Consider the following 144,179-nt stretch of genomic DNA (forward strand, 5'->3'; position numbering starts at 1 on the left):
ATTTTTGAAGAAAGATTATTGATTTGCAAACTTTTCTAACAGGACAAAGAAAAACATGTTTTTTTTTTCTTCTAAATTTTCGGTATTTTTTTCGTTTATATAGCAAAAAATAAAAAACCCAGTGGTGATTAAATACCACCAAAAGAAAGTTCTATCTGTCTAGAAAAAGTATAAATATGTTTATTTGGGTACAGTGTTGCATGACTGAGAAATTGGCATTCAATGTGTGACAGCACTAAAAGCTGAAACTTGGGGAGGAAGGGGGAGAAGGTGTTCGGCATTGAGGTTGTTAACCGCTTGCCGCCCGCCCGTTTGACGGAGGGACAGTGCGGTTCTCTTTCTGGGAGGATGTCATATGATGGCGATCGTGGCCGTGTTGTGTTGCTAGGACACGCCGCAACCCCCTTCTCTGTAACGAGCTGCAGCTCTTTAACCATGTCCAGTCACAGCCAGTCACATGTAAATACGGAAGTGCCGTGAATCGGCTCTCCTCGCCTCACACTGACAGAGTCAGTGACTCGCAGAGAAGACCTGGGCAGGTAATCAGTGCCTATCAGTGCTACTAATCAGTGCCTATCAGTGCCACCAATCAGTGCCCATCAGTGCCACCAATCAGTGCCCATAAGTGTCACCAATCAGTGCCCATAAGTGCCACCAATCAGTGCCCATAAGTGCCACCAAGCAGTGTCCATAAGTGATTCCAGTCTGTGCCTCCCATCAGTGCTGCCCATCAGTGCCCACCAGTGCTTCCCATCAGTGCCCAGCGCTGCCAACTATCAGTGCCCACCAGTGCCACCTATCAGTGCTCACCAGTGCCTCATATCAGTGTCACCTATCAGTGCCCATAAGTGCAGCATATAAGTGCCTCCTCATCAGTGCCACCTAATCAGTGCCCATAAGTGCTGCCTCATCAGTGCCCATCAGTGCAGCGTCATCAGCACACATCAGTGAAGGAGAAAAATTACTTATTTACAAAATTTACTGACAGAAAATAATAAAACCTTTTTTTATTTTCAAAATTTTCAGTTATTTTTTTTTTTTGTAAAAAATAAAAATCCCAGCAGTGATTAAGTACCACCAAAAGAAAGTTCTATTTGTGTGAAGTAAAGGTTAAAAAAAAATTAGTTTGGGTACAATGTTGCATGACCGCTCAATTGTCACTCAAAGTACGACATCGCTGAAAGCTAAAAAATGGCCTGGGCAGGAAGGGGGTGAAAGTCCCCAATATTGAGGTGGTTAAAGAGACAATGTTACCTTGTCCTTGCAATGCAAAGTGAATGTGTCTCTACAAAGTCTCTGTTACCCCCTGATCCCCTTACCTTTAACCTGCCTGCACCCCTTGATGCTCCTTCCTCCATACCTCCCAACTTTGGAACTTCAGAATGAGGTACAATTGAGGGAGTAAATGAGCAGCAGCGTGCATTGCGGCAAAATGTGGGTGTGGCCAAAGTCTTAATGGTGGGAGGGGCTTAAGGGTTGTGGCTAAGCAAAACTCAGCCTTCTCACCAATGCCCCCCAGCTCTCACTAATTTCCCCCTCTTCTCTTACTAATCCCCTCTCCCCTCTTACACCAATTCTTCCTCCAGGCTTACTAATTTCCCCCCCCAGCCCTCTCCAATTCTCCCTCCCCTCTCTTACTAATCCCCCCTCCCCTCTTACTAATGCCCCCCTGGCTCTCTCACAAGTCCCCCCTCTGCTCTTACTAATGACCCCCAACTCTCTCACAAATGCAGATCAATATTTATTCCTGTGCTTTTTTAAGCACAGTGCTGCTGACAGCTCCCAGTGCAGTTACTGTAGCATGGAGCCGAGGAGTTTCACAGCACTTCACTGGCTCCATGCTACAGTCCCGACAGGCGGGGAAAGACACCTCTGGCAACCCCAATTGTGAAGGCAGCAATGTGGGCAGTTGTGGCACCAGGACCCAGGGCACCCACCAGCAAATGTGGGCCATATCCCCCCCTGGGTGCCTTGCTAACACACAGAAGCATGTGAGTGCTTCTCTGTGTGACAAGGAGTTCAGTTCCTCTTACCTTTCCACAAGCCGCTGACAGGCAGGAATGTGGCTGCTGAGAGGAGAGCATTGGGGCCGCTGATAGGCAGGATCGGGGCTGCTGAGAGGAGAGGAACGGGGTCGCTGACAGGAGGATCGGGAGCCAGGGGCGGAGCTGAGAGGTGGCCTGCAAATTATGTCATCGGTTGCTAGGACGCCGGCGGTCCTAACAACTGATGACTGCATTGAGGAGGGGGAGCAGAGATTTCCGGCCAGATCGTCTCCCAGGAATCCTCACTTGGTGCTGTGTGTGATAGCACCCATTGAGGATACCACTACGGAGTGGAGCCCGGGGCTGGAACAAGTTCCAGCTCTGGATTCCGGTACTCCAGCCCAGATCCGCGGACCCCGGGACTTGCTTCAAATGGCGGGAAGGTCCCGCGGAATCCGGGACTGTTGGGAGGTATGTAAAGCTTCCTCCATTGCTGCTGTCACCACTTCTGGGTATGGAGGGAGCATACAATCTGCATTCCTGTGACAGTGCCCGGGCCTGTCAAAGCGCCCAGGTAAAGTGAGCATACAGGAACTGGGAGGCCCTATGCAGAGGCACTGTATCTTTATACTGCATGGGCAAGATGATAGTGTCTCTTTACCATGGCCCTAATGTTTTACCTTCGCTCTCACCCTAAAACCTTACCTTAAAGTAATAATAAAGTCTCTTTGTTTAAAAAAAACACATTATACTCATCTGCTTTGTGCAGTGGTTTTGCACAGAACAGCCCAGATCCTCCTCTTCTCGGGTCCCACTCCAGGCCCCTCCCTGCTGCCAAGCGCCCCCAGAGCAACCAGCTTGCGTTCCCGAGCAACGTCTCTGCGTGCCCATTCACACACAGAGCCGCTGCTCGGCCCCGCCCCCTCTCTCTCCTGATTATCTCAGTGGCTGCGATCGACAGCAGCAGGAGCCAATGACTGTCTCAGCCAATGAGGAGGCAGAGTCCCCTGAGAGCCGAGGAACTTGTGCCCATCGCTGAATCAAGATGGGGTTTAGGTGAGTTTTGGGAGGGCTGGGGGGGGGATTCTGCACAGAGTTTTTTTTACCTTCATGCATAGAAGGAACCACTTTGGAGCCACTTTAATCTTTAACAGAACCCTTAACACTAAACCTTAATCCTAAAATGGAACTTAACACTAACCCCTAAGTTGGCCAAACATTATCCAATTTTCGTGTTCAATTTCCTTTAGATTTACTTTCAGATTTCCCTTCAACTATGTAGTGCAAGGGCCTGCTGATTGCATATAAATGGAAACTCTTAAGGTTTGATCTCATATTATATGGTTTTGGTAAATCTAAGGAAAAGTGTACAAGAAAATTGTATAATGTATGGCATGACCTTTAAACACTTCTTAACCAATCCTTATCATTTTTCCTAACACCGAAATGAATTCTGAAAGAACTGTGCTCACCTTGTCAGGCACCTAAAGAATCAGTACCAAAAGCCACCAGTCCTACTTCAAGATTTAAGTGCTGAAAACGAATCTGCAAAAACCTTGTTCATGCATAATTTATAATTATATATGTAGAAGGGATAGCTTTATCTGATAATTACATACATATGTTCTGCTTCTAGTTTCTGCCTTGCAGACCATCGTACCTCAGCATTAATTACAAGACAAGGTCTGTCTTGCTAAAAATTAATAGACTCTTTCTTGTCTACAGTAATATAAAATACCTAAAATGCTTCCGGTAGCCAGTGACCATTTGATCTTTGCCTAGGCTTTAATATTAGGTTACATATTGATTTAGTCATGATAACACAATACTCACAGATCTGCCAAGTATAAGTTGGGCCACACTTCATCCACGTGATGAGGAAAAGGATGTTTACTATCCAAGAGTCTCTGCAGCTCTGGGATTGTAGGACACGCATCTGCTTTAAAATCCTCTTCCTTAGGCAGTGCTGTCTCTTCTTCCCCTGCCATAGTATTACATGCAGATGACACTCTGTGTGACAGCAATACTGTGATTGCATGTGACAGGTGACAAGTCTGGTGCGTTAAAGATACACACTGCTCAGTACATGATCAAGCTATTTTTTTTAAGCTCTATTAATAAAATAATATGGGCATGTCAAGCCAGGTATTATAAAATTATACCTCCCAACTTTTGAGACACAATTTTAAAGGGGTAAAATTTGGCACATGTAGCACACTCTGGCAAAAAGTGGGTGTGGCTAGTGAACATTGAGCATGGAGCATGACCATATGGGTGTGGCTTAAACATATTACTGCAGCAGCTTTTATAATGACATCATCTGCTCGCCTTTCCGCTTCGACCAATCAGGGGAAGCTTTGTAATCATTCAGAAAATGCAAGGCTTCTCCTGAATAGTGGAGTAGCATTGAGGCAGTTTAGTTCCAGTAGTAGACAGGAAGTTGCCCACACTGCTGCGGAACACAGCATTGCATATTTTGTGTAGCTGATGCTACTAGAGTATAATGCAGCTCACACAGCACCCACATCACTTAGTAATGGAAATAGTAAGGATCTCCCTCTATAACCTCACTTCCCCACCAGTACAGACCCCCTCCCTCCCCACCAGTACAGAAACTCCTCCAGTACAGGCCCCTTGTTCCCTTCCAATACAGATTAAAGTGACCAGATTTTCAAAATTAAATCCGGGAACACTCTACTGACCATGCCCACTTTTAATGGGGGTAGGGCAGGGGCAAAGTAGGGGAAGATCTAATAGCAGCAGGGGTCAAAAGGAAGCAAGCAGAGATCAGGAGTAAGTATCTCACAGAGCAAATAGGTTACAGCAAATAGGGGTCAGGAGTAAGTACCCCACATTGTGCATAGATCACAAATGTGTAAAGTGCAGAATGCCGGGTGAGGAGTAGGTAACATACAATTTGTAAAAGTCAATGGTAAGTAATGCACAGAGTGTAGGTGTCAGGATTAAGTACTTCACAGAGTACAGAGGTAGAGGTCACATGTCTGTAATGCACAGAGTGCAGGGGTCACGAGTAAGTAATTCACCGAGTACAGGATCCAGCAGTATATAATGCAGAGGGTGCAGAGATCAGGGGTAAGTAATGCACAGAGTGTAGGGGTACAAAAAAGGGGACCACTGCACCCACTTATAGCTGGCCAGTACAGTAAGCAGCATTGGAGGGCACATAAGATACAAACAAAGCCAAGGATAAATCCAAGGAAAAAAACAAGCTTACTTACCAATCAGCCCACAGACAACTGACTCAACCTGTCTAACAGTATGCGTTAAAAACAGGGCTTTAGTCTGCACGCATTTGCAAATTCATGCGTAAGCTACAGAGCCTTGCCAAGACACCCCTGTATCTGTAGTCCCTATAACTAACTAATGAGTGACCCCACAGTGGAGGCACATGCATTCTTATGGATAGGTGGAGTGTAGGGGTCAGGAGTAAATAACGCACAAGATGCAAAAGTCAGGAGTAAGTAACACACAGAGAGCAGACGTCAGGAGTAAGTAATGAGTGCAAAGGTGTAATGTAAGTTAAGAGCAAATTCCTTCTGAAGCAAAAGTTTTCCCCTCCTTCCAATACAATCCCCCCACCCATAACAAACCAATTGTCAGGTCACCTGGGACCAGGTGACAGATGCACTCTGTAGGAGTCAGAAGTGCACCGCTAAGGTAGTGTACCCTAGGACTGACTGCTGTGGATTGAACCCTGGAAGGTTCAAGAAGCAGGTTTACAGGATAACTAACATGGATCCCAGTGGGAGCTAGAGCATAGATTCCCCAGGGCGCGGAGTCTAAGAGCCAGCGGGTGTTCACCAGAGCCTCTAGTGGTGAGGATGGACTGCGCTGCAAGAGGAAGGAGGCAGCAGGCTGGAACGACAGGGAAGTAAGGGGTAAGCCAAAGGTCAGGGCGACTAGCAGACAAGGATAAACATAACACGCCAAAGGTCAGGGTAACAAGCAGACAGGGAGAGTTGAGAACAGGCCAAAGTCGGTAACAGGAATCAGACGTAGGAAACACAGCAAGTACACACAGAGGCTAACACACAATGGTTGATCAGCACTGCTGGCTTGCAGTGCACAGGTTAATATAGGGTTCCCTGATAGGGCCTGGGGTGGGGCCATGCTTAGAGGAGAGGTTATAAAACCAGTCAGGTGAGAGGCAGCTGGTCTTTAGAGATGAACACATGGAGACAGGTAAGCTGACAGAGAAAACTCTATTGCATAACCATGACACTAATCTTCCCATGGTGTTGGAATATTGTATTTACCTGTTGAACACATTACACATTATATCTCCCAGCATCATATAAAATTTTGCGCCTTTATTTGAAAAGAAATTACTTCATCACATGTCTTCCTGTGTATGGATAGCTCACCAACATCACCTGGGGGGGCGCTGACTATAGTGACATACAAAAGAATAGTTTATGCAATGAAGCAGGTTGGCCAGTATGGGCTTGTAGTATCCATAGCGATGGGGCTACAAGACACAAGAACAGGCCCCAGCTATACCGCAGATGGGCCGGCTTGACCCCACCCCCGTATTTATGTGTCACTAATTAGGGGAGGGGCCAAGTATCCCTGTGACAGATAAATGGGGTCTTCGTAGCTCAGGCCCCATTTCTGGTGACAGGATGCATCACTCCCTGCCCCTCCAAATGATGTAAGCAAGCCATCCCTTACAGAAAAGCATTCAAAGCTGTTATGGGGATGGCAATGTAAACGTTGAGTAGATTACATGGCCAGGGACTCGATTTATTATCTGGGGATACATCCTGGGACACTTTAGCTCCAGGGATAGCCTCCTGGAAACAGGGACTGTCCCTGGAAATGGTCAGGGGACATCTGGTCTGCCTAGTATAGTGCTACCCCTGAAGGAACCACTTAGTAATTTTGGGGTCTCTGTTCTGCACCTCGACTCCAAGAACAACCTGAGCCTCTCTGACACACCTAGTTGAATAAAAATCATTACAAGCAAGCATAAAGACACAAGTATAAATACCTTTGACCTGGCTGCGGGTTGCTACCAGAAAATTTACACACACACGCGTTTAGTGGTAAATTCACTTTATCTATTGATATGGGTTGGAATGAATGGCAGTTAGAGCATAAATGAACACACAGCTGGTAAATTTTAACACAGTCTGCTAGAGTAAATAGTAGAGTAATAACTAAGCCAGCCCTCGAAAATTCCACTCGCTTGCTCACATTTTGCGAGTGGAATTTAGTGCAGGGCAACTGAGGAGCAGGGGTGGACCAGGCTGACAGTTTCCTGGCTGATCGCTTCTGACAGAACCAGTGTGGACATCAGAGCGGTCCAGAGGGGGGGTTCCCTGCCCCCCCCCCACCGCTCTGTTGTCCTGTAAAAAAAGTCTGCACCGCTTCTGCCAGGAGCTATCAGCCAGGAAACTGTCAGCCGGAGGACACAGATCGGCAGGGCCGGACTGCCTTGGGGCCGCTTTGAGCTGAGGCTGCAGCGCTCCCCTCCCTCCCTCTCTCCTTCTCCTCTTGTGTATCACGGAGCAGAGTCTGTGTTCAGCAACAAAGTCCCGCCCCCCTAGACCGGCTTGTGTGATAGTAGATGGAACACAGATTGAATCAGTGTTCCGCCTATCACACGAGCCGGTTTAGGGGGGCAGGACCTTGTCACAGCTCTGCCGAACACAGACCCAGCTCCGTGACACACAGCGGGAGATGCCCGCTGTGTGTGTGTGATCTATCATCTATGGTGGATCTGTATTGATGATGGGCACAGTAAGCTGCATTGATGGGCAGTGAGAATGCAGTTATGGGAACAGTGAGGCTACAATCATGGGCACAGTGAGGTTACAATAATGGGCACAGTGAGGCTACAATCATGGGCACAGTGAGGCTACAATCATGGGCACAGTGAGCTGCATTCATGGGCACAGTGAGCTGCATTCATGGACACAGTAAGGCTGCATTCATGGGCACCGTAAGGCTGCAATAATGGGCACAGTGAGGCTGCAATAATGGGCACAGTGAGGCTGCAATAATGGGCACAGTGAGGCTGCATTCATGGGCACCATAAAGCTGCATTTGATGGGCACAGTGAGGAAGCACTGATGAGCACTAATGAGGCGGTACTAATATGCTTTATGTTAATATTGTTAAAGTTGTTAATATTTATTTTTGGAACTTCATTCTGCATAAAACATTTAACAGTGTCATTTCATGAGATAATTTATGAGGGTGTGTTTAGGGGCAGACTTAGGGGCAGGGGAAGGATTGGGTGGGGCAACTGGTGGCGAGTAACTCTTAAGGCCTGGCTAGTGGCTCATAACTTGAAATTTTGAGCCCTGACTAAGCCAAAGTGCCTAAGATCAGTTTCTATACCACTAACTTAAGTCAATACGTGAATTAGCAAATCAGCAATAAACAATGTAAATAAATGTTAAATGCAATATATGTGATAATATTACTATGCTGTTTTTTTGTGCAATCTAGGGGATAGGTTAGGGTATAGAGTAGCATCCCCTGAGAAGTACCTCTTAACCTAAGCAAAATGGGCAAAGTCTCTGGGTAGCAACTGTTAAGGGGCAGTCTTTAGTTCTGACTTTTCATCTAGCTAAATTTTGGGCTATCACGTACCTGGTAGCAGAACCTGATAGGATGAGGAAGGCCTCTCTTATAACCTCTGACTCGGGGCCCCTGATAGTGTAGACAGGAGGCGCAGGAGTGCAGAGTCGCACAAGTGCCAGAAAGTCCTGCTAGCAGCAGAGCAGATGTCCTTGCTGGGCAGGTGCAGTCGTCAGATGGCTTCAGCAGGTAGACAGGTAGACAGGCAGCTGGTGATGGTGACAGCAGGCAGGGTAGCAGGGTCAGGCAGGCTGGGTCATACACAGACTTGAAGAATCGGGTACAGTTCATAGACAGGAACATAGTCAGGAAACAAGACAGGTCTGGAACCGATCAGTGGAACTTGAGCCAAAGGAGCAGACAAAAGAATGGTTACTGGACAAGCCGAGGTCAGTACAGGTGGAGTTCAGGGAATGGTCAAGACAAGACGGGTTGATAACTGGAAGCAGGATACAGGTTCACAGGATGCCAGATACACAGGAGGCTGAAGACAAGGCAGCATTGAATCTGAGCACTGGCTGGGTTTAAATAGTCTGTTTGGCACCAGCGTCTGTCACAGTTGCACGCAAGCCTTGGCACGCACAGGGATGCGGGACGGCTTGTGTTGCGAGTTCGCACATGCGCATATTTATTAGCCAATGCCCAATTCTTACGAGTATGAAAGGGAATCAGTTTTAGCTTGTGCCCAAGAGTTCTTCCAGAGGGATTATACTGTTTACTGGCATGTGCATCCTGACAGGGGCCCAGTAACTGTTGGTGAGCTTACATATAGTCAGCAAAGCCTGCAGACACTACTATAGCTATAAGGTAGCTGCTTAGGTAGTTCCTAAGGGCTCAGTTTCTAGTGGTGGTGTCAAGTAATGGCAGCAAGACCCTCTCACTAGATGCAGCGGGACGGCAGCCGTGGTCCCTCTGATTAGGCATCTGCCTGCTCTTGGTCGTCTATGGTGACTTCGGTAGGCAGTGCAGCAAGGTCTGTATCCTGGCAGTGGCTCAGCTCACATCCCTGCTCTGTACTGTCTGGCCTCCCTACAGTCAGCAAGGGGCTTCCAATGGCACAGTCAGTCTCTCTTTTTGGGATAGCACCTCTCCCAGGCTCTCCCCTCACTACACTGGCTGTCCTAAAAATATTGCCCAGGCAAACTTTGGCCTCTCTCCTCCTCTTTTAACAGGCTCCCTGGGAGTTCTAGTTTGCCCTCGTTAGTTTACAATGAACAGCACTCTCTAGGGGATTACATGTCCCATCATCCTCCTTTCTCCAGTGAGGAGCCGACAGAGCACTCGGCTACACAAGTACACAAACCCCCCCCCCTCCAGTATAGACCCCCTCGCACCCCACCAGCACAGACCCCCTATCCCCCATACAGACATTTTTCCTCCAGTACAGACCCCACCCCCACCCCACCAGTACAGACCACCTTTCCCCCCATCAGTACAAAGCCTGTCTCCAGTACAAACCCCTCTCACTTCCCACTGGTAAAGACCTCTCTCCCTCCTCACCAGTACAAAGCCTGTCTCCAGTACAGACTTCCTCCCTCCCTTCCAATATGGACCCCCTCCTTCCCCAGTATAGACTTCCTTCCTCCCACACAACCGCGTCATTCATAGATAGAGATATGTGAATAAACTAACTACAGGTCCCGACTGCCACAGCAGCAGACAGCTTGTAGTGCTCAATGGACTACAAGCTGCAAGTCAATGGACTACAAATATGCTTAGCCTCTAAAATACCCCCTAAAACTATCCGTGCAGAGATATAACACTTGTGTGCCAGGATCTTATTGCACCAAGACTTTTGGTGTTTCTGTCAATGTACGTATGTGTAAATGAAAGATGGATGAAATGTAGAGAGTAAAAGAAATAAAAGATAAAGGGTTGGCCTAGCGTCAGAGACTATAAATGTTTTCCGGCTATGTGCATGTATGTCGAGTGGTTTGTAAGAGTAACACTTGCAGATATTTATTTCCTCTCATAGTACCCTCTTGACATTACTTGACATTAGATTACATAAGTTATGTGCTCTTTCCTATTAATAAGATTGTAAACAAGTCCCATTTGTATCTGCCAGGTGGCAACCTTATACAAGACCTTAGAGTGACTCTGCTGATTTTTTAAAAAGACTGTCACTTTGCTTATTAAGATAACTTTCACTCACCGTAGCAAGATGTACTTCCCCAGGCTACCTTGCTGCCTTCCCGCTCATTAGTATCCCTCACACTTTTGTTGTAAGACCCCTTTCACATTGCCAGCGTTTTTCAGGTGCTACAGCGCTAAAAATAGCGACTGTATAGCGCCTGAAAAAAGCGGCTCCATTCACACTGGAGCGGTGCGCTGGCAGGGCGTCACAAAAAGTCCTGCCAGCAGCTTCTTTGAAGCGGTGAAGGAGCGGTGAACTCCCCACTCCTCTACCACTGCTTCCCTTAATGGGGCAGCGCTGCGTTACTGCCGGCAAAACGCAGCTTCGGCTGCGTTTTGCGGGCGGATTTAACCCCTTTTCATAGGATGCATTAAGGTGAAAAAACATGAGGGTTTACAACCCCTTTAAGTGATAACAAACAGAATGTTCCTTTATTGAAACAAAGCCATGTACAAATTCATTAGTATGGACAATATCAAGAATTGCATAACACAGGAACAGTTCTGGAGAACTCAAAGTTCAAAACCAGTAAACAAATAACCACAAGGCTAAAGGCATAACCCAGAGGAAAAACGATGCCCAAACCAAGGCCTGTCCAAAGCAAGAGAAAGGTATTGCAGCCATACCAGCTCCCTATACAAAGGTTCAAGGAGAAAAGATCTCCTCCTAGGCTGTCCATGGCTGCCACACCTTGTTGAACTTCTTAGAGCAATTCCTATTGATGTAGGTCACTTTGCACATAGGAAGGACAGCATTAATAGGTTTTTCGTATGAACCTATGGAGGGAGGGGAATGGGCATTCCAATAAAGAATGATTTCCCGCTTAGCATAATAGAAGAGATAGGCTAGCAACATGGTGCATCTAGGCCTCTGCTCCTTATCTTGAATTCCCAACAGAGCCAGTTCCAGGAGAGACTGGGAGAGTCAGCTGAAGGCAACAGTTACTGAGTTCCACTACCTCCTCCCAAAACCGAGCTATCGCCGGACAGCTCCAGAACTTATGGATATACGTGCCTACACCGTTACCACATCTGGGGCATTCCTGTGACCTTTGGGGGTAGATTCTGTGCAGTCCCTGGGGGGTATAATAAACCCTGTGTAAGAACTTAACCTGTATCAACTTATCTCATGAGTAAATCAACAACCTGGTTATATCTTCAAGGCAGTCCACCCTATCTAGGTTGGAAGGTCGGCTTTCCACATGTCCCAGAGCCTACCTACCTTAGGGGAGTCCACACTCAGCAAAGCTAGATAGAGAGCAGACAACGGTTTAGATAACGATTTCTGAGCTAGCAGTTCTTCTATGGGATCTAGAGCAAGGCTTGGGGAGGCCAGGAACTGGGCTCTAGCTGCATGATGCAGTTGTAAGTATCGTAAATACATCCAACCAGGTAATTTAAATTTGGCCTTGATGTCAGGGAAGGGAAGCAGGACTCCTGCAGAGAATACATCTCTGACAGTTTTGACATACTGGGCCCAAACCCGAGGGACAGGTAGAGAGTGAAACTGTCGGAGGTTAGGATTTCCCCACAGTGGGCAAAAAGGGGACCACCTATTGTGGTGCATAAGTCTGGGCCTAGCCACTGCCTAGATCCTGAGTGTCATTCTAGTAGGATTCAGGAGATCAGAGTAGACTCTTTGCAGCTTTACTGCTCAGGCCTCATGCCTAGGTACTCCAGATCATCTAACACACAGTTCCAGTGCTTGTGCACAAAATGCTGTACATCTGTCAGCTTGGCTTCTTTTCCTGCAGCTCCCAGCTGCTACATCTCTCACAGGCTCAGGTCTTTTTCTGTCCTGACCTGGACAGTACAGTGCAACGTGTACCTCTCACTGCTCCCTTCACACACTGATCCCTTTGGGAGGGTGGGGCACTGACCTCTACTTCTGATTCTAACATAAAGCCAGCACACACCTATTAATGTCCTCGTTTCCTTCAAAATCTGACCCAGACTGCCTTTTTAACCACTTCCCTACCTGCCCATTGTCATATGACATCCTCGGCTTCCCGGCAGTATAGGGTGCATGCGCGCTGGCCACGTCACTGAGGAGCTGTTGCTATTGCCCGGCGGCCGCAATGTCCGCCGAGCACTCGAGATCGCTCGTTCCAGAGCAGGCACATGGATCTGTGTGTGTAAACACACAGATCCACGTTCTGTCAGGGGAGAGGAGACAGATTGTGTATTCCTAGTATATAGGAACACCGATCGGTAGTCAGTCCCATCCCCCCACAGTTAGAATCACTCTCTAGGTAACACATTAACCCCTTGATTGCCCCCTGGTGTTAACTCCTTCCCTGCCAGTGACATCTATACAGTAATCAGTGCATTTTTATAGCACTGATCGCTGTATATATGTGAATGGTCCCTAAATAGTGTTAAAAGTGTCCAATATGTCCGCCACAATGCAATGTCATAGTCATGATAAGAATTGCAGATCGCCGCAATTACTAGTAAGAAAAATAATAATAATAAAAATGCCATAAATCTATCCTCTATTTTGTAGGTGCTATAACTTTTGCGCAAATCAATCAATATACACTTATTGCGTATATTGACCAAAAATATGTAGAAGAATGCATATTGGCCTAAACTGAGAAAAAAATGTGTTGTTTTTTTTTTAAATTGGGATATTTATTATAGCAAAAAGTAAAAAATATTGTGTATTTTTCAAACTTGTTGCTCTTCTTTTGTTTATAGCGCAAAAAATAAAAACTGCAGAGGTGATCAAATACCACCAAAAGAAAGCTCTATTTGTGGGGAAAATATGATTTGGGTACAGTGTTGCATGACCGCGCAATTGTCATTCAAAATGTTACAACGCTGAAAGCTGAAAATTGGCCTGGGCAGGAAGGGAGTGAAAATGCCCTGTATTGAAGTGGTTAAACAGTGCCACGGGCAAAATCCAGTTGCAGGAGCCCCTGAGGTTGATTGTTCTTGTCATAGACCTGAAGACAAGATCTGCGATGATGGGGAGGCCCTCTAGCCATTGTCAGACCAGCCTGGAATGCAATATGTAAACCTCAACTCTGCACTAATAAACCTACAATTGTGTGAAAAGAAATCTTCTAATCCTAATGTAAATCAATATTTTACTTCTGCTGTATAAAACATACCCCAAAGAACCTCAGCCTGGAATGCAGCTTCTCATATGCAGATAGCATGGTGGGGCAGAAGAGACAGGGTTAAAGTGGATGTAAACCCCCCCCAATTTTTTTTTTTTTTTTATATCATACTGTAGAGTATAAGATTTCCTATCATTTGAGCCCAGTCTTGCCACACAGAGTTAATCCATCCCTGAGCAATCCTCTTTTATTGTTCAGTGAGATAAATCTTGACAAACTGAGAAAAACTTTGTCAAATCCTCCCCCTTGCTGTGAATGACAGGTGATTTACATATCTCGTGCACTAGCCTAAGACACAGGCAATATTTTTTAATTCCCTCCCCCACTCCTTTCTTCAGTAGCTCTGCAAGGATTGGCTGTTCCACACCTCAGCATGATTTGGCATGCTGAAGTCATGTGGTTACTTTCCTGTCTTTTCACTGGATGTTAGAGATCGCAGCAGAAGTTCAGTGTAAGAAATACACAGGAGAAAATGGATATTGATAAGGGGAGTGTAGAGGTGGGCGGGGAGTCAACTGACATCACGACTCCACCCACCGAGCTCCAGACAACAGACCCACCCACAGATTATGCAGTTTTTCGGGTCTCATAACAGACAGAGGGGAGACATTTGACAGGTAAAGATACATGCAGGAGGCATGTATATCCCATAGTTGCCAACAGTCCAGATTTTCCCGGGACAATCCCGATTTTGGGACCCTCTTCCCGATTGGAGGCTGTCCCGAATCGGGATTTTTCCATAAGGAAAATCGGGAATGTTGTTTTTTTTAATTTTTGGAGCAGCTGGCTCCAGCAAAATGGCGGCTGACGCCGCCGCTCGATCTTCCCCCTAGTGTTCAGTCAGTGGAGAGAGGAAGGGGGCTCGATCCGTGCAGCCAATGAATCGGCTTCTTTAGCTACATGGCCCCTCCCCTCTCCACTGAAGACACGGCGCCGCCATGTCTTGCCGAAAAGTTCCCCAGCTCGGCTATTTCCGCCGGGTCTGCGCAGTACAGGGGGTCCTTACTTGCCGAGGGGAACTTTCTCTGCAGAACACCGGCCGCTCCTGGATGAGGGGAGGGTCTGCACTGAGGGGGGCTGCACTGAGGGGGGGCTGCACTAATTGAGGGGGGTCTGCACTAATAGAGGGGGGGGGCTGCACTGAGGGGGGGTCTGCACTAATAGAGGGGGAGCTACAATGAGGGGGTCTGCACTAATAGAGGGGGGCTGCACTGAGGGGGGCTGCACTAATAGAGGGGGGGCTGCACTGAGGAGGGCTGCACTAATTGAGGGGGGTCTGCACTAATAGAGGGGGGTCTGCACTAATAGAGGGGGGGCTGCACTGAGGGGGGGCTGCACTAATTGAGGGGGGTCTGCACTAATAGAGGGGGGTCTGCACTAATAGAGGGGGGCTGCACTGAGGGGGGTCTGCACTAATAGAAGGGGGGCTGCACTGAGTGGGGTCTGCACTAATAGAGGGGGGCTGCACTGGGGGGGGCTGCACTAATAGAGGGGGGCTGCACTGAGGGGGGTCTGCACTAATAGAGGGGGGGCTGCACTGAGGGGGGGTCTGCACTAATAGAGGGGGTCTGCACTGATGGAGGGGGTCTGCACTGAGGGGGCCTGCACTAATGGAGGGGGTCTGCACTGAGGGGGTCTGCACTGATGGAGGGGGGTCTGCACTGAGGGGGTCTATACTGACTCTACTGGGGGCACCTGATGCGAGGACAGACTCTGCCGGGGGCACCTGATGCAAGGACAGACTCTGCCGGGGGCACCTGATGCAAGGACAGACTCTGCTGGTGGCAGTGGCGCATTTCGGCCGCTAGCGGGGCGCTTTTACCCCCGCTAGCGGCCAAGAAAGGGTTACAACCGCCCGCAATGCGCCGCAATGCGCCGCAATAGCGGCGTTTTGCCGGCGGTATCCCAGCGCTGCCCCATTGATTTCAATGGGGAGCAGCGGTGGAGGAGCGGTAAACACACCGCTCCTTCACCGCTCGAAAGAAGCTGCTGGCAGGACTTTTTTTTTCCGTCCTGCCAGCGCAGTGCTCCGGTGTGAAAGCCCTCGGGCTTTCACACTGGAGACAATGCTGCAGCTGTTTGAGGGCGGATTGCAGGCGCTATTTTTAACGCTATAGCGCCTGCAAAACGCCCTCGGTGTGAAAGGGGTCTAACTGTTTTTTGAAAATGTTAGGCTACTTTCACACTGAGGTGCTTTACAGGCGCTACAGCACTAAAAATAGCGCCTGTAAAGAGCCTCTCCTGTCTCTCCAGTGTGAAAGCCCGAGTGCTTTCACACTGGAGTGGTGCGCTTGCAGGACGGTAAAAAAAGTCCAGCAAGCAGCATATTTGCAGCTCTGTAAGAGCTTCTAAAGCACCCCTGCCCATTGAAATCAATGGGGCAGAGCCGCCAAACCATTTTTAACCCTTTTTCGGCCGCTAGTGGTGGTTAAAAGCGCCCTGCTAGCGGCGCTTTACCGCCGACGCCCGCCCGCCCAAGTGTGAAAGTGGCCCTAAATTGTCTGGTTTAGGCTCACACTAGCCCACACTGTGTGTTCCGGATGCACATCTGTTCCCGCATCCACAACCACCCACAGCCAGATCACGCTGCTCTTAGGAGATGTGTGGGGCTGCCATTCATTCAACATGCATGCGGGCGTGTTTTTTTAAAGGGGTTGTAAACCCTCATGTTAATCCTATGCATTAAGATGAAAAAACACCTGGCAGTGACCGGCCCCCCAGCCCCCCATTTTACTTACCTGAGCCCCATATTTCTGTCGGCGGAGACGCGCGCTCCCTCTCTCCACGGGGTCTCGGCTCTTGATTGGATAGATTGAAAACAGCGTAGCCATTGGCTCCCGCTGCTGTCAATCAAATCCAATGACGCGAGCATCGGGGGGGGGGGGGGGGGGGGCGGCCCCGAGTCCGGCATTTGTGTCTATGGACACAAATAAAAGTGGTCCCGGCAGCGGATTCGCCACGGGATCACTTTTAGAGGTGGCAGGAAAGGTGCCCCCTTCCGCTGCTTCCCAGTCAGCCCTATAGGTAAGCCCAGAGCCGATTCGATCCTCTGTGTGGTTGGGCAGGAAGCTCAGTGAGGGCAAGATGGCCCCCACTCGGCTCTATGGCCTTGGAGGAACGGAGCGGCGTCCGACATCACTTCCGCATTCCGGCCTTAACGGGATGATTTTTTTCATCTCTTAAAGGCAAATCGACTTTTTTTCTTTTAAGTGTAAACGTGAGAGCAATAATTCTAGCACTAGACCTCCTCTGTAACTCTAAACAGGTAACCTGCAAAACAATGTAAAGCGTCAACTATGGAGATTTTTAAGTACTGTAGTTTGTCGCCATTCCAAGAGCGCGCACAATTTTAAAGTATGACATGTTAGGTATCTATTTACTCAGCGCAACTTAAAGTGGAACCTCAGTCATTTTTTTCATCTTTCCATCTATTAAATCTTCTGCCCTTGTTGTTTTAACGTTGGCTAGTAAAACATTTTTTTTCTGCCTGTAAATACCTTATACAGCCCACTTCCTGCTTCTTGTCTGGTGATAAGCCTAGGCCAGGGGTAGGTAACCTTGGCCCTCCAGCTGTTTTAAAACGACAAGTCCCATGAGACATTGCAAGACCCTGACAATCACAGTCAGGACTCCTAGAGGTAGAGGCATAGCGCCCAACTGTCCCTGATTTGGAGGGACTGTCCCTGATTTGGAGCAATGTGCCTCTGTCCCTCTTTCCTCCTCATTTGTCCCTCAGTTTGGTCTGATCCATATAGTTGTATAGAAAATGCACTTGTGTTTCCCCAGTGCTAAACCTTTCATCCAAATTCTAAATTGCTGCATTTGTCAATTTTTTAAAGCCAATATAAAGAAATAGTAGTGGTAAAAAAAAGTTCTTATGGATTGAAATACTTTTTTTTTGGTTTATTCTTCTTTAAGGGGGTGTGCCAGGGGGCATGTCGTTTGCCTACATACGTTTGGAAGTAGGTGTCCCTCATTCCCATCTCAAAATGTTGGGGGGTATAGTAGAGGCATGATGGGATTGGTAGTTTCACCACAGCTGGAGTGCCGAGGTTGCCTACTTCTGCCTTAGGCTTATGACATTGTGCACAGCTCTCTCTCACGTGAGAAGAGAAGGGGGGGGATGAGTCATAAGCAGGCCAATGAGAGCTGCAGAGCTGGAGGCGTGTTTGTGTAAATCCAGGAAGTGAACAGACAGCAGCTTCAGCTGCCCACAGTTAAAATGGTTGCAGCCAGACTCAGTGGAGGGAGATTTCTGCAGCAAATTTACAAGTACAGAATCACAGTATATATAAAATAATATGCAAAGTGGTTGGAAGAATGCTCCAGAATGGCAAAGACGTTTTTATTACTAATTATGTGAGCAGCCTGCAGTTCCTCTTTAGGAGGTTAATATACAAGTGATTCCTTAGATTTGACTGTGGAACTAGTAATAAAACTTTAGTTCTTCCTCTCAGAAGGAGGTTTGGCTACCTCTACTCAGAACGAGGTTTGGCTTCCTCTACTCAGAACGAGGTTTGACTTCCTCTACTCAGAACGAGGCTTGGCTTCCTCTACTCAGAACGAGGCTTGGCTTCCTCTACTCAGAACGAGGCTTGGCTTCCTCGACTCAAAACGAGGCTTGGCTTCCTCGACTCAAAACGAGGCTTGGCTTCCTCGCCTCAAAACGAGGCTTGGCTTCCTCGCCTCAAAACGAGGCTTGGCTTCCTCGCCTCAAAACGAGGCTTGGTTTCCTCTACTCAAAACGAGGCTTGGCTTCCTCTACTCAGAACGAGGCTTGACTATCTCTACTCAGACTGAGGCTTGGCTTTACCTACTCAGACCGAGGCTTGGCTGCTGTGGAGGAAGAGGCTGCGAAGTGTATCAAGCATGAAAATGAAATAGTCGATGAGTGTGTTTATTGTGTTCTTCCTTGTATAGAGCAGGAGAGGCAGTGTGTATTGCAGAGTATGAAAGCAGTGGCTGCTCTTTCCAGCACATGGTGGGCTGTGTATTCTATAGATGTCTGGGGGTGTATAGCTGCTTTCTCTGCACTGGTTCCGCTCAGAGCAATGATGAACTTTGTATGGAGGAGTTCAGTGTCCATATTCCCATAGATGAATGTTCTGGATGGCTCTCCCTGTGACTAGCAGATGTAAGTGGCAGCATTTCCTATAGATGGAGATATCTTCAAAGCTGACCTCCAGGCAGACGGCTGAGTACAAAGGTAAGTACATGAATGTGAATTGGGTTCTTGTGTTTTTATTCTGTTTTGTGACCCGGACACCACTGCCAGACAGCACAGCCAGGCACCGCAGTCCCCGAGAGCTGAATAGACAAGGGGGGAGTTCGAAGGGGGGGGGGTGTAGACTGCCTTTAGAATTCTAGTACAGCACTGACAGGTTGTTGGTTCTATGTATCTGAATCTGTCAGTGCCCACGCTGAGGTTGGCATAGCCATAGCGGGCACTCCCTCCCTGCTTACTGCACCCATCACACTCACAAGCACATAGTTAAGGACTCTGGTTCCCCATCAGGTCTGGGCACTGTGATTATGAGAAGTTTAGTGGCCGCTGTCATTTCCAGCATGAATAAAGCTTGGATTTCTACCTTAACCAGCAGTGATCTGGACCTGGAATAATCATCAGTAGTGGGAACGTCTTTGTATACAGCAAAAGCTAGAAAAAAGTTTTATACCCCCCCCCCCCCCCCTGGAGTTCCACTTTAATGTTCTGTATTCAGCTTAAAGGAATTTTTTTAGGGTAAACACAGTGACTATGAAGGCTGCATTTACCAGTCTTAGATTTCATGCTTTGTAGGATTTGAAAGATAAGCTTCATAAAGCCCACTTCCCCTGAACACATTTTCTACCTATGACATGTTTGATAAGCAGTGTTTATGTTCTCAGTTATATTTGCATACCTTCTACCCTCACTTATCACGTTTCTACCTTTTTGCTGTGTCATTCTGGCCCCTCCTGCTTTTTAAAATGTTATTCGTTGTCATAGGCCAGGGGTCGGCAACCCTCCGATTGCGATCTACAGGTCGACTGTGGGCAGGTGACCAGCGGACCTCAGGGAAGAGCAGCTTGAAACACTACTCCAAAACCACCTGAACAATCCTGCAGGGAAACTGCCAAAGCTGCAATCACAGGTGGTGGAGGCGTTCCTACCTGTGATTAGCTGTTGTCTTTGAGAGCTTTTCGGCATGATAGTTCAGGTGACTTTAGACTAGTGTCTGAGGTGGCCTGAGCGGTTACCTGCCTTGTGTTTTTGCTGTAGTGTGGCAGGTGGGCACCAGTGGCTATCATACAGTGTACCATCACTGCCCACCCCCCTTCCCGCTGCACTGATCTTCTGTGGCTTTTCCTCCTTTCCCCTCCCACTGGCTTCTAGTGCTGCAGGGGAGCCACAGGGGCCGTTAAATAGAATCCCCCCCCCCCCCCCCCCCAGCTGCTCCGACCCTGCCCTCCCACCAATTCCCCCCACGCCCTCTCCCTGTGGTTCTGCTGGCCAGTGTTCTGTCAGAATAGAGAACCCGTCAGATTAGGTAATGGAAGTGATGTTCCGTCATTCGCACACGTGTTCCAACGCTACCAGGTTTGCTAATCTGACAGAACACCTGCAGTCAGAAGAAGGCAGCAGCGGACATCTTACAACATTGGATGTTTAATTTTGAAAGCCTAAAGGTTTAGCGCTGAGCAGTGTGGGGTGAACCAACATGGCCTCCGCCACCTTCCTACTGCTGGCGTCCAGCTTCTTTCAAAATGTAACATCAAAACAGCATCACAGATTGTCAACATACTATATTTATTTATATACGCTCACTTTATTGCTAAAATTGATCTGAAATTCAAGACGTAGCTGGGTGTAGTAAGATGTCCGCTGCCTTCTTCTGACTGCAGGTGTTCTGTCAGATTAGCAAACCTGGTAGCGGTGGAACGCATGTGTGGCTGACGCAACGTCACCTTTGTTACATTATTTGACAGGTTCGCTAATCTGGATCACCGGCTTCCTTTCCTCTCCCTTCTGCTGGCTGCAGTTTATATTGTGCCTTAAAAAAATGAATGTAGTAGATTTAGTAGATGTAGTAGTCATTCTGGCTTATATCATAAGATACAGGGTAAAAAAACAAGTTCATGTGATATGGGCCATACTCAGAAAATTTGGCTCAAATAAGAACTGCATTATAGCGTGTGAATGTGTGTGTGACGTCACATCTCAGCCACAGCACAGAGAGCAGCTGTAAGTGTGCCGCCACCAGTTCACGGCCTAATTCAGCATTGCATGTGATCCATTTCTGTTTAGTGCATTTTATAGTTTATAGATTTGTGCTATTAAAACAGGGCTTGACAAATTTGCTTTGCAACTAGGAGCCATTTTGTGCATGGCGATATGTAACGTAACGTGGATCGCAATCAACATTTTCATGCATAGGCATCCCAACATGAGTGTTTAAAGTGGACTTCCACCGTATCCTTTCCCACTTCCTCGAGCCTCAGCTGCGGCTATTGACGTCACCGCTGGGGCTCTCTCCTCCTCCCTCCTCATCTCCCTGTCGCCAGGCCAGTAGAAGAGAAGAGTGGAGCCTTGCACATGCGCAGTAGGATTCCCAGCGTGAAGCCGAAAGGCTACAATACCGGGTACCCTCTTCCGCAATACCCGGCAGCACCCGACGGCTGATGGAAACATCAGCTGCGGTGCCAACATCACTGGACTCCAGGACAGGTAAGTGTCCTATTATTAAAAGCCAGCAGCTGCAGTATGTGTAGCTGCTGGTTTTTATTTTTTTTGGGCGGACCTCCTCTTTAAGTTTGTATGTGCGTTTTTGTGTGGGAGCCTCAAAATTTGTTTGGGGGGGATTTTTTGTGTTTGGGTGTAACTTAAATTTTTTCCAATTAAAAGAAAAGTCTTTTTTTTTTTTTTACTTTTTTACATTTTTATTTTATCACATAGGGGACAAAAAGTGACAGGTTCTCTTTAATGAGACATGCAGGGTCTAAAAGAGGGGAGGGGAGCGGACATGTGTTTGCTCTCCTTCTTCCTCTCTACCCTGTGGTGCCCACTATGCCAGTCCTGGGCAAACAGAGCCCGGGATACATAGGGGGCGCACGCGCGCGCGGGGGGGGGGGGGGGGTACTTTACCTGCATGTGTTGAAGCAATCGGCTGAGTGCTTCGAATGGACAAGTAAGCAGGGCTAAGTGTAGAGAAAAACGACCTGCCCGGCACCCAGAATTGCATGTCTCAGGTGTTGGGCAATACAATTTGTGCATTCCTGCAACAGTGAATTGGCTGACAAAAGCCCAGGCACCAGGACGCAATTTGTAGTCGCCATGGTGACCTGGCGCCTGGGATTTGTTGAGCCCTGCATTAAAAGATTTCCCTGTGGGCAATGTGCCTTTGTGTAATTATTTAGTTTATCAAAACTTAGAGTGGAGGTACAGTTATTTACCCCCTACATATCATCTGACACATCAAGTGAATTTCTTTACTTTGATTTCTTGTTTTCATTTTTTTTTTTTAAATATTTAGAGATCTGTTCCTATACCCCAGATAAGAACCCTTGCTCTAAGTCATGGGTGCTCAAACCCTGGCCCTTTAGTTGTTGCGGAACTACAAGTCCCATGAGGCATTGCAAGGCTGACAGTTACAAGCATGACTCCCAAAAGGCAGAGACACGATGGGACTTGTAGTTCTGCAACAGCTGGAGGGCCACAGGTTGAGCACCCATGCTCTAAATGGTAAAAGCTGATGTGGTTCATTTCTCGACAGCCTAACACTCCATCTCAAGTTCTTCCACCCAAACAACTCCTCCCTAGCTGCGCCGACTCTAGGTATTTAGGAATATGGGGAGATAGTGTCACCTCTGAGGAGAGCTGTAGTGTCAGTGAACCCACATCCCTAATAGAATAAAGAAAAAATTACTCAAACATGAGTGTGTATCCTCTAGTGGGACTTTGATTTGGGTCACTGACAGGTAGGTAAGTATTAATATATTGAGAAGAGAAGTAGAAATTAAAAAATAAGATATTTATTATAGAAAAAAGATAAAAACATAATAACTATGACATAACATAATGAGCATTAAAATGGATGCATATACATGGAGATCAGAAGAAATAACATTGACCAATTCTATTGTATAATAACAGATAGAAAAAAAACAGACGTTTCGAGGTTATAAAGGGATCAACCTCTTCTTCAGGGGTAATAAGTTTTGGTCACAACAATAATTTATATCTACGCTATTTAGGAAGGCCTACCCCTCCCAATCAGGTTGGGGATTGGTCAGGGCTCCCTGAAACACCCCAGACAGCTCCATCTCTCTTCCCCCAGCTTCCTTCTAGAAGCAGAAGGGAGGTAACTGAAAAATGAAACTAGCTGTGAGTCGCCAGCCTACTCTAAGCCACTCCCAGCCCAGAGATCAAAACCAACAGGCCTGCCTAAATGTACCCGTTCTACAAAGAAATCTCACTTTAGCACCTACACTAATTAGAGGGTGCTACAGCTACATAAGCCAAAACTGCACTCAGTTTGATTTGAACCTCATTTTATGCTGTGCACATATAAACATTTCTTCTTATGTTTACCATACATACAGTGTAAATTGTACATTGCAGCACTGCTGACGCCTTGTGAATTTAGGGCCCACAAGTAAATGACAGTGTGCAGAACCAGAACAGTAAAAGGCCACTCTGTGCCACTATCTCTGCTCGTTACACACCATTGAGGCACCCAAAATAGAGAGGTTTATCTGTCGCCCTTAATGTGTCATTTATGCCATAGCGGCTGAATGAACTTAGCCTTCAGTCATTGAAGGTTATTCTTCACCACCGCCGCAAGAGTGGCTCATTGAGAGCTGATATGTAAACATCAATAGTGTGAAATTATATAATATATATATATATATATATATATATATATATATATATATATATATATAAATATACATCTCAGCTCATGCCGTCATAATTCAGGTGTATCTCCATATGAGTTCAGATGCAGTACAGACAACTCTTTCCATCCTTGTATGGCTGTGTTCATAAAATCTGTGTTTACAAGTCCTCTCCGGTGATCAGTAACACACCCCAGCCTTCTGCCCAATAGGAAATTGTACCAGTTAGCTCCTTTGCCCCACCAGTCTATATTCCCTTCACCTGTGATTGGTAACATTGTAACACCGTCACAAATATTTACTTGGTGTGACCTTGTATCCTGTACATATGTCATCCAGGAAGGGTGAAGGGTCTACTGGTTCAATATTATCATATACTCTACCTCTGGAATACTTTAGCATTACTCTAGGTGGGTAGCTGTGGCTCTCACCTATATGAGTCCTTCAGGAAATCCTATTTGCTGCATTTTTTCTGTAACCAATGTTTTCTATTCAAGTGGGTCTGTTGTTTTTACCCTCAATGGACAAAGCACAGGCTCCCGTGAGGACAGTTGTCTTTCATAGGAGACATCCAAGTTTGCAGATCTGTTGTTGGTTTTCAGTGCCAACACTCTGCTTTTTACTTTGAAAAAAAAACAGAAATATCCCATAGTTTGTAAACACTAACTTTTGAACAAACCAATCAATATACACTTATTGGGATTTTTTTTTTTACCAAAAATATGTAGCAGAATACATATCGGCCTAAACTGATGAATACATTTTATCTTTTTTTCAGTTTTTCGAAAGTGTTGGTCTTTATTTGTTTATAGCACAAAAAATAAAAAAACACAGCGGTGATCAAATACCTCCTATTTGTGGGAAAAAAAAGGACATCAATTTTATTTGGGTACAGCGCCGCACAACCGCGCAATGGTCAGGCTCGGTTCACATTGGTGCGATGCGGGAACACTGCGAATCCACTGATGTTTCCTGCATCGCTCCCGACTCGAAGGCAGTTCACACTGCCCTATGCGAACTGCTGGGAGGGTCAATATAATGTTAATGACACCCCCCATTTCAGTTCGCCTATCACAGTGCGAACTGATACTTCGGACAGGAATCGGATCACATGGGTGTGATCTGAATCTGGTGCGGACCAAAAAAAGGGTCCTGCATGACTTTGGTCCGAATGTGATGAGAATTCAGCCATACTATCTGTATGGCTGAAATTGCATCGCACAGGCATCGCATGTGATTTGCAGTGCGGTGCGAATGACATGCGATCTCGCACAGCGCACTAATGTGAACCGGCAAGTTTAAGTAATGCAAAAAATGGCCTAGTCATGAAGGGGGTGGGTGGGGGGTAAATCTTCTGGAGGGCAAGTGGTTAAAGTATAACTGAAGGCAAAGGGTTTTATTTGTTTCAGATAGAATGAAGAGGGATGACACTTATGAGGTTTTTATTTCTACCTCTGCCCCCCTTAGGGAGATTCCCCCTCTCTATTTGTCCTGTTTACCATTAATATTGAAAGTGAAAGTAAAAGAAAATCTGACATTTTGAGTTGAGTTGTCTCCAGAAAAGTAATAGAGGGTAAATCTTCCAATAGGGACACTAGTTCTGGGGACCTGAGGGGCTCCAAGAAATTCCCTTAATCTGCAGTGATTTCCTCTCACTTCCTGTTTTTGACTATGGGACGGGAAGTGAAGGGAAATCTCCCCAATGGGACACAGATGGTCAAAGAAAACTGTCAGGGGTTATAACCCTCCCATCCAAATTGAAAAAAATATTATGCCTGTAGTTCTACTTTAATGTCTGGCTAATTTAATCCTTTAATCCTTTTCTAATTGTTTCAATGAGTCCTGAGTCACTGACCTGAGTAAATAATGCCGTTGTTATGATCAGAAGGAGATCAGTAGTGGCCGTCCCCTTTTTTTGCTCATAGTACAGATTTTATGTCTCATACCTAATGTGGTTTGTAATATTGTGCTTCTAAAACGAACGCTCTGCCCTTCTGAGTTGTCCTATTTTGCAAATTATTGCTATCGTCTGATCTCCATTACATCTGATTTCAAAGTGACTTTTAGGCTGGGTTCACACTGCTGCCAGATGCGGCTCGCAGCAGAGCTCCGGTGCGTCACTGGTCTACGTTTCAGAGACGACTTAAGCTGCGTACACACGATCGCATTTTCTGACAGGAATTGTGTGATGACAGGCTATTGGCGGAAAATCCGACCGTTTGTACGCTCCATCAGACAATTGGTCAACTTTCCGTGGACAAATGTTGGATGGCAGGTTTATAAATTTTCCGTGGACAGCGGTCTGTTGTCGGATTTTCCGAGCGTGTGTACACAAGTCCGTCGGACAAAAGTCCAAAGTACAAACACGCATGTTCGGAATCAATGTTCACCAAACACAACATTTGCAGAAGGTGCCCAAAGGGTGGCGCTAAAGAGCTGAAAAACCACATACGTCACTACGTTCGTGTTTGTTGGCCGACAATTGTGTGCCGTTTGTATGCAAGACAAGTTCCTGGCCAACGCCCTTCGGACAAAAGTACGACGATTTGCTGAAAATCCGATCGTGTGTAGGAGGCTTCAGGGCTGAATTTTTGCCTGAAGTTGGCCCTGAAACGGAGTCAAAGACGCACAAGCCTGTGCAAACCGCTCTGCAGCCACCCCGGAGATATGTGAACCGGCTCCATAGAGAGCCGGTCACAATCTCCTGTCATGCGAATTGGATTTGGAGAACCCACATCCAATTCTCATACCCTGTTTCCCCGAAAATAAGACCTACTCTGAAAATAAGACCTACAAGGACTTTAACTAGGGCTTAGTTGGGGGGTAGGGCTTATATTGCAGCCATCACCGACAATCACGCTAGGTCTTATTTTCGGGGAAACAGGGTAGGTGTGAACCCAGCCTTAGAGAGGAGCTTCACCCTCTGGGGTTATCTTTGCTTTTAACCCCCTCTTACCTTGTCTGCTGGGTTGTGCTCAAATAACATTCTCCTACTCCCAGGAAATCCAGTGTTCTGCAGTGTACCATGTCATTGGGAGCCAGCTGTCTCTTTTAGGCTCATGTTGCCAACCCTCGATCACACGCTGCCAAGTCTAACCTCTTTCAACCACTTTCTGCACAACAATGCCCCCCGCTAGCGGCCGAAAAGGGGTTAAATCTGCCCATAAAATCCCGCCGGAATTTTATGGGCAGATAGAGCAGTGGTCATCAACCCTGTCCTCAGGGCCCACTAACGGGCCAGGTTTGCAAGATAACTCAAATACATCTCAGGTGATATCATTTGCTGCTCAGTGATTGCAGTATTCTAGTCTGCATCTCCCCAAGGTAATACATAAAACCTGGCCTGTTAGTGGGCCCCGAGGACAGGGTTGATGACCACTGCTATAACGCCTGCAAAACGCTCCAGTGTGAAAGGGGTCTAAGGGTCAGGCCAGACCAAAAAAAAAAGTATAAAATGACTGTTATGATTTATGGAGTGGGGGAGGGTTGCAAAGATGCAAAACGGCTTTGGGGAGTGAAGGTCCACTTTAACCACTTGACCTCCAGAAGATTTACTCCCCTTCATGACCAGGCCATTTTTTCCTATTCGGCACTGTGTTATTTTAACTGACAACTGCGTAGTCAAGCAAGGCTGTACATAAATGAAATTTATCAAATTCTTTTTCTCACAAATAGAGCTTTCTTTTGGTGGTATTTGATCACCTCTGGGTTTAATTTTTTGCACTTTAAAAATAAACAAAATCTATTTTTTTCATAAATTTAGGCCAATATGTATTCTGCTACAAATTTTTGGTAAAAGAAATTCTAATAAGCATTATTGATTGGTTTACACAAAGCGTCTACAAACTATGGTGTGTATATACTGGAGCTTTTAATTATTTTTATACTAGTAATGGCGGGGATCAGCAACTTGCAGCAGGACTGCGATATTGCGGCAGCCAATCTGACACTGACACTTTTGACACTTTGTGGGAACCAGTGACACTTAATACAGTGATCAGTGCTAAAAAATATACACTGTCACTATACTGATGACACTGGCTGGGAAGGGGTTAACATCTAGGGCGATCAAAGGGTTTAATGTGTGCCTATCGTGTTTTTGTGTTTACTGTAAGGTGATTTCACTAAGGGATGTGCTGGTTTATATTCCCTGCAGGGAAACTAGATACAGAACAGAGCTCTGCCTTGTATACCGAGGCAGAGCTCTGTCCTCTTTCTCCTCGCCGATCAGCGGGTGCCAGTGGACATACATTGGCCGGCACAAGCTAATCGGCATGCGCTGTGACTAATCACAGGCACTTCTGTGCGCCCCCTACCCGGAAGAGCAGAATCGTGTATGTGTGTATATATATATATATATATATATATATATATATATATATATATATATATATATATATATATATATATATATATATATATATATAGTGATGATGTGCAGCCAGCCCGCAGTAAAGCGACAGTATGTGGTTGAGGAATGAGAAAATCTTTTATTATAGCTCGGCATTTATGGACAAGAATGACTAGAGTGCTAAATGCTTGCAGCTGAGGGAAAGAATGCCGGACAAGCTCCTTGGCAAGGAAGACTTCTTTTTTTAGGTTTTTGCCATACGCTCTCAACCCTGTTTTCTAAGGAGTGCTCCGTTTCTATGATAAATGTATATTAGGAAATATAAAAGGAGTTAAGAGTTTCTTTTGGTATTCAGCAAGATACAGCAAACTCTAGGTTTAACTTGGCTACATGCATGTAGTCTGCTCTTACCATTGCCTATTTGCAATGATGTTAGTCTGCTGTACACCACTGGGGCCCAATGCCATTACTAGCCGAGGCCCCATTCACAACTCAGTGTTTTGTAGCTTGAAGCTCCAAAACGCTGGAGGAGAAAAAATAAATAAATGTATTCTCTATGGAGTTGGTTCACATCTCCACTCCAAGTCACCTGCAACCAAACATCTAAAGCTCAAAAAAGTTCTGAAGCTTTTTTTTTGTAGCTCAAATTGGGCAGACTTGCATGTTTGTTTTTTCCGCCATAGAAATGAATGTAAACATGCGATTTTCTCGTTTTTATGCACCTTCGTGCAATAAATGGATAAATGTAAAATAAGTACACAAATAAATAAAAATCATCATTAACCACTTCAATACAGGGCACTTATACCCCCTTCCTGCCTAGACCAATTTTCAGCTTTCAGTGATCTCACACTTTGAATGAAAATTACTCAAGTCATGCTACACTGTACCCAAACAATTTTTATCTTTTTGTTCTCACAAATAGCTTTCTTTTGGTGGTATTTAATTGCCTCTGGGTTTTTTATTTTTTTGTGATATAAGCGAAAATTTAGCAAACAAGTAATTTTTCTTCATAAATTTGGGCCAAAATTTATACTGCTACATATCTTTGGTAAAAATAGCCCAAATTAGTTATATTATTTAGTCTGTGGGAAAGTTATAGAGTCTACAAGCTACGGTGCCAACCATTGAAAATTGATCACACCTGATGTACTGATGGCTTATCTAATTTCTTGAGACACTAAAGTGGGGTACACACTATACGAAAATCGGGCTAAAGTTTGTCTGATTTTTCTTGATGTTTCACAGCAAATTGGAACCGATAAATGAAAATTTCTACAAAATTTCTCACGAAAATTCTCGTACGACAAGGGCTTTTTTTGTTGTTTGTTTCTGATCATGCGCAGTCTTTCTTTTCTGATTTTTCTTGTACGAAAACGGTACACACTAAACGAAAACCGTTCGTTCTGCTCCCGTACGAGAAAAAATTTGGAGTTTGTTCCTTCGGAACATTTCTTACGAAAATTCTGAAGTTGTGTACATACTATACAAACATCGTACGAAAATTCTTTGGACGAAAATGATCGCCCGATTTTCTTATAGATTTTCTTATAGTCAAATACCGCCCAAATTACCCCTTTTTGGAAGGTGCAGATTCCAAGGTATTTCGTAAGAGGCATGGTGAGTTTTTTTGAAGTTGTAATTTTTTCCCCACAATTCTTGGGAAAATTAAGACTTCTTTTTTTATCTTATTTATTTTTTTTTTTTTTACACAAACCTGTCATATTAACAATTTATTTCTCACACACAGCATATGCGTACTTGCAGTTACACCCCAAAATACATTCTGCTACTCCTGAGTATGACGATACCACGTGTGAGACTTTTACACAGCCTGGCCTCTTACAGAGGCTCAACATGCAGGGAGCACCATCAGGCGTTCTAGGAGCATAAATTACACAGATCATTTCATGATGACCTATCACACTTTTGAAGGCCCTGGAGCACCAGGATTATGGAAACACCCACAAAATAACCCCATTTGGGAAAGACCCCAGTGTATATTCTATGAGGCATTATGAGTCTTTTGAACGATTCATTTTTCTCCACAGACAAAGAAAATGAAAACGTATTTCTTTTACATAAAGTTGTATATTTATAAGATATTTCTAACACACAGCATGTACATACCAAAAATGACACCGTAAAATGCATTCTGCTCTTCCTTCTGAGTATGGTGATACCACATGTGTGAGACTTTTACACAGCCTGGTCACATACAGAGGCCCAACATCCAAGTAGCACCTCCAGGCATTCTAGGAGCATTAATTGCACTTAGAAATATGATCGGTAGTCAGAAAATTATAACACAGCATGTACATACCAATTAACAAAAGATTACCTTGGTTTTAGTAGTGCAGTGGTCCACAGAGGAGACCATTGGTCCAGGCAGCAGGCAGGAATACTGTCCATAGTTGGTACAGGCAGAGATACTGTCAGCACAGCCAAAGCATTGGTCCAGATAGCAGGCAGAGATGTGGTCAGCAGCAGCAAAAGGAATTGTCCAGGCAGAAATACTGTCCATAGTCAGTAGAGTTAACAAGCAGAGATATGATCAACACAGCCAAAGTATTGGTCCAGGCAGCAGGAAGAAATGTGGTCCATAAAGTCCTGGATCATTAAAGGCAACGATATGGTAAGCACAGCCAAAGTATTGGTCCAGGCAGCCGGAAGGACCATCAAGCTTAGGGCCAGGGGGACAGGGGTAGAGGCTTCTCCCACCCAAATCTTTTTGAAGCCTCCGGGTAACCAGACCCTGTTCTGGGAACACAGAAAACCAAAAACTGACTTTCTCTACTCAGAACGCTATTCTGAAGCCCCTCGCATATGTGAGACCCCTGTATACTAAAGTAGAAGGGCAAAAGATCAGTGCATGTGCCAGGCAAAAACATGGTCGATTAACAGGCCGAGGTCGGTGCATGTGGAAGTCAGAAACCTGGTTAAAACGGCAGGCAAAGGCACCGACGGTAAACAGGCTGAGGTTGGTGCATGTGGAAGTCAGAAACGTGGTTGAAACGGCAGGCAAAGACATAGTCGGTAAACAGGCCAGGGTCTGTTAACATGGAAGGTAGAAACATGGTAGTAGGCAAATGATCCACACAGGTATTTGAAACTGGGAAATGGCAGTCTGTTAAAAATAAGGGGAACTAATATCTTATTGATGTGTGATAACTTCTGAAGCAATCTCTGATGCATGGGCCATGTTGGGAGGGACATTGGGGACTATAATAACTGTTTTTTTTTCTAACTCCTTCTCTGCTGCATACACAACATTTCTTTTGGTGTCTTCTTCCCGATTTTGTGGGGGGGAATGTTATATGGAAAATGTTGCTCATGAAGTCGACACACATACAAATTAAACATGGCCATATGAAAGAGATGACATGCAACTTTTTTATACAATTAACGGTACTTTCGGGTTGATAAATATGGTTGTAGCATCTGGTATTTTAAATCCACCTACCCCCCATGAACTGATTTATAATCGTGGACACATTCAGGCTGTACAACAGGGCCGTGTCTTCTCTGAATCTCCACCAAGGTGTCATTGTGGATGGTAGACATGATGTGAAGGTCTTTCTTGTCCCTCCACTTCATGGCCAACACTTCCTCATTCCTCAAAAATGCAGATTCCCAGCTTTGTAGCCTTTTTGTTAATACATTTTGTGGGAAGCCCTTCCTGTTTTTTCTGAAGGTACCACAGGCCAGGGTTTTTTCACGGTACAGGTGACGAAAAAGGGGCAAGCTGGTGTAGTAATTGTTCACATATATATGATATCCTTTTTTGAACAGGGGAGTATGCAAGGTCCCAGACAATTGTTCCACTGGTTCCGATATATGTGGGGCAATTGGGTCTGGAGCTGTGAGTCTTTGCCTTCATACACGCGGAAGGCATACACATATCCAGTGACTCTATCGCAAAGCTTATTCAGTTTCAACCTGTACCTGGCCCTCTTATTGGGAATATACTGTTTGAAGTGCAGCCGGCCAGTGAAGTGGATAAGGGATTCGTCCACACAAATGTTTTGGTCTGGGACATACACTTCAGCAAATCGCTTGGAAAAATAATTTATTAGGGGGCGTATTTTATACAATTTATTGTGGTTGGGACGATCACGGGGAGAGTGTTAAAATGTAGGAAACGCATAATCGTGTCATAGCGTGTACTGGACATGATAGCAAAATAAATCGGCATGGGGTGGGTGGACCAGTAGAGGTGCAGTTCGTTTGTTCTTTGTAAGCCCCATATTAAATGTAAGGCCCAAAAACAATTTGAACATGTCTAGTGTGAGATGTTGCCAATGAAACATACGGGGGTAGGACGAATTGGGGTTGGAGGCAGTAAATTGTTCTGCATAGAGATTTGTTTGGTCCACCATATACTGCAGCAAATCTTCTTCTGGGAAAAACAAATAAAAATGATCTAATTGTGAAACATTAGTAGTGTTGGGTTGCACACCTGGCTGTGTGCTGAAAGGGGGGCATTATAGCTGACCCTGAGCTGGCAGGCAACCATAAGGGGTTTGCCAGGGCATCAGGAAGGTAGGACTGGGCCCGGATTCCTCGGGTTTGGTGTGTAATTCCAGTACTGGTACTGGGCTTCTCTTCCTGAGGTCTTGTGCTGCTGGTGGTAGGCAGGTCTTGATCGTGTTCTTGATCTTCTTATTCTTTTAGGAGAGACTGTTTCCTCCTCTGACTCTGTCCCCGATCCAGTACTCTCTACTGGCTCAAATTCCGAAGCAGAATCGAATGATGAGAGCTCCCCGCAGCTTTCATCATCCAACATAGTAAGGATGGTATATGCAGCCTCAAGTGTGAAAAATCTTTTGGACATGATGGCAGTACTGATGGCAGGCCTGTGTGACTGTACCGATGGCGGTACTGATGGCAGGCCTGTGTAACGGTACTGATGGCGGTACTGACAGGTCACTGATGGCGATACCGATGGAGGGCCTGTGTGACAGATCCTGACAGATCTAGATGGGCTGTGTGACAGATCTAGATGGGCTGTGTGACAGTACCCTGTGGCAGGTTCCCTTTTTTTGGGGGGGAGGGGGCAGCGTGTGGTGCACAGTAGTGTAAAATAGCAATCACTCCCTGATCCTGGCTCTCTCACACGATCGGTGTGGTCTGGTAACGCCTGTAATGTTTACACTTGTGACCGGCTGTGATTGGACACAGCCGATCACATGGTAAACAGCCAATTTCATTGGCTGTTTACCCGGATTGGGGATGGGTTGTGTTCGAGTGACATGCGTCATCACCGCTGTGCGCACCCCCCAGGAGCGCACATTAGCGGCGCATTCTGCTGGACGTCATGTGACGCCCAGTCAGGATAATGCAACCACTTTCCGTCTGTCATTCTGTTATATGGCGGGTGGGAAGTGATTAAAAAAAGCATGGACTTATTTTTTTTTTTTTTTTATTTATACTTACCTAGGTGGATGCAGCATCAGTCCAATGCTGCATTTGTTCGCCGGCGCCTCTGCACCGAGAACCGTTTTGACGGCTCCCCGAACAGAGATCTACTGACTATCAATCAGCAGCTCTCTGCTCTTCTCCTCCTCGCTCACTGGAGTGTTGCGCTGTGGAGGGGCAGGGAGCGGCCGCTCAGGCTCTCAGCGGTGTCAGTCCAGGCAACTGGTAGATCCCAACTTCCATTGTCGTGATGACGCGGTGCCTGGATTGATTTCTGTGACGTCAGCAGAGAGCGGACTTTAGCCCGCTCTCTGCTGAAACCGGGTCAGGACTGCAAAACGAATTGCACTCCTGTGATCCACAGGAGAAGTACAGCCAAACGAACTTTGGCTATACTTCTCCTTTAATAATAAATAAAATAAATTAATAATATGTAATGATAAATAATAATAATTAACCCCTAACCCTAAAAAAAAATAAAGAAATTATAATTTTTGATGATAAAATAATAAACACCCCAACCCGAACAAAACAATAAAATAATAATTTATTATTAATAATTTATTTTGTGTTGGGGTGTTTACCTATAATTACTTTTATTTTTATTTTTTTTTAAGGGTTAGGGGTTTAAGGTTAGGGATTAATTATTATTACATAGTATTAATTTCTTGTATTTATTCATGATTATTTTTATTTGTGTATTTATTTTACATTTATTTATTCATTTTTTTAAAATTATTATTAGTAGTATTTGTAGTATTATTAACAACAATAAAAAAAAAGACAATAAATAAAATATTAACCCCTAATCCTAACCCTAACTTTAACTTTAACCCCTTACCCTAACAACAACAAAAAAAATTATGAGAAGTGAACAATAATAAAGAAATAAAAGCTGATAGAGAAACTCTGAAAAACCTAGCAACAAATGATGAAAAAAAGCTGTAAAAATTTGCGCTAAAACGTGCATAAAAACACCAACATTGCACATAAAAACGCTGGAGAATGCTCAGGTGTGAATGCAACCTAAGGGATTGAGATTGTGTTTTAAAACTGCTATTTTGCTTCCATCACTCTGCTGCTTTGAGTAATTAGGAATTGCTTTTGTAAATGATGTATCAGTGTCTATTCTTATGAATGCCATTGAGCGTTGGCAACAACATTCACTTACTAAGCAATGAAGTGATGACAGTATCTAAAATTATTGTTACTTGATAATTAAAGGTTAATGTTTCTTGCTAACACGTTTGAACTGTAATTACTGTGTGGCCTCTTAGATAAATAGTAATGGAGGTATAAGTCAGGGTGTGTATGTAGGCGTGTGATGCGTGATGCACTATTCAGTAACTAGATCAAAGTACAAATACTTTGCACCTATAGCTATCAAGTGCTATCTTGTAATGGTTTGGAGTCAGCAAAGTAAATGCAGATTGGTTGCTATAGGTTACCTATTTAAATAGGTCTAACAAGATGATAGTGTAAACAGCAGCTAATCTGAATCCTAGGTTTGCCAGAATAGATAAAGCATAAAACGTTATTAATAGTGGCGTTTATCATGGAGAGGGCATTAAATTAAATAGTCACAGAAGATTTATGGTGTTTTCATTGTATGTTTATTCATACATGTAGGTTTCATTTAGTGGCGCTAGAGTGCTGCAATATATAAAAACACATTAAATCAATTTCAGTCCTAAGTACATTGAGCCGCATATGTGTGCGCAGGGGGTGTGTCTGGGCACACCCTAATCACTACATGCAGTGCTGATTTCCCCAGCCCCACAGTGCTGCTGGCTTCCCTTCTCTCCCCCTAGGCTGCTGCGGAGGATGTTTCAGGATGGAGAGCAGGGGAAAGGGGCTAGTAAATATTTAATTTACAAGCCCCATTTTTTTGCTAAATTAAAACAGTGAACATACATGCTCATTGTGTCCATTCATAACTGAAGAATAGTAAACTGTGCTTAGTATGCTTCAGTTTGTGAATAAACGGGAAGCAACTCAACACAGAGCAATTCGCATTCATTCACTGCCCTGTACAACTGAGGCTGCAGAGAAAGGCATGTGTGTTTGAGCTTTGGGGTGCAAACCCTAATACAATAGGCGCACACCTATGTTGAGCTGTAAGGGCTCACTCACACGAGCGCTCAGCCCAGTGCAGCGTGCAGGGCCCTTTCTTTATAATAAATATATATATATATATATATATATATATATATATATATATATATATATATATATATATATATACAGTGGAACCTCAGATTACGAGCATAATCCGTTCCAGGAGTATGCTCGTAATCCAAAGTACTCACATATCAAAGTGAGTTTTCCCATTGAAGTCAATGGAAACGAAAATAATTTGTTCCGCATTGACTTCAATGGGATGCAATACCGCATGCAGCCAGAGGCGGGGGGCGCCGGAGAGCCTCAGAAACGTCCGAAAAGGCCCGAGCACACTTCGGTTGACCTTGGCAAACCTCGGAAAGACTCCGTTCACGAGCCTTTCCGAGGTCAGCCGAACTGTCCTTGGGCCTTTCCGTGCATTTCCGAACGCCAATGATCGGCGCTGTTCGGCTCCGGCGCCCCCCACCTCAGGCCAAAAGCGGTACTGCACACCGCTTTTGGCCTGAATTCTGCTCGCTTCGCAAGACAACAGTCGCAAACCGAGTTAGGATTTTTAGAAAACCGCTCGTTAACCGCGTTACTAGCAAACCGAGGTTCCACTGTGTGTGTTTGTGTATATTCATTCTATATCTATCTAGCACTGAATTACGTACAGACGGATGTACAGGCGCCTGGGTCTGTAAACCCATCCCAGCATACCTGTGTGCAGGTGAGTTTGTACAGCCAATACGTATCCATTAACTTTATACTGTCTGCATGCAGCTTAGCGCTAGTTTAAAAAAAAAGTTAACAGCTATGCATGGAGCTGAGCGCCCGGGTGAAGGAGCCGTGCAGTTCACTGAACTCATTAGAATCTGACTATATGGCAGTAGCGGACGCTCCATTAGGGGCTGTTACAGCGGCGCTTTTCGGCCGCTAACAGGGCCCTTTTAACCCCCGCTAGCGGCCAAAGAAAGGGTTAAAAGCGCCTGTGTTATGGACATTCATTTTAATGGGCAGGGCGTTTTGGAAGTGGTGTATACACCGCTCCCGCACCGCCCCAAAGATGCTGCTTGCAGGACTTCTTTTTCCCATCCTGCAAGCGCACCGCCCTGCCCCAGTGTGAAAGCACTTGGGCTTTCACACTGGGGAGGCATGAGAGGCGCTATTTTTAGCGCTAAAACGCCTGAAAACCACCCCAGTGAAAGGGGTCTAACAGTAATTCTGTCTACCTAGAGCTGTCTCTTTAATAGACCTGATAGACACTGCAGGCTGCCAATGCTGCCTCTAATTGTGAAGCAGTGGCTTAACATTGTCAGCCTGAAACAGGAAGTGCTGCTAATGGCAGAATCTCTTGGTAAAAAAAAAAAAAATAATAATAAAATAAAATGCTTATGAGAACTGTAAAGCGTTTGTCATGATGCCAAGCATACTGAAAATAGATTTAGGCCTCTTTCACATGGCCGGGTACATGCAGCCACCGATTTCCAGCAGCAAAAATCAGCAGGCTCTTGTGACCCCCTAGGCCACATTCACTCCGTCAGTTAAAGTGATTGTATAGACTCATTACATAGTCAGGTTGAAAAAAGACACAAATCCATCTAGTTCATCCAAAAAAAAAAAAAAAGAAAAAAAAAAAAGGAAAACCTGTTATACTTCCTATGTGCAGTTGGTTTTGCACAGAGCAGTCTGGATCCTCCTCTTCTCGGGTCCCTCTTGGCTGCTCCTGGCCCCTCCCTCCTGTCGAGTGCCCCCACAGTAAGCAGCTTGCTACAGGGGCACCCGAGCTGCAGCTCTGTGTGTCCATTCGGACACGGAGCTGCTGTTCGGCCCTGCCCCCTCTCTCTCCCAATTGGCTAACTGATTTTGACAGCCGTGGGAGCCAATGGTGCCGCTGCTGTGTCTCAGCCAATCAGGATAGAGAGTCTGGGATGGCTGAGGGACTCGTGGACATCACTGGACAGAGATGGGCCTCAGGTAAGTATTAGGGGTGCTGGGGAGGCTGCTACACACAGAAGAATGCATTAAGATAAAAAAACCTTCTGCTTTTACAACTCCTTTAAATGCGGCCACTGGATTCCAGTGGCAAGAATCCGCAGATGCTTGTGGCTGGAATGACCCGGCATGTGATTAGACAGTGACAGCTCAGCCTGTTTAAACCAGGGTGGATTTGATTTAAATCGCTATTTAAATCATGATTTAAATTACTAGTAAAAGGGCTTGATTTTAAATAAACTCTGCAGCTCCTCCAGGGTTACCTTAGGTCTCTGTGCTGCCTCTCTGATTAATGCCCTCCTTGCCCGGTCTGTGAGTTTTGGTGTGTGCGGCCGTCTCTTGGCAGGTTTGCTGTTGTACCATGTTCTTTCCATTTGGTTATGATAGATTTCATGGTGCTCCTAGGGATTATCAAAGATTTGGATATTTTTTTTATAACCTAACCCTGACTTGTACTTCTCAACAACATTGTCCATTACTTGTTTGGAGAGTTCCTTGGTCTTCATAGCAGTGTTTGGTTAGTGGTGCCTCTTAGGTGTTGCAGCCTCTGGGGCCTTTCAAAAAGGTGTGTATATGTAATGACAGATCATGTGACACTTAGATTGCACACAGGTGGACATAATTTCACTAATTATGTGACTTCTGAAGGTACCGTATATACTCTAGTATAAGCCAACCCGAATATAAGCCGAGGCACCTAATTTTACCACAAAAAACTGGGAAACCGTATTGACTCGAGTATAAGCCTAGGGTGGGAAATGCAGCAGCTACTGGGTAAACAATGCCCATCTGCAGCCTCACTGTGCCCATCTGCAGCCTCCTTGTGCCCATTTTCAGCTGTACCCTTGATAACCAAAACAGCGGGTGTCTCCTACTGTGTCATGCAGTCTGTTCGGCGGCCGTCCACTGTAATAAAGCCACGCCTCCTCCTCATCCGTGATAGACGGAACACGGATTCAGTTTCCCAGCATTGTATCATTGTTCCGTCTATCACGGATGAGGAGGAGGCGGGGCTTTGTTACAGTGGACAGCTGCCGAACAGACTGCAATACACAGTAGGAGACACCCGCTGTTTTGGTTATCAAAGGTACAGCTGCAGATGGGCACAGTGAGGCTGCACCCTCACTCGAGACCCTCACTCAAGTATAAGGCGAGGGGGTCTTTTTCAGTATAAAAAATGTGCTGAAAAAGTTGGCTTTTAATTGGTTATATACAGTAATTGGTTGCACCAGAGCTCTTTATGGGCTTCATAACAAAGGGGGTGAATACATACGCACATGCCATTTGTCAGTTTTATTTCTGAAAAATAGTTTTATGTATATATTTTTCTAATTTTACTTCGCCAACTTAGACTATTGTGTTCTGATCCATCACATATAATTCAGATAAAAAAAACATTGGACTAAAGGCTGTAATGTAACAAAATAGGTAAAAAGCCAAGGGGGGTGAATACTTTTGCAAGGCACTGTATATAGTGTATAAACCCCTCCTGGCAGCACATGTCATTCATTTGCCAATTAGTAAATAATCAAAGTTACTTGGAGAGGTGAAACACCATACATGGACAGACATAAATGTAATCAAACACAAACATAATTGGTTACAGAAGAGGACATTCAAATCCAAGAAAATGACAATACAAAAACTAAAGCTGAATAAACAGAAACATTAAAGCGGAGTTCCACCCAAATGTTGAACAATATCTGTATGTATTCTCTTCCTTGCCTAGATGCTGACATGCCGTTTAAAAAAATTTAAATCGCCGTAATTACCTTTTATTTTTCTATTCTTCTTTGCACTTCCTGGTTCTCCTCCCGTGGGAGTAGGCGTGTTTCTAGCCTCTCCCAGACTCCTGGGAGCTAGTCTCAGGCTTCCCAGGATGTCACTGAGCATGTGCAGGAACGAGCGGTGAATGCTGGGAGCACAGCATTCACCACATCCAGGAAATAAATGCTTGTGGGCTTCAAATGCCCACAATGAAGATGGAAACCGCCTGCAGTGAATAATATAAGTTATTCTTTCCGACGAAATCTGACACAGGCGGACATATTACACACAATATGTGAGTATGTAATGCTGAGAAGAAAAGTTTGTGAATGAACTCAAAAAAAAAAAAAACGATAGATAGGTGGACCCCCGCTTTAAAAAACAAAAATTGTGCTTCCATGCTGATTGTACACAGCAGACATGACCCTTTCAGTGTCGCAGCATAGCTTGTGGTTTGTTGAGTTTTTTGCTACAGTAAGGGAAAAGCAGCCACAGCAGAGGGAAGTTTCTCTGGTTACTCAGGTGATATTTGTAGCTTCCTAGCTCCCACTACTTGAATTTCAGAGTTTGGGTTGAAGACAATTGCCTAACGAAACCAGTTTCCTGCTGCTCAGAGTAAAAAGTCACTGTTAATACATATTGTTCCACCCTGATAGGAGGAGGATAGCCTACTGTAGGAGTCACCTCCAAGTATAAAGTCTGCAAAGCCAGATATGCAGGTTTGTTTATGAGCTCCAGGATTGCTCACTGCGGTGCCCTCAGCAGGAATTCTCCTCTCTAGCCACAGTCCACTTGAAATCCATACTGGTACAATCTTATCTTGGTGTGATAACAATAGAACACAGGCCTTTGGGCTGGCGCTATCAATGAATATTTTCCATAGTTCTACCCGCTCACATACTTCCTCACATCACTTGGCCACAGACCTTCTTGGTGGAAGTACCATGGACTGTACCTCTGTTGTGGTGGACAAAGAACCCCATTCCTGATATTCTGGACAACATCTATTTTCCTTTGTTCTAATGTTTAAAGTCAGGACTACCACTTCAAGGATGACTTGCCAGGTAAGTTCCTGCTTTGCTTAAAATATTCAAATATGAGCGTATTCATTTGCGCTCATATTTATTTGTTTATATTGTAAAGCACTGTGCAAACTGTTGGCGCTAAAAAAATCCTGTATACTAATAATATTATTTAGACACCATATTTCACTATATTGGCTATGTTTTCCTAATAATAATAATTTTCAGTATAATGACTACTATTCTTGTTGCTCTGATAAAGGCCCTGTTCACACTAGTGCAGTTTTAGATGTGACTTGAGTCGAATAGAATCGCATGTCAATTGGAATCGCATTGGTTTCAATGGTGCCTGTTCACATCAATGCAGCACAGTGCGATTTTGGAAAAGGGTCCTGTGCTACTTTGGTGCAATTATATTACGATTTGACCCCATAGACTATGCAAACCACATAGAACCACAAATCAAAATCAGTTGACAGCAGTGTGAACCTAGCCAAAAGGGGGAGGGAGGTAGTGGTCTTGCCTCTGAAAATTGTTTACCAACAGTGAAAATGATCTTGGACTTGTTCATCTGGGCTATTGACCTTATTTCACATTGCCCTTCATCTGAGTGCATGTACAAGTTTGAAAATTCCCAGTGCCTTTTTAAATGTATTCTTAAAATCAGAACTAAAGGTATTATACTTACCTCCCCTCTAACGATTCGAGTCTCTCGCCGGCCCTGGCATATTCTCCCTGGGTGCTGGTTGTCAGGCATCTCTATTGCCTGGCACAGGATGACTTAATTCCTGTGCATGCGCAAGAGTCAGTTATCCCAGCATGCAGGGACCATGCTGTTGATGTAAGCTGCTCAGTTTACCTGCTGCAGGGCACAGCGAGCAGACAGGTGGGTGTATTTTATTAGAGAAGAGGCATTGCTTGTCTTTTCTGCAATAATAGCCTACATGCTCGCAGTCTGTTATACAATGAGTTCAGTCTCACTTTAAAACTTTGATATATTTTTATTTCACCTTTTTTTTTTTTTTCAATTTATTTATTAATTTGAACATGTGGTACAGATCAAGCATTTTGCATTATGTGTACAAAGAGAATAAGCCAAATTCATGGATCAACATTATGTCAAACTGGCATCCAATAAGCACTGTAGAGCGAACAGTAAAGACATTGAGACATTGTTTCTGGAGCGTACCCAAGATGCAAAGAGTATTAAATCGGCACAATGAGTCTTGATCTCAAAAGTCACATCATACTTGTGGGGCAAGTAGACCGATACAGTCAACCAAGAAAAAAGAAAAAGTGGGGGGAATGTGGGAAGAGAAGGCAGAAAAGGTGGAAAAGATGGGGATAGAGAACAGGAAAGAGCGTAAGATCCGTCCTAGAGGAGAGAAGAGGAAAAGGAGGGGGGGGGGACCCCTCGTGGCACAAGGTTAATGGGACAAGGGGTGAAAAAAGTCAAGTATCATGGAAGAAGTTGAGGGTGGTGATAGGCAGCCCAAGGTTGCAGATCTTATCAAATTTCCTTTGGCTGTTGGTAATGTTGCTAGTCAAATGTTTATTGATATAAAAGCCACCCAGCCTACCTTCAGCTCCGGAAAAGTAAGTGAACTGCTTCTTCCAAGCTTTAGCGATTTGTCAGTTTAGAGGCCAAGAGTACATAATGTGGCAGTTTGGATTGATTTTTTTTTTGAGGTTTGAAGTGTAGAAGTGCGAACCACTTGTCTTTGGATAGATGAACTCCAAATAGTTTGAAGAGGAGGGTAAACAGAAATGTCTAGAGATTATGGGAGCAAGTCTGGTAGGTACCATATACCACCTGGTCAGGACCTTATTGTTGAGCCCTAGAGTCGTGACATTCAGGCCTCATTCACACTGGACGTTTTTGGGTGTTTTTACTGCAGCTGTTTTTGGCTTCAGACGTTTTTTTCTACAGTCAATAAACTCCCCATCATGTTATCCTATGTGTCCATGCACACATAGGCTGTTATCAGCAGCTTTTGGCTGGTTTGTTTTTTGGCTTTAAAAAACCCCCCTAAAACTAGTGGGTTCTGAGAGGTGTTTTTCAGCTGTTTTGAGCTGTAAAATCACTCCAACGTCAAACGCTGATAAACGCTCAAAAACGCGGCTCACCAGCTTTTAATGTTTTTGATCCATTAAAAAAAAAAAAAAACACAAACACTGCAAAACGCTATTGCAAAAACGTTAAACGTTGAAAAACTCACTGCAGAGCTACTGGTGTTTTTATAATGTTATTTTAACGTCCAGTGTGCATGAGGCCTAATAGTGCAAGTCGCAGTGGTGGACCAAGTCTGGGATCATACTTCCTCAGTTTTGTGAGCCTTTAAATCTGCTTCTCACCTCACCATGTAGGCATGCTGAACAGGAGAAAAAAGATGATGCGAGTAAAGTTTAGAAATCCGTTTAAGCGCTATGGGCATGTGACGGCAAATGTGTTCAAAGAGAGTCAGGAAGGGGGGATAGATTTTTGACACTTAATGAGAGAATTAACCCAGTGGCGAAGTTGAGTGTACTAGAATAATTCAGTGGAGGGTAGCTTGGATGCTTTCTCTGAAGGTGAGCCACGGGATAACTTTTTCCCTTTCTATAAGTGAAGAGGATGAGGTAAAACCCCATTGGGTCCAGCAAATGCCGCTGGGGCTTCTAGGCCTGGCGAAAAGGGAGAATTGCCCACCAAAGGGGAGATGAGCAGAAAGCAAGTTACTGGCGTATTTGAGGCCATCCCATAAGCGTAGGGTGTGAAGCATCAGTGGACTAAGAGTTGGAGGCTGCAGTTGGGAGAGGATCCAGGGTAAGGATCGTGGGTTAATCCGGCTGCAAAAGGAGGATTCCAGGTTCAACCATAAGGTAGCTGCATTAGCAGCATACAGGGCAATCAACTGGGCAATCTGAGCTGCTTAGTAATACCTAAGGAAGTGGGGATCCTTCAGACCGCCCTGGCGTCTGTTGATGTACATAGCGGACCATAATATACGCGGCTTATGAAAGTGCCAGATAAAATACATCACCTGATTCTAAAAGGACCGTAGGGCTATTGAGACGGTGACAGGTAGAGTGTGGAAAAGGTAGAGAACTTTGGGCAGAATTGTCATTTTGACTGAATTGATTTTTCCCATCCAGGAGATGAGATCAGGCAAATACTTTGATATTTTAACTGTTGTATAAGTAACTGGTTTAGATTTATAGATTTGGAAAATAATCTGAAGCAGCATCCCCAAAGTGTTGAGTAAACTTATTGGTTGTATTATTTTAACTGATGTACAGTATCTCACAAAAGTGAGTACACCCCTCACATTTTTTATTATATCTTTTCATGAGACAACACTGAAGAAATGACACTTTGCTACAAGGTAAAGTAGTGAGTGTACAGCTTGTATAACAGTTTAAATGTGCTGTCCCCTCAAAATAACTCAACACACAGCTATTAATGTCTAAACCACTGGCAACAAAAGTGAGTACACCCCTAAGGCTACTTTCACACTTGGACGGGGGCGTTAGGAGAGAAAGCTTTTACCTCCTAAGGTAAAGGTTTTAACCCCAGCTAGCAGCCGAATAAAGGGTTAATAGCGCCCGCCAAGCGCCACTGCCGAAGCGCTTTGCAAGCGCTTCAGCAGCAGTGCCCATTGATTCTAATGGCAGGGGTGGTGTATTCACCACCCGAAAGATGATGCTTGCAGGACTTCTTCTAACGTCCTGCAAGCGCACTGCTCCGGTGTGAAAGCACTCGGGCTCTCACACTGGGGCTGCAGGGGAGGCGCTTTACAGGTGCTAGTTTTAGCCCAAAAGCGCCTGAAAAACGCCTCAGTGTGATAGGGGTCTAAGTGAAAATGTCCAAATTGGGCCCAATTAGCCATCTTCCCTCCCCAGTGTCATGTGACTCGTTAGTGTTACAAGGTCTCAGGTGTGCATGGGGAGCAGGTGTGTTAAATTTGGTGTACTTGCTTTTACTCTCTCATACTGGTCACTGGAAGTTTAACATGGCACCTCATGGCAAATAACTCTCTGAGGATCTGAAAAAAATAATTGTTGCTCTACATAAAGATGGCCTAGGCTATAAGATTATTGCCAAGACCCTGAAACTGAGCTGCAGCATGGTGGCCAAGACCATACAGTGGTTTAACAGGACAGGTTCCACTCAGAACAGGCCTTGCCATGGTCGACCAAAGAAGTTGAGTATATGCTCAATGTCATATCCAGAGGTTGTCTTTGGGAAATAGACATATGCGTGCTTCCAGCATTGCTGCAGAGGTTGAAGGGGTGGGGGGGTCAGCCTGTCAGTGCTCAGACCATACATCACACACTGCATCAAATTGGACTGCATGGCTGTCTTCCCAGAAGGAAGCTTCTTCTAAAGATGGTGCACAAGAAAGCCCGCAAACCATTTGCTGAAGACAAGCAGACTAAGGACATGGATTACTGAAACCATATCCTGTGGTCTGATGAGACCAAGGTAAACTTATGATGGTGTCAAGCGTGTGGAGCGGCAACCAGGTGAGGAGTACAAAGATAAGTGTATCTTGCCTACAGTCAAGCATGGTGGTGGGAGTGTCATGGTCTGGGGCTGCATGAGTGCTGCTGGTGTTCTGTCGATTTGTGCCCTCCGTCGAAAAGTGCCCACGCATGCGAGGAACGGAAGGGCACTCCAGCTGATTTCCCGATCAGCTGGTGTGACGTCACCATAGTGCAAGCGCACATCGTAGGAGGCTTTTTTTCAACGGGAGATACCATTTGAAGGGGCACAGTTGAATGCTGTGCAAACAGCGGAGGGACACCATATTTGTCATATTGTGCCTCACTGTTGCGGCGCGGGTTTACAGTGTGCTCAAGGTCCATTTTTTTCTGTGTTGAAGGGTGGGTTTGGTGTGTTGTGTGTTTGCCTGTGTCTAAGGGCGGGTTGCAACACAGACAAAACCCGGCCTTCAACACACCCACAACCTTCCCTGCAACAGCGAGGCTCCATCTGACAACTACGGTGTCTCTCCGCTCCTTGCATAGCTTTCAATTTTGCCTGTGAAATGGTATCTCCCGTTGAAAAAAGCCTCCTACGATGTGCGCATGTGCTATGGCAACGTCACGCCAGCTGATCGGGAAATCAGCTGGAGTGACATTTCGTTCTACGCATGCATGGGCACTTTTTGACGGAGGGCACTATTCGATAGAACACTGCCACTGGGGAGCTACAGTTGATTGAGGGAACCATTAATGCCAACATGTACTGTGACATACTGAAGCAGAGCATGATCCCCCCCCTTCGGAGACTGGGCCACAGGGCAATATTCCAACATAACGACCCCAAACACACCTCCAAGATGATCACTGCCATGCTAAAGAAGCTGAGGGTAAAGGTGATGGACTGGCCAAACATGTCTCCAGACCTAAACCCTATTGAGCATCTTTGGGGCATCCTCAAACGGATGGTGGAGGAACACAAGGTCTCTAACATCCACCAGTTCCGTGATGTTGTCATGGAGGAGTGGAAGAGGACTCCAGTGGCAACCTGTGAAGCTCTGGTGAACTCCATGCCCAAGAGGGTTAAGGCAGTGCTGGAAAATAATGGTGGACACACAAAATATTGACACTTTGTCCAGTTTGGACATTTCCATTGAGGGGTGTACTCACTTTTGTTGCCAGTGGTTTAGACATTAATGGCTTTGTGAGTTATTTTGAGGGGACAGCAAATTTACACTGCTATACAAGCTGTACACTCACTACTTCACATTGTAGCAAAGTGTCATTTCTTCAGTGTTGTCACATGAAAAGATATAATAAATATTTACAAAAATGTGACGGGTGTCAGCTGTATTACTATAGATTATAGATGGGTCATTTAAGGTCTTTAATTTGTTGATGGTGGTTTCACACACATACAGTGCCTTGAAAAAGTATTCGAACCCCTTGAAATTTTCCACATTTTGCCATGTTACAACCAAAAACGTAAATGTATTTTATTGGGATTTTATGTGATGGGCCAACACAAAGTGGCAAATAATTGTGAAGTGGAAGGAAAATGATAAATGGTTTTCAACATTTTTTTACAACTAAATATCTGAAAAGTGTGGAGTGCATTTGTATTCAGGCCCCCCCCCCCCCCCAAAAGTCAATACTTTGTAGAACCACCTTTCCCTGCAATTACAGCTGCAAGTCTTTTTGGGGGTGTCTCTACCAGCTTTGCACATCTGGAGAGTGAAACTTTTGCACATTCTTCTTTGCAAAATAGCTCAAACTCTGTCAGATTGGATGGAAAGCATCTGTGAACAGCAATTTTCAAGTCTTGCCACAGATTCACAATTGGATTTAGGTCTGGACTTTGACTGGGCCATTCTAACACATGAATATGCTTTGATCTAAACCACTCTATTGTAGCTCTGGCTGTTCCTGCTGGAAGGTGAACCTCCACCCCAGTCTCAAGTCTTTTGCAGACGTTAACAGGTTTTCTTCTAAGATTGCCCTGTATTTGGCTCCATCCACCTTCCCATCAGCTCTGACCAGCTTCCCTGTCCCTGCTGAAGAAAAGCAGCCCCACAACATGATGCTGCCACCACCATGTTTCATGGTGGGGATGGTGTGTTCAGGGTGATGTGCAGTGTTAGTTTTCCGGCCTACACATAGCATTTTTTGCTTTTAGGCCAAAAAGTTAAATTTTGGTCTCATCTGACCAGAGCACCTTCTTTCACATGTTTGCTGTGTCCCCCACATGACTTTCCGCAAACTGCAAATGGGACTTCTTATGGCTTTCTTTCAACATTGGCTTTCTTCTTGCCACTCTTCCATAAAGACCAGATTTGTGGAGTGCACAACTAATTGTCCTGTGGACAGATTCTCCCACCTGAGGTGTGGATCTCTGCAGCTCCTCCAGAATTACCATGGGCCTCTTGGCTGCTTCTCTGATGAATGCTCTCCTTGCCTTGCCTGCAACCTACCGAGACATGTGGACGGCCATGTCTCGGTAGGTTTGCATTTATGCCATACTCTTTCCATTTTCAGATAATGGATTGAACAGTGCTCCGTGAGATGTTCAAAGCTTGAGGTATTTTTTTTTTTTTATAACCTAACCCTGCTTTAAACTTCTCCACAAAATTATCCCTAACCTGTCTGGTGTGTTCCTTGTCCTCCATGATGCTGTTTGTTCAGTAAGGTTCTCTAACAAACCTCTGATGCTTCACAGAACCTGTATTTATACTGAGATTAAATTACACATAGGTAGACTCTATTTACTAATAAGGTGTCTTCTGAAGGCAGTTGGTTCCACTAGATTTTAGTTATGGGTATCAGAGTAAAGGGGGCTGAATACAAATGCATGGCACACTTTTCAGATATTTGTGAAAAAAATTGAAAATCATTTTACTTCCACTTTACAATTATGTGCCACTTTGTGTTGGCCTATCGCATAAAATCTCAATAAAATACATTTTACGGTTTTGGTTGTAACATGACAAAATGTGAAAAATTTCAAGGGGTATGAATTATTTTTCAAGACACTGTATGAAATTCAGATTTTGCAGGAATTCTATACATAAAATATTTTGCCCGCTTGCAGTGGTTTTGTTGATTGAAGAATGGTTCATATCATTTGTGTATGTACATATAATGAAATAAATGTGAATGGGTATAACATGAAAAATAAATATGTTGCAATAGTTCAGTCTCCCCACGTATTCCATGATCACACTTCTAATGACCTTTCAGATTATTTTGTTGTGTGGGGAATTGTATTCCTCACACTCCAGTGTGGGGAATGAGTCACATTCCAGTGTGCATAGTTTTGTGTTTGGAACAATTAAACTCCTCCTGCAACCAAAACTGTATTTTTTCACTTTGAATAGAGTGGTTAAAGTGTAAGTTCACCTTTCCAGAAAATCTGTTAGGTGAACTTGCACTGGACCCCCTCCCAAGTCCCACGATCACCCACTGTGAGACATCAGGTCACCACTTTACTGGTCCAGGGATTTAAAATCTCAGTGGCTTTCTCTCCTCTTCTCCAGCACTGACAGGACCAGCTAGGCTGGTTCTGATTGGTTGACCCCGTCCATGTTACGGCGCAGACCAATTAGAGTGTCTCCTATACATACCTTTACGAGGTAGGTTTAAGAGATTAAACTGCAGGGATTTCAAATCCCGGGACTGGTGAAGGGGTGATCGCGGGACTTCTGTATAGCGAGACCGGGGGGGGGGGAGGGGGGGTTGGGGGGGGGGGGTCCTGTGTAAGTTCACCTTTCAGATTTTTTTTATAAACGTGAACTTACCCTTTAAGGTTTAGAATTTAATTTAGATGATGGTCAATATCACTGAGGATGTGAGTATAGCCGTATTAAATAAGCCTGTTGAAAATGTCCCCCGACATACCCAGACCCTAATTTTGTTTTTTAGCGGCTAAAATCATTATAGCAACAGCGTGGAAAAGCCATATTATAGATATTGTCTTAATGGAACGGAAACTTACGTGGATCATGTTGAATGAATAAGTAGTGAGTGTCTTCCGAAATAAGCAACCAACCTTTGATAAAATATGATCCACTTGGCTGGCTTATTTGCAGGTCCCAGGAGAACGAAGCCGATAATGACTGCAGGATCCCCAGACGAATTTGCTTCTTTTCTCAGTCTCTTTACCTCTTCTATTGTTCCTCTGATTCTGATCTAGGTATCATGTTCTAACCGCTCTTTCCCTTTTTTTTTTTTTTTTTTTTCTCTCCCTCTCCCTCCTTCAACAATTTTTGTTTATAGTTGGGAGGATTGGGGCCCCCTATAGGGGGAAATGGGGAAAATATTTAAGGAGTTTTAGTCACTGGACTAAGGCCTTTTTCTTCTTGAAGGCCCATTCACAGTGATTACATCTCAGTGAGGTCTCTTCTCTACCTCCATGATCTTTCTGACTTATTGGACTTTACTCTGATTTACAGGTCAGTAGTCCTGCCAGCTACCTCCCAGTGTTGACAATGTTCTTATTATAATATACTCTGTTTATAGCCCAAAGCTTATTTTCTTTGTTTATTTCTGTTGATGTCTATATGTTCACCTGTGGCCTTATTGAAGACCTAACCCATTTACCAAGATCTTCTGATGATTTTCCTCATTCCCCCCCCCCCCCCCCACATTATTGTACCAATTCTTGTATGATTCAAAGCATGCGAGGATTGTTTGCTGCTCTGTACAGTATTCATTTACTTTTTGCCTTTTTCAAAATACTAATAAAAACGATTGAAACTGAATTTAATTTAGATTTCTTTTGCAGCCTGTGACTCCAAAGGGGAGATTGCAATTCACGTTTTATACCTGTGACACAGAATTGTGGGGTACCAGTTTAATTGAGGCAGGAAAGTCCTAATCCTTTTTGTTGCAGAATCTTGCCCCATTGGAGACTTTTCTCCTCATTTCCCAACCTACTAATCCCCTGTCACCAGGACATGAGTAGAAACCTTATCAACGGATATGCAGACAGCAAAAAACCTGCAGGGTTCTAACCCATCCCTACTCTTTTTAAAAGCATAAATGTTTTGGTTGAAGATTGACTTCGGACTTCCATAGAAACAAAATATTAGTACATTTTCTGTCTTTCTGGTATGAAGACAGACAGATATATTCTAGGGCAGGGGTCTTCAAACTTTCTAAACAAACATTAGGGGCAGCCAGACTGTGGCCATCGGGAGTAGAACATGCCCCAGAGTCAAATGTATATGTCAAGTCATATTGCTAGAGTGGTTGTATTGCACCGCATACTAGCTCATTATGAAATATTTACCTTAGAACGAAGCACCAACATCGGCCTCCTGGTCTCCCCTGAGGGAGCTGACATGTTCCCTCGGCGTTCCTGCCGGGTTCGCGGCTCTGGCATTGTGAGTGGCTACAGGAAAGCCTTATTATAGACTTACCTGTAGGTAAAAATGTGAAAGCGGGGTATACAACCGCTTTAAGTATGTAAATTATTCCTCACGTTTGGAGATCAGTGGGAATAAAAGAGAATTACATAGCACCTGTGGCCAGTAAGAGGAGAAATAGCGTCCCATAATTATTGGTGGGAGGAATGGTGTCCCATCATTGGTGTCATTAGGAGGAATAATACTATCATTAGTATCAGTAGGAGGAATTGTGCCCCATTCTTGGTGTCAGTCAGAGGAATTATGTCCCACTGTTGGTGTCAGTGGAAAAATAGTGCCTCATTGTTGGTATCAGTGGGATGAATAGTGCCTCATACTGGTGAGAGGAATCTTCCCACAAGGCCCAGATAAAGGCAAGCAAAGGGCCACATCCAGCCTGCGGGCCTCAGTTTGGAGAGCAGTGTTCTAGGGAAATGTATCACATGCACAATGAACACTGTGGTACTGCTGTTATATTGGTGCAGTCACAAACCAGTGGCCAAAAATTCTTTTCTTTCCTAAAAGGTCAAATAAAAGTTTCTTGTAAAAGTGACCTGTCTGCAGGGTGGAAAAAATCAATGATTTTTAAAAAAATAGATTAAAAAAATCTTTTTAAATCTGATTCTTTTGATTTTTAGCAAATTTATTTTAATAAAATGTGTTTGGAGTAAAAATCTATCTAAAGATGGTTTTCTATTTAGGATACATTAACAGTATAATTTATTCAGCAGGAAATGGAGCTTAGTTATGTAGCATGAGGCTGTATATTTTGCAATATTAAAATTTTTGGTAAACTTATTCAATGAATCCAAGCTCTGCAAGCTGAAATAACGTGCACTACTTTCACAATTTCACAGTAACCATGCGATAAAACTAAGTTCGGGAATACTCCTTTATCCCATTTATCCCATTGTTTTGAAAATCTATGTACACTACAAACTGTATGATTGAATCGCTTGTGATATCCGCTGTTTTACTAACCTGACGGCTTATTATTCTGAATAGGAAAGCTTAATTTTGTTTGCAAATATTAAAGAGTCTAATGCCCAGCAAGAATAAGACCTTACATTTAAAGAGCACCTGTCATTTCAGATCCATCATGGCAGCGCCTGTTAGCGGGCATCCACTCACCTGCTGCCGCCACGTCCTTCACCTTGTTGTGTCACTGCCGCATCACCAGCCGTCCCATTAGAGTGAATGGGACTGTCTGAGTCAACAGCGGGTCAGAGGAGGAGCCACTGCGGGGACAGAGATGACATTTGCTCTTTAAAAATGATGATTTAAATCAAGTTGATTTAAATAAAGCCTTTTTACTAGTGATTTCAATCAAATCCACCCTGCCTGTCTGTACTAGTTGTCTCCCCTTTTATATGATACGGTTTGTGCACATAACAATAACAGATCGATTGGTCATGCAATCGATTTATTTCAAAGAATTTTTCAATTTAAAGATGATATTTCAGTAACACAAGATTGGTTTGTTCAAGCCTAATTAGACTTTCACTAGGACTGATCATTTCTGTTTTGATAAATTTTGCAAATTTATTGAACTGCTTACTTAGCACGGTACTTTTCTGAAAGGTATAATTCTTTCATCCAAAGGATCAATTTGTCCCTTTTTTTTTGTATGGAAATAATACATGAATCTGTTGGCGGATTACCCTAAAGGAAATCATGGTATTTTAGAAAAGTAGGTAGCTATAACCAGAAATACAACTTACAGGAGCTCTGAATGCAGATGATACCAGTTCTTGTTGAGTACCGGACAGGTTGGCACCAGGTGACTGTATATATTACATAAATTTGCTTGGTAGCACAGCAAGTCTAAAATGCACTATACGGTTTTCTATACTAGTGCCCAACTCCAGGCTCTGTGCTTCTCCCCCAAACTGTCCCCTATCCCCATCCCCCACTGACAGTATTTATTATAAGGCTCTGCTTCTCCAATAGTAAGTGCACACGACAAATTATCCCACGACAATTTATTCCTTTCTTAAAAGAATTCAAGCTATAGTAAACTTGGAATAAAAGAAATATCTGGACCCCCTTCAGGTTCATGCCATAATGTGCTAGTATGTACTGCATAATGGCACATTATGACACATTTTACATTGGAAACAAAGCCCTCCAGCAGCACACTTTCACCATTGCAGAGGCTTCCATCTTCACCAGGTCTTCCTTCCGGGTTTTAGGGCTCCGGTCTTTTGATAGGACCACAATGACGTCACTCACTTGGATGCCATGGCATGGCGCTCTGCATTCAATGGCATACTGTGTGGCCATGAATGCAGAGCATCACTACCCATTTTTGCAGGAAAAAACTGTGCATGTATTTTCTCCCACAGGAGCCTGCAAAGCATTGCACCCACGATTCACCGATTGTGGGTGCAATGTTAGGCTCCTGCAGATATGTCCTACAGCTTTCTGCCCATACCATGTTAGAGGCTTTCAATTAGAAAGCTGGAGGAAGTGTCAATGGATTACCAGTGCACTAATGTGCACACTAGTTGTCTATTGATAACTGCAAGCCATGTGATGTGCTGATTTTAAATGTGACAGCATCTGGGGAGGAGCTGAACCCTCTCTAGGAGCACTTCTGTAGTAACAGTCTTTACCTGGCACAGGTAATGGTTGTGAACAAAGGAGGAGAGAATCTTAATAGTGAGAATATCTAACATGGCTTTGCAATACAGTGCACCACCTGCTACAGAATCGGTTCAACCCTTGACTTCTCAGCAACTGTGTTGGCTCTCAATCAGAAACTATTAGTCATTAGACGCCCATCTGACTGTCAGCTGAACAATATTAATGCAGGTGATGTATTGCAAAGAAAGGGCGATTGCCAGGCAGCCGTCAGGGACACATCTTAAAGTAAATACCGTATGTACTTTTCCCTTAGTACGCAAAGTAATAGGTTAATTTTATCCTTGCCTTTTTTTCTCCTGCTGGCTTGCTCTGCTGACATACCCTCTGTGTAAGGCTGGCCATAGACATAGTGATTTTTCTTTTTGCAGAAAAGTAAATGATGAGGGAATTCCTCCCGTGGAGCTATTGTGTTGTCCCCCGCGAGGGGAGCCATCCTTGCCTGGAGAACATGGTGATTATTGCTAGCAGCTATAATGGCTGCTAGCAATAATCACATGTAAAATCCAACAGGCTGGTTGTACCCAAATTGAGCGATTAAACTTGGGTGTTCAGCCTGCCCGTACATGGTTCGAATCTCAGCTAGTTCCTGCTCTAGAGGCTGAGATTTGAACTGTCTATGGCCAGCCTAAATTTCAGCTTTCTTAGACTGCATTGTCAGATATAATATCGGACTTTTGGCTGCCCAGGCTACCAATGCTTACCAATAACTGGGCATGGTTTAGCCTCCATATTACTAGTTCATAACATAAGGCTGAACAAGCAGATGCCTTCATCCTCGGTCAGTTTGGAAAGTAGATTAATATGGTAATTAAAGCTTGACATATCTTTTTAAGACCCCAAATCTTGTATACCATTGAAAGTGTATGTATTCTATTTAGAATAGACAAAGCCTCATAGATCTATAAACTGATTATCACTGATATTTTACATTTAGTACACACAGAAAACAACATATCATCTCTGAAATAAACAGTATTCTCAAGATACTTAAAAATAGCACTTTAAGCTGAATGGCCATGCACAACCAACTTCTAACCTCATCTTCTGTCCACACAGGTGTCTCCTAAAGCAATGGCAAGCAACAGCCAGTTATGTATTCGCCGCTGGACCACAAAACATGTAGCCAAATGGTTGAGAGAAGAAGGGTTTTGTGACTATGTAGATCTCCTGTGCAACAAACATCGATTAGATGGCACCGCTTTGATGGCCCTAACGGAGTATGATTTGCGCTCTCCTCCACTGGAAATTAAAGTTCTTGGTGACATCAAGCATCTTATGCTTTCTATCCGCAAACTACAGAAGCAGCATGTCAGTGTTCTAGAGGAGTTGGGGTTGGGTACGGAAGCAAGTCCTGGAACCCTCAGCATCAGTGCACCACCTAGTCCTGACTGGTTGTGTAATGGAGAACTGACACGAGACTATGATGGACATGGAGTAGACTCTAGTGTAGAACCTCATCAGTACTCCAACGGAAAAAACAAGCACCCCCCAAAGAGACTTGATCCTGAGTACTGGAAGACAGCAATTAGCGGTGTATATGTTTTCATAGTGTTTGGCTTCACCTCTTTTGTAATGGTTATAGTCCATGATCGGGTTCCAGATATGCAGACATATCCTCCACTGCCAGATATCTTCCTGGACAGGTGAGTAAATATCTTGAAAGTTCTGCGGTAAAGTCTAGATTCCTTAAAGAAAGTGCTACTGTGGACATTTCACTCTTTCTTAAAGGGGTTGTTAAGTCTCAAGGTAGAATGCATTCAGGTGAAAAACCTTTTTTGCTGCAGCTCCACCCCAGAGCCCCCCTTTTACTTACCTGCGCCCGATTCGTTCCAGCGATGGGCACGAGCCCAGCGGTTTCAGCCGCTGTCTCTCTCCTCAATGGATAGATTGATAGCAGCAGGAGCCATTGCTCCCACTGCTGTCAATCAAATCCAGTGACACTGGAACGGGGATGGGCTGACTCAGAGTATCACTGTCTGTCAATGTATGCAGCAGTGGGACTCGGGAGAGTGCCCACACGGGCGCTCCAGGGAAAGCTGGTCTCTGTGGGGGCACCCGATAGAGGAGAGGAGCCAGGAGTTCCGGCAGGGAATCCCAGAAGAGGAAGATCTTTGTTTAGGAAAACTTAAAGTTGTATTATCCCCCCAAAAATAAAATTAAAAATGTATTGTATTGCAGCTTACCAGTCATTTATATGTGGAGGCCGCATTAGTTTTCCTTTCTTTGGCTTTTTTCTCTTTGTTTTCACCTGGTGACTTGGCCAGTAACAGACCACCTGTATTAGTGAGACATAACTGGAGAAAGGAGCACAGGATGCACAGCCAACAGCAGCATTGTCGGTCGGGGGGGGGGGGATGGTAGTGTTAAATGTATTAAATCTTTATTACAAAATATATATATATTAAAAAGACATTTAACATACAAAGCACCCTACTGACTGACAGGATCAACAAATATCCAATACAATAAGCATGGAGATATGGATATAAAACCCATATGAAGACATGTACTGTACAAAATGTATGAAAAATAGGGTCCATAAGCTCCTCCATGAACTCTTATCAACGCGTTTCGCAAATTGCTTCCTCAGGACATTACTGGTTAGGTGCTGGCAATCCTCAGGGTCAGATATCAGGGACACCCCATGGGGTAATTCTGAAACCAAAATGATTTCTATCCACCAATGTAGATGCAAGAATAAATCAGAAATCCTGACACTTGAATTAGAGTGATGAAAGTTCCACCTCTGATCTAGCCAAGATCATTGGTAATTCTCAGATCAAGATAGGTTTAACCAAGGTAGATTGTATGGTTTGGAAGGGGAACCCATGCATCGAACATATCCAATCATTATTAAAGATTGTTATGTTTGCCCCCAAACAATAATAGAGAGTGTCAGGATTTCTGATTTATTCTTGCATCTACATTGGTGGATAGAAATAATTTTGGTTTCAGAATTACTCCATGGGGTGTCCCCGATATCTGATCCTGAGGATCACCAGCACCTACCCAGTAATGTCCTGAGGAAGCAATTTGCGAAATGCGTTGGCAAGAGTTCATGTAGGAGCTTATGGACCCTATTTTTTCATACATGATTTGTACATGTCTCCATATGGACTTTATTTATATCCATATCTCCATGCTTATTGGGTATTTGTTGATCCTGTCAGTCAGTAGGGTACATTGTATAATTGATATATTTTGTAATAAAGATTTATATTTTTAGATAAATATCGTCTCATGTTGTGCCCACAAAATCCACTTGTTTTTTGATAGAGTTGTATCAAGTCATTCAATCCTTTTTCTATATATTGAATGTTGGCATAGTGGGGTCCTATCTTTCCAGGTTTAGATACACTAACGAATTGAAGCCAAACTCTATCTCACACTTTACAATCAGTTACAGCAAACAGTTTGTTTCCCTTTCTGGGATAAAGATTTTGCATGAATAAATAAAAGCTGATCATTTTAATCACGCCTATCGGTGTTAAAGTGGAATTGAACTCCGCTTTTTGAACTTGTACCTACAGGTAAGCCAATAATAAGGTTTACCTGTAGGTTCAGTGAATCTCCTAAACTTGCACTGTCTAGGAGATATTCACACAACAAGCAGCCTGTGTGACGTCACCGGAGCATGCGCTCTGAAGGGATGACATACCGTGCCGGGACTTCAGAGATCCGTGGCAGAGCCAAGGGCTCCGGCATGCATGCGTGCGAGTGACATAATCGCAGCCCCGGCCACTCATACAACTGGAACCCGCAAATCCAGAAGAAAGACCAAGTAAAGATGGCAGCATCAGGAAGCTCTGACAGTGCTGCGCTAGTGGGCTCAGTGTATAGGTAAGTCTATCATAATGTGGTAGTATGCGGTGCATACTAGTACATAATGACTTAAAGTTGCAGGGGGGCCCATTGCTTTTTCTGGCGGTCTACTACTGCTTCCAGTGGTTTGTCTCAAACATGTAAACTGATACATTTTGCAGGAGAGCTTGAGCTTATCAAAAACAGACTTGCTGGCTGGATCACTAGATGAAAATAGAAGAAAGAAAGCCTAAAAAAGAAAACTAATACAGCCATCACATCTAAGGATTGGTAGGCTGTAAATGATGATGATGATGATGATGATAATAATAATAATAATAAATGTTTGTTTTTGGGTTTAATACTGCTTTAATGAGTTTAAAACATACAGTGCGTGGCCAAGGTAACATTTAGGAACTAGCCAGCCAGCCAAGTCTAGGAGCCATCAGGCAATTTTTTGAAAGCCAGGAAACAGGCACAATTGGCAAAAACAAACAATTGATGTTGAAATTGCAGTAAATAGAGAACTTCTCCCTTTTACCCAAATGTAAAATCAAACCCAGGCATTAGACATGTAACTGGAATACAATGGGGTTGATTTACTAAAGGAAAATCCACTTTGCATTACAAGTGCACTTGGAAGTGCAGTCACTTTAGATCTGAGGGGAAGCTCTACTGATTTTATCATCCAATCATGTACAAGCAAAAATGCTGTTTCTCAAATTGTCAGGACAGCACCTGGAGAGAGCGTAGCTCCACCCAACTTCCCAGGAAACACTGCAAATAATTCCTTTTAAGACAGCCCCCTTCCACCATGGCCTCAGTTGTAGTGTTTCGTCCGCCATGGTGAAAGCGCTGCAAGGAACTGTGGGTGGGCTGCGCTCTCTCCAGGCAGAGGTCCTGAGTGCATGGCTCACCTTCTTTTTCTTTTCCATTTCTTACATCGGACCATACGGTCCTCTGGGCCATCCCAGCATCCCTCCAGACGGGTGGGAGATACTCCGGAGCGCCCCCTTCTTCCCCGCTCAGCGAGAGCTTGGGCCGGCCAGGAGAGTCTACCCCCTTCCTAGAGTATGGAGTTTGGGGTTCCCGGGACTCTTTTTGTTCCGGGTCTGGATGGCGGGCAACGTCGTTTCCAGAAGTGGGCGGAACTTCTGGCCGGGTGCACGGCTCCCGGTTCTAGGCCTGTGAAATGCAGAAAGGCGGGCCCTGGCTGGCGTAGACTTCCAGTCCTCGCAGCGGCAAGGAGACTGGGAGTTTTTTAAAAGCTGACAGCAGAGCGGCTACTCCTACTGCAGCATGGAGTCGGCGGAGCTAGCAGCGATGGTGGGAACAGGAGCCACAAACGCCAGCCCAGGTAAGCTGGGACAGAGGCTCCAGATCCTTGTACCTTGGGGCTTTTGTTTTTCTCTCCACCTTCCCCTGGTGAACCGTAGTTTTGGGAAGGGGGCTCTTGTTCCTTGTCCCTTCGGTTACCTCTTTAAGGGACATCGTTTGGATGGTTGGGGATAAGGCTTAGGTCCTAATGGGAGTGCCTTTCTGTTCCTAATTACTAAAGGCATGGGAAAAAACAAAGCATACATGACAGACACAGCACTTCCTAATTCAGAACCCATAGGGTTATATCCCCCCCTACAGGAGTAGGACACTAGGCAGAAAAAAGACTTCGCTACGCCCATGGGCAGTCCTAGGTGATATACACTCTCCTTTCTGCTATAGGTCTTCAGTTTTTTTTTTTCTGACTAGTCAGGAGTAAGGACCTAGTTCTCTGCTGGGATCTCTGGACCTGGCAATTTTTTGTTTTTACTTTTTAAGCTACTTTTTTCTCTTGGATTTTTTCCTGTGAGATCTACAATCACCTGCCGGACTGGGCGACAGGCTGGACACTCAGATCCAGTGGCCTCTCCAGTCTGTCCAGAGAGCGTGTGCAGACTGCAACTACATGCTAGGTCGGCCTCGACATAGCCCCACTGGATGGGGGCTGGCCTTGCGAGTTAAATGTCTCGCGAGGTCGCATACGACTGGTCTCAGCCTGTGTCGCAGTGTTCCCCATGGCCAACAGCCCCCCCACTTCGGTGGTGAGGAGGATCTGTCTGGGAGCGTTACCCGCGCACTCGCTGGAACGGTAAGTAAGGGGCCCCCTCCTCTCCTTCCCTGGAGTGGTGTTGGGCTCGGGTACTCCCTGGGGTGGTCGTTCCTTCTGGGGTTCTTCTCCACACCCCACTCACCCTTCCCCGGGTGAGGCCCAGGCCTCTGGCTTAGGTACTTCGGACACTCTGTCCACCCCTCCTCCAGGGTTGTCACTATGGGGGGTACACCTTGGCACCTAGAGGTTGGGTAGAAGACCAGGCATTCACAGATCTGCGCCCCCTGCGGCGGCCCTCCACTGATTTAGGCCGTGGCTTTGCGGCCTACCGAGCACTCGCGGCGGGCGGCCGAAAATTTAGATTGGGGATTTTGCAGCCTACCGACTGGGGGCGAAATGTGGACGGCGGAGGTCGCAGCTTTCCGTTGCGGGCATCTGCACTCCTTCCTCGACTCTAGCTTGGTCCGGTCTCTTCGCGGACCTGCGCATTTGCGGCAGGTGGCCAAGAATTTAGGCCGCGGCCTGCTAGTCTGCACGGCCACCCTGGGCACCTTCTTCCAGAGGGACAGGGCTCTGAGGGCGACCCACTTTTGGGGGGTTGTTTAAGTGCACCCTCCATAGGCGCCCCCTGTGAGGGGCCTTAGTGGATGCTCCCTGTGAGGGGCCTTAGCCAGTGCCCCCTGTGAAGGGCCCAGTGGTGTCCACTGTGAGGGGTTTCCTTAGGTGCCCCTTGTGTAGGGGCTCAGCCAGTGCCCCCTGTGTGGGGTATCAGTAGGCGCCCCAGTGCGGGGTCTCGGCCGGTGCTCCTTGTGAGGGGCCTCGGTTGACGTCCTCCATGTGGGACCTCGATGACGCCCCTGTTCGGGGCCTAAGGCGGCGGAGGTTTGTCGGCGCCCCCTTGTGTTGTTCGCGTTTTCACAGGTGATCCTTGGGCATATAGGCTGGTAAATGGCACCCCCCCGTACTCCCCTGCCTCATCGGTCTCGACTTATCCTATGTCTGGCTCTGCCGTTTTGGATGTGGCCCACCTTGCGGGGTTGGTGGCCACACTCCCTGTCCTGTCAGTTAGTGAGGTTGTTACTCCACAACTGCAGTGGCGCACAAGAAGGTGCTTATTACATCTGTGTGGGAAACTTTAAAGATGGAGGATGCAGCTGTGGCTACGGCAGAGGTGCCGGTCCCCTTGGCACCCATAAACTGTCTCGCGTGGCAAAAGCGGTCCCTTCTCTCTCCTATTTTGGGATATTTGCTCGTAAAGACTTGAAGTGTCCAAAGCGTCCCTTTGTGGTTCCAAAGACGCTTCGCTGTGAGGTACCCCTTTGTGGGGTCCTTCAGGAGTGGCCTGTTCCACCTGTAGTGGATCCCCCTGTCTCTAGGGTGCGCAAGGCGACCATGATTCTTGGAGGAGTCTCTGGCTTTTAAGGATCCGGCTGACATACCTGGAGGGGGAGCAGATTCCCTCTGCTTTCGCTGAGTTGGCGGACAAGTTGGTCTGCAGTTTGTATGCGATACCTCTTGGACGCAGTTCCCTTGGTTGCTAAGCTCTCTGTTTCTGCAGTGGTGCTTGGATCTGTATTGGGGCTTAAGTGTTGATCTGCGGACTGGGCTTCTAAAAAAGCTCTGACTGGGTTACCATTTCAAGGCAATTGTCTGTTTGTGGCTACCCTGGATGACATCGTTACGAGTCTCACAGGAGGGAAATGTAAATGTCTTCCACAGTCTGAAATGGGAAAAGGGCCTCTTAGCGGATGCGGTCCATCTTCTTGGCGCACAATGGACCTGGTCTGGCGAGCCGAGAGCAGGGCTCCCTAGACCCATGGACAAGGCCCCTTTAGCATGAAGACACGCCCTCACCTTTGTCCTAGTGTTCCGGCCTTGAACCCCGAAAAGGGTTTTTCCCTTCCAATTGGCGTCAGGTCCGTCTCCGCTCACTGTGGAGTCCCGCTCTCCTCTATGGGGAGATCGGATGAAAAAGGACTGCCTGTCTGTTTTCATCCAATCCTATCCGCTCTGCCACACAGATGGAAAATAGGGTCACCATCCATCTGGATTTGGCAGATCGGATAGTGGCGGATGTCAGCGGACATGTCACCGCTGACATTCGTCGCTCCATAGAGGTGAATGGAGCATCCGATCAGGTCCACATGAAAAACTGACAGACGGACCTGATCAAGACAGCATGTGTGAAAGGGGCCTAAAGTAGAACTATAAGTAAAAAAATTTTTTTTTTTTTTTTCCATTTTGGATAGAGTAAGGCAGGGTTAAATCCCTACTCTTCCTGTCCCATTGCCAAAACAGGAAGTGATAGGAAAGCCCTGCAAATAAAGGGAATGCCTTTGGGCCCCCCAGGTCACCAGAACTAGTGTCCCCTTTGGAAGATGCCCCCTCTATTTCTGATCTGGGGACAAAAAAATCTAGGATTTTCTTTTTCTTTCTTTCACTTTCAGTAATAATGGTAAACAGGATAAATGGAGTAGAGTGAATCTCCCTAATGTGGACACAGACCGCAGTAAAAACATGACAGGGGTTCTAATTCTTCTTCCACTCTATCCAAAACGAAAAACAAGTTTTGCCTTTAGTTATACTTTTAGGTGATACCTGTTGAAAATCTGATAAATGGCAGTGCAAAGCATCTGCACTGTTTCTAGTTGTTTTATAATTTTAGATTTTACTAGTGACTTGTTTTCCATTTTCACGCTGTAAGCTGGCTAGTGGGGTTATGGAAGCTACAGAGGTTACATTGTGTAATATATTCCAGCACGAGTTATGTCTGAATCAGCAGCTGCTGTTTATTTCTTCACTACAAGATGAACTAGAGTAACTTCTGACATACATTGGATTGAGGCTCAAATGTCAGATCATAACATTGATGTAGAATGAAACGACATCCTCTGCAATCAAAGGATATGTAAACCCATGTAATCCTCTTCACAAGGAATAATGAAATGCAAAGTAGCAAACAATATCCCTCCTCTTGGCTCCAGTCCTAGTAAATGTCCCGCAAGCTACTTGCTGCTTTTCTTAATAATGAACTCATGGCCCGTACACAATACAAATACATTACAACACATGACATCACCACTACATTTTTTATTTATTTTTTTTTCTGTCGTACGAGAATTTTCGTGACTTTAGTAACCTATTCATTTTCTACTTGCGACTAGTAAGCGAAAAAAGTCAGACGATCTGTCTGTGGATTTTCGGATCGTGTGTACGGGGCATTAAAGTGGACAGTTTTTGTACTCTGTCTAGAGTAGATTCACATCACATGTGTTGATTATTGCACTTGTTGGTGCAAGTCAAATGCATTGAGTTGATGTGCGCTGATATGCTTTTTTATCGTGTTGTGTTGATGTTTGTTTTTTTTTTTTTTGTTTTTTTTCCACAGCAGAAGCCAGAGTACTTAATTTTCTTAACCTCCCTGGCGGTATTCCCGAGTCTGGCTCGGGTTGGATTTTTTATACCAAAAGCGGTATCCCCGAGCCAGACTCGGGCTTGCATCGCAGGATCCAGGAAGAGCATACTTACCTTGTCCCCTGGTTCCTGCGATGTCTCCCCGCTGTGATCGGCGAGCCGCCGTGTCTCGCTCGATTCACAGTGCAGAGCTCCGTTCCCTGCGAGCGTTGCGACGCACGGGGACGGAGTTCGGCGGTAAATTCAAAAGTGAAACACACAGTATAGATACAGCATACTGTAATCTTACAGATTACAGTATTGTATCAAATAATCACACATCCCCTTTGTCCCTAGTGGTCTGCCCAGTGTCCTGCATGCAGTTTTATATATATAAAACTGTTCTTTCTGCCAGGAAACTGGAGATTGTCCATAGCAACCAAAATTGTCTCTTTATATCAAAAGTGGTTTTAGAGCAGCTAGAAAACAGCGATAATAAATTAGAATCACTTGCAGAATTGAGCGATAGTGATTTGTGGGGAGATCCGTCATCAAACACTAAAAGTAACGAAAGCTAAAATTCTGCAACTGAGCAAATTTCAGTGTTTTTGATTTGATTACATTATTATATAATTTTTATTATTATTATATTATTATTTGTTATAATTATTTATAGTTATTTATTATATTATAATTTTTTATTTCGTTTTTCAAACTTTATCATACCCGGGATGTCTACTAGACTCTTGTTTGGACAGATTTAAGTGAACTATTCCTAAGAATTACAGGCCTACAATATAAAACGCCAAATTTCTGTGCAAAATAATTGTACCGCTTTCAGCACCTAAAATCAGAAATAATCATACCGCCAGGAAGGTTAAAGGGTAACTTTCATAAAATTTTTTTTTTTGAGCCAAAACTAATATAGCATATACAATTGTTAGACAAGCCATATTACAATTTAACCACTTCCAGCCCAGGCCCATTCTGGCATTTCCCTCCTACATGTAAAAATCATAATTTTTTATTTTTTTAACACACTTTTTGTGAAAAGACACACTTTAATGAATTTTAATGTAAAAAAACACAATCTATAACCCAGTTTTTTGGTAAAATATAAAAAGATGATGTTACACTGAGTAAATGGATACCTAACATGTCACGTTTTGAAATTGCACATACTCCTGGAATGGCGCCAAACTTCGGTACTTTATTTTTACAGGTTTCCAGTTTGGAATTAAGGGCCATGCACACTATAAAATTTTTTTTTAGATTTTTTTTCTTTAGATTTACCAAAACCATGTAGTGCAAGGGCCTGCCTGATTGCATACAAATTAAAAGTGTTTAGGTTTGACCTCATTATATGGTTTTGGTAAATCTAAAGGAAAAAATCTGCAGAAAATTGTATAGTGTGTATCCAGCTTTACAGAGAAGATCTAGTGCTAAAATTATTGCTCTTGCTCTAACGTTCATGGAGATACCTCACGTGTGTTGCTAATGCTGTTTACATATGCGGGAGCAACCTACGTATGCATTCGCTTCTGCGTTCAAGCCTGAGGGGACTCGTGCATTGAGCTGTATGAACACAGGGGTCTGTGGATAGGGTGGTAGATATGGCTGGGCCGGAAGGCATGGGGACTCATAGGAATGTTGACGGTATGACCTCTGAGGGGGTTCAAACTGGCTAATAGTGGGCAATGGCATTCCTGACTCGGCCTAAGTAAATATACCAATATGTATCTCCATCTGCCTTTCTGCTGGTGCTTTTTGAAGTGTATGATAAATAGTCTTCAGGAAGGACGCATTTGAGTTATTTGGATAACAGAATGGATCCTTACTCTCCTGTCATTTAAAGGAGGTAATCTCATCCATGAAGGACTTCATGGCTTTGTCCATATCTGGATTTTCAGGCTTTTTCCCACACCACAAGGATCGTGATGTTGTTGGCCTGTCATGACTAACCTGTAGAGAATAATATGCCGTTTGAGAAATGCAATGACGCCTTGGTGTACATCAGATAAAGCTTAGTAATCAATAGTATGCTTACATGTACGGATCTTTGCGAAGAGCATGGACGTGCACTCGGACGTGCTGTCTCATCCACAGACTGGGGCTGGCCTTTTCCCTCTTGTGTGGCTTGCTCACCTTCCTGCACTGCTTCTGTCTCAATATTTTCAGTGTTCTCTTCACGCTCTGAGAGTTTTGATGTACTACAGTAAAAAGGAGGAACATTTGGTCACAAAATTGGAGACCTACTTTTTTCACTTTCTAGATGGAACATCCAAATGTCACTTATGGTCACTTATGGTCTAACATCCATGACTTTCCTTAGAAAGAAACATTTCAAAGAAGTTTTTTTTTTTTTTTTCTTTGTGGTAGCTCCGGAACCACTTGCACGCTCTGCCTCATCATTCAAATCTCTTCGAAAACGGTCTCTCAGAGAACGCCACCTTCTGTTCATTTCAAATCCTGTAAACACACATTGAGAAAGAATTTGAGTAAAGATTTTGAGTAAAGTATTCAAGAAAAATGCCTATAAGCAATAGGACTCCATAATCTGTGGAGGAGTCAGCATGCCCTTGCCTATTCACAATAATAAACATCGTGTGCACAGAATGCTATCAACATATTCAGATGGAGAGCAATATTTTTATGCTTAGGTCACCACAAATTGAGCGTGTAACAAGGACAGCAATAGACACAAAAATTATGTCCTTCTGGGACAAGGTGTGCACACGTCAGAGAGGCTTAGAAAGGATGTGCACTGACCTCAAATTCACATGCATTACTACAAACGGTATATACCAATACATACAAAGCAGAATGCCACATGGTTTGGCTCTGCTGCAGCGAGAGACTGAACAGTACATTACTCACATGTTTCCATAATCTCATGATTACATAAAAACACTGACAAGAGAGCATGCTGCAATTGGGCAACACTTACCACGTTGATTGCGCTGTTTGGGAGTCATGGTAGACCAATTTGGTGTCACAAGCTTAGAAATTTCATCCCATAGTTGTTGTGTTCTTACTCTGTCACTGTGGTCCCAACAGGTTGAGTCCCACAAGCCTGGCCTTTCGTGCACCAGGTTTATTAGTTCCTCCTGGGAGACATCTCTGGCCATGTTTCTCCTTGGGGATGTACTTCCTATTGTCCAACTACTGCCTGAGTCATAGATTGAGTTCACAGATAAACAAAAAAAAAATTATTTCTTCAAAACAGATCTTAACTGATCGGACGTTGACAGACATCATCCGTTAATGTCAGTTAATATCCGTTTTCGTGGATCTCGACGTAGCCTTGTACGTAAAAAAAAAAAACGGATAAAATTGGAAGCGGAGGTTAACGGATGCCCATAGGAATACATTGCCATCCGTTTACGGATGGAAGAAAAATGGATAGATGGTCCGTTCGTGTGAAAGGGGCCTTAAACATTCACAAATACCATATTTGCTGGTACACCCTTTCACTTCCTTATTCCTTGGATAGGCAATGATAACAGATCCATTGGCCACAGCTGCATATGCACAAGATCTGTAGCCCATCCATGAGTCTCCTGGTGTGTGTGTGTGAAAAAGAGACATATGGGCCTCATTCACACTGAGTGATTACATACATGCCCCATGCAGGGTCGTGTTTTATCATCATGGGGATGCACAGGTGTCACATGCATCCCCCTGCCAGCAGTCCCATTGTTGTCTATGGGGACACAGCAGCTGCTCTCAATATGGCATAGGTGCGAGTGCAGGGCTGTACATTAGCACAGATGTCACATTGGGAGCAGTGGCTGTGCCCGTGCAGCTGCTGCATTCCAATTGACAGCTATGAGACGGTCAGCATAGAGATGCACGCAACAGCTGTTCATCCCCATGCTGGTAAGACACGGCCCTGTACAGGCCACAGAAGTATTTGCCTCATGTGAATGAGGCCATATCCCAGGAGGATTTAGCCCTATCTGTATATTTTGCACATGTGCAGCAGCATGTAAGTCATTTTGGAGTTGGTTGTAAAAATCAGGAACTGAAAGCCAGCTCCCAAATCCAAGATAATGGAAGGAAAGAATAGAAACTCCAGGTGTGAAAGACCGTGCACTAGAATTTTTAAAAAAAAATTTTTTATTAACATTCTATGTTAATTCATGGACAGTATTTGGAGCGGCTGATTTTAGTAATAGATAAGCAGGTGGAAGATCCCTTTGAAATTTTTTGGCCAGACAAAATTTGTAGAACATTTTAAGAAGACACAATATACAGTTGTGCTCATAAGTTTACATACCCTGGCAGAATTTATGATTTCTTGGCCATTTTTCAGAGAATATGAATAACACAAAAACTTTTCTTTAACTCATGGTTAGTGTTTGCCTGAAGCCATTTATTATCAATCAACTGTGTTTACTTTTTTTTAAATCATAATCACAACAGAAACTACCCAAATGACCCTGATCAAAAGTTTACGTACCCCAGTTCTTATTACTGTGTATTGCCCCCTTTAACATCAATGACAGCTTGAAGTCTTTTGTGGTATTTGAAGATGATCTTCTCAGATGGTAAAGCTGTCCATTCCTCTTGGCAGAAAGCCTCCAGTTCCTGTAAATTCTTGGGCTGTCTTGCATGAACTGCACGTTTGAGATCTCCCCAGAGTATCTCAATGATATTGAGGTCAGGAGACTGAGATGACCACTCCAGAACCTTCACTTTATTCTGCTGTAGCCAATGACAGGTCAACCTGGCCTTGTGTTTTGGTTCATTGTCATGTTGGAATATCCAAGTACGTCCCATGCACAGCTTCCTGACTGATGAATGCAAATGTTCCTCCAGTAGTTTTTGAAAACATACTGCATTCATCTTGCCATCGATTTTGACCAAATTTCCTGTGCCTTTTGTAGCTCACACATCCCCAAAACTTCAGTGATCCACCTCTGTGTTTCACAGTAGGAATGGTGTACCTTTTCAACATAGACCTTGTTGACTCTTCTCCAAATTAAGCGTTTATGGTTGTGGCCAAAAAGCTCAATCTTGGTCTCATCACTCCAAAAGACTTTGTACCAGAAGGTTTGAGGCTTGTCTCTGTGCTGTTTGGCGTATTGTAAGCAGGATACTTTGTGGCATTTGTGTAGGAATGGCTTTCTTCTGGCGACTCGACCATGCAGCCCATCTTTCTTCAAGTGCCTCCTTATTGTGCATCTTGAAACAGCCACACCACATGTTTTCAAAGAGTCCTGTATATCACGTGAAGTTATTTGTGGGTTTTTCTTTGCATCCGGAACAATTCTCCTGGCAGTTGTGGCTGAAATTTTAGTTGGTCTACCTGACCATGGTTTGGTTTCAGCACAACTCCTCCTTTTGAACTTCTTGATTAGAATTTGAACACTGCTGATTGGCATTCTCAATTCCTTGGATATCTTTTTATATCCCTTTCCTGTTTTATATAGTTCAACTACCTTTTCCCACAAATCCTTTGACAATTCTTTTGCTTTCCCCATGACTCAGAATCCAGAAACGTCAGTGAAGCACTGGATGAAAGCTGCAAGAAGTCCAGAAACCCATTGACCTTTTATATGCACACACTAATTACAAGCAAACAGATCACCGGTGATGATGGTTACCTTTTAATAGCCATTCAAACCCCTTTATTTCAATTTGTGTGCATACTGTATTATCAGGCCAAAATAGCCAGGGTATGTAAACTTTTGATCAGGGTTATTTGGGTAGTTTCTGTTGTGATTTATGATTTAAAAAGGTTAAACACAGTTGATTGATAATAAATAGCTTCAGCCAAACACTAACCATGAGTGAAAGAAATGTTTTTATGTTATCATTCATATTATCTATCAAATGGCCAAGAAATTATAAATCCTGCCAGGGTATGTAAACATAAGAGCACAACTGTATTGGAGAGGATGTAAACGCTGACTGATAATTGCTCACACGCAATGGTGCATGCATGTCCTACTAGTTTTACATTGGAAATTACATGCAAACACTGGGATTAAATTCTCCAGCTCCAGTATTTATAGACATTTGGTTTCTTATTAAAGAGACTTATTAAAACATTGCAGGTGGAAGCACAGAAATGCTCCAAGAGAGTCAAATTCTTAGCACAGCTCTCTCCTTGCATGTCATAGCCCTCTCTTCTAGGGGCAACCAATTACCATCTGTGTTGGTGCAGCTCCTCTACCTCTCCCTCTCCATTCACCTCCCTATGTAACCTTTTATGTAGCTTTCAGGGGAAGAGTGAAGGGGATTGTCACAAGAGTGACAGCTCTGAGGCTGCTGACATCATATCCAAGATAGCAGCGACCAGAAACCGTCTCATGGCTTTTGGATGTGTACACAAGGGAGGTGTTTACGGACCAGTAAATAACATTTGTAATATACATCATCTCATACTCTGATCATCCAGTCTTCATTAGAACCACAAGAAGGGGCCCAGATAAGGGACACCACTGCTCGCTCATTTGAAGCCAGTTATAAACTCCTCAAACAGTGGTATATGGTTCCCTCTAGAATTGCCACAATTGCACAGGGTGCATCAGATCGCTGCTTTCAGGGCTGGCACTCTAATACGTGTATGGCGGCCGTGGATTGCCTGGCACTCTAATACATGTATAGTGGGAATGCCCAAGATGCCCAATGAATGCCCAATGCCAAAGATTTTGGACGAGAGTATATCATTTTGTTTACACAGACTTGGGAAATGGTCTCCCCCCAAAAAATATGAGGCCTTGTTTAACCTTAAAGTGTTTGTTACCCCAACATTTCGTATTCCTGATATGTGCCTGCTGTACCATGTACCTGTATGAAAAAGTATCCTCCTCTTCTCTTTGTATTGCTTCCTTTTGTATGAAATCCCTGGTAATCCTGCCAGTACCTCTGCTTTCCTATTAAAAACTGATAACATTATCCACTTCCCGCCCGCCATATAGCAAAATCACATCCAGAAAGTGGTTCTGTTATCCTGGCTGGGTGTCATATGATGTCCAGCAGCATAAGCCACAATTGCACGCCGTGGGGGGCGCACAGCACGGTGATCGGTGGTGTGTTTCAATCTGACACACCGCGTTTCCGATCGAGGTAAAGAGCCTATGACATAGGCTCTTTACCATTTGATCAGCTGTGTCCAATCACAGCTGATCAGAGTAAACAGGAAAATCCATGTATCGGCTTTTCCTCTACTCGCACTGACAGACACGAGTAGAGGAGAGCAGATCGGCTGGTCTCCTAAAAGGGGAGTCTGTGCTGATTATCAGTGCAGCCCCCCCCCCCCGAGGATGTCCAGCCATGGCCACCAGGGATGCCCACCCATGACCACCAGGTAAGCCCACTAGAGCCCACCAGGGATGCCAATCGGTGCCCATTAGGGATGGCACTCTATGCCCATCAGAGATCCCTGATCAGTGCCATCTATCAATGGTGCCCATCAGTGCTGCCTATAAGTGTCCTCCAGTGTCACCTATCAGTGCCATATATGAGTGTCCATCAGTGCCACCTATCTGTGCCCATCAGTGCTGTATATCAGTGCTGCTTATTCAGTCTATTTTTTTATTTGTGGCTCAAAAAATAAAAACTCCAGTGGTGACCAAATACCACCAAAAGAAAGCTCTATTTTTGAGAAAAAAATGATAAAAGTTTTGTTTGGGTACAGCGTCGCATGGCCGCACAATTCAATTCAAAGTGTGATAGTGCTGAAAATTGGTCAGAAATTGTCCTTGGTTGCAAGTGAGCCTTTCTATATATGTTTTTGGAACTCAACCCTTTCAAGGACCTTTTATTTTTATGTGTAACACCTCTGATTTTTAGTTCATCTGAAATTAAGTTTTGATTTCATTGATATTCCATATTATTGATAATTTTATACCAAACTCTGCAGAGCCTGGACCGTCTCTGTGACCTCAGCCAACAGCAGGCTTTAGCCCTCTGATTCTGGGTCGCAGAATTGCAAGAAGAGAAATCCTAAATCAGAAGAGAAGTATGGCCAAAAGAGCTTTGACCATACTTATATACCACTGCTGTATATTTTGACATATCAGGAATGTATTCACACCTATTAGTAAATTCATTGTGCAGTTCATTTTAGAAACTTCAGCCAAAACTTTATTTTTTTAATTGGGAAGGTTTCACATTTTTGTCAGGATTGCAATGTACATGGGGAGATATCCTTTATTCCTATTGCGTCACTGTACAGGAACTAGGCAGAATTTAGGGACAAAGGCAGCAATAAAGGTATTTTTATTAGCAGAGTAGGCAAAGTATCTGTTGCTGTCTCTGTTCTTGCATAGCAGATTCCCGTATTTTTTTGTTGTCTCAGGGACATTATGTTCTGGGTAACCTCCACAATCAGCGATTAAAAAAAAAAAAAAAAAAACATCAAAAGGTTTAAATTCCTGTTTACTCTAGCCAGAAATCATTGTGAGGACACCTTACTAGTGAACATGCAGTTTTGTGATAAGCTGCGTTAATGCTACAAGCAACAAGCATTTTCTAACAGGCAAACTTTGCTTTTGAAAAAACTCTTCTCTAACGTGTCTAGCATCCAATAACCAGTCATAGAACAGACTGTTCTTAGGTTCCGTTCACATATGTGCGAATTGGATGCATTTTGTACCGCATCCGATTCGCATGACATGAACTAGCAGCCCTTTCATTAGAGCTGGTTCACTTATGTGCGGTGCAGCAGCAGTGCGAATTGAAAAAGTCCTGTGCATTTTCTGAGCACTGCTGTGCAGTTCAAATGCGAATTCCAGGCTATTAACTTCTATGGGAATGCATCTGAATCGCACTTGTCTTCGTTTTGAACACAAATTTAAATAGAAAAAAAAAAAAAACACGTGCCCCCAACCCCCCCCCCCCAAATCCATACCAGGCCCTTTTGGGTTTGGTATGAATTTTAAGGGGAACCCCACACCAAAAGTAAAAAGAAAAAAAAATGGCATCAGCCCCCCCCCCCCAAATTCATATCAGACCCTTAGGTCTGGTGTGGATTTTGTGGGGATACCTCCCTATTTTTTTATTGTCATTGGGTCCCCCCAAAATCCACACCAGATCCTTATGTGAGCATGCAGCGAGCACCTCCCTCTCTTATACCATATCAGGCCACATGCCCTCAGCATGGGGGATTTGGGGCATGTTAATGGAGACAGGGGCCTCGTCCCCACAACCTGTGCAGTGGTTGTTGGGGTCTGTGGGCAGGGGGCTTATCTCAGATCCCCCCCCCCCCCACCTACTCATTCATCAAAAAAAGTGTCAAAAATAAATAAAAACACAGACAGTTTTTGACAATTCCTTTATTAAAAATAATAAAAAAGGTCCTCCCGGTGTAGATCACGATGCCCTCCACCACCGCTGAACTCGGGGGGGGGGGGGGGTCTCCGCCCGTGCCGAAGGCTTTCACCATGTAACAGTTCTTAAATAGCTTAGGGTCAGGGGCCACCCAGCGACGTCACCTGGTGGCACTGCCCCCTGTGACATCACCAACCGGTGCATGCTGGGTCGATGATGTCACAAGGGGACGGTGAGTCATCCGTTGTTGAGGACATAGAATCCGGCTTCCTGGGCTGCTTCTCAACAACCAGTTAATGTTAAAGACGCTGGTGGACGCCGGCTGCAAAAATTCACATTCACATCTGAACCACATATAAAATTGCAGCTGAACAACTGCTTAGGAAATTTGCAGTGAAAACGGAGGGGAAATTTGCACTGGACATGTGTGAACCTAGCCTTATATGGTTTCTATCCTGTACAGAGGAGAAAATAGATCTGCGGTCATGATGGACTCTTAACAAATTGACAAAACTGTCGTGAACACTTTGCCTGTTTGCATTAAGCGCTTATGCAAATGGGAGGTTTGGCGCATACAGCAATAAAAACTGGCGTTTTTGGACTCCCAGGAGGCACAGGTGCAGCTTGTGCAAATCATTGACAGATGTATGCAGTAAATATAAATAAAAAATCCTGCGAGCTACCCTAAATGAGGCCTAAGCTACAATTGGCATCAGGTGTGGTTAAACAACAACCCGCATGAAGGTGAATCAAGTGCCTGTGCACAGCTGCTATGCATCAATCACAATCCCATAATGTGTGAATTACCAGCATAAAAATAACAAAGAAAAGGCAGCACTGTGCGATAATAGCATTAATGCTAAAAGATTTCTATTATGTAAGATGTACGCAGTGACGGTACACGGCTGAATGCTGTTTCATGGTATCCGTATTTAGGACTACATGCATTCAGGGAGTTATGCTTCGAGTGCCGGAATTCTGCGTTCAGAACATACATCCCTGAACGTATTTATTGCGAGTACTGTTTGGAGCAGCGCCAATTTTTTTCAATCCGGTCCAATCACGCGATCCTGCAGCTCTGACTCTCCCCTGTGTGCGCTTGACCACAGCTGTAAATTCCAGGATCTGTGACATTCCAGGAGCCGTGTCCTCACTCATAGCCCAGTCATTGTAGCATGCTCCCTCCTCTCCCCTGCAGCAGCTGCTCACTGACACGGGGGAGCCAGTGCTGCAGTATCACTTGACCGGAACGAGTGGATTAAAACTAGGTAAGTACATAGATCCTTTACAGGGTATGGTAGGAGAATGGGGGATCGAACATTTTTAAGAATAGTTGGTGTTAGGCTTTTCTTCTACTTTAAACCAGGATGTTAGGTTCTATTTTAGGATTCTCCAGATTTTACCTAATCTGTTTATGAGGCCAGAGAAGTGCACTATTGGTGAGAATTACTTTTGCTTAGAATAAAATGACCGCTTTTATTAACTACCAGGAGCGTATGCTTTTTTTATTTGTATACCACTGTTGGGTTGTCCCCTGCTCTACAGCAGACAAGTGAATATAGGGAAGCAGGTATTAAAGCCTATCAATTTTCAATAACCGTTATACAACTCATGATCTAGCTGGAGAAATACATTTCATGCAGTGCCTCCTGTTATTGCTTGATAAGCATCTTTTATGATCTGTTGATATTACAGTGCCCCCTAGTGTCCATTCTACCCATTTGACATGGAATGTAAAAGAGACAATTTAGTACTGTCCATGATACTTTTTTTATTTGCACTAACATCCAATTTTTCTGGAAAAGTGTTCAGGGTGTTCCCCCTTCATCAAGGCCCAAGCAGTACCAATGCCCATGTGAGGAACGTTATTTCTTTTCATTCAACAGAAAACTACATGAATCGCTTGACTGTATTTTTACCTAACAATCAAGTGCCTAATTAAGAACAGTGTTTGGGTTTTGTGTAAATTTTGCAAATTTTTATGTATTTTCTTAATAGATGGAAGAAGAGATGGAGAATATAATGTCTTTTTTGTAATTTCTTTTTTTGGTTCAGTGTCAAATGCAGTGTGCTCATACCCTAATTTGTAAAGTTGATTTTCATCTCTAACTCTTCTATTGCTTGGATTTTCAGTGTCCCTCGAATCCCTTGGGCTTTTGCAATGACAGAAATGTGTGGAATGGTCCTTTGTTACATCTGGTTGCTCGTATTGCTGCTTCATAAACACAGGTAGTATTTGGGAATAATTGCTATGAACCTAACCTTATATTAACATCTATCAGTTGTATGGCAATATAGAGAATATCTTTGATTTGAGATTTAAAAAGCAATTTGTTCTTTTAAAAACCTGAAATATATGTGACCTGTTAAAGGATACGTGTAGGATTAGAGGTCGACCGATATGGGTTTTTCTCTGGCCGATGCCGATGCCGATATTTAGAAATCGCGGTGGCCGATGGCCGATATGTGATGCCGATTTTTTTGGGCTGATATATTTGGCCGATTTTTTTTTTCCTTTCTTTTTTCCCTTCATCTCATAAAATCTAACAGTTAGACCCCTTTCACACTGGGGCGTTTTTCAGGCGCTTTTGGGCTAAAAATAGCACCTGTAAAGTGCCTGTAAAACGGCTCCCCTGCAGTCTCAGTGTGAGATCCCGAGTGCTTTCACACTGAGGCGATGCGCTGGCAGGATGTAAAAAAAAGTCCTGCAAACGGCATCTTTGGAGCGGTGTATACTGCTGCTCCACCACTCCTGCCCATTGAAATGAATGCGCACTGCTGCCGAAGCGCCTGCAAAGCGTTTTGGCAGCGGCGCTTCAGGGGCGCATTTAACCCCTTCCTCGGCCGCTAGCTGGGTTATAAGCGCCCCGCTAGCAGCCGAATAGCGCCTCTAAAATGACGGTAAAGCGCCGCTAAAACTAGCAGCGTTTTACCATCAACGCCTGCCCGCTCCAGTGTGAAAGCAACCTTAAGTAATACAGAAATTTTTTTTCATTTAAACATTAAACAAAACAAACCTTCAATCAGTTCACTTGTATGTATAATTTAGATTAAAAACCTAAAAAAAAAAAAAAAAAAAAAAAAAACCTATCTTAAATAATAAATACACAAAAACAGGTAATCAAAACTTTTGGACGAAAAAAAATGGGCTAACTTTACTGCTTATTTTTTTTTTTTTAATTCATTACTGTATTTTTTTTTTTAATTGCGTTTGAAAGACCGCTGCGCAAATACCGTGTGACATAAAATATTGCAACAATCACCATTTTATTCCCTAGGGTCTCTGCTAAAAAAATATATATAATGTTTGGGGGTTCTAAGTGATTTTCTAGCAGAAAATACAGGATTTTTACTTGTAAGCAACAAGTATCAGAAAAGATTTAGTCTTTAAATGGTTAAACTGAAAACTTCTCCACTGAGTTCAGTCTATTGATAAAAGAACCTGAAAGAGATACAATGTATCTTCTTATCAGACTTGGCAGGCTGCCCAGAGGAGGGGAGAATCCTCTCCACAGATAACTTAGGGAAACTTGCATTAACTTCTATTACAGAAGTCATTTGCAAGTCACGGCTGAAGTTATAATCGGCCTTTTTTATCAGCACAATCGGCCGATGCCGATTAAGTAAAAAACGCCAAATATCGGCCGATATATCGGCCGGCCGATATATCGGTCGACCTCTATGTAGGATTACCTATAACAAAGAAACATTCTCCTTCCTGGCACTTCTCAGAGTCAGAAATACCCACCTTTGAATGCAGAAGCCGATGCAAGCTGCTTGGCAATTCAGTGATTGGGTTTTTATAGAGATGCAAGTGCTGGAGACCGTCTTTTTAACTAAGGCTGAATTTCAAAAGCATTTTCTTTTGAAAATCAGAGAATTTGTGCATTTTGTGATCCGATGGTGCCACCATTGATTTTGAAATTCGGCCAACCAATTTCACCTCCTGTTGCTACAGAAAAGAATTTTCGTGGCTGGGAATCTTTTCTTTCCGGGAATTTTCTTTTCTTGCACATGCGTATTTCTTTTTCGATTACATTTCTCGCACGATTCTCCCATTATTGATTAGAAAATTTGTTTGTTTTTTAAAAAATTTCCAACATGTCCGATTACTCAAATTTGATTGCCACACAAAAATCGGCTGTTGCTGCAGCCCACTAATGGTGCGAAATACGAACTAAAATTCTTAGATAAGATTTTAGAAAGAAAATTCTTTCAAAATTCGACCCATGCCTAACTCAGCACCCACGGTCCTATAGACTGTAATTTATACCCATCAACCAAAAAACTTGAGGACGAGATGGCAATGAAATCCAGCCTACCAGGGTGCATGCACTGAGTTAAATAGGAAGTCTTCAATGCTTGTGTCTCTATGTAGGTCTGATTGATGGGGGGCCAAGTGGCATGCAACAGCTTCTGTGTCAGCTGTTGAAGATTTTCAATATAAAGATAATGCAGATGGTCAGGAGGAAGAATTATTTATTTCTTTTTCATACATCGTGGGACACAGGCTAATATTTATTACCCGCTGGGTTATACTTCATCATCATGTGAATGGACACTGGTAGACCAAAGGTCTTCAGACAGGAAGTTATCCCCTATATAACCCCTCCCATGCAGGAAGTACTTTGGTTCTTTTTTTACCAGTGTCTGCAAGGTGGATGGCATGGTTTGTTTGAGCTCTCTAAGCTCCAGGTCTCTAGTCCCACAAATGGTTCCATAATGAATCAAGGGATTGACCGATCTGATCCATTTGACACAGGCTTTTATGCTTAGATAAATGGTACCCGAGCCTCGCAAAGAAGACTCAAGATCCTGCGAGGTAGAAATTGCCTGTAATAATGTGGCCTTCGGGCACTGGACCCTGCGAAGTAGAAATCCTGGACACTACAGTGCTAAGGCATTTTCCTGCAGGATACTGTACAGGTTCAAGGGAGTGGACCCTAAACTTGAAAAGGGTACCCAGTCCTTGAAGGTCCATGTAACAGGAACCCGCCGTGAAGGGTGAAGATTGGGCCCTTAATTTCTAAGTGGCCCTGCGCCTGGACGGGTAAGTGAAACCCCTTTATTTTATTATTGTGGTGTGTCCCAGTGATTGTAACAATCAGTCAAGCTAGCTAAAAGCTGGACACCTGTGTGCGGTGACCATATGGGGGAGTTTTTGGGCTAGCTGTGGGTGTTTGCAAAGTGTACCTTTTTTTGCTTGTGTCTGGCTGTTTTTTACCTGTATGATGGCGCACGAAGGTGCGACATTTCGCCTTGGTTTGACATGGCGCACATGTGTTCGCAAGAACGCTGCTGGGATCAGCAGTTTGTTTGGTGGCCATGGCACACGCGGCTTCACCGCATATGCGCCGTAGCCTTTATCTGGGCGCACAAAAATTTAAAATTTGCATCGTACGCGAATATAGTCACGCTTGTTCGCCGGGACCGCTTATTTAAAATGTGTAGGCCAAGCATGTGGTGCTTCCAGAAGGCAGCTGGGGGACACAGAGCAGACTCTGAACAGACACTTTCAGCGGTTCATTTTTCCTTACCTGGATCACGTGAGTCACCAGGTGTTGCTTGGCAGGCTAAAGGTGCTTTGCAGGATTGTTGCATAGGAGCTTGGTGAGCCCTATTAAAGGGTCTCCCTTCTTCTTCCCTACTACACCCAAGTACTTTTTGTTTGTGGCTATTAAATGTCTTCCAAAAAGAGGAGTGGGACTAACACCACAGGGAAGTATCCCTAGTGTTGTATCCCCTGAAGGACCAGATGCTTCTGGGCAATCTGAGCCGCTGCGCCTATCTGGTGTTGTGCCTACAGTCAACGCTGCTGCTTCACACTTTATCACTAAGGATGAACTGTCCTCAGCCCTAGCCGGGTTAAAGCACATGATTGCCTCCATCCCGCAGGGTGACAGGAAGCGTGACAGATCCCCCTCCCCGGAGTCTACTAGTCTGGAGCAGGAATGGGTTGAGGATGGGGAGGAGCTTAAAGCTCACGATGCAGTGGAGTGCCCGGCAGATGAGTCTGCTTCCGAGCAATCTGGACAAGAAAATATCCAGTCGATGTCTGCCTCTTAGTCACAAAGGCTTTTGATCCTGACTCTGACTGAAATGGTTCCTTCTGCCTTTAAGTTGCCTCTTGCAGAGGTGACTGAGTCCCCCTTGTCCTCTTTGGGATCTCTGAGGCCTCTTCAGGTTGCACAGACTTTCCCTCTAAACCCCCTGTTCGAACAGGCGGTGTATGCTGATTGGGAACATCCTGAGAGGACTTTTGTTCCTCCTAAGAGGTTTTTCCTTTTATATCCCATGGATGAAAAGTTCGTTAAAAAATGGAGCATGCCAGCCATAGATGCAGCAGTCTCTTCCTTAAACAAGAATTGAACTTGTCCGGTAGATAACGCACAGGGCTTGAAAGACCCCGTTGACAAGAAATTGGAGTTATTATTAAAGGCTTCCTTTTTTTTGGCCAGTTCAGCTATTCAGCCAGCTGTTGCAGCAGTTGGTATTTGCCAGTCCATAAAGGATCAGGTCAAACGGCCTGATAGGCCTAACCAGGAGGATGATCTGCCTGAAATAAGACAGATATTCCTCGAGCTCTGTGTTTTGCTGTTGATGCTTTATAGGATTCAATACAGCAGGTTTCTCATCTGGCTCTCTTGTCTGTTCATATGCGCAGACTTTTATGGCTTAAGATCTGGTCAGCCGAGCTTCCTTGTAAGAAGTTATTGGCAGGTTTCCCGTTTCATGGGGAACATTTATTCAGTGATCAATTGGACAAATATATCCAAAGGATTTCCGGAGGGAAGAGTTCTCTACTTCCTGTGAAGAAAAGCACCAGGCGTCCCTCGTTTAAACACCCAGGGACTGCTTCCTCAAATGTCTCAGCTTCAGGGTTGTTCCGCCGCCAACAGGGCGCTAGGGCCAGGGGCAAGCTTCAAGGCCAGGGCCAGAAAAGGCCCTGGGTCCAAAATTCTTCTAAACCCAGCACCAAGCCCTCCTTTTAAGGGGAAGCCCCCACTCCATCAGGTGGGGGGGGAGGCTGCTGCATTTTGAGGACATTTGGAAAACAACAATTCAGGACGCGTGGGTCACCTCAATTATATCTTGCGGTTACAAGCTGGAGTTGCAGGGGTTTCCCCTCAGAGGTTTCTAGGATCCTGTATTCGAAAGGGGCACAGGGTTTTACTTAAACCTGGTTACGGTTCAGAAACCAAACAGGGACACAAGGCCCATTTTGGACCTAAGGTCCCTGAACAGGTATCTATTGATACAGTCCTTTCGGATGGAGTCTGTCTGCTCAGTAGTAACCTCACTCCAGAGGGGAGACTTACTAGCCCCTATCGATATAAAAGACGTGTATTTACACGTACCTATCTTTCAGCCTCATCAGAGGTTCCTATGTTTTGCAGTAGAGGAATGTCATTTTCAGTTTGTGGCTCTACCCTTCGGGCGTGCTACAGCTCACCGTGTGTTCATAAAGGTCCTAGCACCAGTACTGGGTCTTTTAAGGGCCCAAGGGATTCTGGTGCTTGGTCATCTGGATGACCTTCTGCTCAGAGATCACCCAGTACAGGCTCTAGAACAGAGCATAATATACACAGTGCAGTATTTGAAAAGCTTAGGCTGGATCATAAATACCGAAATGTCAGCCTTTAAACCAGCTCAAAGTCTAAAGTATTTAGGTCTGATACTAAACACGGTCCAAGCAAGAGTATTCTTGCCACCCGTAAGGATCTGTGCCCTGAAGGATCAGGTGCGTCAGATAAGGGGCACCAGACAACCCTCCATTTGGCTCTGTATGAGTCTTCTAGGGAGGCTGGTATCCTCCTTCGAGGCAGTGCCCTATGCCCAGTTCCATTCCAGGCCCTTACAACAAGACATCTTGTTGGCTTGGAACAGGGGAAGAAAAGCCCTGGATTATCCAGTGTGCTTATCTCCTCAGGCATGCTTAAGACTAAACTGGTGGTTGCAGGATTAGAACCTGCGAAAGAGAAAATCCTTTCTCCCGGTAACTTAGAGAGTACTGACTACAGATGCCAGTCTCTCAGGCTGGGGAGCGACTCTAGACAGGCTCACAGCCCAGGGGAAATGGTCAGGGACAGAGCAGACCCTGCCCAGCAACATCCTAGAATTACGGGCAGTACGTCTGGCCCTACGGTCCTGGACGGTGGAGCTTCAGGACTGCCCCATCAGGGTTCAGTCCGACAATGCCATGGCAGTGGCCTATATAAACCACCAAGGCGGTACCAGGAGTCGTTCAGCTCTGAAGTAGGTGAACTTCATACTAGCCTGGGCAGAGGGACATGTGCCAATTATATCGGCAGTCCATATCCTGGGAGTAGAGAACTGGAAGGCAGATTATCTCAGCCGCCAGCAGATCTGCCCGGAGGAATGGTCCCTACACCCAGAGGTGTTTCAGGAAATTTGCCAAAGTTGGGGATGGCCAGAGGTCGACCTAATGGCATCCATGTTCAACAACAAGCTACAGCAAGTTGTGTCTCGAACAAGAGATCCTTGGCAATTGGAGCAGATGCTCTGATAGTTCCATGGAGCCAGTACTCCCTGTTTATGCTTTCCCTCTGATCCCTCTCCTTCCACATTTGTTGCGCAGGATTCGGAGAGAGGGGGTTCCAGTCATACTGGTGGCACCAGCCTGGCCCAGAAGGCTGGTTCCCGGAGATTGTGAGACTGACAATAGACGGGCCATGGACGCTTCCACATGACCCCCGATCTACTGTCTCAAGGTCCTATATTCCACCCCAATTTACAGTCTCTAAATTTGTCGGCATGGCTATTGAAGCCAGGTTGTTAAAGGACCGTGGCATCTCGGGACCAGTGGTATCTACTCTAGTGAATGCAGGAAAAGCTGTCACTAGGAAGATTTATCATAAGGTCTGGAAGACTTGTATTGCTTGGTGTGAAGCCAGAAAATGGCATCCTCGGAAATATGTGATTGGGAGAATTCTCTCTTTTCTACAGTCAGCTGTGAAAATCAAATTGGCTTCGAGTACAATAAGATATCAAGTTTCGGCCCTATCAGTATTCTTCCAAAGGCCTTTAGCCTCCCATTCACTGATCTGAACCTTTATGCAAGGGGCAGCTCGCTTGCTCTCCCCCATTAGGTCACCTATGTGTCCTGGGGACTTGAACTTAGTGCTGTCTGTGTTACAGAAACAACATTTGAACCTATTAAGGAAATTCCATTAGACTTGCTGTCACGCAAGCTAGGCTTCCTGATGGGTATCACCTCGGCTAGAAGGGTGTCGAAGTTGCCGGCCCTTTCATGCAGGGAACCGTACTTGATCCTTCACCATGACAGAGTAGTGTTTCGACCAGTTCCATCCTTTTTGCCAAAGGTGGTGTCAGCCTTTTGTTTAAATCAGGGCATTATTTTGCCTTCTTTTTTCTCTCAGCCTCGTTCGGCGGAAGAGAGACGATTGCATTCTTTGGACGTTGTCCGGGCAGTCAAGGTTTATTTGTCTAGATCTGCTGAGATCCGAGGATCAGATCAGTCCCAGTAGGTAATGAATATTAGTCTGACTCTGTGTCCCATGATGTACTCAAAGAAAAGGATTTTACAGGTAAGTATGATGAAAAAATCCTATTTTTTTTTTTTTTTTTTATTTGTAATCCTCCATCTATCCTTTGATATTTTATACCCCTCCAGTTCCCATATACACCTTAAAGTGTATCTAAAACCAAAACCAAAAATGCAGTTTATTTTACCAGTGGATACATAGATTTTAATTTTTTGGGGGGGTTAAGAACATTTTTAGCAAGTGCAGAAAATACCTAACTATAAAACGCTCTGTAGTTGTAAGTTGTCATATAACAGGTGATGGATAAAAGGAACTATTTAAAGATTCTTATTCCCAGAGGTATAGGAATAAATTGTCAAGTGGTGGAAATTGGCTGACACTATGGTCCTGGCAAGGCTGCTTTTAGCTGTGGGCTGGGAATCCAAAATCTGTAATAAAAAGGGGGAAGAGAAAAAAGCGCCAAACCGGCATAGTGTAGCACAATTTATTAAGTAAACTCCAATATAAAATAAATGGCACTCACAAGCGGGAGAGGGGGGTGGGGAGAGAGGATTACCAGTCGCAATGGATTTGTAGTCCGGTAGTAAGCTGGGAGCCATGTAATTGTCCATGGTGGAGAAGAAAAGCCGGCCGTTGTAGGTAGCGGGATGAGCCTGGAATCAGAGCAGGGAGACCAACGTCAGGCTGCCCTGTGTGGCAGTGATGGTGTATCAGGAGTTCGGATGTCCGCCCAGAGACTATGTATCCAGTAGGAGTAGTGAGAGGAGCTGTCAGTCCATCCGCTGTGTGAGCCAGTAGGACTGCGTTTTGGAAGCTAGCCACCCCTCCTTTATTAGCCCCACTTTCTTCCCTTCCCCCTTTTTATCACAGAAAATACCTGTTGATCTTGCCAGAAATGCAGTGTCTGTTAGTTTCTGTCGGCTGAACAGGAAACAAAACAATCTTATTTGTATATTAATATTTGTTTTAGTTAATTTAAGCTAATAAACAATCATGGCTGCCTCCTTAGGTACAATGGAGGAGTAAATGTAAGCAACCCTGCTGCCTAGAATCTCCTTTCATTTCCAGGCCAGCAAACTGTTCCTATTGCAGTGCGTTTTGGGACATAACCCTTTTTCACATTTACCCCAGCACACATTGCCATAGGAACTGCTTGCAAATAAGAAGATTTTCATATATTTTATAGCCTCGTACGCACTGCAAGTTTTTTTTTCGTTGAACAAAAACTGACAGCTCAGGTGAGAGATGCTGTATTAACAATCTAATGTTGGTACAGCCATCTCCCCTGCCGGGCTATTGTGTTCTGACAGGGGGGCACTCCGGTCAGCGCTGTCATTCATTGGCTGACAGCACTGATTAGGAGTCGGTCGGCAGACCTTCTTCGGTCATGACCCTTCTGTCGGATCGTCGTGCGTACACATGGGCTGAATGTCGGCCGGTTTCTATTGAATCAGCCGATGCCGTCCAACATTTGGCCTGTATGTGCTGGGCTTAAGACTTCTTTTGCTTTTTTTTCTCTCTTTAGTAATCACATACCATTGTATTTGTAGTAAGAATTTTAGGCAGCTTTTTCTGCTCTGCTAATAAGCAAAGAGTATGAACAGCTTAAAAATGAGCAGTTTCATAATGGCACGCCTTTTCCTTCTAGTGACCACTGTAAGGCCTTAAAGGAAACCTGTCACAAAAAAAAGTATATCAGCACAGCATTTTGAATCACTGACCGATAACACGTGAAGAGAGATTTCTGACCTTTCTCTGATTTTCCTTTGCTGCTTGCTTGTTTCTGGTCTGTGGCATAGAAGCCAGATATCCAAGCAACTAGCATTTTCCAAAGAGTGGAAGTGTATAATTAGAGTGGGGAAGGGTTAGAACCTTTCTCTGGTTTTTATTGCTGTCCGTGTTAACACATTTCTTTATCGTACATCACGGGACACAGAGCAGCATAATAATGAATAATTGGGTTATACGCTACCTTTAGGTGATTGGACACTGGCAACCAATAGTAAGACGGTTCCTCCCATATAACCCCTCCTATACAGGAAGTACCTCAGATTTTTCGCCAGTGTCTTGAAGGTGATGGTCATGGCTGTTGAAGCTCTTCAAATTCTTCAAATAATGTCCCAGTGAGGATGTTATAATCGGATCCATTTGGATGGCATAAGAAAGCTAAAGTGGATGGTACCCGAGCCTCGGTTTCAAGAGCGAGGTTTTGCTTGTAATGTGTCCTATATGGCACTGGACCCTTGTTAAAATGGTATTCCTGGTCATAACTTGCCCAAGGTAAACCAGAAGGGTGCTTTACAGGTCCAAGAGTGTGGCCCCAAAAAAATGGGGGACCCGGTCCTTGAAGGTCCTCAGAGGCGCTACCCGCCGTGATGGAGGAAGATTGGGCCTGATAAAACAGGCCCTGCTGCTTGGGATGGTGAGTACTCCCTTTGGGAATTTCTATATATTACTATTGGTTATATTCCCTCTGTTTCTGGTGTGACCTTTTTGCCTGTGTCTGGGGATTACAGAGCGCCAGGTATGGCGTGCTTTTATGGCACGTGTGCGCCGCGGGTGTGCGTGTGCGCGCCTCAGTTGTGCGCCGCGTGCGTCTGGGCACGGCGGATGTGGCGTGCATATGCGCTCAGTCCAATGCAGGCTTTATAAGGAGCAGGTGCTGGGACAAAGCAGAGCGATACTTGGGCCCGTGAGTCTGGAGGTTTTTGGACACAGTTGCAATAGGTTTTACACTGGTCTCAGCTTGTGGGGAGTACTTTTTTCCACGTATGTAAGCAATGTCTTCCAGAAAATGTGGTACAGGGAGTAGGGCAAGCACAGAGACCAGCCCCGTGCTGATGCAGCTTCAGTCTCCCCTGAAAGACCTGCGGCATCTGGCCTGGCTGAGCCATTGCATTTGTCAGGCATCGTGGCCACCACCAATATTCCTGCCTCGGCTTATGTTACTAAGGATGATTTGGCATCGGCATTAGCAGGCCTTGAAGGCAAGATAGCTGGCATGATTGCTGCTGTAACACATGGAGGAAAGAAACGTAATAGGTCTCCCTCCCCTGAGCCCAAGTGGAGAATCACTAGAGCACCAGGACTCTTATAGCCAAATGGGTCCAGGTGATCTGAAACCAGAGTGGGCAGAGGATTTGGAGGAGGTGGCCATGAAAGGCCGGGAAGAAGGAGAGGCTGATGATTCCTCAGCTGAGGACTCAGGTTCGGAAAGGCCAATTTCAGCCTCCCATTCCCAGAAATTGTTTATCCAATCTCTGACTGAGATGGTACGAGTTGGGTTTAAGTTACCTCCGGTTCAGGAGTCTGGACTCTCCTGCTCTACTTTGGGATCCTTGGGACCTCAGCAAGGTTCCCAGGTGTTTCCCTTGCATCCATTATTGGAGCAGGTGATCTACGCAGACTGGGATCATCCTGACAGGATATTCTTGCCTCCAAAAAGGTTTTTTATCTTATATCCTATGGAGGAAAAGTTCAGGAAGAGATGGGGTACACCTTTGGTGGATGCCGCCATTTCTTCAGTGAATAAGAATTTAACCTGTCCAGTGGATAATGCCCAGGTATTTAAAGATCCGGACGATTTAAAAAGCTAGAGTCCTTTTTTAAAGCCTCCTTTGCCGTGGCTGGTGCAGCGGTTCAACCAGCAGTTGCAGAGAATTGGGATTTGTCAGTCCCTAAAGGACCGTGTTAAAAGGTTAATAAAAAGCCTGCCTTGTCAGGAGGAACCTTCCGAGGAATTGTCGGAGCTTCCTCATGCCTTATGTTTTGCAGTGGACGCATTGAAAGACTCAATTCAGCAGATGTCTCGTTTTGCGTTACTGTCCGTACACATGTGCCGGGTTCTGTGGCTAAAGAACTGGTCTGCTGAGACGCCATGCAAGAGGCTACTTGCAGCCTTTCCATTTCATGGAGAACGCTTGTTTGGCGAAGATCTGGATAAATATATCCAAAAGATCTCTGGAGGAAAACGTGCTCTCCTCCCTACTAAAAGGAGAGGTAAGCAACCCTCTTAAAAAATTCCCAATGCTCCAGGACCTAGTGCCACTTCCCCCGAGCGGTATCGAAGGCCTCAGCCGTCAGGGTTTAAAAAAACCTCAGGGTCAGAGTAAGGCCTGGAACCAAAAGCCAGCCAAGTCCAACTCCAAGTCAACCTTATGAAGGGGCACCCCCGTTCTCACGGGTGGGAGGCAGGCTTCGGCTGTTTTTGGATGCATGGGAAGATCTGGTCCAAGACAGATGGGTTATTTCCATTATAACACGGGATTACAGAATAGAGTTAGAATTAGAGATCCCTCCAAACCGTTTTCTGTACTCAAGGGTCCCGTCAGATCCAGAGAGAAAGAAATGCCTATTCCTAGCCTTGCAGCATCTGCTGAAGCAGGGGGTAATTGTCAAGGTTCCGCACGAAGAAAGATTCAGGGGGTTTTACTCAAACCTTTTTACCGTGCTGAAACAACCAAATGGGGAACTAAGGCCCATTTTGGATCTCAAGGCTCTCAACCTTTTTGTAAATGTCCGATCCTTCCGTATGGAGTCGGTTCGTACAGTAATAAAATCTCTGAGAAAGGAAGATTATTTGGCGTCTATAGATATAAAGGACACATGTACCGATATTCGGTCCACATCAAAGGTTTCTGCGTTTCGCAGTAGAGGGTCGTCATTTTCAATTTGTGGCACTGCCATTCGGTCTAGCCATGGCCCCCAGGGTTTTCACAAAGATTCTGGCCCTGGTATTGGCGTTCCTAAGGTCCCAGAAGATCTATGTGGTAGGTTATCTGGACGATCTTCTCTTGAGGGATTGCTCTTGCACCATCCTGATCCAAAACGTGTCAAAAACAGTGCGGATTTTTCAACGCCTGGGTTGGATTCTAAATGTGGACAAGTCAACCCTTTGCCCAACCCAGACCTTTGTGTATCTGGTCTGGTCTTGGACACCGCCCAAGAAAGGGTGTTTTTACCCCCCTTAAAGGTCGTTTCCATAGTGGAACTCGTCCAGAAGGTGAAAAAAGAACCAAGGCCTTCTATTCAGCTGTGCATGAGGTTTCTGGGCAAAATGGTGTCATCCTTCAACACAATTCCATATGCACAGTTCCACTCCAGGGTGTTCCAGAACAGCATTCTGGGAGCCTGGGACAGGTCTGCTCGAACCTTAGATCATCCTATGGTTCTATCCCCACAGGTACAATGGAGTCTCTCTTGGTGGTTAAAAACCAGCAATTTGAGAAAAAGGGAAATCTTTTCCACCGGCAGTCTGGAGGGTAGTAACTACAGACGCCAGTCGCCTGGGTTGGGGAGCAGTCCTGGAGGAGGCGTCTGTCCAGGGAATATGGTCCTAGGTAGAAAGGACTTTGCCCATCAATCTATTGGAGATTCGGGCAGCTCGTCTGGCTCTGCGTTTCTGGACGTCCAGGTTACGGGGTCTTCCTGTCCGAGTCCAGTCCAACAACTCCAGGGTGGTGGCATATATCAACCATGAGGGCGGTACCAGGAGTCGGGCAGCCCAAAGAGAGGTAAACTACATATTGACCTGGGCAGAAAAGCATATGCCATTTTTTTCGGCAGTATTTATACCGGGGGTGGACAATTGGCAGGCAAACTTCTTAAGTCACCAGAAGTTGTTGCCAGGGGAATGGTCCCTGCATCCCGAAGTTTTTCTACAGATCTGTCAACACTGGGGGACCCCAGATGTGGATCTGCTGGCATCCAGATTCAATGCCAAACTGGACAGGTCTGTATCCAGGACCAGGGATCGGCTTGCTGTCGGGATAGACGCGTTAGTAGTTCCTTGGGATCAGTATTCTCTAATATATGCTTTCCCTCCGATCCAAATTCTGCCGTACTTACTACGCAGAATACAGGAGGAACGAAAGCCAGTGATCTTAGTGGCCCCAGCGTGGCCTCGGAGATCCTGGTACTTGGAGATTGTGAAATTGGCAGTGGGGGAACCATTGGTCCTTCCGTGCCGTCCAGACCTGTTGTCTCAAGGACCCATATTCCATCCTTCTTTACGTTTGCTAAATTTGATGGCATGGCTATTGAGACCAGAATATTGAAGGACCATGGTATCGTGGGTTCAGTCTTGTCTACTCTGATAAATGCTAGAAAGTCAGTTTCTAGAGCTATCTATTATAGAGTCTGGAAGTCATACATTTCTTGGTGTGAGGAAAGGAAATGGAACCCTTGTAGGTATACGATTGGAAAAGTTCTGGCCCTTCTTCAAGCAGGAGTAGACTTGAGGCTGGCTTTAGGGACAATTAAAGGACAGATTTCGGCCTTATCGTTTTTTTTCCAAAGACCAATTGCATCCCATTCTTTGGTACATACTTTTGTTAAGGGAGTAACGCATCTAAGGCCGCCGGTTAAGCTGCCTTTATGTCCCTGGATCTAAATTTGGTCCTGTCAGCTTTACAGTGTCAACCGTTTGAACCTATTGGGCATATCCCGTTTGTCCTATTAACCAGGAAATTGGTCTTTTTGGTGGCTATAACTTTGGCTAGGAGGGTGTCAGAATTAGCTGCCCTTTCTTGCAAAGAACCTTTTTTGATTCTTCATCAGGACAGAGTGGTCATGCGCCCCCGGATTTTTTTACCTAAGGTAGTTTCCAAATTTCATTTGAATCAGGACATCATTCTACCTTCCTTTTCTCCAAACCCTAAAACTAGGGAGGAGAAGTCACTTCACTCGCTTGATGTGGTAAGGGCGATCAAAGTTTATTTAAAGATGTCAGCTTCTTTTCAGAAAACTGACTGCTTTTTTGTCCTGCCAGAAGGTCCTAAAAAAGGACAACCGGCAACTATATCCAGGTGGATTTGCCAGGCTATTATCCAGGCGTATGGAATAAGGCGCAAGGTTCCACCTTGGGATTTAAAAGCACACTCCACTAGTGCATCATGGGCAGTACGCCAACAAGTGTCTATGGCTCAGGTTTGCAAAGCGGCCGCTTGGTCTTCAGTTCATACGTTCACCAGGTTTTACCAGGTGGATGTTAGATCTCAGAAGGAGACTGTTTTTGGCCACAGCGTGTTGCAGGCAGCTTTATAAGTCTCTGGCCCGTTGGGCTTATTATTATTATTATTATTATTATTATTATACAGGATTTATATAGCGCCAACAGTTTGCGCAGAGCTTTACAACATGGGGCAGACACTACACTTACAATACAAATCAATACAGGAGGGATCAGAGGGCCCTGCTCGTTAGAGCTTACAATCTAGAAGGGAGGGTCAAGTGGAAACAAAAGGTAATAACTGTGGGGGATGAGCTGATGGAAAAAATGAAAATACAGTTGTTAGGTGTGGGTAGGATAGGCTTCTCTGAAGAGAAGGGTTTTCAGGGATCTTCTGAAAGCTAATAAAGTAAGAGATAAGTGGACAGATTGGGGTAGGGCATTCCATAGGATTGGAGAGGCTTTGGAAAAATCCTGGAGGCGAGCAAGGTAGGAGGTGACAAGGGAGCTAGAGAGCAGGAGGTCTTGAGAGGAACGAAGAGAGCGAGTAGGTTGGTATTTAGAGACTAAGCTAGTGATGTAGCCGGGAGCAAAATTGTGGATGGCTTTGTACGTAGTTGTTAGAATTTTGAATTGAATTCTTTGACCGAGTGGAAGCCAGTGGAGGGATTGACAGAGAGGAGTGGCAGACACAGAGCGATTGGTAAGGTGGATGAGTCTGGCAGCGGCATTCATAATGGATTGAAGAGGTGATAGACTATGTAGAGGTAAGCCAATGAGAAGGGAGTTGCAGTAGTCGAGGCGAGAGATGACCAGCGAGTGAATTAAGAGCTTTGTTGTGTCATTGGTTAGAAAGGGGCGTATTTTGGAGATGTTGCGGAGGTTGAGGCGGCAGGATTTGGACAGTGATTGGATGTGTTGCTTGAAGGAGAGTTCAGAGTCTAGGACTACACCTAGAACCTTGGCATGTGGGGATGGGCTTATAGTTGTGCTTAGGGATGTGGTGTCCCCCCCCCCCCCCCCCTGCTCAGGTGTAGTGCTTTAGGACATCCCAATTAGTCATTATTATGCTGCTCTGTGTCCCGTGATGTACAATAAAGAAAAATGTTTTTTTAATACAGCTTACCTGTAAAATCCTTTTCTTGAAGTACATCATGGGACACAGAGGTCCCTCCCCTCTTTTCTGGGATCGTCATTGCTTGCTACAAAACTGAGGTACTTTATCCTGTATAGGAGGGGTTATATGGGAGGAACTGTCTTACTATTGGTTGCCAGTGTCCAGTCGCCTAAAGGTAGCATATAACCCAATTAGTCATTATTATGCTGCTCTGTGATAGGATTTTACAGGTAAGCTGTATTAAAAATCAATTTTTTGCTGAAGTTGCATATATTTACTTAATTTATTCCTTTTTTTTTTTTTTTTAGGTCCATTCTGTTACGCCGCCTCTGCAGCTTAATGGGGACTGTGTTTCTCTTGCGATGCATCACCATGTTTGTTACATCATTGTCTGTCCCTGGGGAACACCTGCAGTGTTCTGGAAAGGTACTGATATAAGAAATGTGTGAGTGTTGCTAAAAGTGAAACGGCTTTGATAAAAAGCTTGACAAACCCTACACTTTTCCAGAAATTGTTCACTGTTGTGGTATATGATGTAGAAGATTTTTCACTGAGGTTACCCCTCTCTGGCTGTCAAATTGTAATGTGTTCCTAGTTTCCCTTTGGCTGAATGTTCATTTTTGTTTTAGTTTATGAGCCATCGTACACTGAAGGACAAATATTTAGCAACTGCAGTGTCCTTCAGTAGTATTACTTCACCAAAAGGCATTTGTGTGTTGCAGGACATGTGTCTTCACATTAAATGACTTTATACCAAATGTTTTTTTCAGTGGGTTTAACCAGGCTTTTTCTGGTACTTTTTGTTTACAAGTTTAAATCAGTATTTTGTGCTAGAAAATTACTTATAACCCCCAAACATACATTTTTTTTATTTTATTTTTTTTAGCAGAGACCTTAGAGCAGTGGTCATCAACCCTGTCCGCAGGGCCCACTAACAGGCCAGGTTTTATGTATTACCTTGGGGAGATGCAGACTAGAATACTGCAATCACTGAGCAGCAAATTATATCACCTGTGATGTATTTCAGTTATCTTGCAAATCTGGCCTGTTAGTGGGCCCTGAGGACAGGGTTGATGACCACTGCCCTAGAGAATAAAATGGCGATCGCTGACATTTTTTATGTCACACGGTATTTGCGCAGTGGTTTTGTAAACACAGTTTTTTGGTAAAAAATACACTTTAATGAATTAAAAAAATAACTAAATGCAATAGTAACCCCAAAGACGATGCTATGTCTCATAAATACATTCCCTACATGTCATGCTTTAAAATTGTGCACGCTCGTGGAATGGTGACAAACTACTGGACTTAAAAAATCTCCATAGGCGACGCTTTAAACACCTTTACAGGTTACCCATATAGAGTTACAGAGGAGGTCTAGCACTAGAATTATTGCTCTCGCTATAACGTTCGCGGCAACACCACACATGTGTGGTTCAAATACCGTCTACATATGCGTGGGCGACTTGCGTATGCGTTCGCTTCTGCGCGCAAGCACGAAGGGATGGGGCAATTTACATTTTTATTTATTTTATTTTTACCCAGTCCCTTTTTAATTTTTTTTTCTTTTTTTTTTGATAACTTTTATTACAATTACAAGGAATGTAGACATCCCTTGCAATAGAAATAAGGATGACGGGTCCTCTTTATGGAGAGATCTGAGGTCAAAAAGACCCCAAATCTCTTCTTTACCTTTTTAAAAGCAAAAGATCAAAAAACACAACATTTTTTTGATCTTTCGCTTTTAAAATATAAATAAATACATTTCCAGCCTGGACTGGTAGTGACGTCATGACGTCGCTCCAGTCCTCCAAGGCCATAAAGTAGGTCAAGGAGTGTTTGATCGCCTATGAGAGCAGCCGAATTGTTTGTCGTGTGAACCGGCGAACAGTAAGCCTAAGAAACACGTCTCATGTCTAACCCACATGGAAAATGTGTCCTTGTATGACAGCAGCATCATTTAGCTGGTCCTGAATAGGCTCTTGATTCCCACATTTGTTGTGGGAAGCACCACAACCAGCCCAGACCAGCACTTTTCGTTTTTTTTTTTTTTTGTATTGCATACCAATTTATACCAACGGATATTAACCAAATACCCTTGTGTGTCAGTTTATTTCAAGCACCCCTTAACTGTGTTGATGTATTTATTTCTCATACCCTCTAAATGTTTAATAGTGCTTTCCAAGCAATCCATCATGCGTTTAAAAAATAATCAAATAATGGATCAGGTATGCTTTGTTTAAGATTTAGGACCGGTTTTGCAGGTATGAGGTGTTGTATATTTATGGTACATGCCCTTTCCTGTTGGTAGGATACTGCAGGGTTCAGGACTTCCGTGCCAAATGGCCTTGCAGGAGACTTTCTCTATTTTGGTGTTAACTACCAATGGATGATACCCCCAGGGATCATGGTGAAAACCATTGATAAGGGTTTGTTTGTGCTCTAGTGAACATTTTGGGGAAGATGATGTCCTTACTGAATGCTGACATTGTAGGTACATGTTAATGATGCAAATGGTTGGGGTTGGCATGGAGCTGGAGGATGACTGGTCAAAAGAAGCCTTAGAGGTGTTGGAAATTTCCTTTCCTCTTCTAATTACAAAGAATGTGACAGAAGATCCTGGTGTATCCAAAGTTGGGTGGGAACACTCAAAACTCAAAGGTGAACAGAAACAGGGTTAGATATTATGACAAGGAGATCTTGCTGCAGGAGTATCCAGGATATATAAGAAAGTTGGGAGCAGACTTATCCTATCAGGTTCCACTATGTGCTAGAATAATTGTTTTATTAGACTGATTCATTTTAATGTTGTAAATGTGTAGTGTTTGGAAAAATATAATTCTACTGCACAATCCCATCAACAAGACAAGGCCCAAAGCTATATTTCACACAAACTATTTGTTTTATTTCAGCTCTATGATAATATGTGGGCAAAACTTCAACGTGCCTTCGCAATTTGGAGTGGCTTCGGCATGACACTAACTGGAGTACACACTTGTGGGGACTACATGTTCAGTGGACATACAGTGGTCCTTACCATGCTGAACTTCTTTGTAACAGAATGTAAGTTTACCTGGAAGTATATCTGTCTTTTCTGAACCTGTTACTTAACATCCATTTTGTATTTCTGCAACTAAGAAAAAGGGATGAGGGGCTTTTTTAAACTCTAATCAATACCCCAAATGGTGTGATTAACCAGTATACTATGTTACATAATATGTGGGCAAACCTTCAGCGTGCCTTCACAATTTGTCTCTTCGACATGACACAGAATTACATCTATCACTGAAGAAATAGATGTGATTCCGCAAAGAAAGTTGCAAAAGTATAAACTGCACTTAGGTCGATGCTTCTGCAAATAAAATCTATTTTAAGTTAAAGTATAACTAAAGGCAAATTTTTTGTTTTGTTTTGGATTGAGTGGAGATGGATTAGAACACCTGCCAGGTTTTTCCTGCTTTCTGTGCCCTGTTAGGGAGATTCACCTTATTTGTCCAGTTTACTGTTGTCATTGAAAGTAAAAGAAAACCTAAAATCTTGGGTTGTCCCCAGAAAAATAATAGAAAGGAAATCTTCCAATGGAGACGCTAGTTCTGGTGACCTAGGTGTCCCCAAGGAATTCCCTTAATTTGCAGTGATTTCCTCTCTCTTCCAGTTTGGCTATGGACAGCAAGTGATGTAAATCTCTACAATGATATACAGATGACAAAAAAGAAACTTACAGGGGCCATAACCCTTCCTTGCTTCATCCAAAAAAAAAAAAAAGTTTTGCCTATAGTTCTACTTTAATGTAAGTTGCCAGTACCACTGTCTTGTCTATAGATGCTATGATGTGCTGGAGCTGTGATATATTGGACTTGGACTAAGGTCCTAGTTTAAAGTGGTTGTATACCCTGTACAACCACTTGTACCTACAGGTAAGCCTATATTAAAGCTTACCTGTAGGTGCTGGAAATATTTCATAAACATCTGCGGTTTAGGAAATATTTACAATAAAGCCATGCACCGATGTCTACTGTGTATGCGCACTTTAGAAAAGGCAGATCGTGCCGTTTCTAAAGGGGGGGGGTCATACCGTGACTGACGGCTCCTGCGTGCATGATGTCACGCGACTCCGGCCAGTCACAGAGCCGGAGTCCCGGAAGAAAGAGGGCTGAAGATGGATGCTCGCTGTTAGTGGGGACAGCGGTGACATTGCGGGCTTCGGTTTCAGGTAAGTGACACATAATGCGATGCATAGTAGCCCATTATGCTTTACCTTTGCAGGGAAATAAAGAGAAAGTAAATGTTGCCCTCACAGCCTAGCATCATTTAGCTTACCTCCTGCGAGCTCAGGAACTGCTCCCTGGAGGCGTGTCATCAGGCCCCCCGGACTTACAGGACCCACCCACAACTGAGAAGGAAAAGGTCCTATGACATCATTTGACCAGACAGAAAATCGCTGGATAAAAATCATGTATGCAAAGGGGGGGTTGGGTCAGGTCAGACAGTAAATGGAAGAGGATGTGAGGAACTGGGCTTTAAAAAATATCAGCTGTAGCAGCTTCCATATTTCTATCTTGAAAAGTTACTTATAAAATAAACCTATGATGAAAGAAATATGGAGCCTGGCATTGCTGAAAATGCTGGATACCACATGCTGAGCCAGCTACCTACATCATCTTTGCCTGCATGCTGCAAAGTATTTGTAGGAATATCCACATGACATGAACTATTACATTTCAGACAATGGCGTTGTTTTTGGAACTTTTTTATACAAATGCTATGTTTTTGAAGCATACAATGGCAAAAAATGATGTGCACCTCTTGGAATTAACTGATTTTTTGCAATAATTTGCCATAAAATGTGATCTGGTCCTCATCTAATTCACAACAAACAGAATGTGCTTAAAGCGGAGTTCCACCCAAAAGTGGAAGCTTTGCTTATCTGCTCCCTCCCTCCCGGGACCATTCAAAAAGCGCAGCACGACTCATGCATGCGCAGTAGGAAACAGGCTGTGAAGCCGCAAGGCTTTACTTCCTGTTTCCCTTAGTAAGGATGCCGGCGCCTGCACGCGAAGCTGATGAGTGAGTCTCCCTGGACAGGTAAGTGTCCTTATATTAAAAGTAAGCAGCTACAGTAGTTGCTGCTGCCTTTTTAATTTTTTTTAATACAGTCTGGAACTCCCCATTAAACTGATAACACACAAGCAATTCTAATTTCTTGTGTCTTTATTGAACATACCCATTAACCCTTTTGCTGCTAGAACCATTTTTTGAGTTTTTTTTGCACACATGTTTAAAACATTTTAGCTCCGAAGATTGTATAAAACCCCCAAATATTTTATACTTTCCAAAAGAAAAGAAAATTGAACCAAATGCTCAAAATACAAAAAGGAGTTGCATGGTATGTGTAATAAATGGAAAGTCCACAAAGCCAGTAAAGAGGTCACCATGGATCCAGAAAGTCCTCACCATGTGGCTATCCTGCCAAATAGTAGCATCTTACACAAAGGACCTGACAAAACCGGTCATGCATCTTTGTAGGCCATGTTGCCCTTTTGTTATCCTAGGATGCTGAGCCACACTTCGGGGACTAATAAGTATAATTTTAATACTATATGATGGAAGCTGGCTATAGCTCAGAAAGCCTATATGGAGTCCTACATACAGTGGATATTTGATAGTGGATGTAAACGCTATTCATGAAATCTGACCTGGGCACATATATCTGTAGTGTTTACATAGCTCTTTCCAAAGCTCTGAGCCCCGTGTCTTTTTGCTGCTCCTGTCTTCTGTTATCAACATGATAACTTCTGACAAGTTCTCCAACACAAAAGATAAAAGCAGATGGAAATTTGTGTCGGGAAGGTAACTTGGAGATGGATAAGCAGAGAGCTGGTCTATTCACAGCACAGCTCTGCAAGTTTCTTCGTTCCTCTGCCTATGTGGAGGGGGGTGTGTATGCCTTTCCTCCAATCAGATGTCACACAGTGTATGCCCAGACCCCCCTCCCACTGCTGAAACAGGAAGAAAAATTGCTAACACGTCATGCACTTTTTAAAGCGTGTAGAAAACTGAAGACAGATATACATGTAAAACCTATGTAGGGAGATTTATTTTGTGTCTGTGTATCATCTGAGGCCGTTCACTTTACTGGGTATATGTGAGGGTTTACATCCACTTTAATAGCTAGTTTGAAGCACCATGAAACTTTTACATGCAGCTTGAATTTGGCCTGATGTGTGAGGGAGGTTGAATGTGGCTGGTATTTATGCTGTCACTACATGTGAATGGACATTGACTTTAGGAGAGCTCATAATAACAGCCCGATTTCCTCCTGTGGACCATAGGGACTGTCTTGTATGTATGATGCTACATTTGGCAGGATAGCCACATGGTAATGACTTTCTAGATCAATGGTGACCCCTTTAGTGTCTTTGTGAACTTTCCATTTATTACACGTGCCATGCAACTTTTTTGTGGCTTGAGTTTTTATTTCAAGTGTGAGGGAGTTCATATGAGGCTCTCACGTATACTGATAGGTATGAAGGGACACTGTCTTTAAAACACTTAATAAATGATAGCCTGAATTCTTCCTCTGGACCACAGGGCTCATGGATGACACTTAACCAACTAGCCATATAGCCGGTGCATGGTGGATTCTTCAGTTGCTGAATGCAAAATACAGTAAAACCTTGGTTTGAGAGTAACTTGGTTTGAGAGCGTTTTGCAAGACAAGCAAAAATTTTTTTTAATAAACTTTGACTTTATAAACAAGCGATGTCTTGATATACAAGCAGCGTCACATCACAACTGAGTATAAAAGAGACGAGAGGCGCCTCTAAGTGTAGCAATATGGTTACATTTAATGAAGGTACAACATTTAGCAACTCACATGGTTGATGATTAAAAGAGGCACATCTAAGTATGCAGGCGGAGATAGGCTGTAGGAATGGTGGGGAATGTCCAGCTGATTTTTATGCCAACTAGTATCTAACTGGGGAAGAGGACAGTGGGGGAGGAAATAATTTGAGACTAGTATATGCATGTACAGTATGTTTATAATGTTTGTTCTATTTTTCAGATACACCTCGAAGCTGGAACTTCTTACACACACTCTCCTGGGTCCTGAATCTTTTCGGCATCTTCTTCATCTTGGCCGCACATGAGCATTACTCTATTGATGTGTTCATTGCATTTTACATAACTACAAGACTTTTCCTTTACTACCACACTTTAGCCAACACGCGTGCTTACCAGCAGAGCAGGCGGGCACGCATTTGGTTTCCAATGTTCTCATTCTTTGAATGCAATGTAAAAGGACCTGTTCCCAATGAATACTGCTGGCCCTTCTCTAGGCCCATCTTTCTGAAGAATATATTGGGCTAAAAATATTTTCCCGTAATAATGAGGCCGTTTAATTTGAATGTTTACAACCTAAACAAAGATGTGATATGTCATTTATAGCATTTCCACTTCTTAAATTCTTCGGCTTACAATGCGGGCAGGTACTTAGAAGAATGATGCATCTGTGCTGGCTGAAAAGTGTTCCTTAAAAAGAACTACTGCACTTAATGAAGTATAGGAAGATGGAAACTTTAACAAACTGTGAGGACGGTCTTGCACAAACACTTAAAACGATACGCATAAAAGTCTTAACCAAATTGCTTCAGAAAATATTGATGTCTGAGGAACTAAAGCTCACCATAGTTTACTTTAGACTCTTGTGGAATGGTTAATAATAGAAATATCTTTAAACTTTACAAGGCTTAAGTTGCAGTTTATCAGATTCTGAACATCTGTGGATATTTGGTAAATATGTCTCCTAGGGCTCATTCACATGTGTGTTGATTATGAAGTATGAAGCAATGATGAGTTTATGACGTGTTTTTGTTGTGTTCATGAAGCAAGGAAAAAGCTCCAAGAATGCTCGATAAATGGCCATGAAAATGTTGTTTTCTAAGGGGAAGTGTACGTGGTTAGATTGTGGTGTTATAGCAGCCATTTTTGTAAATTCTCTAAAAGATAGATTCATATACTTTGATCTCTTTGACACTTGGCTTGGTCCAGCTCAACTTTGCTGAAACAAAAAGCTTTGCCTCTGACAGTAATGCTGAGTGCTTCTGCTTGGCACTGTCAGTATTGCTGGCTGGCTTGATGCTTTTCCCTGCACACAGAAGCAAACTGTGTTACCACACAGCTGCTCTGTGCAAAGAGGAAGTGAGTGGAGCTGCTCTATCCTAATTCTCTCGTATTTCCCAGTGCATTCTGGGATACAGGTACCTCCACTGTCTCTTCCCCAGTGCCCAGTCAACACTTTATAAATGCTTCACTAATGTGCCATAAATGCTAAAGGTGCTGTTAAGGTGTGGGTACAGAGCATTACTATTGAAATCAATGGAGGCGGCTAACAAGTGTCGATGCCTCATAAAAGCGACATGCTTTTTAATTTTTTTTTCCAACTTCTTTTTATTGAGGTTTTCTTATAAGTATACAAAACAGTCATTTGGGCATACTCTGACTCATTAGCAACAATGTAAATAACAACTAAGGCACTCCAGTCACCATAGGGAGCTGAGATGGTACATTTATAACATCGCTACACAATAGATGCATCTCCCATAAACTTAAGGATGTCTTCCCCTATGACCAAACACACCCATTCTTCACAATGTTGAGAAACCCACAAGATTAAATAAAAACCCAAACATGCATCAACCAAGCAACCCTACTGGACTCAACGATCAGAGAGTGGATCCTGAGAGGCATTAGAGGAAGGGGAATCATACCAGATGTCCCAAACCTTAGAGAATTTTCGAGGACAGACCCTTGACTCATAAGTGTATTTGTAGAGCGGAATAGCCGTATTGACCAGGTGCTTCCAATAATCCAGAGTGGGAGCTGAGGGAGATTTCCACTTAAGTAGTATGGCTTTCCTTGCATAATATAAAAGAAGGCCTAATAATGTTCTAAGAGCCATTGTGGGAGCCAGGGGGGAAATGCTGCTTCATTTTTAACACAATGCAACGCTACTGCTCCCCTGTGAACAGCACTTTGTGGTTGCATTGTATTATTCATGGCAGGTGTTGAAGGACTGTTATAAGGCTTTAAAAAAATGCAGCATGAACACAAGGTACTGACGCACGTGTGAACAAGCCCTAATAGAGGAGATCTAAAATACTTTGGATTCAGAAACCACTTGGAATCTCGCTCTTTCATGTTATCAAATGCCCAGACATTGATGAATGTGATCCCCGCTGAAGGAAGAAATGAAATTCAGCTAGAGCTGCTGCTTGGCTGAGGGTTTTCTTAAAGGAGAGGTATGGCCAAAGCTTTTTTTGGTCATACTTCTATGGATCACAGGAGTGCAGTTTGATCTGGTCAAGTCTCGGGAAAGATCCCAACCATATGGTCAGGATCTCCCCAGATACCTGGACTGGCACTTAGCTCAGCCACTCAGCAATCTGCTGAGATCCTGAGCCAGCCCCTCCTGCCTTCTCCACAGCCCAGAGCTCCAGTGAGCGCTGTAATGGATAGCAGAGAGCCAGTGACTGACAGTCCCAACTCTCTGATCAGAGCGGAGGAGAGAGAACTAAGCATTCAGCTGTGTTTGATTGCTCAGTTCTCACTGCAGAGCTGTGGGGAACAGATGCAGTTTCGGACCGATGCGGTATCCACCTAGGTGATTATAATTGGGTTTTTTGTTTTTTTTAATCCTGAACTTTTTAAAGCAAAGATTATATCATCAGTACCTTGATATTTGGTCGCATGACTTCGCTACTGTTGGACCCGGAGCTGCAGGTAAGTATTCCAGGGCCTTCGTGACCTTTACTGACTTGATGGATAGCTAAACCCCAAAACAAAATCACAACTTACCAGTCCTTACATGTGGTAGCTGCATTAGTTAACTTTTTATCAGGCTAAGTAAATTTGCAGGGAGTATGGAAAAGCCCTGTGTTCCTGTGAGCTTAACAGAAAGCTTCTTTTTGTAAGCTACTAATTTCATCAACCCCATGTAATGGAGATGAAAAAAAGGCAGAAATATGTCAGTCCCGGGTGGCAACCATGGCTCCCTTTTTATAGATACATTGGAGGAGTGTGAGTAGCCACCCACGGACATGAAGGGAGTTTTACAAGATAACCAGGCGCAAATAAAGAGAAAAACCCTCAAAATAGAAACTCAATGCAGCTACAACATCTAAGGACTCATATGGTATAATATACACTAATGTATTACATTTTTTTTGTTTTTTGGGATTTAGTTACACTTTTAAAGTGATAATAGTGGGTAATGAGGTGGCAGTTTTCTTATTTGAGTTTAGGTCTGCCTCAAAAGATCTGTACATATTTACCGTATATATTGCGTATTTAATGATGGCAGTAGAAGTAACTGCTATAAACTTTTCTGTTGGTTTTATTTGCAGAGAGCTTTAAAAGTTCCAAGAATCTCTCTGAACTATAATTAACATTTTGTTTGATATCAATAACATGGCTGCTATGTTAACTCCACTTGCACTTATTCAGTATTTATTGAACCGTTTAATGACGCACAGATTTTGGCAAATTATTTTCCAAAATATTGTGCAACTGTGCAGTTACTCTTAATGAGTATTTACAAGTCTGGTAAGGTGCTTCCACCAAATGTGTCCAGAATACATACATACAGTAATACCATATAAACTGTACATCCAGGCCTATTTTTAAATCTGTGAATAATTTTTATTTGTATATAAGATTATATTTCAAAAACAGAACTGTAAAGCAGTAAAGAAACTGCTACAGAAACTTAAAACCATGTTTCTATTTCTTTCTTGTGCTTACAATATACATAAAGATCCATCAATGCCTTCATACGCGTTCTGTAATGTGATAACTCTCCCCCTTGTACTAGCTTTTCTAATACAGTATCCTCATACATAGCAGCATCACAAATACTTACCTATCCCAAACACACAGCAATGGTGAAGTGAGCACAGTTGTAGGTTGTACATGTAGGAGGGAGCTCCGGTGTACAAAGCTGAGCTGCCGACTCCGCTAGAGCAGTCCTATGAGATCCTTCAGCTGAGAACACTTGGATGACATTACAGAAAGCCAGGGGATACCATTTCTTCTGGAAGGTAAGTATATAAACTTTGCATAATGGGTTGGATTTTTAAGTATTAGAAGGACAGGTGTTATTGGACTACAGGTCTAATTATAACATGTTGGGTATATACCCATGTCGTGTTCATTGATATTTAATATTATGTATGATGGTCCTGATTATTCGGTAAAACCTGTAATTCTGAAATGTGTCTGCCACTAACATAAAGTTGTTCTTATACAGTCTATATTGTACACAATCTATTTTTTACTGAACAGAAATGTTTTGGAGATATGTGTAATTTACAGTTCTGCAAAGTGAACCAGCCAGAAACATTTCCCACTCTAATATTGTGTACTAAATGATGTGAATTTATTTGGCCTGTACACTGGATGTCAATGTTCATCTGGTATTTATAACTGGCGTAGTATAACAAAACATGGTGGTGGACTGTATCTAATGTTATGTTAACTAAATGTTAAACCGGAAGTCCCGTAAAAAAAAAAAAATTTTAAAAGTCAGCAGCTACATATACTGTAGCTGCTGACTTTTAAAATAAGGACACTTACCTATCCAGGGTGCCCGCGATGTCGGCACCTGAGGCCCAACAGTCCTCGGATGCTGCCGCCGCCATCTTCGGTAAGGAAATGAGGCCTTGCGGCTTCACTTCCCGGTTCCCTACTGCGCATGCGCAAGTCGCGCTGCGCAATCCGAATGGTCCCAGCTGTCTCTGGGACCCGTGTTTGTCCCAGCAGACAGCGCGGGGGGCGGGAACAGTCGTAGACTCCTGCGGGAGTCTATGCCCGGAAGTGGGTGCAAAGACCTGTCTTATCTGCACCCCCCTCCCCCCTGAAAGGTGCCAAATGTGACACCGGAGGGGGGGAGGGTTCCGAAAAGCAGAGGTTCAATTTTTGTGTGAACCTCCGCTTTAACTAAAACCAGTCACGTTTTTATTGCTGTCTCTGTCCTGTTTCCTGTTATTTTATTTTATTTTATTTTTTTTTCATTTTGTTTTTTGTTTTTTTCCCAACAGGGACCGAGTCAGAAATAAAAAGTGTTATTTTATAAAGGAGGATTGGAAACTCTTTCAGGCTTTTGTTGTCTCTATCCCTGTTAAGGAGATCTCTATACTCGCTGTGACTGGGAGCAGTGTGAAATCTCTCCAACTGGGACCAGTTGGCAATAGACGCTTGACAGTGGTTCTAACCAAAATCTGTTTGCTAGAGTCCCTCTTTAACTCTAGAAAGCATGTGTGGCTCCTCCATGCATTGCAAACCCCTTTCTAAGTTATATATTTTTTTTTTTTTTATTGATGAACCAAAATCGAGATATTTCTGTCTGACATTGAATCTGTAAATATTGTTTTCACACTATATCCATAACTAGTAACCTACATCACGGGATGGATTTCCGTTAGCCCAAAGATGATTTTGGGATGTGTACATTGTTTACATTTCTGTGGAAAGTATTAAAGGTGAGACTGATTTAATCCAAGTTGCATTTTTTTTGTTGTTGCTCTTAAAGTGATACTAAACCTTAGTGTTATCTTTTTTTTTATTTTAATAAATTATACGTTAAGTTTTAATAAGTTATATTTACCCGTTCTGCACAAGGATATCACACAGAGTGGTTGCTTCCTGCCTCTCTTTCAGTCCCTCGCTTGTGCTGTCTCCTCATTCTTCTAGCAGGTGCCCCCTCAGCAAGCTAAGGGGGCACCTGTGCGGGCACGTTCCTGAGCCAGGCTGTGTTCGTTTATAAACTCACACAGCACGGCTCAGCCACACCTCCCGCTCCCTCCTCACAGGAATTATTTAACAGCAGGAGTCTATGAGGTTGATTGACTAAGCGTTAATGGCTAATCTTATGCGGTAAAAAGCCTCATGTGGCAACAATTGTGTTTAATTTACTAAGAATTGTAGTTAAATACTGCATGCGGTATTTGTTCGATTTAGCGGTAATTACCAAAATAGTTAATGTGGTAATTTACCCCATTGAGCTGGTTGCTAAGGAGCAGGCTGGGAAGCCTCCCGCCGCGTCCTCAACTACTTACGGACCTTCCGCCATCGTTATACGTCGGCACAGTGAAGAGGAGTATCGTTGTTATGGCAGCAGCTAGCTGCCATAACCCGGTATCCTCTTCGTCAGTGGGCGATCCGCTTTCAGATAAAAGTAGTCTCTGCGGCGGACTCGCCGTGAGATCACTTTTATCGGTGGCTGGAGAGGGCCCCCCCTCCTGCCGCTCTCCAGTGCCCTCCGCCGCTTACTGGAACCGCCGGCGTAGGCGATCGCGTCCTCTACCCTCTGTGGTATGCATTGCATTGCAGGGCTCTTAAAGCAACTTTTTTTTTTTTTTTTCCAAACAACATTTTTTTTTTTTTTTTTAATTGTATTTTAGTGTAAATATGAGATCTTAGGTCTTTTTTATTGCAAGGGATGTTTACATTCCTTGTAAAAGGAATAAAAGTGACACAATTTAAAAAAAAAAAAAAAAGAACAGTTAAAAAAATAAAAGGTAAAATAATTTTATTTGAAACCCGCTCTGTCCCGCTGAGCGCACATGCAGAAGCGAACGCATACATGAGTAGAGCCCACATATGAAAACAGTGTTCAAACCACACATGTGAGGTAGCACCGCGATCGTTGGAGCAAGAGAAATAATTCTAGCCCTAGACCTCCTCTCAAAACCTGCAACCTGTAGAATTTTTTAAACGTTGCATATGGAGATTATTAAGGGTAAAAGTTTGTCGCCATTCCACGAGCGGGCGCAACTTTGAAGCGTGACATGTTTGGTATCAATTTACTCGGCGTAACATTATCTTTCACAATATGAAAGAAAAGTGTGCTTGTAAAGACAGCTGCACAAATACGGTGTGACAAACATTATTGCAAGGACTGCCATTTAATTCCCTAGGGTGTCAGAAAATGTTATATATATATATATATATATATATATATATATATATATATATATATATATATATATATATATATATATATATATATATATATATATATATATATATATTGATGGATTATATATATATTAATGGATTTTATATATATATATATATATATATATATAAATAAAATTTTCTGACACCCTAGGGAATTAAATGGCAGTCCTTGCAGTAATGTTTGTCACAACGTATGCGTTTGGGGGTTCTAAGCAATCTTCTAGCAAAAAAAAAAAAAACAGATTTTAACTTGTAAACAACAAGTTTGAAAAAACTGTCAGCGGGCTCTGCCCCCCCCCGCCACACCATGGCTGGTGGTTGTGGGGGTCTGCTGTCCGTCAGGGGGCTTATTGGAATCTGGGCCCCCAGATTACGCCCCCTCCCCATGTGAATGAGTATCGGATACAAGTACCTCTACCCATTCACAAAAAAAAGTGTCACAAAGTAAAAAAAACGCAGAGACCGCTTTTGACAATTCCTTTATTAAAAAAATAGTGTCCCCCGATGTAAATCCTTCATCAATCACAACGTGAACACACAGGCGCAACCTAAAAAACACAAAAAAAGAGCACCGCTCCCGAGAACAGCTGCCCGCCAAATGCCTCCTTCACCGTTTGACAGTTCTTATATAGGTAAGGGGTGGGGCCACCTAGCTACGTTCATGTGTGGCCATGCCCCCTTTTGATGTCACGGACCGATGCATTCAGGGAATGTATTAAACACTTCAGTACTGGGCACTTTCACCCCCTCCCTGCCCAGGCCAATTTTAAGCGTTCAGGTTTTTTTTTTTTTTTTTTACTGGGTTTCAAGTTCAGATACAAAACAGAGCCTATCGGGCATACCCAGCCTCAGTCCACATACATCACAATAAAACAAACAGTATAAAAAAAAAACCTTTAACCGGTTCAATACGGGGCATTTACACCCCCTTCCTTCCCAGACCAATTTTTAGTTTTCAGCGCTGTCGCACTTTAAACGACAATTGCGCGGTCGTGCGACGTTGTACCCAAACAAAATTGACGTCCTTTTTTCCCCACAAATAGAGCTTTCTTTTGGTGGTATTTGATCACCTCTGCGGTTTTTATTTTTTGCGCTATAAACAAAAGAAGAACAATTTTGAAAAAAACACAATATTTTTTACTTTTTGCTATAATAAATATCCCAATTTTTTTTAAAAAAAACTGATTTTTTCCTCAGTTTCGGCCGATATGTATTCTTCTACATATTTTTGGTAAAAAAAAAATCGCAATAAGCGTATATTGATTGGTTTGCGCAAAAGTTATAGCGTCTATAAAATACGGGATAGATTTATGGCATTTTTTTTTTAAATGTATTTATTTATTTTTTTTACTAGTAATAGCGGCGATCAGAGATTTTTTTTTTCGTGACTGTGACATTATGGCGGACACATCGGACACTTTTGACACATTTTTGGGACCATTCACATTTATACAGCGATCAATGCTATAAAATTGCATTGATTACTGTGTAAATGTGACAGGCAGTGAAGGGGTTAACCACTAGGGGGCGGGGAGGGGTTAAATGTGTTTCCTAGGGAATGCTTGTAACTGTAGGGGGAGGGGACATACAAGGGGAGGAGACCGATCAGTGTTCCGCTGTTCTGGGAACACAGATCGCTCTCCTCTGAACTGACAGGACGTGGATCTGTGTGTTTAAACACACAGATTCACGGTCCGGCCCGGTTAACGGGCAATCGCGGTTGCCCGGTGGACATCGCGGCCGCCGGGCACACGCACCGGGTCCCGAGCAACGCGGCGGCGCGCGCCCCCTAGGCGGCCGGGAACCCAAGGCCATCATATGACGTCCACCCAGGATGGGAGATCCCATCTGTGGACGTCATTTGTCTATGGCCGGGTAGAGAAGCGGTTAATAGTAGTGCCGCTATTGGCACTAGAACATAACTACATGCTCCACTAACTTCTGAGATTGTTAGTGTATGCTCTCTGAGGGCTCCCTTGTGACTTATATAGGCGGAGACCCCGCCCTCTTATGATGTCACAGTCCCTGGGCATGCTGGGACTGTGACGTTTTAGGGGGCGTGGTCAACATCACCCGTTGACCACACCCCCTAAAACGTCACAGTCCCAGCATGCCCAGGGACTGTGACATCATAAGGGGGCGGGGTCTCCGCCTATATAAGTCACAACGGAGCCCTCAGAGAGCAGTCCAGCCGGAGAGAGCGCCGTGTCAACATCTGGAGAAGGGAAGAAGACAAGAAGCCCAGAAGTCCAGACCTCCGCTGGCAAAAGAGCGGCCTGAAGACAGCGGAGGAGCCGGCCGGAGAGAGCGGAGAAGAACCAATCGGACGCCGGGAGAAGAGGAACCGGAGGGACCCCCGAAGCCAGAGGAAGACCCCCCCGGAGCTGTTTAATAAATTATTTTAAAAACCTGTGTAGTGTGTTTTATTATTGACACTTTTTCCCTAGGTGAATGGGTAGGGGTACCATGTACCACATACTCATTGACATAGGGTGGGGGGCTGGGATCTGGGGGCCCTCTTATTATAGGGGGCTCCCGGATTCCGATAAGCCCCCCGCCCTCAGACCCCGACAACCAACGGCCAGGGTTGTCGGGAAGAGGCTCTTGTCCTCATCAACATGAGGACAAGGTGCTTTGGGGTGGGGGGCCCCGCAGGGCGCCCCATCCCCCAAAGCACCCACCCCCCCATGTTGAGGGCATGCGGCCTGGTACGGTTCAGGAGGGGGGGGGGGCGCTCGCTCGTCCCCACCCCCTTTCCTGACCGGCCGGGCTGCGTGCTCGGGTCTGGATCTTAGGGGGGACCCCACGCCGTTTTTTCGGCGTAGGGGCTTCCCTTTAAAATCCATACTAGACCTAAGGGCCTGGTATGACCCGCGACGGGGCTCGCAAGGTGTCAATCTCGCCGATCAAAGCGGCAAGATTGACTTCCTTTTCTAGTCCCGTCGCAACTGAGTCACGTTCAAAATGAATGGACTTGTCCATGTCCGCCGTAACTCCGGCGAAAGTTCGTCAGAAAGATGGGTCTACTTAGCCCGCCGGAAAGTCCGGTCGTGTGTGGGCAAGTCCGTCCGTTTTAAAGTCCGGCGCACCTGGCGGACAAAGTCCATCGGAAAGTGTGCCAGACCTAGTATGCCAGAAAGTCCGATCGTGTGTACGCGGCATTAGACATATGGGTTGGACGTGGGTTCAATTGATTTGTAATGTAATCCACTAATTAGGAGATTCCGGGTCAGTATTAGTAGAGCACTGTCACACTTTGAATGACAATTGCACAGTCATGCAACACTGTACCCAAATTAAATTTTTATAATTTTTTTCACACAAATAAAGCTTTCTTTTGGCGGTATTTAACCGCTTCCCAACCAACTACTGCGGCAGAATGGCACAGACAGGCGAAGCGCCGTTATGTTACGGCGGCTGCGACGATCAGATTCGATCCAGAATCGATCAGTCCCCAGGCCCAGACCAATTAAATCTGGCCTGGACCTGGTGATTGCTTCTGGCGAATGAGATCTTTCCCCTGCATGTGTAAGTGTAAACACAGCAGGGGAAATGTCATCTCTCCTAATATCGGTCTTTTCCGTTCCAGATCGAGGAGAGAGAACATCTCACAGTAAGTACACTGACACCAGTTCACGTTGGTACACTTTTCACCCCCCCCCCCCCCCCGTTAACCCCTTCACCCCCTGTCACTGTGTCACCCAGTGCGGTGTTCAGATTTTTTTTTTGATCACTGTACTAATGTCATTAGTGACACTAATCAGTGTTAGGGTAATTAGTGGTAGGCCCAGATAGGTCTAGGGACCCCCCAATAATGGTTTAATCCCTTGATCACCCCCTCTCCCCAGTGATTACTGTATAATTGTCACGGGTGACGCTGGTTAGCTAGATTTTTTTTTCTATAGCATCAGGGAACACGCCGTATATTACCCAATAAAGGTTTCACCCCCTGATCACCCGGCGGGTGACATCAGTTAGATTTTAGAGTCAGTCAGGGTCTGCGTCACCCCAGGCAGCGTCAGGTTAGTGCCAGTAGCGCTAACACTCACCCACGCACCATACACCTCCCTTAGTAGTATAGTGTCTGAACAGATCAATATCTGATCTGAGCAGAACTATAATGGCATCCCCAGCAGTTTAGGGTTCCCAAAAATGCAGTGTTAGCGGGATCAGCCCAGATACCTGCTAACACCTGCGTTTAGCCCCTCTGCCCAGCCCAGCCCACCCAAGTGCATTATCAATTGATCACTGTCACTTACAAAAACACAGCACACATAACTGCAGTGTTTGCAGAGTTAGGCCTGATCCCTGTGATCGCTAACAGTTTTTTTGGTAGCGTTTGATACAGTTGCTGACAGCCTAGGAGCTTTTTTACCTGTGAGTCTAACTACTGTACCAGTAAATTTAGAGACCAAAATGTCAAATCGAAGGTACACTAGTGAAGAGGCCTGCATGTTTCTGAGCATGACAGATAGTGAAGAGGAAGTCACTCATCTGTCAGATTCAGGCTCAGAGTATGAACATGTAGACAGCAGGGGCACCCTGACGGATAGCTCTGACGACGGAGTTGTGGTCCCTGCCAAGGTCAGGTGTACCAGACCCCGTTCTTCTGCTGTCGTCTAGGTGCAAGAAATGCAGGGCTCCCGTATGGAGCAGAGAGCCAGTACTAGTGCTGCTCATCCTGGTGAACTGGCAAGCACCAGCGGCCTAGTACACCCTAGTCGTACATCCAGCACTGCAGTATCACGTGGTGACTTGGTGAGTCCCATAAGTGCAGTTCAAGCTGGCGAGGTGGCTAGCACGAGTAGTGTCCCGCTGCCAACAAGAAGAAGACAAAGACAGGCCCGTCGAGCCCATAGTGCCCTTCCTGCCGCATTCGCCAATCCTAATTGGGAGACCACCACTTCTGCATCACCCGTACTTCCCCCATTCACTGGCCAACCCAGAATTCAGGTGGAAATAGTTGATTTTACGTCACTTGATTTTTATTCGCTGTTTTTCATGGAAGATCTCTATAGATCTATTGTGGACCAAAGCAATTTATATGCTGGTCAATTAATGGCCGCTAATCTTGCCAGAGGATAGAAAACAATTACAGTTTCCGAATTTAAGACCTTACTGGGCCTTTCCCTCCTCATAGGCATAACTTAAAAAGAGTGAGTTGCGGTCATATTGGTCCACTGACCCAATTCACCATATGCCTGTGTTCTCTACCTCTATGACCAGGACACGATACGAGCAGATCTTGCAGTTCATGCACTTCAATGACAATGAAATCTGTCGTCCTTGGGGTGACCCTGAATTTGATCAGGTCTACAAAATTCGGCCCCTCCCAAACCACTTCAACCAACAGTTTGTAGCCTTGTTTACTCCCTGTTGGAATTCAACATGAATATCAGATTTCTGGATTTTGTACACATGTTTCCTTACTCCCAAGAGAAGCATGAAAGTTTCACACTTCCGGGAGGACAGGATACTGCCCCCCAGGTTGGAATGTAGCCCGTTAAGCTTCTAGCTGCGCATGACAATGCTGGCTCCGATCTGTCTATGAGAATTTCCTGATTAGCTGCTATGCAAGCGAACGTCAAAGAGAACCTAACTGACAGGGATGATAAATGAGTAGGGATACAGGAAATCAAGAACCCAGGTATCTGTGAAAGTTGACATCGGTCGGATGATGGCAGTTCATGGACAAACACTGCCCCCAGAGGCCAGTTATGGCAAGACGGTCAATGATATAACCTGTTGAGGAAACGCCCCAGAGATACTGTGATTCGTCCAAAGGCAAACTTGGGCAGGCAATGGGAGGGGGTCTGGATGAGGTGTGTTTGTGAAAAAGGAATGTCTGCAGGCAGAGCTCCCTTTTTTTGCAACACCTGGAGACCAGCCGATAGGATGTGTTAAGTATAAGTCTTGTATTGTGTTCTGATTGTAAGCTTTGTAACATTGCAATTTCTTGTAATACCCTTTTATTACTTTTTATGTTAGTTTCCTAATTCCTTGGGAAATAAATAAGACTTGATTACTTACTAAGCAGATGTGTTTGTTATATCATTGTGCTTATCAGACTCTTACAGATTAGCAACTATAGGGATTAGACAAATTAATAAATGTATGTAATAGTTATATAGGATATATTAGATTGTATAATATTGCACCGATTACTTCACTCCCCATCAAGTTGTCTGCGTTGATGAGTCCCCGATAAAGTTTTCTGGCCGCTTGTCATTCAAACAGTATCTTCCCAGCAAGCGTGCCAGATATGGGGTCAAGATGTATAAGCTCTGTGCCAGGGCCACAAGCTATAATATAGTTTTATGGTTTATGAGAGAAGAGATAGTTACGTAGAGCCGGAGAACTGCCCAGACTGCATAGGGAGCGCTGGTAAGATTGTGTGGGACTTGGTGTCACTCTTATTCGGAAAGGGGTACCACTTGTATGTGGACAATTATTACACGAGTGTGTCACTTGTTTGATCACCAAATTGGCGCAGGTGGCACCGTGCGATCTAATCGCCGGGGGGTTACCCCAGTGGCTTGTAGATTCCCGTCTTAGGGCTGGGGGAGAGAGCCTGCTTGAGATGTAATAATTTGCTCACTGTGAAGTGGAGGGATAATAAGAATGTTTTCGTTCTGTCCTCCCTTCACGCAGTCAGGACGGTCCAAATTCCTACAGTGACTGGTGTTGTGGAGAAACCCCTCAGTGTCCATGAATATAACCTTGACATGGGAGGGGTGGACCTCAATGACTAGTTGTTGGCGCCGTACCTAATGGCCCGTAAGGCCAGACGCTGGTACAAAAAAGTGTCTGTATACTTATTTCACTTGTCTCTGCTGAATGCTTATGTGCTATACAAAGCTTCAGGACAAACTGGATCCGTCCTTAAATTCCAGGAAGAGATCATCACAGCCCTTCTGTTTCCAGACGGTGCTGTGGCCCAACTTCCCAATCCAAATTCAGTAAGCCGGCTGCATGAGAGGCATTTTCTGCATGTCCTCTCTGGTACCCCTACCCAAAGAAACCCCCAAAGAAGATTTTGTGTCTGTAGAAAGCGCGGATATAGGCGTGACACCTGCATTTATTGTCCCTCCTGTCCTGACCAACCTGGTCTTTGCATTGGTGACTGTTTCAAACGCTACCACACACTAGTGGAGTATTAGCGTAGGGTACAGCATTGCACAATCCTATACATACTAACACAAGGTTTCGAAAGATGTGATGGCCATCACTTTTTGAGAGACCCTAATCTGGAACGTTTACAGTTTATTTATTTTTCCCTTTTCGTCATTTCAGGACAGCCACAATAGAGAGATAGTCTCCTCCCCTTCCTCTGTAAACACTGCGCCAGCCCATAAATTCTCTCCTCCCCTGCCGGACCTCAGTTATTAGTGTTTCCTCCGGTGGGGAGACACTGTGCAGAGGAACCAGGCCGGGTGCAGTCAGGGAGACTGTGGCCTTTCTTTTTAAAGAAACATCCCTAGGGAAGCAGGGGCTTCCAGGATAAAGAGTGGCGGTGCTTACCGCAGCTGAAGCCACCCCTTCCTTGCTGAGCGCGGCATCAGGTCATAGGGGAACCCCTATCGCGTCCACAGGGCCGCAGCATGGAGACTGTCCGCTCTCCCTGTACTCTGTACAGGCCGCAAAATTTGGAACCAGCGGGCCGGACGACGGGTGACGTCATTTCCGGTGGGGGGGGGGGCGGACGCTTTCCCTTTGACCCGCGACTTCCGGTTCCGGGTCGCGGTGCTGATAGGGGGCCGGGCTCAGGCTGGAGTGAGTCGCTACACGTGGAGACAGTGTGAGACTCTACACAGGCAACCACCTGCAGTCATGTCTGAGGCAGATGCTGCAACTCATACGGACGCTATCTCCAGCCTTCCAAAGTAAGAGTTCCCTGGGGAAGGGTCCTCTCTATCTAAGGATTGCTCCTCCTCATGTATGGTTCCTTACTTAGAGGGGGGGCAGACCCCCTGGGTGGTCAGGGGGTGGGGGGGGTGTGCGCAGTTCCCTTAAGGTGGTTCTGGTACACTCCCAGGATTGTTTCCACTTAAACATGCTGAATGTAATATGTGGTTTTTGTATGTAATTTCAGAAATCTACAGAAAAAACAAAGTCCACTCATGTCTCTAAAAGGAAGTGTGCCTCTTGCAGAGACAGTTTAGGGGAAGCATGGACTAAGGTTTTGTGTAAAGAATGCATAGACTCCCTGGTTAAGGAAAGGGAATCTGAACAGCAGTCTGGTTTGGCAGCTTCTGTGAAGGAGCTGTCATCCACCTTTTCATCCTTTAAAACGTTTTTTGAGACGTTTCAGCTTCTCTCTAAACCCATTCAGCAGGATACAACCCCGCCTCATGCTCAGGGCTCTGCACCTGCCAGATCTTCTAATTTAGTTATGGCAGAGGAAACGTCAGGCCCTTCCGGGGTGGAGCTGAGGCAACCGGACAGTGGCACGTCTGACTCCCATGAGGAGTCAGAAGGGGAAGACCAGGACGGGGAGTCCAGGAAAATCTCCAGGTATAAATTGTCCCTGGATGAGGTGGAAGACCTCTTAGGGGCAATATATACAACCCTCGGTATACACGAGGATAAGAAACCCCTATCCCTCCATGACCTTATGTATAAGGGCTTGGGAGATCAAAAAAGAAAAGTTTTTCCAGTACATGAAGTTCTGGTGGAAACGATTAAAAAGGAGTGGCAGGATCCTGAGAGGAAACCCTTTTTTTCTAGCTCCCTTAAAAGAAGGTTCCCATTTTCAGAGGATCCAGGGTCCATTTGGAATAAAAATCCCAAATTGGACGCCGCCTTCTCTCAGGTCTCTAGACACACAGACCTGGCATTCGAGGATATGGGGGCCTTGTCGGATGTCATGGACAAGAGGATAGACTCACTTCTAAAAAAGACGTGGGATTCAACTGTGGGTAATTTAAAGCCAGAAATGGCTGTTACTGTGGTAGCCCGCAATTTAGAACATTGGCTTTTCCAGATTCAGGAGCATATTGAAGCTGGCACAGCCAAGGAAACTATCCTAGCTTCGTTCCCCACGATTCTGCGAGGAATCGCATACATTGCAGACGCCTCGGCAGAGTCAGTCCATATGTCTGCCAGATCAGCGGCACTGGCAAATTCGGCCAGAAGAGCGCTCTGGCTGAAAACTTGGCCGGGGGACACCGCCTCTAAAGTCAAATTGTGCGGGATACCCCTGACAGGTGATCTACTCTTTGGTCCTGGGTTAGAGACGGTCTTAGACCGTACAGCGGACAAAAAGAAGTCCTTTCCGCTTAAACGGAAAGCCCCAGCTCAGGCAAGGAAGGGGTTTCGTCTGAAAAAAGGCAAGGATTCTCCCAAACGAGGGAAGAAAACTTGGGGCCAAAGAGGCAAGGGCAGAGGAGGGGCGATTTTTCGCCCTCCTGACAAAGCCCGCAAAGATCAATGACTCTCTAGGCACGGTGGGAGGAAGATTGGGGGCCTTCCTTCCACAGTGGGAGACCCTCTCACCCAATAGATTTATCCTGGGGGTCATAAGAAGGGGGCATCTCTTGGAATTCTCAAAGCCCCCCCCGCAAAGGTTCCTTGTTACGCAGCTTTCCTCCTGCAAAGCAAGGGCCGAAGCTTTGGTAGACGCCCTGAAGGAACTGGAGATTCAGAACGTAGTTCACAGAGTACCAAAGGGGCAGGAAGGAGAGGGGTTCTATCCCCACGTATTTGTAGTGAAAAAACCCTCAGGGAAATTCAGGTTGATTCTGAATTTAAAACCCTTAAACAGGTCAATTTGCTACAAAAGATTCCGCATGGAGTCAATTTTTACGGTCAGGGCCCTGCTGCCGCACAACGGTTACATGGTGTCTCTGGACCTCAGGGACGCATATTTACACGTCCCCATCGCAGAAACCTCCCAAAAGTTTCTCCGGTTAGCAATAGACCTGAAAGGTACAATACTGCATCTACAGTTTCAAGCACTGCCTTTCGGGCTATCCTCCTCGCCCCGCATATTCACAAAGGTACTGGCAGAGGCGTTGGCCTTCCTGCGACTCCAGGGGGTGTCAGTCATAGCCTATCTGGACGACCTGCTCCTATTTGCAGTATCCCCAGAACAGTTGATCAAGGACCTCGATCTTACAAAGCGGGTACTAACAGGGTTGGGGTGGCTGCTGAACTTAGAAAAGTCCAGTCTCATTCCCTCACAGCGCATTGTGTACCTGGGATACCTGCTGGACACTACGCTTTTGAGAGTTTTCCTTCCAAGGGAAAAGATTCTAAAGCTGGACAGAGCAGTTTTCTCCCTCCAGTGCAACCATCGCGTGTCAAAAAGGTCCATAATGTCAACGTTAGGCCTTCTAACGTCTACTCTTCCAGCGGTGCAGTGGGCAGGATTACATTTTCGTCCCCTGCAGTCATATGTACTAAGAGTATGGGACCACAGTCAGAGGGATCTAGACACCTTAGTACAGGTTCCCCATCAAATAAAAAGATCTCTTTGGTGGTGGAGGAAGGAAGTGAACTTGTCACAGGGACGTCTGTGGCTTATCCCAGTCCCGCAGATCGTAACCACGGACGCAAGTGGCAAAGGCTGGGGGGCACATTTGGGATCCCTTCTAGCGCAGGGCACATGGAAGGGCGACGAACTGCAAAGGTCTTCCAACTGGAAAGAGCTGAGGGCAGTAGGCCTAGCCCTCAGATTTTTCAAAAAGGAACTCCAGGGCCACCATGTACAGGTACGGTCGGACAACTCATCCACTGTGGCCTATATAAACAAGCAGGGAGGCACCAGGAGCGGAAGTCTGTTGGCCCTAGCAAAAGATATTCTAAGCTGGGCCGAGTCCAACAACCTCTCACTCTCAGCGGTTTTTTTGAGAGGGGAGAGGAATATAATCGCAGATTTCCTCAGCCGGAGGAGTCTAAAGGAAGGAGATTGGGCCCTCAACCAGGAGGTCTTCAATCTCATATCCAAGAAATGGGGACCCCCGGAAGTGGATCTTTTCGCTTCAAAAGACAACGCGAAAACCCCCTGGTTTTTCTCCCTAAATGCAGGGGAAGGAGCACTGGGGGTGGACGCATTGTCTCAGAATTGGCATTTCAGGACATGCTACGCCTTCCCTCCTCCGGTGCTGTTACCGGCGGTTCTGAGGAAGTTTCAACTAGAGAGCACCTCTCTCATTCTAGTAGCTCCACATTGGCCGAAAAGGGCATGGTTTTCAATCCTCAGTCAGTTAGCAGCGGAGCCGCCCCTTTTCCTTCCACCTCGAAAGGATCTTCTGTCGCAGGGTCCAGTCCTCTGCCCACAGGTGCAGCAGTGGAAATTAGCGGCCTGGCTACTGAGGAGGGTATATTAAGATCCAAGGGGTTTCGGAGAGCTTAATCTCTACCCTCCTCAACAGTAGGAAAAAGGAGACACGTAGGATTTACAAAAAGGTCTGGCTCCTTTTCAACAAATGGTGCATAGAAAACTCCTTCTCGGTGCAGAGTCCCGTAGCTGTGTTGGAGTTTCTGCAGTGTGGAGCGGACAAGGGTTTATCTGTAGGTACCCTTAAAAGTCAGGTTTCAGCACTCCATGCTTATCTGGAGAAGTCTCTGGCTACCAATCCATGGGTGGTCAGATTCTTTAAGGCACTGTCAAGACAGAGACCTACCAGGGGTCCTCCCTTTCCCGGGTGGGACCTATCTCTGGTTTTACAGAGCCTTACGGGAAATCCCTTTGAGCCATTGGACAAGTGCCTGTTAAGGGAGCTTACCCTAAAAACAGTATTTTTAGTAGCAGTGACAACTGCCAGGAGGGTCAGCGAAATTGAGGCGTTATCAATTAGACCTCCTTTTTGTGTTATTTTGCCAGGCAGGATAGTCCTTAAGACTGATCCAGCTTTTTTGCCTAAAGTGGCGTCAGGCTTTCACAGAAGGCAGGAAATAGTCCTACCCTCGTTTTGTCCCAATCCTTCAGGTGAAAGGGAACTAAAATTTCATTTTTTAGATGTAAGGAGGTGTATCCTACAATACCTAGATATGACTAAAACAATAAGGAAGTCTGATTCTCTATTTATTTTGTTTTCTGGGGCCAGAAAGGGTCTCAGAGCGTCCCGACGCATGATTGCCAGGTGGCTTCGATTAGCTATTGGGCAGGCATATTCTTTAGCAGGGAAGGAGATCCCTAGAGGCATAAAGGCACACTCCACCAGAGCAGTGGCAACTTCCCAGGCAGAGAAGGCTGGAGCAACGCCAGAGCAAATATGCAAGGCAGCAACCTGGTCCAGCTACTCCACTTTCGTTAGACATTACAGAGTGGACTTGGTGGCGGCAGGTGAGCAGGCTTTTGGGCGAAAAGTTCTGCAAGCTGTAGTCCCACCCTAATTGGTAAGTGCGCGATTATCCTCTCTATTGTGGCTGTCCTGAAATGACGAAAAGGGAAAATTAAAGTTACGCACCGGTAACGTCTTTTCCTGTAGTCTTTCAGGACAGCCCTAGTTACCCACCCTAAGCTTGGGGGGGTCTTATTAAAGACCAGAACGCAATATGGTAATGATATTGATTGGTATGTTATTAATGTGTTCTTGTGTCTCCCCAGCTGGCCGGAGGTACTCTTGAAAGAACTGAGGTCCGGCAGGGGAGGAGAGAATTTATGGGCTGGCGCAGTGTTTCCAGAGGAAGGGGAGGAGACTATCTCTCTATTGTGGCTGTCCTGAAAGACTACAGGAAAAGACGTTACCGGTACGTAATTTTAATTTTTTTCACTTTTATATAAACACACAAAAATAAAAAAGACAAAAATAGTTGTGGTTTTATTTTTCTTCTCTCTATTGTTCTCTATTGTCTGCTCTATTGTTCTCTCTTTTCTTACTGTATTTTAGAACTGTAATTTTTTATTTTTAGTATGTTTTATTGCATTTTCTTTGCAGGTGTGGTAAGTCTTACTGTTATACTGTTATTGTTAACCATCATTTGCTTAGGAGGTTAGCCATTCAGCTGGAGCACAGGTTTATTTATTCTGACAGCAACAGCGTTTGCTCCCACGATACATAAAGCCGTGACTCCAGCGCTGTAGGAGGTGATTTCACCACCACAGTTTTTAAAAAAAAAGAGCATATATGCTGAAGCATGGGGGCAGGGGTGGAGGAGCGATTTGCTTCTAACATTAGGGGCGGATTGCCCCCATGCTGCGGCATATATTTTTTAGGCACAGATTGTGTTAAAAAATGTTTTATTTTGACTATGTTTTATTGTATTTGCTTTGCAGGTATGGTAAGTCTTACTGTTATACTGTAATGTTACTTTGTTTTATTGTTAACCATCATTTGCTTAGCAGGTACGCCATTCAGCAGCAGCACTGATTTTTTTATCTTGACAGCAACAGCGTTTGCTCCCACAATGCGTAAAACAGTGACTCCAGCGCTGTAGGAGGTGAAATTCACCACCACAGTTAAAAGAAAATGGTGCCTGTATGCCCATCGTTAGAAGTGGGTGGATGAAGGGCGATATTCTAATGGTGGGCATACCCACCGATCAATCTTTTTTTCGTTCAGCCCACAGGCAGCATTAAAAAAAAAACATTATAATTTATGCCCAACAAGGACCAGCAATGTACTGGTATGTTGCTGGACTTTGGTTATATCAGAATGATCATCTTGGTATCATTCTTTTCAGCCAGCAGTCGGCTTTCATGTAAAAGCAATCCTAGCGGCTAATTAGCCTCTAGATTGCTTTTACAAGCAGTGGGAGGGAACGTCCCCCCCCCCACCGTCTTCCGTGGTTTTCTCAGGCTCTCCTGTCCCAATATGGAACCCGAGAATGCAGCCGGTGGTTCCGCCAGCTGATCAGAGATCAGAACGGCTCTAATCATCTCTATGGCCTAAGAAACCGGAAGCTACGAGCATTTCATGACTCAGATATAAACAGCGCCATTGGGAAAGCATTTAATCACACCGATCTTGGTGTGGTCAGATGCTTTGAGGGCAGAGGAGAGATCTGGGGTCTAATAGACCCCAATTTTTTCAAAAAAAGAGTACCTGTCACTACCTATTGCTATCATAGGGGATATTTACATTCCCTGAGATAACAATAAAAATGCTAAAAAAAAAAATGAAAGGAACAGTTTAAAAATAAAACAAAAAAGCGAAGGCGAACGCAAGCGTCGGTCTGGTGTCATATGTAAACAGCAATTGCACCATGCATGTGAGGTATCACCGCAAAGGTCAGATCAAGAGCAGTAGACCTCCTCTGTAAATCTAAAGTGGTAACCTGTAAAGGTTTTTAAAGGCTTTTAAAAATGTATATAGTTTGTCACCGCTGCACGTTTGTGCGCAATTTTAAAGCATGTCGTGTTTGGTATCCATGTACTCAGCATAAGATCATCTTTTTTAATACATCAAACATTTGGGCAATATAGTGTGTTTTAGTGCATTAAAATAAAAAAAGGTTTTTTTTCCAAAAAAAATGCGTTTGAAAAATCGCTGCGCAAATACTGTGAGGAAAAAAAAGTTGCAACACCCACCATTTCATCTGTAGGGCCTTTGCTTTAAAAAAATATATATATAATGTTTGGGGGTTCAAAGTAATTTTCTAGCAAAAAAAAAGTTTCCATGTAAACAAAAAGTGTCAGAAAGGGCTTTGTCTTGTGTTTAGAAGAGTGGGTGATGTGTGACATAAGCTTCTAACTGTTGTGCATAAAATACCAGGACAGTTCAAACCCCCCCCCCCCAAATCACCCATTTTTGGAAAGTAGACACCCCAAGCTATTTGCTAATAGGCATGTTGAGTCCATGGAATTTTTTATATTTTGCTGCAAGTTTCGGGAAAATTGCAATTTTTTTTTTTTTTTTTTTTTACACAAAGTTGTCACTAAATAATATATTGTTCAAACATGCCATGGGCATATGTGGAATTACACCCCAAAATACATTCTGCTGCTTCTCCTGAGTACGGGGATACCACATGTGTGGGACTTTTTGGGAGCCTAGGCGTGTACAGGACCCCGAAAACCAGTCACCGCCTTCAGGCTTTATAAGGGCGTAAAATGGTGATTTCACTTCCTCACTACCTATCACAGTTTCGGAGGCCCTGAAATGTCAAGATAGCCAAAACCCCCCCAAATTACCCCATTTTGGAAAGTAGACACCCAAGGTATTTGCTAAGAGGCATGTTGAGTATTTTGCAGCTCTCATTTATTTTTGAAAATGAAGAAAGAAAAGAAAAATGTATTTATTTTTTTCTTTTTTCAATTTTCAAAACTTTGTGACAAAAAGCGAGATCTGCAAAATACTCACTATACCTCTCAGCAAATACCTTGGGGTGTCTACTTTCCAAAATAGGGTCATTTGAGGGGTTTTGTGCTATCTGGGCACTTCATGGTCTCCGAAACTGTGATAGGCAGTGAGGAGTGACATCAAAAATTTACGCCCTTAGAAAGCCTGAGGGCGGTGCTTGGTTTTCGGGGTCCTGTACGCGGTTAGACTGCCAAAAAGTCCCACACATGTGGTATACCCGTACTCAGGAGAAGCAGCAGAATATATTTTGGGGTGTAATTACACATATGCCCATGGCATGTTTGAGCATTATATCATTTAGTGACAACTTTGTGCAAAAAAAATAAATACATTTGTAATTTTCCTGCAACTTGTGGCAAAATATAAAATATTCCATGGACTCAACATGCCTATCATCAAATAGCTTGGGGTGTCTACTTTCCAAAATGGGGTCATTTGGGGGGGGTTGTTCTATCTTGGCATTTTATGGCCTTCGAAACTGTGAACGGTAGTGAGGAGTGAAATCAAAAATTTACGCCCTTAGAAATCCTGTAGGTGGTGCTTGGTTTTCGGGGTCCTGTACGCGGCTAGGCTCCCAAAAAGTCTCACACATGAGGTATCCCCATACTCAGGAGAAGCAGCAGAATGTATTTTGGGGTGTAATTCGACATATAACCATGGCACGTGTGAGCAATATATCATTTAGCGACAACTTTGTCTTTTTTTTTTTTTTTGTCTTTTTTCAGTCACTTGTGACAAAAAAATAAAATATTCAATGGGCTCAACATGCCTCTCGCCATTTGCCTTGGGGTGTCTACTTTCCAAAATGGGGTCATTTGGGGGGGGGTTGTACTGCCCTGCCATTTTAGCACCTCAAGAAATAGGCAGTCATAAACTAAAAGCTGCGTAAATTCCACAAAATGTACGCTAGTTTGTAGACACTATAACTTTTGCGCAAGCCAATAAATATACGCTTATTGAATTATTTTTTTACCAAAGACATGTGGCTGAATACATTTTGGCCTAAATGTATGACTAAAATTGAGTTTATTGGATTTTTTGTATAACAAAAAGTAGAAAATATAATTTGTTTCAAAATTTTCTGTCTTTTTCCGTTTAGATCGCAAAAAATAAAAATCACAGAGGCAATCAAATACCATCAAAAGAAAGCTCTATTTGTGGGAAAAAAGGACGCAAATTTTGTTTGTGTACAGCATTGCAAAAACATAAATATACAGCCAGAGCTACAATGGAATGGTTTAGATCAAAGCATATTCATGTGTAAGAATGGCTCAGTCAAAGTCTAGACCTAAATCCAATTGAGAATTTATGGCAAGACTTGAAAATTGCTGTTCAGACGCTCTCTATTCAATTTGACATAGCTTGAGCTATTTTGCAAAGAAAAATGGGCAAAAATGTCACTCTCTAGATGTGGAAAGTTAGTAGAGACATACCCAAAAAGACTTGCAGCTGTAATTGCAGCGAAAGGTGGTTCTAAAAAGTAATGACTCGGGGGCTGAATACAAATGCACCCCACACTTTTCCCAAAAAAAAAATGAAAACCATTTATCATTTTCCTTCCACTTCACAATTATGTGCCAAATTGTGTTGGTCTATCACATAAAATCCCAATAAAATACATTTACGTTTTTGGTTGTAATGTGACAAAATGTGGAAAATTTCAAGGGGTATGAATACTTATTCAAGGCACTGTGTGTGTGTGTGTAATATATAATGTGCGTGTGAAAATTGACCAATCCTGATGTACCGACGGCCTCATTTGTTGACCCCCAAAAATGCCAGGACAGTACAAATATCCCGCAAATGACCCCATTTTGGAAAGTAGACAGTCCAAGGTGTTTTAGTAAGAGACCTGGCAGTAATTTTTTTGACACAATTTTTGTTGCATACCATACCAGTGCAGTAAATCATCATCATATAACTGGTGTGGCAGTGTTCTGGGACACTGACTGATGACAATATGTTAATATAAATATATATATATATAACATTTTTTTTTTAATGATTTTTTTCATTTACATAATCTGGGGAGGTGATCGGGATTTTTTTTTTTTTTTTACACATTATGATGGATTATAACCGTGATGTTCACGGTTATAAGCAACCATTTTTTTCTGAATGAAGTCTATTCATTCAGTGATAATCGGCCACAGCTAATTGCATGGTAGAGATGGGCTGTGATTGGCCCTGTCTGTACCATGTGCCTCACTGTGACCAATCACAGCGAGCAACACAATAGTACACAATGAATGGAAGCCATCCATTGTGTATAATTGTCATGTGATCTGCTGTGATTGGTCACAGTAATTACATGGTACCGGCAGCTGTCCTTGTCTGTGTCCAGTGGACACAAGTGGAGACAGATCGCAGCGAGGCGCGTTCTGGGGAGGATGTCATATGATGTACACCCAAAACTAGAATGGTCCCACCCGGCCGTCATTTGTCTATAGGTTGGTTAAGGTTAAAAAAAAAAGTTTCAACTTTAGAACCACTTTAATAACTATCCCCACAGAGTGAAAAAATATTGTATTGTTTTTCTTTAAACTTTGTGGTAAAAGCAAGGAAACATAAAAACTTTTGCAGTGTATATTAATTTGCTTTACTAAACAAAAATAATGCTGCACATAAAATTGTAGGAAAAACAATTCAAGAAATACAAAGTACTACAAAGTATGTCTGCAACATGCACAAGCTGTTTATCCTTCCTAGCAAATTAGCATGGATAATGTATGCAAGAGGGATACACTAAAAGCTACTTAACTTGGGTTGTAGACTTAGTGTCATCCCCAGGTAACTTTCCTATTTTCATCTTTCTTATGATGGAGTTGTCTTCCAGGATCAAGGATCTTTCAGACTGCTTCTTGCGTCATGGAGTCCTGCAAAAGCTTCTTTAACCTCTTGAGAACCAAAGCACCCCCCACAGGAGTGCGACTCCTCTAACGGGACTTTTATCATAGGGTCACCTCTAATAAAGGTAGGAAATAGTAGAATTTTATATAAAAATAATTGTATTTTTTTGAATATCCATCTAAAAATCATTATCATGACCTAACAATACATCAATTAAAATGGATGCATATAAATGAGGAGGAAACAATTCTATGAGACAATGACCAATTGCAATGATACAGGTAGATTGAACACCAATAATCATAAAAACCCGACGTTTCGAGGTAAGCAAAGGGTTGACCTCTTCTTCAAGGGTAACGACAATTGGTCAGGGTGATTATTTCATCTAAAAAGTTAACAGAAGCAGAGCAGGAAAAAGTGGACAAACATCTCAAATATTCATAGCAAAAGACAACAGAGGGTCTATGGTTTACATTACATGAGTCATTTACATTGATTACAGCACTTGTTGATTCTAGATATACATACATAAATTATATACTGACCACTTAGGTTCATATGAAAATTCCCATGGACATTCTCAGTATCCAGTAAGAAAAGGGGTGCCGTCTGTCACGGCCACACAGGGATCCCAGACCCAAAATCCAGAGAAAAGAGAAATGACCAGGCAGATCACAGAGATAAGATGCCAAGGTGGGCTATGGTTGCTTCACAAAGGATATCCCAAAAAGAACCAAATATCATCACCCCTTCAATAAGAGGCTTATCAAAGCCTAAATGGTGGGGTTGAAGAATAGAAGGTTCAATCCCACTGAATATAAATGATAAAAAAACGTTGATAAGAATATCGTAAAGAAAACCTAGTATAAATAAAATGTTTTCAAATAGAAAATGGGGGATACATTTTTTGGTTAAATAATATGACCCACCAGGGATTGTAAATGTAGAGGCCTAGACACGTACCTAAAAGATTGAAATTGAGTAGAAACAAATCAATTCCTAATTCCCAATCCGTGGAGCAGGACGCCAAAGGGGAGAGGATAATTGAATAATATCCAATGTCAAGTAGGCAGGATTCCAAGGGAGCATAAAGTTCCCTGGTCAGGTGCGAGCCCGCAATTGTCTGCAAATATAGAGCACGTCAGGGAAATAGTATATATCAGTGACAGGTAAGCACTTAAAGAGTTCCCAAAGAGCATCCCAACCTGAAGGATCCATGAATTTACCTGCCTGTTTCTCCTTCCTCCATGCACGTCTGTGTGGTGTCAGAAACAGCTGATAACTGCAGCGCCTAGAGAGTTTAAATGTGTGTTGTTGCAGTGGGCGAGAGTGCCGTGATTGGGTAGATACAGCGAGGGGCGGTCTAGGAGAGGGAGAACACGAGGCATCTATTGTGGATATCCCCCGGGCAGAGCGACGCATGGCGTCATCTCCACAGCACGCTCCCTGATTTGAAGCGTCCAAGACAGGACAGAGGTGGGCGTGTATGGGAACGCAGAGCTCAGCGGTGGGCGGAGCCAGTGTGATGTGGAGGATTCCCCCATGCGTCTGAGTCCCGCAGCGCAGAGCTGGCGTGTCTGTTGTCATGGAAATCCATGACACAGACTGCCAGAAGGAGGGGGGGCCAGGCGCGCTCTAGTGGGAGCGCACATCGACCTCCCCCGGGTGCGCTGAGTGAGCAGACACAACACCCAAACCTGGGAGAGAAAGGGGAAATAAAAGAAAGAGTCAAGATAGAATGCTAGAGAGTGGTAAAGGATGAGAAGAAGAAATGGACAAGGGAGGGACACAGCCGTGGACGGCAGGTAAATTCATGGATCCTTCAGGTTGGGATGCTCTTTGGGAACTCTTTAAGTGCTTACCTGTCACTGATATATACTATTTCCCTGACATGCTCTATATTTGCAGACAATTGCGGGCTCGCACCTGACCAGGGAACTTTATGCTCCCTTGGAATCCTGCCTACTTGACATTGGATATTATTCAATTATCCTCTCCCCTTTGGCGTCCTGCTCCACGGATTGGGATTTAGGAATTGATTTGTTTCTACTCAATTTCACTCTTTTGGGTACGTGTCTAGGCCTCTACATTTACAATCCCTGGTGGGTCATATTATTCAACCAAAAAATTTATCCCCCATTTTCTATTTGAAAACATTTTATTTATACTAGGTTTTCTTTACAATATTCTTATCAACGTTTTTTTATCATTTATATTTCAGTGGGATTGAACCTTCTATCCTTCAACCCCACCATTTAGGCTTTGATAAGCCTCTTATTGAAGGGGTGATGATATTTGGTTCTTTTTGGGATATCCTTTGTGAAGCAACCATAGCCCACCTTGGCATCTTATCTCTGTGATCTGCCTGGTCATTTCTCTTTTCTCTGGATTTTGGGTCTGGAATCCCTGTGTGGCCGTGACGGACGGCACCCCTTTTCTTACTGGATGCTGAGAATGTCCATGGGAATTTTCATATGAACCCAAGTGGTCAGTATATAATTTATGTATATCTAGAATCAACAAGTGCTGTAATCAATGTAAATGACTCATGTAATGTAAACCATAGACCCTCTGTTGTCTTTTGCTATGAATATTTGAGATGTTTGTCCACTTTTTCCTGCTCTGCTTCTGTTAACTTTTTAGATGAAATAATCACCCTGACCAATTGTCGTTACCCTTGAAGAGGTCAACCCTTTGCTTACCTCGAAACGTTGGGTTTTTATGATTATTGGTGTTCAATCTACCTGTATCATTGCAATTGGTCATTGTCTCATAGAATTGTTTCCTCCTCATTTATATGCATCCATTTTAATTTATGTATTGTTAGGTCATGATAATGATTTTTAGATGGATATTCAAATAAATACAGTTATTTTTATATAAAATTCTACTATTTCCTACCTTTATTAGAGGTGACCCTATGATAAAAGTCCCGTTAGAGGAGTCGCACTCCTGTGGGGGGTGCTTTGGTTCTGCAGAATAATTGGGATGGGGGTTCACCTCTAGAATATTACAACGCCTACCGGGACGACACCTCTTTAGTTCTTTAACTGCTTGAGGACCAGCTGCCGCAGTGATACCTTAGCAAGATGGCTCCTCTGGGCGAGCCGTCGTAGCTATATGTCGGACGCTTTTAAGAGCACTAGGGGGCACACGCGGCGACGGAGCAGATGCGCGTGCCTGGTGGTCCTGATGTCTGCCGGACACCCGCGATGGCTCCTGAGAGAGGCACAAGGGAGGTCTGTTAATGTAAACAGACAGATCTCCGTTGTGTCAGGGGTGAGGAGACAGATCTGTTGTTCCTACTGCTTAGGAACAACGATCAGTCTCCTCCCCCAGGCATTCCCATCCCCCCACAGTTAGAATCACTCCCCAGGACACACATTTAACCCCTTGATCGTCCCCTAGTGTTAACCCCTTCTCTGCCAGTGACATTTATACAGTAATCAGTGGCTATTTTTAGCTCTGATCGCTGTATAAATGTCTGTGGTCCCAAAAAAGTGTCCGATTTGATCAATGTTGCAGTCCCGATTAAAATCGCAGATCACTGCCATTACTAGTAAAAACAAAAAATAAAATGAATAATAAAAATCCCATAAATGTATCCGCTATTTGTAGATGCTATAACTTTTGCGCAAACCAATCAATATACGCTTATTGCGATTTTTTTTTTTTTTTTACCAAAAATATGTAGAAGAATACATATCGGCCTAAACTGAGGAATATATTTGTTTTTTTAAATTGGGGATATTTAATATAGCAAAAACTAAAGAAATATTGTCTTTTTTGTTTTTTGTTTATAGCTCAAAACATAAAAACCGCAGACGTGATCAAATACCACCAAAAGAAAGCTCTATTTGTGGAAAAAAAGGATGTCAATGTTGTTTGGGTACAGAGTTGCACGACCGCGCAATTGTCAGTTAAAGTGGCGCAGTGCCATATCGCAAAAAAATGGCCTGGTCATTAAGGGGGCTTAAGTGGTTAAGTTCCTCTGTGGCCTAAGCACATGGCTTTTTCAAGTCCTTTTTGGCCTAAGCACATGGCTTGTTTAAGTCCTTTTCCCTCCCTCTACTTCCTGTAGCATAATTTCCTGTCCTGAGCTCGTGAACCAGTCCAACAGGTTTGTTAGCGTATGAATAGGGGAATCTTCGCTTCTAAACAATATATGGTCCTAAAATGTTATTCCATATTTATTTTCCATTATTTATGCTATAAAAATCACTAAATAGCCATTGTTAATTTTTCGATGTTTGTACACAACCTTAATTTCTAAAGCACATACTAGGCCTCTTCTGAGAAGATTCTATACAAGGAAACCTACTTGACTTTAGCTAGCAGCCTCTTTGTTTCATATTATTTTGGGTCAGTGATGGCGAACCTTGGCACCCCAGATGTTTTGGAACAGCATTTCCCATGATGCACATGCACTCTGCAGTGTAGTTGAGCATCATGGGAAATGTAGTTTCAAAACATCTGGGGTGCCAAGGTTTGCCATCACTGTTCTAGGTGAATTAAATCTAGAAGCTGATGTGTGCAACTATTTCTCTTTATGGAACTATTTAGTGTATGAGATTTATTGGCTGCTGCCATATATTTTACACACATTTTAATTGCTGCTCTTGGAGTCTTAGAGTACAATAATGTTCTATTTTATAGAGCATTACTTTACCTCTGAAAACCTTTATTGCATTTCTTTAGAGTTACTGGAGCAGAGAGGTAGTGCTGGAAAATTATGTATATACTGCTGGGGATGGGGTATAAAGGCTAACTCCATCTTTTAGACAATGTTACATGATAGACCCATATTTAGGATGTAACATGGTTGCAATGGGCCTTCGTGTCTGACAGCATTTTTCCCCCCACTGCACTGTGTCCTCTGTTGCGGTTTGTAATCCATAAAGGAACACACGTGTGGTGATTACCGCATTCATAGTCTATTGACACTTCCTTCAGCTCAGTAATTGAAAGTCCATACCTTGGTGTGGACAGGGGGCTGGAGGATCCTGTGCATTGCATTCACAATGCACTGATCGTGGTTGATTGCAATGTTTTACAGGCTCATTTGTAAAAAAATAAAAATAGTAAATACCCTTTTTTGCTACTAATATGGATGCATTAATTTTCCTGACAGACTTCCATAACAGCATATGTTTGGGTAGCCTCACCCTCGCTCCTACCCCATAGAACCCCACTCCCATAAATTTTTAGGCTGCGCCAGAGGCCACATTTCTTTTTTTGTCCTCCTCACTCATAGGACCATTTTGTATGAAGATTTCCTACCTTTTGGAAGTATCAGCGGCCGGGTCTCATGCGGGACAGCCGTGAGGATGTCAGGAGCATCCTGTGGTGTCCAGAAGTCTTCTGGGATGGCTCCGGAGTCCCCAGCTATCAGCGGGGTGGTTTATGGCACACTTGCACAGAGGATCAATACCTGCAGAAAACCAAAACCCAGCTGTTGGCGGGTGTTTGCAGTCGGGTTGGATGCCCAGCTATCAGCGGGTGACCAGTAAGTGTGCCCAGCATGGTTGCTGCAATCGCTGTTCCTGCCTCTGGGATCCAGGCCGCGTGAGTTCCGTTACCTCTGTGGAAGAGATCCAGGATACGCGAGTATGTTTTGCTTGAGGTCAGCAGAAGGAACCTGATGCCATGCGGGCTGCTAGGAAGTAACTCCACTTATGTTAAAAAAAGAAAAATAAATAGCCAAAATGAAAACACATGGAGATGTTTATGCTGTGATGTGCATTGCAGCTTTTTTTATCAATTTGGTGCAGTTACTTTCTGTCCTGAACAGATATCTGTTTTAGCTAGGTTTTTCTTTCTGTGCTGGAGGCTCTGTCTAATGAAATCACCTGTGTAGTGGTGCCCTGATGTGAATAGTCTGCTGTGGTAGTATTCCTTTAGCTGTAGTTAACCCCTTAGGGGTTTTCTCCTACCTAGCAAACAAACAACTGTTACTTTGTCTCACTGGACAGCTTAAGAAACTTCAGCAACTGCAGTTTGAATTGGGAAGGTTATTTTAATAAATTACTGCATGGCTTGAGTAGCATTTGTACATGTTTATAATATATTTTTTCTTAGCAATGTGGAGTTCTCCCTTAAACTTAGAGCCCTTTCACACTTGTTGGTGGCGCTAGCGGTAAGGTGCAGCTATTTTTAGCAGCGGTTTTAGCAGCACTTTTCAGCTTTTAGTGGGGCGCTTTTAACCCCCCGCTAGCCGACGAAAAAGGGTTAAAAGTGCCCACATTGGTTTTAATGGGCAGGGGCGCTTTGGGAGTGGTGTAGGAGAGGTGCGAGGGGAAAAAATAAGGGTCCTGTGCTTGTTGACTGCAGGTGCAATGCGAATTCCTGTGGTGCAGTGCGAGTTTTATCTTTTCATAAGCTTCAATTGAACTTGCAGTAAACTCGCAGCACACTGTGAATTCGCACCTGTGTACCTCAAAATGCAAGTACGCACCTCACACAGGACAAAAAAACGGATAGAATTTGCAGTACATCGCATCGCAGTAGTGTAAACATAGGCTGAAAACTGGTGTATGGAACGCTGACTAATGGACACTTGCTGTTAAGTGTCTCCAGTTATACATGTATTATGCACACTGTAAACTGGGCCTTTGATGCTCATGCCTTGGCTGGTAAAACCCTGTATACATTTTCCTATGATGTTTAAGCCAGAAGCTCATTCTTGAAGAGGGGATGCAAACTGAACAGAAGTACAGAGCAGCAGAATGTCTTAGTGGTCAGCACTTTGCAGTTCTGGGTTGCTCAAGTTCAATCCCCAACCAGGACACTTCTACCTGCACTGCAGGATGTCAAATTAAGGCACTTATGAGGAAGAGGTTTTCCAGCATAATGAGTTGCCTGTCTGGTTGATGTGGCCTTCATCAGCTTAGCCGCATACATGGAGTTGTCATTGGAGGATGCTGTGTCCTTCAGGGGTATACTCAATCAAGATGATTGGGTGTGTCCTGGGGGGGGGGGGGTTGTTGTAGCGTCTTCTGGTGGTGGTAGGTTTGTGTTGGACTTGTCCCTAAGGGATATATCTGTCTGCAGTTGCAGCCTGGGAGCCTACCTTAACCCTTGCCTCTCTTCCAATGCAGTGGAAGTTGGGATGATGAATATTCTGTCCTAGAGAACAATTCTGACAAGTGGGACAATCTGGTCTGCATTGCAAGAGTTTGAAATGCCCCCTTCAAGGACTAGCTTTATCTTGATGACAAATGGCTGGAGATGATTCTACAAGTAGAACAATATTGTCTGCATTGTGAGGTTCTAAACAATCCCCTTAAAGGGCTAACTTCATTTTATAACAAATAGCTGGGAATAATTTCACAAGAATGACAATCTTGTCTGCATTGCTCCCAGAGCTGTCTGCTGACATACAGTATCTTACGAAAGTGAGTACACCCCTCACATTTTTGTAAATATTTTATTATATCTTTTCATGTGACAACACTAAAGAAATGACACTTTGCCACAATGTAAAGTAGTGAGTGTACAGCTTGTATAACAGTGTAAATTTGCTGTCCCCTCAAAATAACTTAACACAGCCATTAATGTCTAAACTGCTGGCAACAAAAGTGAGTACACCCCTAAGGGAAAATGTCCAAATTGTGCCCAAAGTGTCAATATTTTGTGTGGCCACCAATTATTTTCCAGCACTGCCTTAAAGCGGTGTGTCACTGTCTACACATAATATTTTTTTTTCTAACACTGACACTGTTTAATCTATTTAAATCTTTAACTTACTTTTTCCGTTTCTGCAGCTTTCTGCTCTCATTTTCCTTTAGTAAAGATAACTTATAAAACTTCCTGTAGTTGGTTTTCATCTTGCCTGTGGGCATGTGAAACCCACAGGCATCCTCTTCCGGGATACGGTGCTGCAGATCGACCAGCATGCACCGCCCGTTCTAGCCCCGATCTCGCGCATGCGCAGTAAAGACAAATCGGAGCGCCGTCAAGAGCTCCTGGTTAAGTCTCACGAGATTTGGCGGAGGTTATCCGCAATGTCTCCTGGGATGAAAGACAATGAGATCCCAGGAGACAGTGCGGCGAACAAAGGATATGACGACAATACCCGCAAAGTCCACGCCCACAGCCACAGGGACAGAAGAAAGGACAGACAGATAACGTAAGGTAGGGAAAAAAAAAAAAAAAAAAAAAGCTCCATATGGCACTCGGTGTTGCTTTTAGAAGCCACCGAGATGCTGTTTAAAAAATGGGTGAAGATCCGCTTTAACCCTCTTGGGCATGGCGTTAATCAGAGCTTCACAGGTTGCCACTGGAGTCCTCTTCCACTCCTTCATGATGACATCACGGAGCTGGTGGATGTTAGAGACCTTGCGCTCCTCCACCTTCCATTTGAGGATGCCCCACAGATGCTCAATAGGGATTAGGTCTGGAGACATGCTTGGCCAGTCCATTACCTTTACCCTCAGCTTCTTTAGCAAGGCAGTGGTCGTCTTGGAGGTGTGTTTGGGATCGTTATCATGTTGGAATACTACCCTGCGGCCCAGTCTCCGAAGGGAGGAGATCATGCTCTGTTTCAATATGTCACAGTACATGTTGACATTCAGGGTTCCCTCAGTGAACTGTAGCTCCTCAGTGCTGGCAGCTCTTATGCAGCCCCAGACCATGACACTCCCACCACCAAACTTGACTGTAGGCAAGACACACTTGACTTTGTACTCCTCGCCTGGTTGCCACCACACATGCTGAACCAAATACGTTTATCTTGGCCTCATCAGACCACAGGACATGGTTCCAGTAATCCATGTCCTAAGTCTGCTTGTCTTCAGTGAACTGTTTGCAGGCTTTCTTGTGCATCATCTTTAGAAGAGGCTTCCTTCTGGGACGACAGCCATGCAGACCAATTTGATGCGGTGTATGGTCTGAGCACTAACAGGCTGACCCCCCCCCCCCCCCCTTTCAACCTCTGCAGCAATGCTGGCAGCACTCATACGTCTAGTTCCCAAAGACAGCCTCTGGATATGGCGCTGAGCACGTGCACTCAACTTCTTTGGTCGACCATGGCAAGGCCTGTTCTGAGCGGAACCTATCCTGTTAAGCCGCTGTATGGTCTTGGCCACCGTGCTGCAGCTTAGTTTCAGGGTCTTGGCAATCTTCTTATAGCCTAGGCCATCTTTATGTAGAGCAACAATTTTTTTTTTTTTCAGTTCTTTGCCATGAGGTGCCATGTTGAACTTCCAGTGACCAGTATGAGAGAGTGAGAGTGATAACACCAAATTTACCATTCACACCTGAGACCTTGTAACACTAACGAGTCGCATGACACCGGGTAAAAAAAAATGGCTAATTGGGCCCAATTTGGACATTTTCACTTAGGGGTATACACTCACTTTTGTTGCCAGCGGTTTAAACATTAATGGCTGTGTGTTGAATTATTTTGAGGGGACAGTAAATTTACACTGTTATACAAGCTGTACACTCACTACATTATAGCAAATTGTCATTTCTTCAGTGTTGTCACATGAAAAGATATAATAAAATATTTACAAAAATGTGTGGGCTGTACTCACTTTTGTGAGATACTGTACCTCTGTTTCTACATGGCCTAAGACGTCAAGCAGCATATATGTCTGCTGTTTGGGTTCTCTATCCACTCCTCCTCTAGACAGGGATTCCTGTCAAGTATATGGAGGGAATTCTCAGAACCCTACAAGAGTTTGGCTGGCTAGCCTTTCAAAAAGGGTCACGTGACTCCTACGCAAATCCTTGTGAATCTAAACACGTAATCAATCACTGTTCAGTATACATAGTTTTTGCCACTAGAGCATACTGGTGGTAGGATGCTGGGTAATCATGGCTTTCCTCTCTTCACCTGTCAGCATCTCAATACTTGATGATCAGGACCATTATTATATTATTATTGTACAGGATTTATATAGCGCCAGCAGTTTGCGCAGCGCTTTACAATGTAAAGGGAGACACTACACCATGGTCTCTCCCATCCCTATATTGAGGTGTGCTCAATGGAGTTGGCCTCCTGTCCTTAAAGGGATTTATTTTTTCTTCAATGTTGATCATGCACCCAGCGATTCATGTCTCGCAAACAGGCAGATGAAGCCTTGGGTACTGACACAGTAATAAATCTTCTGTGCTGCTGAGTTATTGTCTGTGGAACTCCCATGTCTGGAAGTTGTTTTGCCAGTGGAACTCCTCGGTTGGGAAGTCAGTTTGAACATTGTCTTTCTGGCCATCTCTTTCACTGTTTTTCTGCTCCCTTCACCTTTTGTCACCTGACAGCAGGCTTTTTAATTTCCAGTGATGCTGAACAACATCACAGTGGTGTCCTATATCAGGAGGCAGGTCAGAACCTGCAAGGCCAGTCCACTGAGATGTGGAGATGACTGTGATCTGGGTGGAATAGAATCTTCCTTATCTCTTTGGAGTCTACATAGAATTTCTGAGAAGAATCCATATTCTCTGGCCCAATTGGGCAATAAGAGGTTCCTACATCCAGGTCCTTCCAAGTGGATTTTATCTCTGGACAAGATTTCAGAGTTAGATCTGGTAGCATCTCCCTACTGTTACAAGCTGGAAAGCTTTTCCCTAGAGGCCTGGGCCAAGCCCTGGGTGCGGATGCTGTGTCAGATCAGTAAGATCTCAGAAGCCATATGCTTTCCAGTCTGATCCATATATAGTTTTTTTTTTTTTTTTTTTTTTTTTGAGGGGGGGGGGGGATCTGTTGCTTTCTGCAGTAATTCCATATTTGCCAAACAGGCCTTGGTTTCTGCCTTTGATACCAGGGTATTGGATTTAAGTCCTTTCTCTCGGATGAGATCTTATGTCGTAGAGAGCAATATTCCACCCTTGTTCATCTCTTCCAGTTTCTCATCCTGGCAGGAAGAGACTGATCAGGCTTGGCTGTTGTTTCTCTAAGCTATTATCTATAAATCCTTCAAAAGGATTTAAATAGAGCTTGTTCAGTTTGAACTGCTTTTGATTTCTTTGCTTCATTCCTCTGGTCAGGTGCATTTTGGATTTCAACTGATTTTGAAGCTCTCTTAGAGGGCAGATCTCTGCAGTCCTTAGTCTACCCATGAGACATTGGATAGGACATCTCTTACTCATCCAGTACTTTGATGGAGGGGGCCGCATCTGAGACTCTCTAGGTGGGGTTTACTACTTGCTCTGGACTTTCTTGTCAGCTCCCGATGAGATCTTTTTGCAGTCAAGCTTGGGCAAAGACTGAGCTATGAAGATATGCACTCTAAGGGCTATCTCTTCAGCCAGGAAGTTTGCCAAGATCAAAGCTTTAGGCTTGGTAGGATCCTTTGGTGACTTGCAGCTCCAGATGGGATACCCTCCAGTCCAGTTGGAGTAAGGATTGAGCAATGAGGTCAATCGCTCTAGGGCTACATCCTCAGCAGGAAGCTGGGCCAGAATCAGGGCATTTAAGGCCCCTTGACAGGTTGCTGCTCCAGGTGGAATCTCTTTCAGTCCGGTTTTGAGTAAAGTCTCAGTCATGAAAGCAGCCTTTCTATGGGTTCTTTTTCCTCAGTCAGGAGGTTGGTCTGGATCTGGGCCTTGTGCCTAGAGGGATCCTTATGGCTTTCTGCCCAGTACGGGTATTGTTTCTATCCATACTGGGTGGCAATCTGAGGTGGCTTCGGCATGCTATGAGAACAAAGGATTTGTTATGCCTATATGCAGGACCACCAAGAATAACTGGTTCCATGGCATAGATACTGGGAGCATGCTCTCAAGCTACAGATTTGCTCAGAGTTTTAGGACATATTGTCACTCTCTCTAGCAGAATAAGCGGGATGGAGATGGATTTAATGGATGGGTCATTCCAGCTAGCCTTTAGGCTTATAAAGCTCAGGGCTTGCTTCCTACGGAAGCAGTCACAACACACTCATCCAGGAGTGTGTAGGCTTCGTGGGCTCCCTGTGAAAGGATGCCAGGAATAGTTGTAGGAGGATGACATGTCTTCCATTAAAGCTGTTCTGGCTCATTGTGGGGTGTAAATAACTAACTTGTGCTGTTAATATCTGTCCATAAAGTTTCTGTTGGCCTTGATTGAAACCCTACTTTTCCGACAACCCACCCTTGTTTTTTGGGCTAGTTAGTTCCCAAACATTTGCTGCTATGGAAGTCCATCAGGAAAATGGAAAATTGACTATCAAATACTTACCATAATTTTCCTTTTCTGATGGACTCCATGGCAGCAGGAGTTCCCTCCTAGAGTCATGAGTAGGCTAGTTATGGAACGTGGCCTCTGGCTCAGCCTTAAAATTTATGGGAGTGGGGTCCTTTGGGGTAGGAGTGAGGGCGGGGCTACCCAAACGTATGCTACCATGGAGTCCATCAGCAAAGGAAAATTGCGGTATTTGATAGTTAATTTTCATTTTTTTTTTTTTTTTTTTTTTTGTCCGAAGGTGATCTTAGCCTTTAAGCCTCCTCCACTTCCCCTTCCCCCACAACACACACACACACACACACACCAGATGCTAATTTTTCTAGAAAATATTAGAAATAGAGGTGTTATTTTAAGTTAGGAATGTGTGCCCAATGTTGCAGAACACCTTTTATCCAAGGATACCTTGCAAGAAGTGGTCCGGTGGAGCACTTTAGGCACTAAAAACAAACCAGAGAACACCCTGCAAATTGAGAAGTTCTGATTTAAAGCTTAAGTTTAGGTATTCATTTTATTGTAAGTATGCGTACCTGAGTGATCCCTCTGTAAGCTGCAAATCACTGTAGCAGTCACTGCTACAGCAGTGACATTGACTACAGTGATTGGCAGCTTCTATACGAATCATTTGGGTATGACATATGCAAACTTACATTATGCACCTATGCAGTAAGTTCAAAATTAAACTTCAGCTTTAATATAGATAATAATGCACATACATTCAAAAACAGACATAACAGCTTATCTAATTTTAGGAGTTCAGGCAGTGCCGAGACAAGGTAATCTAGCGCCTAGGGCAAAGGTGCCAAATGGTGCCCCCTCTCCCCAAAATGTATGAGCATTATGTGTCAGCAAAAATTCCCTCCCTCCCCTTCCAAAAAATTAGAGCACTAATCTGCATGCCTACCCCCAAGCATAAATTCCCTTTACAAAAATTTCCCCTCTTCCAGTGCAAAGTCTCCCCCCTCTGAAATCCTGAACCAACAGTACAAACAAACGGCAACTGCCCCAACCTATAACTGGCCTTAACAGCAAGGAGCATGTGGAAGGGTGACACATGTCAAACAACAACAAAGAATAATTCCCAGCTCAGCTTAACAGCCAGCCTGCAGCAAATCGAATTGTCCTGTCTAACAGTTTGCGGGTTTAGTTTTCACACATTTACAAATACATATTTAAACTGCAGAGGCCATGTCACGGCACCCCAGTATTATCTGCAGTCCTAACTCTGTAAATTTTGAGAGCCTCCATATTAGGAGCATATATATAATAATGGATTGATAGAGGTCAGGTATACCTGGAGTGAGCCCACCACTCCTTTAAGGCACAGGGGTGCACTGGACACCCAGCAAATAGCACAATGACAGCAAAGGTGTCCAGTGTGCCCCCTCACCAAATAACCAACGGTTCAAATGGCAACTGCCCCAACCTATAACTGGCCTTAACTGCACATGGAGGGACGACGCATGTCAAACAACAACAAAGAAAAATTTCCAGCTCAACTTACTAACCTGCCTGCAACAAACTGAAAATCCTCAACCAATACCCGGTTCTTTGCCTTCACCATCCCCCCTCCTAGCTCAATTATCATACTCCCAAAAAATTCCCCCTCCTAGCACAAATCCCCCCCCCCCCCCCCAATTTCTCCTTTCTAATGCAAATCCCCCCTTTTAGTACAAATCATATATCCCATCCCCCAAACTTTGCCTCCTAAAATAAATCGTAAATCACTGCAGCCCCCAGTACAGATCCTCTGCCCCCAATCCCCCTCCTAGCACATATACCTCCCAAACCTCCTCCTAGCACAAATACTCTCATCTCCAGCACATATGTTTGTTACTCTGAAGCTGCTGTCACTACTCCTGTCAGCTTGTAGTAGGAACTCTCCATGCAGGGCTCCCCTACCTCACATAATACCACAGCACCCATGGCAGCTTCCCCTCTTGCCCCGGCCCTGAGTCCAGGTGCTGTAAATCCACATGGCCAGCACAGAGCTTTGTGACCTCTGGCTACTCCGAGATGCTGCAATGCTGCACAGAGCGGCTCTATACAACCGGTTTAGAACACAAAAAACTGTACTGCCACGTACAGACGATCGGACTTTCCGACGGAAAATGTTCGATGTGAGCTTGTTGTCGGAAATTCCGACCGTGTGTATACTCCATCGAACATTTGCTGTCGGAATTTCTGCCTACAAATGTTTGAGAGCAGGTTCTCAAATTTTCAGCGAACTTCACTTTGTTGTAGGAAAGTCCGATATTGCATACACAAGTCCAGCGCACAAAAGTTCACGCATGCTTAGAATCAAGCAGAAGGAGCTGCACTGGCTGTTGAACTTCCTTTTTCTCAGCTCGTCGTACATCTTGTACGTCACCGCATTCTCATGTTCGGAATTTTGGGAAAACATTTGTGTGACTGTGTGTATGCAAGACAAGTTTGAGCCAATATCCTTTGGAAAAAAATCCACGGTTTTGTTGGCGGAAAGTCTGATCGTGTGTACGCAGCATAAGAGTGCGTGTTCCTAGACCAGCACAGAGCTGGGACCAGTTGTATTTCATCTCTCAGTGCACCCCAAGATCACATTGCTCTGTGCTTGCCACAGGCAGCCAGAGGGTGGGAAAAACAGGCGGTTGATCCTCATTTTTACCGCCCACCTACAAGTGGACATCATGCCGCTCACATAAGTACACTTTGCCGCTGCCATGATGCTGTGCATTGCAGTGCAGTGATATTGATGTCACATGCCGAGTTTGACTGTTGGTACCACCTGTCCAAATTTAGCATATAAGTGAATGTAGTCACATCGTAACCATTAGCAAAATGCTTCTCGACTCTCAGTGCAAAATTGCTGCTCAGAATAAAAGAAAAAAAAAGGGGAAATAAAAAGTATCAGGAGATGTCAACATTGCCTCCTGATTGTCTGCAACCCTCCCTCCTTTTATACTCTTCTGATCACTTTTTAGAGGGATGGTAAACACTAGTGTAAAAGAAGCCTAATAATGCCTACCGACATCAGAGAGCAGCAGCACAAATCCAGTGCCCAAGCTATGAAGTGTCAGTCTCTGGGGTTGCTAATGTTTTCCTGTGACAAGGCCAAGTATACGTCTATGCAATGTGCCAACCCTATTTTATGCATAACTAGATTGTTTGGTGGCCTGATCATGCATACTGCAGCTGCTGACATGTCAATGTTTGTACATAAAAATTAGGGCAGCAAGGTGGCTTAGTGACTAGCACTTGTAGATTGTAAGCTCCTTTGGGCAGGGACCGATGTAAATGATCAGTATATAAAGTGTTGCATAAACTGTAGGTACCATATAAATGCGTGTAATAAATGAATAAAAATCTGTGGAAACTAGCTAATATTTTCTATACTGCCAGACATCATGCTAAATGTACCCATCTGGGATTCCTTTATTTCCTATCAGGACCTAATTCACAAAATCATTTTTTTTTGACCAGTGGATGGTCATTTTATGAACATAATTATGCATTTAACAGTGGGTAACTCTTCATTTAGAATTTACTTCCAGTTTGGTAGTTTTGTAGTACAAACATTCCTAAATCACTTTGTACAATTTTCCAGTCTGTCACACCCATGGAATTTGAATGAGACTCTCTCTCTCTCTCAATTAGTACAGAATGGCCCAGCTTTGTGTTAGTGGTAGAAAGTGCCTAGCCACTGTTCATCATGAATACAGTTTACATATTTAAAGATTTTTATCTCTAGTTGGAAAGCAAAGGCGACATACAATTGGTATGATATTGTGTGATTCTCTTTAGTGCAAAGATCTTTAGTATTGCATTTTACCAAAGCATGAACAGAAATCACATTCTAACAACTGATTGGTTTGATATATAAATATATTAATCTTATGTGATTAAAGCTCAACTCTAGGCAGCTACAAAAGATGCAAAACATACACCGATCAGCCATAACTTTATAACCACCCACCTAATATTGAGTAGGCCCCCCTTTTGCTGCCAAAACAGCCCCCTACTTGTTGAGGTTTTGATGCCACTAGACCACTGAAGGGATGCTGTGGTATCTGGCACAAAGCCATCCGTAGCAGATCCTTTAAGTCTTGTAAGTTGCAAGGTGGGGCCTCCATAGATCAGACTTGTTTTCCAGCACATCCCACAGATGCTCGATTTGATTGAGATCTGGAGGCCAAGTCAACACCTCAAACTCATTGTTGTGTTCCTCACACCATTCTTAACCGTGTGGCAAGGTGCATTATTCTAATTTGAAAAAAAGAAGAGTCCTTAGCCACACATCACTACAAAAATTATGTGTGAAATGTGAAAACAGCCTCAGCCCAGGCTCCAACCAGGTCACCCCCAGCGTATTTCGCCTCGCCCAAGGGGCTTAGTCAGGGGATCCCCCTGCCTAAGTCCTGTTGATGGGGCAAACGTGTTTGGGGTGCCCTAGATGGAGCCCAGGTTGAGGCTGTTTTCACTTTTCACACATAGGTCTTTGTAGCGATGTATGGCTAAGGACGCTTTTTCCAATTTGGTATTCATGGAGCTGGGATGAGCGCCATCCTCACCTAAACTCCCAGTGGTTCATCAGAAGAGAACCTGTTGGTGCCTAGAGCAGCATCTATATTCCAGAATTGGTTCACAGGGCGCATTATCCTGCTGAAAGAGGCCATTGCCATCATTGAATACCATTTCATGAATGGGGTGTACTTGGTCACCAACAATGTTTAGGTTGTTGGTACATGTCAAGTAACATCCATGTGGATGGCAGGACCCAAGGTTTCCCAGCAGAGCATTGCCCAAAACTGCTTCTGCTGGCTTGTCTTCTTCCCATCGTGCATTCTAGCACCCTCTCTTCCCCAGGTAAGCGACACACATGCACCCAGCCATCTACATGATATAAAAGAAAACAAGCTTTATCAGACTAGGCCACCTTCTACCATGCCCCCGATGATGTCACATATGATAAAACACGTTGTGCCGAGCTAACGCACGTGACATTGCCACACGTACTTGGACCGGTAATTTTTGTGAAGCATTGTTTGGTACCTCTATCATGCATCTTGGGACTGTTATGCATACAAAGCACAAACTGTTTTTATTCATGTGAGTAGTATTCATACTTTGAAGTGCAATAAAACCTTTTAGACAGTTTTACACTATGTGGATTCTTCCATTTTGATTTTATGTGGAATTTCGTGCATTTAGCCCTCATGCACACAGGCTGTTAAAAAAACGTTATGAAAACGCCAGTATCTTTGCAGTGATTTTTTTTAACATTTTTCAGCGTTTTTAGCGTTTTTGAGCGTTTTTGAGCGTTTTTTTCGCGTTAGCGTTTTTGAGCGTTTTTTTTTTTTCAAATTTTTTTTTTTTTTTCAATGGATCAAAAACGCTAAAAAACGTTGGTGAATGACGTTTTTGAGCGTTTTTCAGCGTTAGAGCGTTTTTACAGCTGAAAAACGTCTCTCAGAACCCACTGGTCCTGGGTTTTTTTTACAGCTTAAAAACGCCTATGCCACTTGCAGCTCAAAAACGCCTAGGTGGGCATGAAGCCATAGACTAACATAGACAGGCCTTTTTAAGCTGCAAAAAAAGCTCAAAAAAGCAGCTGTAAAAACGTCCGTGTGCATGAGGACTTATGGTTGCCATTGATGTTACCATTGATTGGATTCACAAAATATACTGCTGAGCTCCAGCCAAGCAATATGAATTGGATCTCTGCTTGATGGGATTGTCCTATTTATGCTTTGACTCTGTAGTGGAGTCCTCATGTTCTGGCAAGAGTCCATTGCTTGTGGTTGGCTGGTGAAGGCTCACGTGGTGATTGTCAAACTGGATTGAACACTCCCTTTCTGCAAAGTATCACTGCGGTGTTTTTGGAAGACCTAATCTGGTCTTTTTTTCACTTTTATATGCACATGTGTTTGTTCTATATTTTAATGTTTTATTTCATTTTAATTGAGTCACCTTGTACATTATCCTATTTTATCGTGACAATTTACACAATTATCACCTTCTACCATTGCTCTGTTGTCCGGTTCTGATGTTCACATGCCCATTGTAGGTGCTTTTGGCTGCAGCCCCATGCATAACAAAATGCAATGCCCATTTTTTCTGCTTTCAACACATTAACTTCAGGGACTACATGCTTACTTGCTGCCTAATATATCCCACAGACTTTCAGATGCCACGATAACGAGATAATGTGTGTTATTCACTTAACCTGTCAGTGGTCATAAAGTAAATAGTTGATCGGTGTATACTTGCAATACAATCTATGAATATGATGTAGTTCTCTATATATTTTACGATTTTAAACAAGCATGATAAGCACATTTATCTTTATATATGATAGGTTAACCACTTCAGTACCAGCCTGTAATACTTGTTCATTGCCAGGCCATTTCTTAGTTTTCAGTTCTCCATTTTTAAATGGGCGACTGTACAAAAGTGGATAAATAAGACTCAAAAAGAGAACAGTGTGTAAACAGGCCAAGCTGATAGATGAACTTACTGTTAGTTTAAAGCTGAATTCCAGGTTAAACAGGTAGCCTGTAGTGGAAGCTGCTGGGACAAGGTAATGCAAATATGCCAAGCTGTGCCCCCCCCCCTTTCCCTTAGGGTTAGCAGCAATGTCGCTATCACTACTCCTGTCAGCCTTGTAACAGAAGCAAATGGCACAGGGCGCCCCATCCCTGCAATAAACCATTGTGCCCATGGCCGTCTCCTCTCCTGCCCACCCCTTGTCCCGGCCCTGGGTGGGATGATTTTCTGGGTCCCTCCTACAGCTCTGTTCACTATATACACCCCTGTGATGATGTCCTCTCTACTTTACAGGGTAATCTCAGGCTTTGAAAATGCATTTGGTGCGCACAAATGGATATACTTCCTTTTGTGACTATTGAGGACAACATTTGCAATAAACTTTTTCTGCTTGGAGTTTAGCTTTGAGGCCTGAAAAAAGAGAACATTTCTATGATTCTGCTCGAATGTGACTGAGAGAATGTAATGCGAAAGCTAAGAAAAATTCCTATAAAGGCATCATACTGAAAAACAGTACAGTGCTTAATGTATGTTGGTAAAATTGTGGTAATAGGAAGAAATGGGGCTTACTGAACGCATAAACAAACTAGTGCAAGTCAAAAAGATGGTGAACTTAGGGTATAGTATAGGACTGTGATAATGAAAACCAGGAGCAAGGATTATGAGGAAAAGACCAAAGAAGAGATTGATTATTGAAGCTCTGGAAACATAAGGAAAGATTAGAGGAACTGAATTTATTCTCTCTGGAGAAGAGGAGGTTAAGGGGGGGATATGATCAACATGTATAAATACATGCATAACAAGGAAGGTGGGACTTTGAATTGAAACGGTTGAAATGCGGAGGTGGTGGTATATATGTAAAACATTTTTTATTTGTTTGTATTATTAAATTGCATTGTTACATGTATACACAAAATGTGAACACGGTAATACAAAGGTATGAAGCATATAACTGAATAGAACAAATTCATGACAATCAGGTAGATAGAATACAACAGTAAAACGGCCTCAACAAGCCAAATGAAGCATGCCCGGCACCTGTGTAAATGATCACATGGTAGATATCTAAGATAGCTAAGTTCGCAATGGTAACATCATGGGCCATAGTAAATGTGTCTGTAGCATCATATAGCTCTACGCGTTTCGTGGATTCGTTTCCACTCGTCAGGAGCGGATGCGACAGATCCCTGTAAATATAGTAATAGGGTAAACCACACTTAGTTTGAAGATGAAAACTATTGATTGAATTTGAGAGATTTAACCCAGTACACTCACCAACCCCGGTAGTAAGTGCAGCATGGGGCGAGCGAGACATGGCAAATCGAGGACATGGACCACACCACGGGAGCTGAGGCGGCGTATTGATGCACCACTAACTTGGGAAGATGTAGGAGTGCCTGTGAGGGTTTCCATGTGCTGGAGTGCTGACATGTGATTCTGAAATGGAAGATGTTTGGGAGCAAATGAAAAAATTGTACTGTGGGATGAAAGGTGTATGAAATGGATTAATGAAAGTGTGAAAAAAAAAATGAAATGTGTGTGGAGTGAAGTGGTGAATTGGGTTGTATATAAATACACCCAATATGTCCACATGTATTGATGGTGGTAAAAAAGGTTGTGATGAGTGAGTGCAAAGGGGTATGGGTGTGAAAAGTGAACTAGAGTGAATGGTGCTGTGAAAAACTGAACTCATTGATGCAAACAAAGCCTAGGAGTGTGGGTAAAATTATATGTGAACACAACCGTGTAATAGCATTGGGGGCAAACAGGAGTGGACCTAACTCCAGGGACACTTACCCAAGTTGCAAGCCATGCAGCGCCAAGCGTTGGAGTGGCTGGCGTGCAGGAACCCCAGGCGGAGACCAGTCAAGTGAATGGCCGGCTCCGACTGAAGGTGTGGGGTATGTACGCCGCCAACGCCACGTGCGTGAACATGGGAGGGGCGAGAAACAGCGTCCGCACCCGAGCCGGAGTGCTCGGTGATTGGCGCCGAGACGTCCCCACATGCATCACGCAGATGGTGCTCTCAACGGCAGCGTGATGACGTCATCACCGACGTCAAGCGCTGGACGTGAGGACCGTGGCGCCGATGCACGAAGGGGCATCCGCCCGATCCTCAAGACACAACCGTGCGGGGAGAAAGGGGGGGACCTACGAGGTGCATCTCAGCTCCCGCGGATGTGAAAAAAAGCCCCCCAAATACCACGAACAAGCTCAAGAACCCCAAACCCGCACGCACCACCTGTGCGGCAAGAACACATGGGCACAAAGATCAAAAAGTTGTATGAGAGTAAACAAAGTAAAAAAGGGGGTTGAACCAGTTGATTGGTGCCGGGAATGCCATAATGTTGTTGTCACTAGTAAGGCAGGTAAATACGTACACCAATGTACCCAGTACTTCTTGACTAGCTCAAATGTGCGAGTCCCTAAACGGGGAATGCACACATCTGATATTACCCCTCACGCGTGGATAGCAGGGGAACACTGCTAATCCAACTTTCCAGTTGCTTCCATCCCTATATTTGGGAGAAAAAAGGGGAATGTGGGACTTTAAATGAGGCACAGATACGTGCCTCCATCCCTATATTTGGGTGCATAACAAGGAAGGTGGGACTTTGAATTGAAACGGTTGAAATGCGGAGGTGGTGGTATATATGTAAAACATTTTTTATTTGTTTGTATTATTAAATTGCATTGTTACATGTATACACAAAATGTGAACACGGTAATACAAAGGTATGAAGCATATAACTGAATAGAACAAATTCATGACAATCAGGTAGATAGAATACAAAAGTAAAACACTTTCATTAATCCATTTCATACACCTTTCATCCCACAGTACAATTTTTTCATTTGCTCCCAAACATCTTCCATTTCAGAATCACATGTCAGCACTCCAGCACATGGAAACCCTCACAGGCACTCCTACATCTTCCCAAGTTAGTGGTGCATCAATACGCCGCCTCAGCTCCCGTGGTGTGGTCCATGTCCTCGATTTGCCATGTCTCGCTCGCCCCATGCTGCACTTACTACCGGGGTTGGTGAGTGTACTGGGTTAAATCTCTCAAATTCAATCAATAGTTTTCATCTTCAAACTAAGTGTGGTTTACCCTATTACTATATTTACAGGGATCTGTCGCATCCGCTCCTGACGAGTGGAAACGAATCCACGAAACGCGTAGAGCTATATGATGCTACAGACACATTTACTATGGCCCATGATGTTACCTTTTGCGAACTTAGCTATCTTAGATATCTACCATGTGATCATTTACACAGGTGCCGGGCATGCTTCATTTGGCTTGTTGAGGCCGTTTTACTGTTGTATTCTATCTACCTGATTGTCATGAATTTGTTCTATTCAGTTATATGCTTCATACCTTTGTATTACCGTGTTCACATTTTGTGTATACATGTAACAATGCAATTTAATAATACAAACAAATAAAAAATGTTTTACATATATACCACCACCTCCGCATTTCAACCGTTTCAATTCAAAGTCCCACCTTCCTTGTTATGCACCCAAATATAGGGATGGAGGCACGTATCTGTGCCTCATTTAAAGTCCCACATTCCCCTTTTTTCTCCCATGTATAAATACATAAGTGTTTCATATAGTGAACTTGGTGGTAAGTTATTCACTTTAAGGTCATCACAGAGGACAAGGTGGGCACTCTTTACTTCTGGACGAAAAGAGATTTCATCTCCAAATACGGAAAGGCTTCTTCACAGTAAGGGCTGTGAAAATGTGGAATAAATGGATACTAACATTTATAGGTAAAGTTGCTCCAGGGAATATCTGATTGCCTTTTGGGGGACCAGGAAGGAATATTTTTCCCCTTCTGGAGCAAATTTGACTATACGTGTGTGTGTGTATGTATATGTATGTGTATATACACAGTATCTCACAAAAGTGAGTACATCCCTCACATTTTTGTAAATATTTTATTATATCTTTTCATGTGACAACACTAAAGAAATGACACTTTGCTACAATGTAAAGTAGCGAGTGTACAGCTTGTATAACAGTGTAAATTTGCTGTCCCCTTAAAATAACTCAACACACGTCCATTAATGTCTAAACCGCTGGCAACAAAAGTGAGTACACCCCTAAGTGAAAATGTCCAAATTGGGCCCAAAGTGTCAATATTTTGTGTGGCCACCATTATTTTCCAGCACTGCCTTAACCCTCTTGGGCATGGAGTTCACCAGAGCTTCACAGGTTGCCACTGGAGTCCTCTTCCACTCCTCCATGGCGACATCACAGAGCTGGTGGATGTTGGAGACCTTGAGCTCCACCACATTCCGTTTGGGGATGCCCCCCAG

General features: G+C 44.1%; 2 protein-coding genes across 4 annotated transcripts in view; one reads left to right on the forward strand and one right to left on the reverse strand.

Annotated features, from left to right (window-relative positions):
- The window catches only part of LOC141106722 (uncharacterized), a 59,701-nt gene extending 55,591 nt beyond the window's left edge, over positions 1-4,110 (reverse strand). The window contains exon 1 of the mRNA XM_073597656.1: positions 3,819-4,110. Within this exon, the coding sequence (XP_073453757.1) occupies positions 3,819-3,973 (155 nt within the window). The 5' untranslated portion in view covers positions 3,974-4,110. The remainder of the gene's footprint in view (positions 1-3,818) is intronic.
- A 14,510-nt stretch (positions 4,111-18,620) lies between these two features.
- On the forward strand, positions 18,621-101,602 carry SAMD8 (sterile alpha motif domain containing 8). 3 transcript variants are annotated; one of them, XM_073596778.1, is made up of 6 exons: positions 18,621-19,061; positions 53,950-54,536; positions 73,589-73,684; positions 89,357-89,474; positions 91,961-92,111; positions 96,115-101,602. In XM_073596778.1, the coding sequence occupies exons 2-6, from the start codon at positions 53,965-53,967 to the stop codon at positions 96,417-96,419; spliced, it is 1,242 nt and encodes a 413-aa protein (XP_073452879.1). In that variant the 5' UTR covers positions 18,621-19,061; positions 53,950-53,964; the 3' UTR covers positions 96,420-101,602. The 3 variants fall into 3 exon arrangements, with proteins under 3 accessions (XP_073452879.1, XP_073452877.1, XP_073452878.1); XM_073596776.1 differs by lacking the exon at positions 18,621-19,061 and adding an exon at positions 38,720-40,423; XM_073596777.1 differs by lacking the exon at positions 18,621-19,061 and adding an exon at positions 52,934-53,061.
- Positions 101,603-144,179: the final 42,577 nt, after the last annotated feature.

Source organism: Aquarana catesbeiana, linkage group LG08, assembly GCF_042186555.1.
Source record: "Aquarana catesbeiana isolate 2022-GZ linkage group LG08, ASM4218655v1, whole genome shotgun sequence".
Taxonomy (NCBI): Eukaryota; Metazoa; Chordata; class Amphibia; order Anura; family Ranidae; genus Aquarana; species Aquarana catesbeiana.

Bases quoted from the DNA above. Each gene is read 5' to 3' on its own strand.
- SAMD8 (XM_073596776.1), top strand. From the start codon at position 40,382: ATGTTTAAAGTCAGGACTACCACTTCAAGGATGACTTGCCAG. The intron at 40,424-53,949 runs GTAAGTTCCTGC...CTGTCCACACAG, and splicing joins CTTCAAGGATGACTTGCCAG to GTGTCTCCTAAAGCAATGGC. The intron at 92,112-96,114 runs GTAAGTTTACCT...TCTATTTTTCAG, and splicing joins GAACTTCTTTGTAACAGAAT to ATACACCTCGAAGCTGGAAC.